Genomic DNA, 144,179 nt, shown 5'->3' with positions numbered 1-144,179 from the left:
CAGGTCCCCACAAGGTTGGGGGTTCAGGCCCCACCATTGGCATGGTAGGATGTTTTTTTTTTTATATAATAGTTTGTCTACTTTGTGATATTAAACTGTAAATCGATTTGTGAATTAGAGAGACCTGTTTAAAAGATTGCTTCATTTATTTGTCTTTTTTTTTTTCCTTGTTTGGCCTAATTTTAATGAGTTACATAGTGTTGAAGTATGGAAAAGAAGCCATGCTGGTTCATCAGGCTTATTGACTGCTTGCACAAGACAGATCTGATAGCTCAGTGGGTAAAGCATAGGATGTTTTTTTTTTTATTATAATATTTTGTCTACTTTGTGATATTAAACTGTAAATCGATTTGTTAATTACAGAGATATGTTTAAAAGATTGCTTCATTTATTTGTCTATTTTTTTAAACTTGTTTGGCCTACTTTTAATATGAGTTACATAGTGTTGAAGTATAGAAAAAAAGCCATGCTGGTTCATTAGGCTTATTGACTGCTTGCACAAGACAGATCTGATAGCTCAGTGGGTAAAGCATAGGTTACTGGTCAGCAGGTCCCCACAAGGTTGTGGGTTCAAGCCCCAGCATTGGCATGGTAGGATTTGTTTTTTAAAAATATAATAGTTTGTCTACTTTGTGATATTAAACTGTAAATCAATTTGTTAATTAGAGAGACCTGTTTAAAAGATTGCTTTATTTATTTGTCTTTTTTTTTTAACTTGTTTGGTCTACTTTTAATATGAGTTACATAGTGTTGAAGTATAGAAAGGAAGCAATGCTGGTTCATTAGGCTTATTGACTGCTTGCACAAGACAGATCTGATAGCTCAGTTGGTAAAGCATAGGTTACTGGTCAGCAGGTCCCCACAAGGTTGTGGGTTCAGGCCCCACCATTGGCATGGTAGGATGTTTTTTTTTTTATATAATAGTTTGTCTACTTTGTGATATTAAACTGTAAATCGATTTGTGAATTAGAGAGACCTGTTTGAAAGATTGCTTTATTTATTTGTCTATTTTTTTTAACTTGTTTGGCCTACTTTTAATATGAGTTACATAGTGTTGAAGTACAGAAAAGATGCCATGCTGGTTCATTAGGCTTATTGACTGCTTGCGCAAGACAGATCTAATAGCTCAGTGGGTAAAGCATAGGATTCTTTTTATTTTTTTTATTTAATAGTTTGTGTACTTTGTGATATTAAACTGTAAATCGATTTGTTAATTAGAGAGACCTGTTTAAAAGATTGCTTCATTTATTTGTCTATTTTTTAAACTTGTTTGGCCTACTTTTAATGAGTTACATAGTGTTGAAGTATGGAAAAGAAGCCATGCTGGTTCATTAGGCTTATTGACTGCTTGCACAAGACAGATCTGATAGCTCAGTGGGTAAAGCATAGGTTACTGGTCAGCAGGTCTCCCAAATAGTTGTTGGTTTAAGCCCCAGCATTGGCGTGATAGGATTTTTTTTTTTCATCTAAATATGATAATTTGTCTACTTTGTGATATTAAACTGTAAATCGATTTGTTAATTAGAGAGACCTGTTTAAAAGATTGCTTCATTTATTTGTCTATTTTTTTAAAGTTGTTTGGCCTACTTTTAATGAGTTACATAGTGTTGAAGTATGGAAAAGAATCCATGCTGCTTCATTAGGCTTATTGACCGCTTGCACAAGACAGATCTGATAGCTCAGTGGGTAAAGCATAGGTTACTGGTCAGCAGGTCCCCTCAAGGTTGTGGGTTCAAGCCCCAGCATTGGCATGGTAGGATTTATTTATTTTTTTAATATAATAGTTTGTCTACTTTGTGATATTAAACTGTAAATCGATTTGTTAATTAGAGAGACATGTTTAAAAGATTGCTTCATTTATTTGTCTATTTCTTTTTTTTTTTACTTGTTTGGCCTACTTTTAATATGAGTTACATAGTGTTGAAGTATAGAAAAGAAGCCATGCTGGTTTATTAGGCTTATTGACTGCTTGCACAAGCCAGATCTGATAGCTCAGTGGGAAAAGCATAGGATTTTTTTTTTTTTTTAATATAATAGTTTGTCTACTTTGTGATATTAAACTGTAAATCGATTTGTTAATTAGAGAGACCTGTTTAAAAGATTGCTTCATTTGTTTTTCTATTTTTTAATCTTGTTTGGCCTACTTTTAATGAGTTACATAGTGTGGAAGTATGGAAAAGAAGCCATGCTGGTTTATTAGGCTTATTGACTGCTTGCGCAAGACAGATCTGATAGCTCAGTGGGTAAAGCATAGGTTACTGGTCAGCAGGTCCCCACAAGGTTGTGGGTTTAAGCCCCAGCATTGGCATGGCAGGATTTTTTTTTTTCATCTAAATATGATAGTTTGTCTACTTTGTGATATTAAACTGTAAATCGATTTGTTAATTAGAGAGACCTGTTTAAAAGATCAGTGGGTAAAGCATAGTTTACTGGTCAGCAGGTCCCCACAAGGTTGTGGGTTCAGGCCCCACCATTGGCATGGTAGGATGTTTTTTTTTTTTATATAATAGTTTGTCTACTTTGTGATATTAAACTGTAAATCTATTTGTGAATTAGAGAGACCTGTTTAAAAGATTGCTTTATTTATTTGTCTATTTTTTTTTACTTGTTTGGCCTACTTTTAATATGAGTTACATAGTGTTGAAGTATAGAAAAGAAGCCATGCTGGTTCATTAGGCTTATTGACTACTTGCACAAGACAGATCTAATAGCTCAGTGGGTAAAGCATAGGATTCTGTTTTTTTTTTTTTATTTAATAGTTTGTCTACTTTGTGATATTAAACTGTAAATCGATTTGTTAATTAGAGAGATATGTTTTAAAGATTGCTTCATTTATTTGTCTATTTTTTTAAACTTGTTTGGCCTACTTTTAATGAGTTACATAGTGTTGAAGTATGGAAAAGAAGCCATGCTGGTTCATTAGGCTTATTGACTGCTTGCACAAGACAGATCTGATAGCTCAGTGGGTAAAGCATAGTTTACTGTTCAGCAGGTCCCCACATGGTTGTGGGTTCAAGCCCCACCATTGGCATGATAGGATTTTTTTTTTTTTTTTTATATAATAGTTTGTCTACTTTGTGATAATAAACTGTAAATCGATTTGTTAATTAGATAGACCTGTTTAAAAGATTGCTTCATTTATTTGTCTATTTTTTTTTAATTGTTTGTCCTACTTTTAATGAGTTACATAGTGTTGAAGTATGGAAAAGAAGCCATGCTGGTTCATTAGGCTTATTGACTGCTTGCACAAGACAGATCTGATAGCTCAGTGGGTAAAGCATAGGTTACTAGTCAGCAGGTCCCCACAAGGTTGTGGGTTCGAACCCCAGCATTGGCATGGTAGGATTGTGTTTTTTTTTTTTTTAAATATGATAGTTTGTCTACTTTGTGATATTAAACTGTAAATCGATTTGTGAAATAGAGAGACCTGTTTAAAAGATTGCTTTATTTATTTGTCTATTTTCTTTAACTTGTTTGGCCTAATTTTAATATGAGTTACATAGTGTTGAAATATGGAAAAGAAGCCATGCTGGTTCATTAGGCTTATTGACTGCTTGCACAAGACAGATCTGATAGCTCAGTGGGTAAAGCATAGGTTACTGGTCAGCAGGTCCCCACAAGGTCGTGGGTTCAAACCCCAGCATTGGCATGGTAGGATTTTTTTTTTTTCATCTAAATATGATAGTTTGTCTACTTTGTGATATTAAACTGTAAATCGATTTGTTAATTAGATAGACCTGTTTAAAAGATTGCTTTATTTATTTGTCTATTTTTTAAAACTTGTTTGGCCTACTTTTAATGAGTTACATAGTGTTGAAGTATGGAAAAGAAGCCATGCTGATTCATTAGGCTTATTGACTGCTTGCACAAGACAGATCTGATAGCTCAGTGGGTAAAGAATAGCTTACTGGTCAGCAGGTCCTCACAAGGTTGTGGGTTCAAGCCCTACCATTAGCATGGTAGGTTTTTTTTTTTTTTTGAAATATAATAGTTTGTTTACTTTGTGATATTAAACTGTAAATCGATTTGTTAATTAAAGAGACCTGTTTAAAAGATTGCTTCATTTATTTGTCTATTTTTTAATCTTGTTTGGCCTACTTTTAATGAGTTACATAGTGTTGAAGTATGAAAAAGAAGCCATGCTGGTTTATTAGGCTTATTGACTGCTTGAACAAGACAGATCTGATAGCTCAGTGGGTAAAGCATAGGATTTTTTTTTTTTTTTTATATATAATAGTTTGTCTACTTTGTGATATGAAACTGTAAATCGATTTGGTAATTAGAGAGACCTGTTAAAAAGATTGCTTCATTTATTTCTATATTTTTTAAACTTGTTTGGCCTACTTTTAATGAGTTACATAGTGTTGAAGTATGGAAAAGCAGCCATGCTGGTTCATTACGCTTATTGACTGCTTGCCCAAGACAGATCTGATAGCTCAGTGGGTAAAGCATAGGTTACTGGTCAGCAGGTCCCCACAAGGTTGTGGGTTCAAGCCCCACCTTTAGCATGGTAGTATTTTTTTTATTTTTAATATAATAGTTTGTCTACTTTGTGATAATAAACTGTAAATCGATTTGTTAATTAGAGAGACCTGTTTAAATGATTGCTTCATTTATTTGTCTATTTTTTTTAACTTGTTTGGCCTACTTTAATATGAGTTACATAGTGTTGAAGTATAGAAAAGAAGCCATGCTGGTTCATTAGGCTTATTGACTGCTTGCACAAGACAGATCTAATAGCTCAGTGGGTAAAGTATAGGATTTTTTTTTTTTTTATTTAATAGTTTGTCTACTTTGTGATATTAAACTGTAAATCGATTTGTTAATTAGAGAGACCTGTTTAAAAGATTGTTTCATTTATTTGTCTTTTTTTTTAACTTGTTTGGCCTTCTTTTAATATGAGTTACATAGTGTTGAAGTATGGAAAAGCAGCCATGCTGGTTCATTAGGTTCATTGACTGCTTGTACAAGACAGATCTGATAGCTCAGTGGGTAAAGCATAAGTTACTGGTCAGCAGGTCCCCACCAGGTTGTGGGTTCAATCCCCTGCATTAGCATGGTAGCATTTATTTTTTTAAAAATATAATAGTTTGTCTACTTTGTGATATTAAACTGTAAATCGATTTGTTAATTAGAGAGACCTGTTTAAAAGATTGCTTTATTTATTTGTCTATTTTTTTTAACTTGTTTGGCCTACTTTAATATGAGTTACATAGTGTTGAAGTATAGAAAAGAAGCCATGCTGGTTCATTAGGCTTATTGACTGCTTGCACAAGACAGATCTAATAGCTCAGTGGGTAAAGTATAGGATTTTTTTTTTTTTTTTTTAATAGTTTGTCTACTTTGTGATATTAAACTGTAAATCGATTTGTTAATTAGAGAGACCTGTTTAAAAGATTGTTTCATTTATTTGTCTTTTTTTTTAACTTGTTTGGGCTACTTTTAATGAGTTACATAGTGTTGAAGTATGGAAAAGCAGCCATGCTGGTTCATTAGGTTCATTGACTGCTTGTACAAGACAGATCTGATAGCTCAGTGGGTAAAGCATAGTTTACTGGTCAACATGTCCCCACAAGGTTGTGGGTTCAAGCCCCACCATTGGCATGGTAGGATTTGTTTTTTAAAAATATAATAGTTTGTCTACTTTGTGATATTAAACTGTAAATCGAGAGATTTACAGTTAATTAGAGAGACCTGTTTAAAAGATTGCTTCATTTATTTGTCTTTTTTTTAAACTTGTTTGGGCTACTTTTAATGAGTTACATAGTGTTGAAGTATAGAAAAGAAGCCATGCTGGTTCATTAGGCTTATTGACTGCTTGCACAAGACAGATCTAATAGCTCAGTGGGTAAAGCATAGGTTACTGGTCAGCAGGTCCCCCCAAGGTTGTGGCTTCAAGCCCCCTACATTGGCATGGTAGGATTTTTTTTTTTTTTTTTATTTAATAGTTTGTCTACTTTGTAGGTCCCCTGGTGGTCTAGTGGTTAAGATGCACTTTGTGATATTAAACTGTAAATCGATTTGGTAATTAGAGAGACATGTTTAAAAGATTGCTTTATTTATTTGTCTATTTTTTTAACTTGTTTGGCCTACTTTTATTATGAGTTACATAGTGTTGAAGTATAGAAAAGAAGCCATGCTGGTTCATTAGGCTTATTGACTGCTTGCACAAGACAGATCTGATAGCTCAGTGGGTAAAGCATAGGTTACTGGTCAGCAGATCCCCACAAGTTTGAGGGTTCAAGCCCCATCATTGGCATGGTATGATTTGTTTTTTAAAAATATAATAGTTTGTCTACTTTGTGATATTAAACTGTAAATCGATTTGTTAGTTAGAGAGACCTGTTTAAAAGATTGCTTCATTTATTTGTCTTTTTTTTTTTAACTTGTTTGGCCTACTTTTAATATGAGTTACATAGTGTTGAAGTATAGAAAAGAAGCCATGCTGGTTCATTAGGCTTATTGACTGCTTGCACAAGACAGATCTGATAGCTCAGTTGGTAAAGCATAGGTTACTGGTCAGCAGGTCCCCACAAGGTTGTGGGTTCAGGCCCCACCATTGGCATGGTAGAATGTTTTTTTTTTTTATATAATAGTTTGTCTACTTTGTGATATTAAACTGTAAATCGATTTGTGAATTAGAGAGACCTGTTTGAAAGATTGCTTTATTTATTTGTCTATTTTTTTTAACTTGTTTGGCCTACTTTTAATATGAGTTACATAGTGTTGAAGTACAGAAAAGATGCCATGCTGGTTCATTAGGCTTATTGACTGCTTGCACAAGACAGATCTAATAGCTCAGTGGGTAAAGCATAGGATTCTTTTTATTTTTTTTATTTAATAGTTTGTGTACTTTGTGATATTAAACTGTAAATCGATTTGTTAATTAGAGAGACCTGTTTAAAAGATTGCTTCATTTATTTGTCTATTCTTTAAACTTGTTTGGCCTACTTTTAATGAGTTACATAGTGTTGAAGTATGGAAAAGAAGCCATGCTGGTTCATTAGGCTTATTGACTGCTTGCACAAGACAGATCTGATAGCTCAGTGGGTAAAGCATAGGTTACTGGTCAGCAGGTCTCCCAAATAGTTGTGGGTTTAAGCCCCAGCATTGGCGTGATAGGATTTTTTTTTTTTTTAATATAATAGTTTGTCTACTTTGTGATATAAAACTGTAAATCGATTTGTTAATTAGAGAGAAATGTTTAAAAGATTCCTTCATTTATTTGTCTATTTCTTTTTTTTTTTACTTGTTTGGCTTACTTTTAATATGAGTTACATAGTGTTAAAGTATAGAAAAGAAGCCATGCTGGTTTATTTGGCTTATTGACTGCTTGCACTAGCCAGATCTGATAGCTCAGTGGGGAAAGTATAGGATTTTTTTTTTTTTAAATATAATAGTTTGTCTACTTTGTGATATTAAACTGTAAATCGATTTGTTAATTAGAGAGACCTGTTTAAAAGATTGCTTCATTTATTTTTCTATTTTTTAATCTTGTTTGGCCTACTTTTAATGAGTTACATAGTGTTGAAGTATGGAAAAGAAGCCATGCTGGTTTATTAGGCTTATTGACTGCTTGCGCAAGACAGATCTGATAGCTCAGTGGGTAAAGCATAGGTTACTGGTCAGCAGGTCCCCACAAGGTTGTGGGTTTAAGCCCCAGCATTGGCATTGCAGGATTTTTTTTTTCATCTAAATATGATAGTTTGTCTACTTTGTGATATTAAACTGTAAATCGATTTGTGAATTAGAGAGACCTGTTTGAAAGATTGCTTCATTTATTTGTCTATTTTTTTTAACTTGTTTGGCCTACTTTTAATATGAGTTACATAGTGTTGAAGTACAGAAAAGATGCCATGCTGGTTCATTAGGCTTATTGACTGCTTGCACAAGACAGATCTAATAGCTCAGTGGGTAAAGCATAGGATTCTTTTTATTTTTTTTATTTAATAGTTTGTCTACTTTGTGATATTAAACTGTAAATCGATTTGTTAATTAGAGAGACCTGTTTAAAAGATTGCTTCATTTATTTGTCTATTTTTTAAACTTGTTTGGCCTACTTTTAATGAGTTACATAGTGTTGAAGTATGGAAAAGCAGCCATGCTGGTTCATTAGGCTTATTGACTGCTTGCACAAGACAGATCTGATAGCTTAGTGGGTAAAGCATAGGTTACTGGTCAGCAGGTCTCCCAAATAGTTGTGGGTTTAAGCCCCAGCATTGGCGTGATAGGATTTTTTTTTTTTTTAATATAATAGTTTGTCTACTTTGTGATATAAAACTGTAAATCGATTTGTTAATTAGAGAGACCTGTTTAAAAGATTGCTTCATTTATTTGTCTATTTCTTTTTTTTTTTACTTGTTTGGCTTACTTTTAATATGAGTTACATAGTGTTGAAGTATAGAAAAGAAGCCATGCTGGTTTATTAGGCTTATTGACTGCTTGCACTAGCCAGATCTGATAGCTCAGTGGGGAAAGTATAGGATGTTTTTTTTTTTTAATATAATAGTTTGTCTACTTTGTGATATTAAACTGTAAATCGATTTGATAATTAGAGAGACCTGTTTAAAAGATTGCTTCATTTATTTGTCTATTTCTTTTTTTTTTTACTTGTTTGGCTTACTTTTAATATGAGTTACATAGTGTTGAAGTATAGAAAAGAAGCCATGCTGGTTTATTAGGCTTATTGACTGCTTGCACTAGCCAGATCTGATAGCTCAGTGGGGAAAGTATAGGATTATTTTTTTTTTTAAATATAATAGTTTGTCTACTTTGTGATATTAAACTGTAAATCTATTTGTGAATTAGAGAGACCTGTTTAAAAGATTGCTTTATTTATTTGTCTATTTTTTTTAACTTGTTTGGCCTACTTTTAATATGAGTTACATAGTGTTGAAGTATAAAAAAGAAGCCATGCTGGTTCAATAGGCTTATTGACTGCTTGCACAAGACAGATCTAATAGCTCAGTGGGTAAAGCATAGGATTCTTTTTATTTTTTTTATTTAATAGTTTGTCTACTTTGTGATATTAAACTGTAAATCGATTTGTTAATTAGAGAGACCTGTTTAAAAGATTGCTTCATTTATTTGTCTATTTTTTAAACTTGTTTGGCCTACTTTTAATGAGTTACATAGTGTTGAAGTATGGAAAAGAAGCCATGCTGGTTCATTAGGCTTATTGACTGCTTGCACAAGACAGATCTGATAGCTCAGTGGGTAAAGCATAGGTTACTGGTCAGCAGGTCTCCCAAATAGTTGTGGGTTTAAGCCCCAGCATTGGCATGATAGGATTTTTTTTTTTTTTTATATATATATATAATAGTTTGTCTACTTTGTGATATAAAACTGTAATCGATTTGTTAATTAGAGAGACATGTTTAAAAGATTGCTTCATTTATTTGTCTATTTCTTTTTTTTTTTACTTGTTTGGCTTACTTTTAATATGAGTTACATAGTGTTGAAGTATAGAAAAGAAGCCATGCTGGTTTATTAGGCTTATTGACTGCTTGCACTAGCCAGATCTGATAGCTCAGTGGGGAAAGTATAGGATTTTTTTTTTTTTAAATATAATAGTTTGTCTACTTTGTGATATTAAACTGTAAATCGATTTGTTAATTAGAGAGACCTGTTTAAAAGATTGCTTCATTTATTTTTCTATTTTTTAATCTTTTTTGGCCTACTTTTAATGAGTTACATAGTGTTGAAGTATGGAAAAGAAGCCATGCTGGTTCATTAGGCTTATTGACTGCTTGCACAAGACAGATCTGATAGCTCAGTGGGTAAAGCATAGGTTACTGGTCAGCAGGTCCCCACAAGGTTGTGGGTTTAAGCCCCAGCATTGGCATGATAGGATTTTTTTTTTCATCTAAATATGATAGTTTGTCTACTTTGTGATAATAAACTGTAAATCGATTTGTTAATTAAAGAGAACTGTTTAAAAGATTGCTTTATTTATTTGTCTATTTTTTTTTTTATTGTTTGGCCTACTTTTAATGAGTTACATAGTGTTGAAGTATGGAAAAGAAGCCATGCTGATTCATTAGGCTTATTGACTGCTTGCGCAAGACAGATCTGATAGCTCAGTGGGTAAAGCATAGGTTACTGGTCAGCAGGTCCCCACAAGGTTGTGGGTTCAAGCCCCAGCATTTGCATGGTAGGATTTGTTTTTTAAAAATATAATAGTTTGTCTACTTTGTGATATTAAACTGTAAATCGATTTGTTAGTTAGAGAGACCTGTTTAAAAGATTGCTTCATTTATTTGTCTTTTTTTTTTTTTACTTGTTTGGCCTACTTTTAATATGAGTTACATAGTGTTAAAGTATAGAAAAGAAGCCATGCTGGTTCATTAGGCTTATTGACTACTTGCACAAGACAGATCTAATAGCTCAGTGGGTAAAGCATAGGATTCTTTTTATTTTTTTTATTTAATAGTTTGTGTACTTTGTGATATTAAACTGTAAATCGATTTGTTAATTAGAGAGACCTGTTTAAAAGATTGCTTCATTTATTTGTCTATTCTTTAAACTTGTTTGGCCTACTTTTAATGAGTTACATAGTGTTGAAGTATGGAAAAGAAGCCATGCTGGTTCATTAGGCTTATTGACTGCTTGCACAAGACAGATCTGATAGCTCAGTGGGTAAAGCATAGGTTACTGGTCAGCAGGTCTCCCAAATAGTTGTGGGTTTAAGCCCCAGCATTGGCGTGATAGGATTTTTTTTTTTTTTAATATAATAGTTTGTCTACTTTGTGATATAAAACTGTAAATCGATTTGTTAATTAGAGAGAAATGTTTAAAAGATTCCTTCATTTATTTGTCTATTTCTTTTTTTTTTTACTTGTTTGGCTTACTTTTAATATGAGTTACATAGTGTTAAAGTATAGAAAAGAAGCCATGCTGGTTTATTTGGCTTATTGACTGCTTGCACTAGCCAGATCTGATAGCTCAGTGGGGAAAGTATAGGATTTTTTTTTTTTTAAATATAATAGTTTGTCTACTTTGTGATATTAAACTGTAAATCGATTTGTTAATTAGAGAGACCTGTTTAAAAGATTGCTTCATTTATTTTTCTATTTTTTAATCTTGTTTGGCCTACTTTTAATGAGTTACATAGTGTTGAAGTATGGAAAAGAAGCCATGCTGGTTTATTAGGCTTATTGACTGCTTGCGCAAGACAGATCTGATAGCTCAGTGGGTAAAGCATAGGTTACTGGTCAGCAGGTCCCCACAAGGTTGTGGGTTTAAGCCCCAGCATTGGCATTGCAGGATTTTTTTTTTCATCTAAATATGATAGTTTGTCTACTTTGTGATATTAAACTGTAAATCGATTTGTGAATTAGAGAGACCTGTTTGAAAGATTGCTTCATTTATTTGTCTATTTTTTTTAACTTGTTTGGCCTACTTTTAATATGAGTTACATAGTGTTGAAGTACAGAAAAGATGCCATGCTGGTTCATTAGGCTTATTGACTGCTTGCACAAGACAGATCTAATAGCTCAGTGGGTAAAGCATAGGATTCTTTTTATTTTTTTTATTTAATAGTTTGTCTACTTTGTGATATTAAACTGTAAATCGATTTGTTAATTAGAGAGACCTGTTTAAAAGATTGCTTCATTTATTTGTCTATTTTTTAAACTTGTTTGGCCTACTTTTAATGAGTTACATAGTGTTGAAGTATGGAAAAGCAGCCATGCTGGTTCATTAGGCTTATTGACTGCTTGCACAAGACAGATCTGATAGCTTAGTGGGTAAAGCATAGGTTACTGGTCAGCAGGTCTCCCAAATAGTTGTGGGTTTAAGCCCCAGCATTGGCGTGATAGGATTTTTTTTTTTTTTAATATAATAGTTTGTCTACTTTGTGATATAAAACTGTAAATCGATTTGTTAATTAGAGAGACCTGTTTAAAAGATTGCTTCATTTATTTGTCTATTTCTTTTTTTTTTTACTTGTTTGGCTTACTTTTAATATGAGTTACATAGTGTTGAAGTATAGAAAAGAAGCCATGCTGGTTTATTAGGCTTATTGACTGCTTGCACTAGCCAGATCTGATAGCTCAGTGGGGAAAGTATAGGATGTTTTTTTTTTTTAATATAATAGTTTGTCTACTTTGTGATATTAAACTGTAAATCGATTTGATAATTAGAGAGACCTGTTTAAAAGATTGCTTCATTTATTTGTCTATTTCTTTTTTTTTTTACTTGTTTGGCTTACTTTTAATATGAGTTACATAGTGTTGAAGTATAGAAAAGAAGCCATGCTGGTTTATTAGGCTTATTGACTGCTTGCACTAGCCAGATCTGATAGCTCAGTGGGGAAAGTATAGGATTATTTTTTTTTTTAAATATAATAGTTTGTCTACTTTGTGATATTAAACTGTAAATCTATTTGTGAATTAGAGAGACCTGTTTAAAAGATTGCTTTATTTATTTGTCTATTTTTTTTAACTTGTTTGGCCTACTTTTAATATGAGTTACATAGTGTTGAAGTATAAAAAAGAAGCCATGCTGGTTCAATAGGCTTATTGACTGCTTGCACAAGACAGATCTAATAGCTCAGTGGGTAAAGCATAGGATTCTTTTTATTTTTTTTATTTAATAGTTTGTCTACTTTGTGATATTAAACTGTAAATCGATTTGTTAATTAGAGAGACCTGTTTAAAAGATTGCTTCATTTATTTGTCTATTTTTTAAACTTGTTTGGCCTACTTTTAATGAGTTACATAGTGTTGAAGTATGGAAAAGAAGCCATGCTGGTTCATTAGGCTTATTGACTGCTTGCACAAGACAGATCTGATAGCTCAGTGGGTAAAGCATAGGTTACTGGTCAGCAGGTCTCCCAAATAGTTGTGGGTTTAAGCCCCAGCATTGGCATGATAGGATTTTTTTTTTTTTTTATATATATATATAATAGTTTGTCTACTTTGTGATATAAAACTGTAATCGATTTGTTAATTAGAGAGACATGTTTAAAAGATTGCTTCATTTATTTGTCTATTTCTTTTTTTTTTTACTTGTTTGGCTTACTTTTAATATGAGTTACATAGTGTTGAAGTATAGAAAAGAAGCCATGCTGGTTTATTAGGCTTATTGACTGCTTGCACTAGCCAGATCTGATAGCTCAGTGGGGAAAGTATAGGATTTTTTTTTTTTTAAATATAATAGTTTGTCTACTTTGTGATATTAAACTGTAAATCGATTTGTTAATTAGAGAGACCTGTTTAAAAGATTGCTTCATTTATTTTTCTATTTTTTAATCTTTTTTGGCCTACTTTTAATGAGTTACATAGTGTTGAAGTATGGAAAAGAAGCCATGCTGGTTCATTAGGCTTATTGACTGCTTGCACAAGACAGATCTGATAGCTCAGTGGGTAAAGCATAGGTTACTGGTCAGCAGGTCCCCACAAGGTTGTGGGTTTAAGCCCCAGCATTGGCATGATAGGATTTTTTTTTTCATCTAAATATGATAGTTTGTCTACTTTGTGATAATAAACTGTAAATCGATTTGTTAATTAAAGAGAACTGTTTAAAAGATTGCTTTATTTATTTGTCTATTTTTTTTTTTATTGTTTGGCCTACTTTTAATGAGTTACATAGTGTTGAAGTATGGAAAAGAAGCCATGCTGATTCATTAGGCTTATTGACTGCTTGCGCAAGACAGATCTGATAGCTCAGTGGGTAAAGCATAGGTTACTGGTCAGCAGGTCCCCACAAGGTTGTGGGTTCAAGCCCCAGCATTTGCATGGTAGGATTTGTTTTTTAAAAATATAATAGTTTGTCTACTTTGTGATATTAAACTGTAAATCGATTTGTTAGTTAGAGAGACCTGTTTAAAAGATTGCTTCATTTATTTGTCTTTTTTTTTTTTTACTTGTTTGGCCTACTTTTAATATGAGTTACATAGTGTTAAAGTATAGAAAAGAAGCCATGCTGGTTCATTAGGCTTATTGACTGCTTGCATAAGACAGATTTGATAGCTCAGTGGGTAAAGCATAGGCTACTGGTCAGCAGGTCCTCACAAGGTTGTGGGTTCAAGCCCCAGCATTGGCATGGTAGAATGTATTTATTTTTTTAATATAATAGTTTGTCTACTTTGTGATATTAAACTGTAAATCGATTTGTTAATTAGAGAGACATGTTTAAAAGATTGCTTCATTTATTTGTCTATTTCTTTTTTTTTTTACTTGTTTGGCCTACTTTTAATATGAGTTACATAGTGTTGAAGTATAGAAAAGAAGCCATGCTGGTTTATTAGGCTTATTGACTGCTTGCACTAGCCAGATCTGATAGCTCAGTGGGTAAAGCATAGGTTTATTTTTTTTTTTAATATAATAGTTTGTCTACTTTGTGATATTAAACTGTAAATCGATTTGTTAATTAGAGAGACCTGTTTAAAAGATTGCTTCATTTATTTTTCTATTTTTTAATCTTGTTTGGCCTACTTTTAATGAGTTACATAGTGTTGAAGTATGGAAAAGAAGCCATGCTGGTTTATTAGGCTTATTGACTGCTTGCGCAAGACAGATTTGATAGCTCAGTGGGTAAAGCATAGGTTAATGGTCAGCAGGTCCCCACAAGGTTGTGGGTTTAAGCATTGGCATGGTAGGATTTTTTTTTTTCATCTAAATATGATAATTTGTCTACTTTGTGATATTAAACTGTAAATCGATTTGTTAATTAGAAAGACCTGTTTAAAAGATTGCTTCATTTATTTGTCTATTTTTTTAAAGTTGTTTGGCCTACTTTTAATGAGTTACATAGTGTTGAAGTATGGAAAAGAAGCCATGCTGCTTCATTAGGCTTATTGACCGCTTGCGCAAGACAGATCTGATAGCTCAGTGGGTAAAGCATAGGTTACTGGTCAGCAGGTCCCCTCAAGGTTGTGGGTTCAAGCCCCAGCATTGGCATGGTAGGATTTATTTATTTTTTTAATATAATAGTTTGTCTACTTTGTGATATTAAACTGTAAATCGATTTGTTAATTAGAGAGACATGTTTAAAAGATTGCTTCATTTATTTGTCTATTTCTTTTTTTTTTTACTTGTTTGGCCTACTTTTAATATGAGTTACATAGTGTTGAAGTATAGAAAAGAAGCCATGCTGGTTTATTAGGCTTATTGACTGCTTGCACAAGCCAGATCTGATAGCTCAGTGGGTAAAGCATAAGATTTTTTTTTTTTAAATATAATAGTTTGTCTACTTTGTGATATTAAACTGTAAATCGATTTGTTAATTAGAGAGACCTGTTTAAAAGATTGCTTCATTTGTTTTTCTATTTTTTAATCTTGTTTGGCCTACTTTTAATGAGTTACATAGTGTGGAAGTATGGAAAAGAAGCCATGCTGGTTTATTAGGCTTATTGACTGCTTGCGCAAGACAGATCTGATAGCTCAGTGGGTAAAGCATAGGTTACAGGTCAGCAGGTCCCCACAAGGTTGTGGGTTTAAGCCCCAGCATTGGCATGGCAGGATTTTTTTTTTTCATCTAAATATGATAGTTTGTCTACTTTGTGATATTAAACTGTAAATCGATTTGTTAATTAGAGAGACCTGTTTAAAAGATTGCTTTATTTATTTGTCTTTTTTTTTTTAACTTGTTTGGCCTACTTTTAATGAGTTACATAGTGTTGAAGTATAGAAAAGAAGCCCTGCTGGTTCATTAGGCTTATTGACTGCTTGCACGTGATAGATCTGATAGCTAAGTTGGTAAAGCATAGGTTACTGGTCAGCAGGTCCCCACAAGGTTGTGGGTTCAAGCCCCACCATTGGCATAGTAGGATTATTATTATTTTTTAATATAATAGTTTGTCTACTTTGTGATATTAAACTGTAAATCGATTTGTTAATTAAAGAGACCTGTTTAAAAGATTGCTTCATTTATTTGTCTATTTTTTTTACTTTTTTGGCCTACTTTTAATGAGTTACATAGTGTTGAAGTATAGAAAGGAAGCCAAGCTGGTTCATTATGCTTATTGACTGCTTGCACAAGACAGATCTGATAGCTCAGTGGGTAAAGCATCGGTTACTGGTCAGCATGTCCCCCCAAGGTTGTGTGTTCAAGCCCCAGCATTTGCATGGTAGGATTTTTTTTTTTTTTATATGATAGTTTGTCTACTTTGTGATATTAAACTGTAAATCGATTTGTTAAATAGAGAGATATGTTTAAAAGATTGCTTCATTTATTTGTCTATTTTTTTAAACTTGTTTGGCCTACTTTTAATATGAGTTACATAGTGTTGAAGTATAGAAAAGAAGCCCTGCTGGTTCATTAGGCTTATTGACTGCTTGCCCAAGACAGGTCTGATAGCTCAGTGGGTAAAGCATAGGTTACTGGTCAGCAGGTCTCCCAAATGGTTGTGGGTTTAAGCCACAGCATTGGCGTGATCGGAATTTTTTTTTTTTTAAATATAATAGTTTGTCTACTTTGTGATATTAAACTGTAAATCGATCTGTTAATTAGAGTGACCTGTTTAAAAGATTGCTTCATTTATTTGTCTATTTTTTTAACTTGTTTGGCCTACTTTTAATGAGTTACATAGTGTTGAAGTATGGAATAGAAGCCATGCTGGTTCATTAGGCTTATTGACTGCTTGCACACGATAGATCTGATAGCTAAGTTGGTAAAGCATAGGTTACTGGTCAGCAGGTCCCCACAAGGTTGTGGGTTCAAGCCCCAGCATTGGCATGGCAGGATTTTTTTTTTTTTTTTATATATATATATATATATATATATATATATATAATAGTTTGTCTACTTTGTGATATTAAACTGTAAATCGATTTGTTAATCAGAGAGACCTGTTTAAAAGATTGCTTCATTTATTTGTCTATTTTTTTTAACTTGTTTGGCCTACTTTTAATGAGTTACATAGTTTTGAAGTATAGAAAAGAAGCCATGCTGATTCATTAGGCTTATTGACTGCTTGCACAAGACAGATCTGATAGCTCAGTGGGTAAAGCATAGGATTTTTTTTTTTAAATATAATAGTTTGTCTACTTTGTGATATTAAACTGTATATCGATTTGTTAATTAGAGAGACCTGTTTAAAAGATTGCTTTATTTATTTGTCTTTTTTTTTTTACTTTTATGGCCTACTTTTAATATGAGTTACATAGTGTTGAAGTATAGAAAAGAAGCCATGCTGGTTCATTAGGCTTATTGACTGCTTGCACAAGACAGATCTGACTGCTCAGTGGGTAATGCATAGGTTACTGGTCAGCAGGTCCTCACAAGGTTGTGGGTTCAAGCCCCAGCATTGGCATGGTAGGGTTTTTTTTTTTTTTTATATATATATATAAAATAGTTTGTCTACTTTGTGATATTAAACTGTAAATCGATTTGTTAATTAGAGAGATATGTTTAAAAGATGCTTCATTTATTTGTCTATTTTTTTAAACTTGTTTGGCCTACTTTTAATATGAGTTACATAGTGTTGAAGTATAGAAAAGAAGCCCTGCTGGTTCATTAGGCTTATTGACTGCTTGCTACAAGCAGATCTGATAGCTACGTGGGTAAAGCATAGGTTACTGGTCAGCAGGTCCCCACAAATTTGTGGGTTCAAGCCTCATCATTGGCATAGTAGGATTATTTTTTTTTTAATATAATAGTTTGTCTACTTTGTGATATTAAACTGTAAATCGATTTGTTAATTCTCTCCTTGAGCTGCCACCTTAACGTGGTGGATGGGTTTGAGTACTCGAATGACCCTAGGAGCTATGTTGTCCGGGGCTATATGCCCCTGGTAGGGTCTCCCAAGGCAAACAGGTCCTGGGCGACGGGTCAGACTAAGAGCGGTTCAAAACCCCTTATGAGAGATACTACATCAGGGACCCTGACGTCGCCCGGTATGGCGCAGCCGGGCCCCACCCTGGAGCCAGGCCCGGGGTTGGGGCTCGTATGCGAGCGCCTGGTGGCCGGGCCTTCCCCCACAGGGTCCGGCCGGGCTCAGCCCGAAGGAGCGACGTGGGGCCGCCTTCCAGTGGGCTCACCACCTGCAGGAGGGACCGTAAGGGGCCGGTGCTAAGAGGATCGGGCAGCAGTCGAAGGTGGAGGCCTCGACAACCCGATCCCTGGACACGGAAGCTAGCTCTAGGGACGTGGAATGTCACCTCGCTGGCGGGGAAGGAGCCTGAGATTGTGCGTGAGGTTGAGAGGTTCCGACTAGAGATAGTCGGGATCACCTCTACGCACGGCCTGGGCTCTGGAACCACACTCCTCGAGAGAGGATGGACTCTTTACAACTCTGGAGCTGCCCATGGTGAAAGGCGTCGGGCTGGTGTGGGTTTGCTTATAGCCCCCCAGCTCAGCCGCCATGTGTTGGAGTTTACCCCGGTGAACGAGAGGGTCGTTTCCCTGCGCCTACGGGTCGGGGATAGGTCTCTCACTGTCGTGTGTGCCTACGGGCCAAACGGCAGTATAGAGTACCCGGCCTTCTTGGGGTCTCTGGGAGGGGTGCTGGACAGTGCTCCGACTGGGGACTCCGTCGTTCTACTAGGAGACTTCAATGCACATGTGGGCAGCGACAGTGACACCTGGAGGGGCGTGATTGGGAGGAACGGCCCCCCTGATCTGAACCCGAGCGGTGTTCAGTTATTGGACTTCTGTGCTAGTTACAGTTTGTCCATAACGAACACCATGTTCAAGCATAAGGGTGTCCATCAGTACACGTGGCACCAGGACACCCTAGGCCGCAGGTCGATGATCGACTTTGTGGTCGTTTCATCTGACCTGCGGCCGTATGTCTTGGACACTCGGGTAAAGAGAGGGGCGGAGCTGTCAACTGATCACCACCTGGTGGTGAGTTGGATCCGATGGCGGGGGAGGAAGCTGGACAGACTCGGCAGACCCAAGCATACTGTGAGGGGCTGCTGGGAAAGTTTGGCCGAGCCTCCTGTCAGAGAGATCTTCAACTCCCACCTCCGGCGGAGCTTTGACCAGATCCCGAGGGAGGCCGGAGATATTGAGTCCGAGTGGACCATGTTCTCCACCTCCATTGTCGAAGCGGCCGCTCGGAGCTGTGGCAGTAAGGTCTCCGGTGCCTGTCGAGGCGGCAATCCCCGAACCCGGTGGTGGAAACCGGAAGTAAGGGATGCCGTCAAGCTGAAGAAGGAGTCCTACCTGGCCTGGTTGGCTTGTGGGACTCCTGAGGCAGCTGACGGGTACCGGCAGGCCAAGCGAACTGCAGCCCGGGTGGTTATCGAGGCAAAAACTCGGGCCTGGGAGGAGTTCGGTGAGGCCATGGAGAAGGACTATCGGCTGGCCTCGAAGAGATTCTGGCAAACCGTCCGGCGCCTCAGGAGGGGAAAGCAGTGCCCCACCAATGCTGTTTACAGTAGAGGTGGGGAGCTGTTGACCTCCCCACCTGAAGGAATACTTCGAGGATCTCCTCAATCCCGCCGTCACGTCTTCCATTGAGGAAGCAGAGGCTGAGGGCTCAGAGGCGGACTCGTCCATCACCCAAGCTGAAGTCACCGAGGTAGTAAAGAAACTCCTCGGTGGCAGGGCACCGGGGGTGGATGAGATCCGCCCTGAGTACCTCAAGTCTCTGGATGTTGTGGGGCTGTCTTGGCTGACACGCCTCTGCAGCATCGCGTGGCGGTCGGGGACAGTGCCTCTGGAATGGCAGACCGGGGTGGTGGTCCCTCTTTTTAAGAAGGGGGACCGGAGGGTGTGTTCCAACTATAGGGGGATCACACTTCTCAGCCTACCTGGGAAAGTCTATGCCAGGGTACTGGAGAGGAGAATACGGCCGATAGTAGAACCTCGGATTCAGGAGGAACAATGTGGTTTTCGTCCAGGCTGTGGAACACTGGACCAGCTCTATACCCTCTACAGGGTGCTGGAGGGTTCATGGGAGTTTGCCCAACCAGTCCGCATGTGCTTTGTGGATTTGGAAAAGGCATTCGACTGTGTCCCTCGCGGCGGCCTGTGGAGGGTGCTCCGGGAGTATGGGGTCGGGGGCCCTTTACTAAGGGCTGTCCGGTCCCTGTATGACCGAAGCAGGAGCTTGGTTCGCATTGCCGGCAGTAAGTCAGACTTGTTCCTGGTGCATGTTGGACTCCGGCAGGGCTGCCCTTTGTCACCGGTTCTGTTCATAATTTTTATGGACAGAATTTCTAGGCGCAGCCAGGGGTCGGAGGGTGTCCGGTTTGGTGACGACACGATTTCGTCTTTGCTCTTTGCAGATGATGTTGTCGTGTTGGCTTCATCAGACCAGGACCTTCAGCATGCACTGGGACGGTTTGCAGCCGAGTGTAAAGCGGCTGGGATGAGAATCAGCACCTCCAAATCCGAGGCCATGGTCCTCAGTCGGAAAAGGGTGGCTTGCCCACTTCAGGTTGGTGGGGAGTTCCTGCCGCAAGTGGAGGAGTTTAAGTATCTTGGGGTTTTGTTCACGAGTGAGGGAAGGGTGGAACGGGAGATTGACAGACGGATCGGTGCAGCTTCTGCAGTAATGCGGTCGATGTACCGGTCTGTCGTGGTGAAGAAGGAGCTGAGCCGCAAGGCGAAACTTTTGATTTACCGGTCAATCTACGTTCCTACTCTCACCTATGGTCATGAGCTCTGGGTCATGACCGAAAGGACAAGATCCCGGATACAGGCGGCCGAAATGTGCTTCCTCCGCAGGGTGGCTGGGCCATCCCTTAGAGATAGGGTGAGAAGCTTGTGTTGAAGTATAGAAAATAAGCCCTGCTGGTTCATTAGGCTTATTGACTGCTTGGCCAAGACAGATCTGATAGCTCAGTGGGTAAAGCATAGGTTACTGGTCAGCAGGTCCCCACAAGGTTGTGGGTTCAAGCCCCAGCATTGGCATGGTAGGATTTTTTTTTTTAAATATAATAGTTTGTCTACTTTGTGATATTAAACTGTAAATCGATTTGTTAATTAGAGAGACATGTTTAAAAGATTGCTTCATTTATTTGTCTATTTTTTTAAATTGTTTGGCCTACTTTTAATGAGTTACATAGTGTTGATGTATGCAAAAGAAGCCATGCTGGTTCATTAGGCTTTTTGACTGCTTGCACAAGACAGATCTGATAGCTCAGTGGGTAATGCATAGGTTACTGGTCAGCAGGTCCTCACAAGGTTGTGGGTTCAAGCCCCAGCATTGGCATGGTAGGATTATTTATTTTTTTTATATATATATATATATATAATAGTTTGTCTACTTTGTGATATTAAACTGTAAATCGATTTGTTAATTAGAGAGATATGTTTAAAAGATGCTTCATTTATTTGTCTATTTTTTTAAACTTGTTTGGCCTACTTTTAATATGAGTTACATAGTGTTGAAGTATAGAAAAGAAGCCCTGCTGGTTCATTAGTTTTATTGACTGCTTGCACAAGACAGATCTGATAGCTCATTAGGTAATGCATAGGTTACTGGTCAGCAGGTCCTCACAAGGTTGTGGGTTCAAGCCCCAGCATTGGCATGGTAGGATTATTATTTTTTTTATATATATATATATATATATATATATAATAGTTTGTCTACTTTTTGATATTAAACTGTAAATCGATTTGTTAATTAGAGAGATATGTTTAAAAGATGCTTTATTTATTTGTCTATTTTTTTAAACTTGTTTGGCCTACTTTTAATATGAGTTACATAGTGTTGAAGTATAGAAAAGAAGCCCTGCTGGATCATTAGGCTTATTGACTGCTTGCCCAAGACAGATCTGATAGCTACGTGGGTAAAGCATAGGTTACTGGTCAGCAGATCCCCACAAATTTGTGGGTTCAAGCCCCATCATTGGCATAGTAGGATTATTTTTTTTTTTTAATATAATAGTTTGTCTACTTTGTGATATTAAACTGTAAATCGATTTGTTAATTAGAGAGACCTGTTTAAAAGATTGCTTCATTTATTTGTCTATTTTTTAAACTTGTTTTGCCTACTTTTAATATGAGTTACATAGTGTTGAAGTATAGAAAAGAAGCCATGCTGGTTCATTAGGCTTATTGACTGCTTGCACAAGACAGATCTGATAGCTAAGTGGGTAAAGCATTGGTTACTGGTCAGCAGGTCCCCACAAGGTTGTGGGTTCAAGCCCTAGCATTGGCATGGTAGGATTTATTATTTTTTATTAATATAATAGTTTGTCTACTTTGTGATATTAAACTGTAAATCGATTTGTTAATTAGAGAGACCTGTTTAAAAGATTGCTTCATTTATTTGTCTTTTTTTTTTACTTGTTTGGCCTACTTTTAATGAGTTACATAGTGTTGAAGTATAGAAAAGAACCCATGCTGGTTCATTAGGCTTATTGACTGCTTGCACAAGATAGATCTGATAGCTCAGTGGGTAAAGCATAGGATTTTATTTTTTTTTTAATATAATAGTTTGTCTACTTTGTGATATTAAACTGTAAATTGATTTGTTAATTAGAGAGACCTGTTTAAAAGATTGCTTAATTTATTTGTCTATTTTTTTAACTTGTTTGGCCTACTTTTAATGAGTTACATAGTGTTGAAGTATGGAAAAGAAGCCATGCTGGTTCATTAGGCTTATTGACTGCTTGCACAAGACAGATCAGATAGCTCAATGTGTAAAGCATAGGTTACTGGTCAGCAGGTCCCCACAAGGTTGTGGGTTCAAGCCCCATCATTGGCATAGTAGGATTTTTTTTTTTTTTTAAATATAATAGTTTGTCTACTTTGTGATATTAAACTGTAAATCGATTTGTTAATTAGAGAGACCTGTTTAAAAGATTGCTTTATTTATTTGTCTATTTTTTAAACTTGTTTGGCCTACTTTTAATATGAGTTACATATTGTTGAAGTATGGAAAAGAAGCCATGCTGGTTCATTAGGCTTATTGACTGCTTGATCAAGACAGATCTGATAGCTCAGTGGGTAAAGCATAGGCTACTGGTCAGCAGGTCCCCACAAGGTTGTGGGTTCAAGCCCCAGCATTGGCATGGTAGGATTTTTTTTTTTTAATATAATAGTTTGTCTACTTTGTGATATTAAACTGTAAATCGATTTGTTAATTAGAGAGACCTGTTTAAAAGATTGCTTCATTTATTTGTCAATTTTTTTTTAACTTGTTTGGCCTACTTTTAATATGAGTTACATAGTGTTGAAGTATAGAAAAGAAGCCATGCTGGTTCATTAGGCTTATTGACTGCTTGCACAAGACAGATCTGATAGCTAAGTGGGTAAAGCGTAGGTTACTGGTCAGCAGGGCCCCACAAGGTTGTGGGTTCAAGCCTTAGCATTGGCATGGTAGGATTTATTATTTTTTATTAATATAATAGTTTGTCTACTTTGTGATATTAAACTGTAAATCGATTTGTTAATTAGAGAGACCTGTTTAAAAGATTGCTTCATTTATTTGTCTTTTTTTTTTTACTTGTTTGGCCTACTTTTAATGAGTTACATAGTGTTGAAGTATAGAAAAGAACCCATGCTGGTTCATTAGGCTTATTGACTGCTTGCAAAAGACAGATCTGATAGCTCAGTGGGTAAAGCATAGGATTTTTTTTTTTTTTTAATATAATAGTTTGTCTACTTTGTGATATTAAACTGTAAATTGATTTGTTAATTAGAGAGACCTGTTTAAAAGATTGCTTAATTTATTTGTCTATTTTTTAAACTTGTTTGGCCTACTTTTAATATGTGTTACATAGTGTTGAAGTATGGAAAAGAAGCCATGCTGGTTCATTAGGCTTATTGACTGCTTGCACAAGACAGATCTGATAGCTCAGTGGGTAATGCATAGGTTACTGGTCAGCTGGTCCTCACAAGGTTGTGGGTTCAAGCCCCAGCATTGGCAAGGTAGGATTTTTTTTTTTTTTTATATAATAGTTTGTCTACTTTGTGATATTAAACTGTAAATCGATTTGTTAATTAGAGTGACCTGTTTAAAAGATTGCTTCATTTATTTGTCTATTTTTTTAACTTGTTTGGCCTACTTTTAATGAGTTACATAGTGTTGAAGTATGGAATAGAAGCCATGCTGGTTCATTAGGCTTATTGACTGCTTGCACACGATAGATCTGATAGCTAAGTTGGTAAAGCATAGGTTACTGGTCAGCAGGTCCCCACAAGATTGTGGGTTCAAGCCCCAGCATTGGCATGGTAGGATTTATTTTTTTTTTTTTATATAATAGTTTGTCTACTTTGTGATATTAAACTGTAAATTGATTTGTTAATCAGAGAGACCTGTTTAAAAGATTGCTTCATTTATTTGTCTATTTTTTTTAACTTGTTTGGCCTACTTTTAATATGAGTTACATAGTGTTGAAGTATAGAAAAGAAGCCATGCTGGATCATTAGGCTTATTGACTGCTTGCACAAGTCAGATCTGATAGCTCAGTGGGTAAAGCATAGGATTTTTTTTTTTAAATACAATAGTTTGTCTACTTTGTGATATTAAACTGTAAATCGATTTGTTAATTAGAGAGACCTGTTTAAAAGATTGCTTCATTTATTTGTCTATTTTTTAAACTTGTTTGGCCTACTTTTAATGAGTTACATAGTGTTGAAGTATGGAAAAGCAGCCATGCTGGTTCATTAGGCTTATTGACTGCTTGCACAAGACAGATCTGATAGCTCAGTGGGTAAAGCATAGTTTACTGGTCAGCAGGTCCCCACAAGGTTGTGGGTTCAAGCCCCAGCATTGACATGGTAGGATTTTTTTTTTTTAATATAATACTTTGTCTACTTTGTGATATTAAACTGTAAATCGATTTGTTAATTAGACAGACATGTTTAAAAGATTGCTTCATTTATTTGTCTATATTTTTAAATTGTTTGGCCTACTTTTAATGAGTTACATAGTGTTGAAGTATGGAAAAGAAGCCATGATGGTTCATTAGGCTTTTTGACTGCTTGCACAAGACAGATCTGATAGCTCAGTGGGTAATGCATAGGTTACTGGTCAGCAGGTCCTCACAAGGTTGTGGGTTCAAGCCCCAGCATTGGCATGGTAGGATTATTAATTTTTTTTTTATATAATAGTTTGTCTACTTTGTGAAATTAAACTGTAAATCGATTTGTTAATTAGAGAGATATGTTTAAAAGATGCTTCATTTATTTGTCTATTTTTTTAAACTTGTTTGGCCTACTTTTAATATGAGTTACATAGTGTTGAAGTATAGAAAAGAAGCCCTGCTGGTTCATTAGTTTTATTGACTGCTTGAACAAGACAGATCTAATAGCTCATTGGGTAATGCATAGGTTACTGGTCAGCAGGTCCTCGCAAGGTTGTGGGTTCAAGCCCCAGCATTGGCATGGTAGGATTATTTTTTTTTTATATATATATATATATATATATATATATATATATATATATATATATATATATATATATATATATATATATATATAATAGTTTGTCTACTTTGTGATATTAAACTGTAAATCGATTTGTTAATTAGAGAGATATGTTTAAAAGATGCTTCATTTATTTGTCTATTTTTTTAAACTTGTTTGGCCTACTTTTAATATGAGTTACATAGTGTTGAAGTATAGAAAAGAAGCCCTGCTGGTTCATTAGGCTTATTGACTGCTTGCCTAAGACAGATCTGATAGCTACGTGGGTAAAGCATAGGTTATTGGTCAGCAGATCCCCACAAATTTGTGGGTTCAAGCCCCATCATTGGCATAGTAGGATTATTATTTTTTTTTAATATAATAGTTTGTCTACTTTGTGATATTAAACTGTAAATCGATTTGTTAATTAGAGAGACCTGTTTAAAAGATTGCTTCATTTATTTGTCTATTTTTTAAACTTGTTTTGCCTACTTTTAATATGAGTTACATAGTGTTGAAGTATAGAAAAGAAGCCATGCTGGATTATTAGGCTTATTGACTGCTTGCACAAGACAGATCTGATAGCTAAGTGGGTAAAGCATCGGTTACTGTTCAGCAGGTCCCCACAAGGTTGTGGGTTCAAGCCCCAGCATTGGCATGTTAGGATTTTTTTTTTTTATATTAAATATAATAGTTTGTCTACTTTGTGATATTAAAACTGTAAATTGATTTGTTAATTAGAGAGACCTGTTTAAAAGATTGCTTAATTTATTTGTCTATTTTTTAAACTTGTTTGGCCTACTTTTAATGAGTTACATAGTGTTGAAGTATGGAAAAGAAGCCATGCTGGTTCATTAGGCTTATTGACTGCTTGCACAAGACAGATCAGATAGCTCAATGTGTAAAGCATAGGTTACTGGTCAGCAGGTCCCCACAAGGTTGTGGGTTCAAGCCCCATCATTGGCATAGTAGGATTATTATTTTTTTTTTATATAATAGTTTGTCTACTTTGTGATATTAAACTGTAAATCGATTTGTTAATTAGAGAGACCTGTTTAAAAGATTGCTTCATTTATTTGTCTATTTTTTAAACTTGTTTGGCCTACTTTTAATATGAGTTACATAGTGTTGAAGTATGGAAAAGAAGCCATGCTGGTTCATTAGGCTTATTGACTGCTTGAACAAGACAGATCTGATAGCTCAGTGGGTAAAGCATAGGTTACTGGTCAGCAGGTCCCCACAAGGTTGTGGGTTCAAGCCCCAGCATTGGCATGGTAGGATTTTATTTTTTTTCGAAATATAATAGTTTGTCTACTTTGTGATATTAAACTGTAAATCGATTTGTTAATTAGAGAGACCTGTTTAAAAGATTGCTTCATTTATTTGTCAATTATTTTTTTAACTTGTTTGGCCTACTTTTAATATGAGTTACATAGTGTTGAAGTATAGAAAAGAAGCCATGCTGGTTCATTAGGCTTATTGACTGCTTGCACAAGACAGATCTGATAGCTAAGTGGGTAAAGCATAGGTTACTGGTCAGCAGGTCCCCACAAGGTTGTGGGTTCAAGCCCTAGCATTGGCATGGTAGGATTTATTATTTTTTATTAATATAATAGTTTGTCTACTTTGTGATATTAAACTGTAAATCGATTTGTTAATTAGAGAGACCTGTTTAAAAGATTGCTTCATTTATTTGTCTTTTTTTTTTTTACTTGTTTGGCCTACTTTTAATGAGTTACATAGTGTTGAAGTATAGAAAAGAACCCATGCTGGTTCATTAGGCTTATTGACTGCTTGCACAAGACAGATCTGATAGCTCAGTGGGTAAAGCATAGGATTTTTTTTTTTTTTTAATATAATAGTTTGTCTACTTTGTGATATTAAACTGTAAATTGATTTGTTAATTAGAGAGACCTGTTTAAAAGATTGCTTAATTTATTTGTCTATTTTTTAAACTTGTTTGGCCTACTTTTAATATGTGTTACATAGTGTTGAAGTATGGAAAAGAAGCCATGCTGGTTCATTAGGCTTATTGACTGCTTGCACAAGACAGATCAGATAGCTCAATGGGTAAAGCATAGGTTACTGGTCAGCAGATCCCCACAAGGTTGTGGGTTCAAGCCCCAGCATTGGCATGGTAGGATTTTTTTTTTTTTATATTAAATATAATAGTTTGTCTACTTTGTGATATTAAAATGTAAATCAATACGTTAATAAGAGATACATGTTTAAAAGATTGTTTAATTTATTTGTCTATTTTTTCAAACTTGTTTGGCCTACTTTTAATATGAGTTACATAGTGTTGAAGTATAGAAAAGAAGCCATGCTGGTTCATTAGGCTTATTGACTGCTTGCACAAGACAGATCAGAAAGCTCAGTGGGTAAAGCATAGGTTACTGGTCAGCAGGTCCCCACAAGGTTGTGGGTTCAAGCCCCAGCATTGGCATGGTAGGATTTTTTTTTTTATATTAAATATAATAGTTTGTCTACTTTGTGATATTAAACTGTAAATTGATTTGTTAATTAGAGAGACCTGTTTAAAAGATTGCTTCATTTATTTGTCTATTTTTTAAACTTGCTAGGCCTCCTTTTAATGACTTACATAGTGTTGAAGTATGGAAAAGAAGCCATGCTGGTTCATTAGGCTTATTGACTGCTTGCACAAGACAGATCTGATAGCTCAGTGGGTAAAGCATAGGTTACTGGTCAGCAGGTCCCCACAAGGTTGTGTATTCAAGCCCCAGCATTGGCATGGTAGGATTTATTATTTTTTTTTTTTAATATAATAGTTTGTCTACTTTGTGATATTAAAACTGTAAATTGATTTGTTAATTAGAGAGACCTGTTTAAAAGATTGCTTCATTTATTTGTCTATTTTTTTAACTTATTTGGCCTACTTTTAATATGAGTTACATAGTGTTGAAGTATAGAAAAGAAGCCATGCTGGTTCATTAGGCTTATTGACTGCTTGCTCAAGACAGATCTGAAAGCTCAGTGGGTAAAGCATAGGTTACTGATCAGCAGGTCCCCACAAGGTTGTGGGTTCAAGCCCTCAGCATTGGCATCGTAGGATTTTTATTTTTTTTTTTTAAATATAATAGTTTGTCTACTTTGTGATATTAAACTGTAAATTGATTTGTTAATTAGAGAGACCTGTTTAAAAGATTGCTTCATTTATTTGTCTATTTTTTTTTACTTTTAATATGAGTTACATAGTGTTGAAGTATGGAAAAGAAGCCATGCTGGTTCATTAGGCTTATTGACTGCTTGCACAAGTCTGGAGTGATAGCTCTGTGGGTAATTCTTGGTTTACCAATCAACTGATCTCCATGGAGTTGGAGGTTCAAGCCCCACCATAGCAAAGGATCACTTTTTATATTTCTGTTGAAATCTAATAGTTTGTCTAGTTTGTGACATTAAACTCTAAATCTATTTGTTAATTAAAGAGACCTGTTGAAAAGATTGATTTCTTTCTTTGTCTTTTTTCAAAAGACTTGTTTGGCCTACTGTTAATATAAGTTACATAGTGTTGAAATATAGAAAAGAAGCAATGTTAGTTCATTAGGCTTATTGACTGCTTGCAAAAGTCAGGAGTGATAGCTCAGTTGGTAAGGTCTTGTTATACCAATCAGCTGGTCCCCATGGAGTTGGGGGTTCAAGCCCCCCCCATAGCAACGGACCATTTTTTTATTTCTGTTGAAATCTAATAGTTTGTCTAGTTTGTGACATTAAACTGTAAATCTATTTGTTAATTAATGAGACCTGTTGAAAAGATTGCTTTATTTCTTTGTCTTTTTTGAAAGACTTGTTTGGCCCACTTCTAATATAAGTTACACAGTGTTGAAGTATGAATAAGAAGCCACAATGGTTCATTAGGCTTATTGACTGTTCGCACAAGTGAGGAGTGATAGCTCTGTGGGTAAGGTCTTAGTTTACCAATCTGCTGCTCCCCATGGAATTGTGTGTTCAAGCCCCACCATAGCAAAGGATAGCTTTGGATTTTTCTTTTAAAATCTAATAGTTTGTCTAGTTTGTGACATTAAACTGTAAATCTATTTGTTAATTAAAGAGTCCTGTTGAAAAGATTGCTTTATTTCTTTGTCTTTTATGAAAGACTTGTTTGGCCACATTAAATATAGCTAACATAGTGTTGAAGAATGAAAAAGAAGCCACAATGGTTCATTAGCCTTATTGACAGCTTGCAGAAGTCAGGAGCAATAGCTCAGTGGGTAAGGTCTTGGTTTACCAATCAGCTGGTCCCCATGGAGTTGGGGGTTAAAACCCCACCAAAGCAAGAGGTAACTTTTTATTTTTCTTTTGAAATCTAAAAGTTTGTCTAGTTTGTGACATTAAACTGTAAATCTATTTGTTAATTAAAGAGACCTGTTGAAAAGATTGCTTTATTTCTTTGTCTTTTCTGAAAGACTTGTTTGGCCCATTTTTAATATAGGTAACATAGTGTTGAAGTATAGAAAAGAAGCCATGTTAGTTCATTAGGCTTTTGACTGCTTGCATAAGTCAGGAGTAATAGCTCAGTGGGTAAGATCTTGGTTTACCAATCAGCTGGTCCCCTTGGAGTTGGGGGTTCAAGGCCCAGCATTGCCAAAGATACAATTTTATTCTTCTTTTGAAATCTAATAGTTTGTCTACTTTGTGACATTAAACTGTAAATCTATTTGTTAATTAAAGAGACCTGTTAAAAAGATTGCTTTTTTTAAAAAAAAAGACTTGTTTGGCCTACTTTTATTATAAGTTACATAGTGTTGAAGTATAGAAAAGAAGCCATGTTAGTTCATTAGACTTATTGACTGCTTGCACAAATCAGGAGTGATAGCTCAGTGGGTAAGGTCTTGGTTCATGGAACTGCTGGTCCCCATGGAGTTGGGGATTCAAGGCCCACCATTACCAACGATACAATTTTATTCTTCTTTTGAAATCTAATAGTTTGTCTACTTTGTGACAATAAACTCTAAATCTATTTGTTAATTAAAGAGACCTCTTGAAAAGATTGCTTTATGTCTTTTTTTGAAAGACTTGTTTGGCCTACTTTTAATATGAGAAACATGGTGTTCATGTATGGAAAAGAAGCCATGTTGGTTCATTAGGCTTATTGACTGTTTGGACAAGTCAGGAGTGATAGCTCAGTGGCTATGCTCTTGGTTTACCAGTCAGCAACTTCCCACAAGGCTTTTGGTTCAAGCCCCACCATAGCAAAGGTTAAATTTCTATTTTTTTTTTTATCTAACAGTTTGTCTACTTTGTGACATTGAACTGTAAATCAATTTGTTAATTAAAGAGACCTGTTAAAAAGATTGCTTTATTTCTTTGTCTTTTTTGAAAGACTTGTTTGGCCTACTTTTAAGAATAAGGGTGATGTGTAGACCTGCAGTAACTACAGGGGTTATGGGAAAGAGTAGTGGAAGCCAGGCTGAGAGAAGAGGTGACCATCTGTGAGCAGCAGTATGGTTTCATGCCGAGGAAGAGCACCACAGACTCCTTATTTGCTTTGAGAATGTTGATGGAGAAATTTTTGTGTCCAAACTTTTGGTCTGTATTGTATATATATTATATACATTATATACAGACCAAAAGTTTGGACACACCTGCTCATTCAAAGAATTTTCTTTATTTTCATGACTATGAAAATTGTAGAGTCACACTGAAGGCATCAAAACTATAAATTAACACGTGGAATTATATACATAACAAAAAAGTGAACTGAAAATGTCATATTGTAGGTTCTTCAAAGTAGGCATCAAGAGAATGCCAAGAGTGTGCAAAGCAGTAATCTAAGCAAAAGGTGGCTACTTTAAAGAACCTACAATATGACATATTTTCAGTTGTTTCACACTTTTTTGTTATGTACATAATTCCACATGTGTTAATTCATAGTTTTGATGCCTTCAGTGTGAATCTACAATTTTCATAGTCCTGAAAATAAAGAAAACTCTTTGAATGAGAAGGTGTGTCCAAACTTTTGGTCTGTACTGTGTGTATATATATATATATACATAAGATATATAAACATACTTTATCTTTATTTTGAAAAATGAATTCCCAGAAAATACATTACACCTAAACATGCAAACTTTGCACTTCGTATATAAACTCGATTCATATACTCTATGCACTCTATGTGCTCTTTACAGTACAAACACTTTGGCCAATTGTGTGTAAGAAAGAAAGATACTCAGACAAAATAATTGAAAAAACTATTTGCTCTTTATTAATTTATAATGCTTTTGTGTATACTTATGTACTTTCAGTAAATCGGATCATGTGTCGTGCATAAAGACGAACTGGACTGTTGTTTTTGTTTGTTTGTTTTTTAAGGAAAAAAGCAACAACCTACACACACACACACACACACACACACACACACACACACACACACACACACACACACACACTTAAACATAGATTTATATCAACAAAAAAGTCTACAAAAAATTGTTTTTAATAAACATTCTGGCAATATTGAAATATAAAGAAGGAAGAATATCAAAAATATAGTAAGAAAAATGAAATAATAAATTTTTTTTTAAATGAAATCATGAAATAATATAGACTGAGTAGTTACATTTGCTACCAATCATTGATTAATAGTTATATGTTTATAGTAATTAATTGTTTACAGGCTAAACTTCATCTTCTTCTCCCTCCACATTTAAGGAGCCTCCTGACCTGTGGGAAGCAACAACACTCAGATTATAATCACAAATTAACCTTTTGACATTTAATTTTTCAAGCTGTGAGTGACTGGTAATAAGAACATGTTAGTCTCAGCGAGGGAAGTAGCACATACAGTACAAGAATATAAGAAAATTAGAAAAATAGGGGAACTGAAAGGTGTGGTCACTGTAGAACGAAATTATGATGGTTAGATTTTTTTCTGTGTTTGCTTTATTGAAATGTATTTATTCTATCTTTCTCTTATTCTAACACATGCACTATGAGTGTAATAGGAGTATATTTTATCTAAAGATACATGTAGGAGGCAAACATTCCATCTATTTGCTTATTTTTGTTTAGAGTGCTAAACAGGTTAATATCTGGACTAGAGAAGGGAATCCACACTGGTCAGGTTTCAGGTTATATGGATATACAAACAAGTTTACTGTATAAATGTGTTCTGAAAGTCTTACCATAAATAATTAAATCTGATGCAAGAGTAGTGGGTTCTGAAAATTTCAAATGAAAAGTAAAAAATATGTTTCACATGTTATTTCCAGGCATTGCATAACATTGAACACAGAACCATTTCACCCTGAACAATGGCATAAAATATTTTTATAATATGGATAAATCCTTAATTTTACAGATTAACGATTTAAATAATAACAGTATTAAAAGCTGACATTCAGAATTTTTGCATGAAGCTCAAGAATATAAAGTATTTATATTTTTGGTGAATTTGATAGTAAAAACTAAAAACGTATAACAATTTTTTTTTTTCTGGAAAAAAAAAACAGTTTACAGTTTGTAAAGTTACAATAGTTTTAACAGTCATTTTTTATCATTTAAATTCCAAGGTCATCAACTAAGTGAATCTACAAAAGGCTTGTTTGTTTTATTTTTTAATTATGTATAGATTGGTGTGATTAGATTTTGTGTGGTCCTACCTTTAATGTTCAGCTGAAGAGTATATCTGCCTGTTGCAGTTCCTTCTGCATCAAAGGTGTCTAAAATGTATGTCCCAGAGTCGCTTCTCTCTGCACTGGTTAGTATCATCAAATCATTAACAATCTGCCATCTTGGGAAATTTGGGGGGTTACTGTGATTTTTTCTGTATCTTAGAATTGTACGTTTGGCCGATGTTTTGTCTACCATGTTTAGGTTAAATCCATCCACCGAGGGCATTTGCAGATGAAGCTCTTCTTCCAGATCAACATAACACTGATCATTCCCAGTAAATGTACAGACAACAGGATCCTTAAGCAGCAAACCTACACAGGAAAAAGAAGTCGGATTTGTTACTCAGTTTCCAATATAGAACAGAACATAAATACAAACATGTTTGTATTTGGTAATAATCACAAAAATGCAACCTATTTTGTTGTACATCTTTTTAATTAGATTATTTATCTTTTTGGTGGATTTAATACTAAAAACTAAAAATGTATAACAGCACATGGCAGGTTTCTATTTTTTTTTCTTTACTGAAAAAAAAAAAAAAAAGATGATCTTTTAACAGATTGCTACAGTTCAGACAGTAAATCTACAAAAGGCTTTTTTAATATAATTATTTTAATAAAAAAATTTTTTTTTTTAATGTATAGTTTGGTGTGATTAGAGGTTCCCCTTCGGGAACTTGAGCTGCGTCGTAACAGTTTGGGAACGCCCCTGCGTTGTCCACTCTCTGAACCACGTGTGAAATCTAGCCAATAGGCAAGACGTGACATCATAGACAGGCGACGTCGCGTAAACTAGGAAGCTACAAGATGGCTGTGCGGAGGTAGTGACATTAGCTTCTGCTCGTTCAGGTAAGCGCTTTGTGTGTGTTATCTGTGCAGTCATGAGCTTAAATGGCGGCAGAATTCCGTCTGCATGTTCCTGCTTGCAGCCGATGTGTTGTTTGCTTAGCTTATGACCGTGCTTAGTCGGCTCTCTAAGTGGAATCGGTTGTTAGCATTTTAGCCGTGTGGCTATGCGCTCCCGGCTGCTAGCCGAGCTCCCGTTTGGCAGTTCCTTCTCCGGTGCGTGTAACACGGTGCTCCGTATTTCTTCCTCCGAGGTGGGAGAAATTTTGCGGCTCGTTCCCGCTTGCCGAGTCGGCTCTCGAAGGTATCGGCTGTTAGCATTTTAGCCGTGTGGCTATACGTTTGCCGGTTTCTTTTCCTGTTGCGTGTAATCCGGTGCTCCGTATTTCTTCCTCCGAGGTGGGAGAAATTTCGGGGAAGCATGTTTGGCGGCTGCTTCTTCTCCCAGTGTGGGCAGCGCGGTGTTACATGTCTCTCTCTCCGAGGAGGATGAGATGATGGATGCTAGTCCACAGGCTCGCTAGCATCCATCATCTCTCCGAGGAGGATGAGATGATGGATGCTAGCGAGCCTGTGGACTCCTCAGAGTCTGTGCTGTACGAAGAGCTCCTCGAGGTCGTGACACGGGCCATAGCAGTAGCAGCGCGCACCCAGTGAGCTGGATGAGCATTTCCTGCGCCCTGTGTCACAGCCTCAGCACCTTCCCTGACCTGCGCACCGAGGTGTCTGGGTACTGGGAGGCCTGTGTGTGGTGCGTGCTTTTCCAATGTTTTTTGCTGTGCGTGGAAAGGTCTTAGGGGCCCCTGGCGACACTCTAAGCCCGAGGAGGGGCTGGACGACCTGAGGTTTGTCCTCGCCTCTAATGAACAGGCTGTGGTGCGTAAGCCTGACGGCTTGCATCTTGGAGGGCGGTGTGCACCTCATGCTACGGTGCTCGTCCCTACCCGGTACCACCGGGAGGCAGGTCTCCCTCCAACGGTTAACTCCCTTATTCCACCCGAAAGTTTGTTGCGGATGGGGGTCATCCGCCGCCTCCCAGGAGGCTTCAACGACCGAAGTACGCTGCTCCTGCCGTTCGGGTTCAGGAAGACTGTTTGCCAGGACTGATTTGTCACGTAAGATCTGGAGGTTGCATGCTCCCATGTGGCCGTCCTTCCCACACATGGGAGGTTCCTGAGGTTGCTTTCGGGGGAAAGCTTACCAATATCGGTCCTTCCGTTTGGCCTAGCACTCTCACCCTGTACCTTCACAAAGTGCGTGAACGCAGCACTGTCCCCGCTGGATGGATGCTAGTCCACTGGCATCCGCATTTTGAATTATATCGACGATTGGTTGATATTGGCTTGTTCAGAGCACCAGGCAGTTCGGCATTGAGATGTCGTTCTCGCCTGCATGAAGGAACTTTCTCCAGCGCAGAGACCCATTTTTCTCGGTGTGATGTGGGACTCAGCCAGGTTGCGGGCACGGTTGCAGGCCAGCCACTCACTTTGAGGTAGTTCCTGAGGCTGCTGGGTCTCATGGCTGCAGCGTCCAGTGTAATTCCACTCGGCCTCCTCCACATGAGGCCCCTCCAGTGGTGGCTCTGGGGCAGAAGGGTTCTCCCCCAAAGGGAGTCAGTATCGTACCATCAAGGTTTTGCGGCTTGCCCTTCGAGCCTTGGATGCATGCAAGGACCCAACGTTTCTGTCCTGAGGCCCCATTTTAGGGAGTCCTTGTTGTCGTGTAACGCTAACGACGGACGCTTCCCTCACGGAGTGGGGAGCAGTCATGAGTGGCCACTCCGCCCAGGGTCTATGGAGCGGCACACGTCTCTCTTGGCTCTAAAATTGCCTGGAGATGTTGGCAGTGTTTTGGGGTTGAAACACTTCCTCCCAGGCCTAAGGGACCACCATGTGTTGGATACGGACAATACTGCGGTGGTCTTGTACATCAACCACCAGGGGGGATTCCGGTCTCGCCCTTTGCAAACAACTGGCACGAGAGGTCCTCTTGTGGTCCCGGGACAAACTCCTCTCATTGAGAGCCGTTTACATCCCAAAACGGTTGTATGTCAGAGCAGACGCCCTGTCGAGACAGTGGCTGCCATGGTATGGTCATGGCCGAGGCTACGCCTGTACGTCTTTCCCCCAATCGTGATGCTTTTGGGACTTCTGGAAAGAGTTCGCCGGGAAGGAGTCTGTCTCCTCCTGGTAGCACCTCGATGTCCGGGCAAGCCATGGTTTGCGGACCTGTTATCTCTACTTGAGGGCCCTCCATGGGAAATTCCTCCCAGGAGGGATCTCCTCTCGCAGGCGGGCGGAACCCTGGTTCACCCCCACCCGGAGTTGTGGAAGTTGTGGCTGTGGAAGTTGAGGGGGAACAGTTAATAGCAGCTGGTCTCTCTACTGAGGTAGTAGAGACTCTTCTCCACATGGCAACTGTCCACTTCGCGGTGTGAGCACCATGACTTGGACCCAGTTAACTGCCCGGTCGGTTCAGTTATGGAGTTTTTGTGGGAACAGTTTGCCACAGGGTTAACCCCTTCGACCCTGAAGGTTTACGTGTCCGCCATCACGGCATATGTAACCCCGCCTGCGGGGCAGTCGCTGGGTAGGCACCCTCTGGTGACACGTTTCCTCCGCGGTGCCCGGAGGCTGAGGCCCGGGACGCGACCCAGAGTGCCTGTCTGGGACTTGGTAGTTGTGTTGGCGGCTCTATCTGATCCCCCCCTTCGTGCCCTTGGCCAAGGTGGCCCTTAGGTTCCTGTATGGTTTAAGACCACCTTCCTCTTGGCGATTTCCTCCCTGAAGAGGATCGGGGATCTGCAGGCTCTGTCCGTAGCCCCATCCCACCTGGAGTTTGCCCCTGGAATGGCCAGAGTGTTTCTATACACGAAACCTGGGTACGTACCTAAGGTGCCTACGGCTCCCGCACGACGTGTCGTGTTACAGGCATTCTGCCCTCCCTAGTTTATAGCCCCTGACCAGGAGTTACAGACCCAACTGTGTCCAGCACGAGCACTGGACGCTTGGAGGTGCCGAGGCCCTCACACTCTAGGCAGAGTCTGGTCAGTGTGGCATGATTGGACACTTGTTCCCAAAGCGTTATGACACAGCTCGAGTTCCCGAAGGGGAACGTCTCTAGGTTATGACCGTAACCCTAGTTCCCCGAGGGAACGAGACGCTGCGTCTCCGTGCCACACTTCCTGCATCCCTGCGGCACTTACCTTCTCTCTTTGCAGAAGCTAATGTCGCTACCTCCGCACAGCCATCTTGTAGCTTCCTGGTTTACGCGACTGTTACATCGCCTGTCTACGACGTCACGTCTTGCCTATTGGCCAGATTTCACACGTGGTTCAGAGCGCGGACAACGCAGGGACGTTCCCAAAGCGTTATGACGCAGCATCTCGTTCCCTTGGGGAACTAGGGTTACGGTCGTAACCTAGAGACGTTGTGTGGTCCTACCTTTAATGTTCAGCTGGAGAGTATATCTGCCTGTTAAAGTTCCTCCTGCATCAAAGGTGTCTAAAATGTATGTCCCAGAGTCGCTTCTCTCTGCATTGGTTAGTATCATCAGTTCATTAACAAACTTCCATCTTGGGAGATTTGGTTTTGGTGGGTTACTGTAATTTTTTCTATATCTTAGAATTGTATGTTTGGCAGATGTTTTGTCTACCATGTTTAGGTTAAATCCATCCACCGAAGGCATTTGCATATAAAGCTCCTCTTCCAGAGCAACATAACACTGATCATTCTCAGTAAATATACAGACAGGATCCGGAAACAGCGAACCTACAGGGGAAAAAGACGTCGGATTTGTAAAGTTTTCAGTAAAGAACAGAACATCGTAATAAGTGTACATATTTGGTACATATAACAAACAGTGTACATATAAAATTTTGCAATATTCCAACAGGTTTGAAAGTCTGTCTATGAAAGTTGTGTTCTATACAAACATTTATTTATCCTTTAAGTGAATCTACAATAGGCTCCAAAACTATTGACAACTTCTCTAAGTTGGTTACAGCTTTATAAAATCATTGAGAAAAGTGATTGTGTTCCCCTTTATTTTAAGATGGTACAATCCCTATTTTTGAATTTATTACCATGAGTAGAATATATTTACAGGTGTGATTTTCTTGGGTCAGTAAGTAATAATTAATGTCCAGGAGAGCATTAGTACTAACAGACATATAAAGATGTAAAAAATAAATAAATAAATAAAAAATATTGAAAGACGTTGCTGATTACTGTATATGTATATAATAAACATTTCAGAAGTAGATTTGTCTAGTATGGAAAAAATAAAAATAAATAAAACAGAAAAACATCAATGACAAAAATTATATATATACTGTATATAAGCTAGAACCAATGGCACGAGACAACAACTGTGGACGATAAACAAAAGACAAGTGTGCTATGAACTTACTATAACTTTAAACTATAATTTGTGAAAATAAAAAAAAAATTAAATGAAGAAAGTTCTCACATTTCTAATTTATAAATTGTTGCATGTATTTTGGTGGGGCTTCACAATACTTTGGATTTGTATTGATTAAAATAATATAAAATCTATTTATATGCAAGCACTTAGAATCTACTATAATATCACAGCTGTATTTCATTATTTCATGATGGCACATAAAGAAATAAAACATCAGGAACTCAAAGTCTTACCAGTAGTATCTGTGACATTCGATGATAGATTAGTGCGTTTTAAAACATAAAAAAAAAAAAAGATTGAAAATAATTGCATCGTATGCTATTTTCAGGCACTGCTGTTTTAATTTTGAACAAAGTTTAAAACATTTTCATGCTAAAACAAGATATACATTTATATATAAAAAAATATTAGAAAATAACCTGGAAAGACAAATTACAGTGTGAATAAATGTTTATGTTTGATTTATTTTTGAAATAATGTGTAGTCTGGTGTGATTAGAGTGTGTGTGGTCCTACCGTTAATGTTCAGCTGGAGAGTATAACTGCCTGTTAAAGTTCCTCCTGCATCAATGGTGTCTAAAATGTATGTTCCAGAGTCGCTTCTCTCTGCACTGGTTAGTATCACAGTATTATTCTCTTTAACAAACTGCCATCTTGGGAGATCTGGTTTTTTTTTAGTTAGGGTTGTTATTTCTAAATCGTATAATTGTACGTATTGCAGATGTATTGTCTTTCATAATTAGGTTAAATGCATCCGCTGGAGGTATTTGCAGGTGAAGTCGTTCTCCCAGAGCTACATAACACTGCTCATTCTTATTAAATTTACAGACAACAGGATCCTGAAACAGCAAACCTACAGAGGAAGGAAAAACAAGATCTCATTAGTCTAACACACAGAAAACTTGACATGATTTTATCAGTACTCTGGTACAATTTTTAGTAAAAAAAACAGAACATGGAAATAATTCGACATATTTGGTAACAATCACAAACAATCAACCTAATTAATTTGTGTGTACAGCATTTTTTCAAATAGATTATTAGAGATAATTAGAGATATAGAATGGATTATTATTACTGTAGGAGCCATTAGATAAAATTGCATTTGATTTATATTTGATTCTCATTTTGTATTTTAGTTTTTTTTGTTTTGTGAGTGTGTGCGTATTCTATAGGTCAGGGGAACAGTTATACTGGTGGGGTAAAGCGTGGCTGGGAAGGCCGGTGCTTGCGCGTACCATTCATTGATCGTAAAACACATGACTCCTGAAGTCAAGCTTATTGTTTCTTTTTATCCACTTTCTTTTCTCTCTCTCTCTCATTACTCTTTTATGCAACAATACCACAAGTACCTTCAGTAGTTATAAGCAAGCAAAAGGAGAAATGTAGGAGTAAAAATGTTTTTATTAATTTAATATAAATGTTTTATTTGCTATTACCACTGTAAAACATTGACTATAAAACATAGATCCATTTCACCCTAAACAATTGGATATAATTGTAAAAATGTAAAATTAAGACAATGCATTTCTCCAGAGGCTCCAATGTGCAAATGAACGTACTGTATAACAGTCACCAGGCAAGACAGGTAACAAATACACAACAATTTCGCTGAAACGTCTCCACAATCAAATGCAGATTTAAATTCTAACATTTTCAGAAACTAACATTTAGAAGTTTCTGTATATTTACAATAAAGATTTGCATACTACAGTGTAAGTAAATGTTTGAGTTGTATATATTTATGAAAGAACAGAACATGGATTGTTTTCTTTCATGCTGGAGCTACAAATTCTCACTTCCAACTCACCACATATGGACACGTTCATCAGGATCCTTTGGAGTCATTTTTTGATGGCCTGTGTACTCCTTTTGGCATTATTTGTGAGATTGGGTCAGGGATACTGAGAATGGGTTAGGGTTAAGGTGAGTGGAAATGGGTAAGGGTTAGTGGAAACAGGTTAGGGTTAGTGGGAATGGGTTTGAGTTAGGGTTAGTGAGAACGGGTTAGGGTTAGGGTTATGGTTAGGGTTAGTGAGAACAGGTAAGGATTAGTTGGGAGTGAGAACATGTTCCTGAACATGAGTTCTATAGAAGTCTATGGGAATCCCTGCACGTTAAATGACGCCAAAGGGGTCGAAGTCTGTGGGAATCCCTTCACATTGAAAAATGACACCAAAGGGGTCGAAGTCTATGAACACGTCCAAATGTGACAAGTTGGTAGTGAGAACGTGCTCGAAGGAAACTAAAAGGCTTACAAATACAGTTTTGAAAAAAAATTCAACCTTTATCTTATCTTTAATGAAACACAAAAATATGCCTAATTTTCCTTTTTTTACCATGAACAATTAAAATGGTAAAATATTTGGCATTTTATTGATTAAGTAATATATGAATAATTTTCTGAAGTGCTTCTTCACAATCAAATCACAATTTACATTAACATTTACATTTACATTTGTGGCATTTAGTCTTTGTGGCCTCGTCCAGAGCAACGTACAAATGTGCTTGGAGTCCCTAGCAATGAATAAATCTACACTGGTACACCAGATTACAAACTTAATGTTTTAAAAACAACGCAAACTTGGAAAGTGCTAGTTTAATTTTTCAGAATTTAGAAGCCTAGGTGTAAACTTTTTATATTTGTAAGTTGGCTTACAATGCTGCACAGCTTCCTAACTTTCAATGCTCTTGATATTGTGAGTAAAACGGATTTCAATGGGAGAGCATTGTGTCCGAGAATTTGAATTGTGCTGTATTGTGTCATACCATGCATAAAACATATGAGGAAGTAAATGAATATGAATATTTTTGATGTGTGTATAATTTCCTTTTTCTCTTATAAAAATAAAACATCTGTTATTGCCTATAGTATCCACAAACAATAGAACAGAAGAAAATAGAATAGAATAGAGATTTATCAGCATGTTTACAATTAGTATAGTGATCCATTCTTGTAGTGGACCGTGTAGTGGACCATGAAACGTTGAATGCATATTTAATTATATTAAATTAAAGTGCCATAAAAGTAACTTCAAGTTTTAGTTTTAACATGGCACACTAAATTCTTGGCACTTTAAATAATAGATTATAACTAATCAGAACTAACCAGCTATTTATTTTATATTAAAATATTGCAAGAATATTTATGTAGGTCAAATGAATACACATTATACATAAATCGATTGTGAATTTTACGAGAATAAAACATACCTGCGGCAGTTTGACTGAAAATCCACAGGATCCCAAAGATAACCTGTATTCTCATTGTGTTTGCCTCTCCTTGTACTTGCTAGAGATCCTGTTAATGAATGATGAGAAATGCTAAAAGCAAGCTGAAGCTCCTTTTAGCTTATGCCTTTCACTTCCTGTATTTTATATCATAGGGAAAAAATAGAAATGGACAGAATGCAAAAACTGCCTTTTTTTTTTTTTTTTCAGTGGAAATGTAGGTGTCTGTACCTGATGTATTGAAGAAAATTATTGTTAGTTTATCCATATATTTGGATACAAAACAGCTATCTGTTGATGAAAGTAATGTGTTTTTATACTGATGTAAAAACAAAGTTGATTTATTGATGTCAAAAGTGCATCACGTAGTTCCATTTGTTTGTAAATGAGAAATCAGCACTTTCTGTCAGAAAGTTCCTTAGGATGTTTTTTTCAACCACTTATCTAGTTATAACTGGAAAAAATAGTTGAAAATCCTAGTTTAAAAAAATCACAAAGCTGTGCTTCATACACCCCACTTTCAAATCACTGGGCATTCAGAAAATGTCTTAAAATAAAGTCATAATAGCTTGGCTGGTGATCCTTTTACATTAAATTCCATATAAATACATATAATGGCTGTGAATGTGCTCAGCAGTTGCTGTTCTTCTTCCTTCCAGCTGCTGTACTTCTTGCCAGACAGCAGCAATTGCATTCTAAAATGACTTCATTCTTGGAATTTAAAATATAAATATGGTTTCCAATGAAAAAAATTAGATTTGCTTTAAGGTGTGTTGGGATGTAGGGGGACTAATCATCTAGACCAACTTTAAGTGCGGGATCACCTAGCTGCCGAAGTTTCTAAGTAAAAATGCAGCACTTTTAATGGGGAAGTCTGCACCATAGTGGTTTAACTGTTATCTCTGAGGAGATATGTTTTGTTTCCCTCATGCTTCTTGTTCTATAAACATCTCACAGCTGTCTGGCCATTTTGGTTAAATCACTGTCACAAAAGCTGTGCCGTAATAAAAATCCATGATGTCTGATATAATTATATTACTATTTATCATAATATCAAATAGATACCTAAAATGACTATTTCTTGGTTTTCATCTCGTAGACTCATCACCCAATTCTTTAACAAACACTTAATTTGAGTTTAATTTAACTGAATGATTTTTTTTTTTCATGTCGCAAAAAAACGTTACATGGGTCACACAGTAACACATCAATCTCATCTTTTGTCTCTTCTTTTCAACTGGAGACCACGTGAAGGTGGTGAAACTGAACCTTCTTAAGTCTAAATCCATGAGGTTCTAGGTTAGGGTTAAACTCAAGAACGATGAAGATGGATTTGTACTGTAATTAATAGAAACAAACTGCTACAATGGCTTAAGACTACAATTTCCACGAACACATTAGTCTTTACATTTAAGCATTCATCAGAGAACAGTTCATTACCACAACAATGATGGAACTGTAGTGAATGGAAAGTCAGTGTCACCCAAAAGAGGATGTGTTCCCTTTTGAGGATCACAAGGTTCCTTCTAAGGTTTCTTCCTCATACCATCTCAGATAATTTTTCCTTGCCACTATCACCACTGGCTCACTCATAGGGGTAAATGTAAAGGGGATAATTTATGAATGTAATATTTATGTTTGTAATCTATTTAATTTTGTAAAGCTGCTTTGGGACATTGTCTATTGTTGAAAAAAAGTAAAAAAAAATTTATTGAATTCAATTTGCATTACAGCTCAAAGGGGTAAATAAGAACATCCACATTTTCAACAGCAACTATTCATCCAGCTTTAGGTTGCATTTAACTTAAGTATAATAGGGATATTATCTAGGTGGCCACCACAAATCATATCTCATGCATTGTGATACAGTATGAAGGAGGTGAGGGACTTGAAGAGGAAATTTTGATGAACCTGTGGTCATTCTCAGTTGTTAGTTGGACCCTAATTATAAGTTATAAGTATAGCAAATGCTAATAGATGCTTCTGGTTTTTTAAAGTATAATATTTGCAGTTGGTGTTCCTTTAGACAATGAAAATTGTTTTTGTATGATCTGTTAGAAAAGGATGAATCATTTGGAAAAGTTTCCTAAGGAGCTAACTTTAGCCGGAAAGACACACGGGGGGGTCTCCTTCAGATGTTATCTTCTCATTTGGACCTCCGGTCTTATCATAAGCTAAAGTTCGGGACAGGGAGCTGAACAAAGACAAGGTTGTAATTAAGATGGGTTCTCTAAGGCAGGAGTGGACCTTTTCTTGACTCTTCAGGCTCAAACTTATTAGATTATTGGCCAAAGATTAGATTCCCTGTTTTCATGTTTATAAGTACACTCTTGTTTATTGTTCTTTCTCTTTGCACATTGTACTGTATATTATACAGTAGGTTTACTGGTTGGCACTATGTTGTGTTTTGTGTATCTGTCCTACACTGTTGTTTGTTTGTATTTTCTTGCATTGTTTGCACACGATGCACTTTCTGTGGCGAGGATACTTAATTTAATCCTTAGCGTTGTGTTCGGATTATTTAGCTCTATGCTGGTTGATGTCGCTCTATGTTGTTTTATGTAGCACCAGGGTTCTGGAAGAACGTTGCCTCATTTCTCATATATGGTTCATTAAAGAAAAGAAAATTCTGGCTAGTTCATCGATAGGCAATAACAGATCTCTGTTGCTGAGCATAATGTGCTTTTGGACTGATGTCAAGTATGTTAATATGCATGGCCTCATAAGTATATTATAAGAGAGTACTCAACACTTTCAGTGAGGAAGTCTGTGCCATTTACGGACCAACGCTTACATGCTCTATAAACATTTCACAACTCCCTAACTAATTTTTATGCCCATCACAGTTAAGAAAGCTAGACTGCGGGACACACACTATGATGCCTGATGTCATATCACTATTTATTACTTTACCACATATGTAATTGATAGGTGACTGCTTTCTTTTCTGGGAGGCAAACCTAAATGGTGGCCACCAGTTGTCTTTAACTTTTTAGTTCCATCATGCATACTTCTAGTTTAAGGCAATAGTTTTTTCCCTAAGCCACTTAGCTAATTTCAGATAAAAAACTCAGTTACTTGAAAAAAAAAAAAGTAGGATCCCTAGCAATGAATGTTTCTGCAAAAACTGTGTTTGTATAACATCCATCAAAATGCAAGTAATTTCTCTATGCAACCACATTATTATTATAATTTTTTTTTTTTTCCAACCCAAAGGTATATCTATCACCTTTTAATATACTTTCAATAAGAAAGGCTAGCCATACACTGAATAGAACCGTTTTAAACCTGTGAAGTTGTGATTCTATTATTGGTGATGTCATTCAGACTTTAAGATATCTGTCTATCACCCGCAATCAGGGGGATGCTTTACGTTCTCTTTTCCTCTTTCTCTGACTGGCAAAAAGCCATTTGTCCCATTATCTATTGTACCCAATAACAACCCAGTCAGACAGTGATACTTGTAACAGACATTTGAAGACATGAAGAAGAGACTTTTCAATGGAAGAATGTCTGAAAACAAAAATATGTGCTGTATTTTAATTTATTTACTAAATTGAGAACTTTCGGCTTGCATATGCAATGTATTTCCTCAAGTTAAAACCCTAATCTGTCAACAGGGATAAGATCACCTCCATCCTGAACACTGGTGCCTCACAGGGCTGTGTCCTAAGCCCACTCCTGAATTCCCTGTTTACCCAATAGTGTTCAGGAATGACATAAAATGATAGATAAATAAATAAGCATCAGTGGTGGAACAGCCTACAAAGAGAAGGTGGAACTGCAAGTGATCTGAGAATAGCCTGTGCCTCAATGTCAGCAAGACTTAACTGTTCTAAGAAGTGTACCAGAAAGATAAAAGCTTTATGTTTGTAAAAAATAAAAATAAAAACACTTTTGGATTCTCTCAGGCTTTTCAGAAAAGCCCAAAGCATCATTGAAGCAGTTTTGACTCTCATAAAGCATAAATGACATGTAAAGATGCATCATAACATCATAAGAAGCCTTTAGTTCCTTTATATGTTGTTTTAGTGTCATCTAGTTTCTAGTGTGACCATTTCTGCATTTGTATCAACAACTTCAATGCAATTTTTTTTTTTTATGAAGAGTAGTTATGTCTCCATTTCCCATGCTTCTGAGTAACTAACGGGTCCCATTTGTTGTCATTGCGCTACAAATCATAGAAACGTACACTCTGCGAAATTTACCAAGACATCTATGAATATCAGTTGACATGATGGTTTATATGGCAGGTAACTTTTCCATGCTGGATTTTTGTCCAAGTGGAGTGTGGTACTGCTTCCATACGGCAGTTGAGGTGCAGAGTCTCGATATGGAGGTCATTAGAAAAGCAATACAGTACACTTTTCTGGCTTCAGGAATAAGCAGTTGTTTCAAGAAATGACCCTTATTAAATATTACAGGCTCATTGCTGATTGGACGCAGAACACGTCTATTACAAGAACATTGATGAAAACGTCTTTATCAATATCTGAATTCCCCTGATAAAATACAAATGAATAAAAGTGTCAGACTCTTTCTCGGAAACGATTAACGCACATACAAATATAAAGTTATTTCATGTAATAAGAGGATGGGAACCCGAAACAGTACCATGAAATCATCATTTAGTCCAACACAAAAAGGTCATTAAAAAAACGCGGTCATAAAAAAAAGTTTACTTGACATGTATACACAAATGAATGAGGTGGTAGATAAATGGTTCAGACTTTGGGTTGCTGTTTGGAAGGTCAGGTATTCAAACCTCAGCAAAGATGGGGGTTAGGGTTAAGGTTAGCCCACTGTTGGGCAAACATTCTTTGTAAAGATAGTTTTCCCATGCCACTGTCACCACTGGCTCATTCATTAGGAATAAACATACAATTATACAAAACAAACTTATATATTCTTTTATTACAACTTTATCTCTGTAAAGCTGCATTGAGATAATGTCCATTGTTAAGTGCTTTATAAATAAACGTATTGAATATGCAACAAATTAACAAATTACATTTACTTCAGAAATATATATTTTAATGCAAGTAGTAATAAATACAATTAAAGAAAATTTTAATCCTAAAAAACGGCGGGTGGGGAATGATTGTAATGATGATAATCATCTAATGAACCTTTTTCTCTTGCACAACCAAGCACTGCAATTGCTCTTTAACTTCACAAGTTGCAATATGTATTATGACAAAGAAAAATGTTTAATATCTTATCATTTCCCAGACCATCCTCCAATGAGACTCCTTCACTGACTTTGCTAATACTGTAAAATAGCACTGCCTTATTTAGGGAAGATGCAATAAATGCTTTTCGGAGTTACATATAGGTTTTTTAAGTGTTTAATTCATTAAGACAATAAAATTCTTTTTGAAAATACAAGCCACTTAATGTAAAAAATTATTCATTCATATGTACATGTTAGTTGCTTAAAAAAAAAAAATCAAGGAAATTTAGGTTCAAAATATAGTGCTATACATAAGCTATATGTATGTCAATAGATATAAAATAATAAAGTTATAAATTCCAAAATTTGTACAAATGTAATTTTTTTTTTACAAAGCTGTGATTTCTTAAAGCCTTTAAGCCATTATTAAAAACACAAAGAATCCAGCAACATCCAAATCAATGCCAGAAGCTAAAAAAAAAATCCACTTAAGGCTAAACAATATTAGATAATTATATAATTATAGAATGTTTTTGTTAATTTTCTGTCAAAAATTATAATAATAATCAGAACAGTACCTTGTGAACTGCCCAGGAAGCAGCAGCTGTGTCACAAGTTCACTTTTGCAAGCTTCCTTTCTTTCTGATTCAGCTTAACAATACTCATTTAAGTCCAAAAGATGAAATGGATCCATTTCGATCCAATCACAAATAAATAAAAAAATAATTAATTCACACAAGTATTATATTCGAAAATAAAGATTATCCTGTTGGTATGTAGGTATTCACAGGCAAGATGGAAAAAACAGACTTATAAACAGTGATGAGGTTAAAGGTTAATACATTTTCATTAAAAAAATTATATACAGTTTCATGGTGAACAAAACGAGTTACTTCATTCCAGTTAATACAATGGACTCAGTGGCAACAAAATGACATTTCAGAAGGAAAAATTTATAAATGCGTTCATTCGTGTTAAGTAATCACTTTATGTGTATACAGCACTCTGTATCAAATTTGAGGTGGATATGGAGTATATATCAGTCTCTCTGCTTATCACACACTTACACAAATATACAACTCCACACAAACTGGGCTCAGGACAACAAGACTAACCTCTGGGCCACTTTGTAGCCTTAAAATAATTCAGTAATTGCATAATCGGGTACTGTAATCATTTACCAGTCAGTAAAATGCTGTGTTGCAAGAGATCTGAGTGTATGGGTGGAACGTCCCTAACTGCTTCTTCCTCTATCAGAATGATCTTGCAAAAAAAACAAAAAGTAATGGATAGAAAAAAAGCATAAGTACATCAACAATACTGATAAATGAAACAGAGATTGTATCCCTCATGGACCATATTGGATCTGTGAGTACACACACTTGTCTTGCTCATTGGAAATCTCGTTTTTTTCTTCTGAAGGAGTGTTAAACATCAGTTCGGTGTAGGGCACTTCCTCCTCTCTCTTCTCCTGGTTCCTCTGGCTGGGATAAGTGTTCTTCACGTCCTTGTTCGGAGCTTGGGCTGGACCACAAAACAACACAAGAAATCAACGATGATCTCTTTTTTGCTTGTGCACAGCATTAAGCAGGGTTTCAGTTGAAAATATAAAAAAGGGTCTAAGTGCCTCATATACACTATATCCCAACTTTTCCAGCCATACGTGGATCAAACTGTTATCATAAAGTTGGAGGCACACAATTGTGTAGAAGGTCTTTGGAGGCAGGAGCATGAAATTTTATTTGGATTAATCCAATGCATATGTCAATAAAGTGTGTAAGTAACAAAGTCTTACCTTCACTTGGGTTTGTCTCTGTCCTTTTCGGGGGTAAATGTATGACCTGTGTGTAAATGTCCTTGCCTTTCTGAGTAGGCTCTATTACCAAAACACACACACACACACACACACACACACACACACACACACACACACACACACACACACACACACACACACACACACATACACATCTTATCTTATATTAAACTCCAAAGAGTTACAAAAAATCTATAAACCAACTACTTATGAACACCACTCACTGACCACTTTAATAGAATCACCTGTACACCTGCTGTAGCCAATCATTTGGCAAAGAACAATGCTTTAATAAATGCACTTTATGTTGACTGCTGGGTTTAAAAACCCCAGATCAGCAGTTTTTTAAATCTTCAGCCTAGCACCAGCAATTATGCGATGGTTACTAGGATCACAATTTTTCCACCCATTGTGATGTCTGAACATTATCTAAAACTCCTTTATTGTCCTGTTTTTGGATGATTATATCTGCTACATGACTAGCAGATTGATTAGCTACATGATAGTGCAGGTGTTTCTAGTAAAAAACAGGCCAATTAGAGTACATGAATTCATTAATCTTCCCTTATTCAAAAAGTTAAAACAATAAAAACGTAACCTTCTGACCTTGTTTGTTTCTCAGGCGATGTCTCTTCTTGTACACAAAGAACACTAAGACTGCTAGTACAATGAGACTCGCACAAACCGAGCTCAGGATAACCAGAGTTAAATCTACAGGAAAACAGGGTTGTAAAACAGAAAACATTCATTTTTTGTCATGCAAGAAAAGTTAGCTTTAATGGAGTAATGAGAAATTCAAATTTTTATATTAAAAAAAATAATTAACGCCAGTGATTACAAAAAATTATCGGAGCATACCAAAATAAGATTATTATGTTGACAAAGGATTACTACACAGTAGTTCCTCTCTGATTCACTAACACATTATTCTCTCTTATGTCTGACCTTTATATCAACCACAAGGTTGCCTTTGTATATATAATATACTGTTTCAGTACAGGGCTTTTGGTACACGTGTACCAAATGAAATCATTTTTTTGTGTAAAACATATTTACAATGTAAGTTCTCTCACGAAAATTTTAAGTGGCAGATCGCAAGTTAGTTTAGTTTCCACCTCGCACTTTCTTTGCATTGTCACTGTGGTTAATTGCACTTTAATGTCACAAAAAAAAAAAAGAATGTTTTGCATTTCCTTCCATTAACTGTACCAAAATTGAACTGAACCTTGACTTAAAATTCGAAGTATGGAGCGAAACATCTCTAGGTTACGAACGTAACCCTAGTTCCCAGAGGGAACGAGACGCTGCGTCGTAACGCATTTTGTGTACTGTCAAACCACAAATTTTATATATATATATATATATATATATATATATATATATATATATATATATATATATATATATATATATATAGTTTATATTGTGTATATTATATACTAATAAAATTATTAATTTTTAAGAGAAGTGGTGAGTTCAAATAAGATTTCCTGCTGAAGCTAAGCAGACATTGTGCTTGCATCACATGCATAATGACTCACCAGGACATGGACAAAGATCAATGAAATTGTTGTTACAGCAGATTACATTTTTGGTGTTTTTCTTTTTTTTATTCAATATGTGTTCTGTTTATGTTACACATTGTTGATACTTTAGAGAGGATCAGGTCACTAGTTTCCCTGGTTGTATGTCATATTGGGTTTTTAGGCTGAATGTTTGATGACTGGAAGCTTGAATATTTATATTTTCACTGTATAATGGTTTCTACCAGATAATCTGATCAGGCTGTATAGCATGTACTAGGATCACTGAACATCTAAATATAAATTCAGCATATTTGTGGCACCATGCAAGTGGAGTTTTAATAGAACGTGTCACCAGAAAAAATTATTGTAAAAGATAAAACACCTGTGAGTAATTTCCATTACGAGTGTTCTCAGCTTTTTGTAAGATGCTGAAAGGATAAAAAGACAACGAGAGTCTTGAGCCTCTATTTACAAACCAGTGCTCAGCAATGCCCCATATGCCACAATATTGCTTGTTTCAATTAATAATAAATCAATAGAAAAAGAGAAATAAAAACCTAATGAGTATACAAGCATATAAGCCACATGTATTTAGACATAACTACTGTAGCATGCAGTTATAGGAAAATAATCAACAATTGGAAAGTGATTGTTACCACCTTAAGGGATTTGATTCACATTTTTTTATTTATCTATAATCACATTTAATGATCTGCAAAACAATTCACAAAAGCAGCTACATACATCCTCACCATGCTTTGTTTTATATGTCTCTAATAATTACTAATTTTTTAATTAAAATAAAGCTGACAGTTTTTAACTTTTTTTAGATTGTATTGAGCATCTACCATACATGTCCCTGTGACTATGACAGCTGGAACTAGCGTATGATCCAATACAAATTCAAACAAACAGATAAAGTTAAATTGCATTTTAAAAATGTAAAAGATTTATGTGATTAGAGTTTGTGTGGTCCTACCTTTCATGTATATCTGGAGAGTATATTTGCCTGTTGAAGTTCCTCCTGTATCAAAGGTTTCTAAAGTGTATGTTCCAGAGTCGCTCCACTCTGCACTGCTTAGTATCATAGTATTAATCTCTTTATCAAACAGCCATCTCGAGGGATTTGGTGTTGGTGTGTTTGTGTTTGTGTTTTTTCTAAATCTTAAAATGGCACGATTTCCAATGAGTAGGTTAAACCTATACACCGGAGGGATTTCCAGGTGAACTTGTTGTCCCCAAGCTACATAGCATGTATCATTTTCAGTAAATCTACAGAAAACACGATCCTCAGACTGCAAACCTACAGAGGAAAATGAAGCATTTTGTTAATAGTAATAATATTGCAAATTAGCCAAAATGTGAAGTTAATAACAAAATAAATAAATAAAAGAAAAACAGAAAAAAAAAAAAAAAAAAAAAATAATCCAGTCCTAGGAGGGAACTAGAGGTAACTGCATATCAAAAAGATCATGGAAGACCATCGTGGAAAAAATTGTGTACTAACCTACTAAAACTGCAATTGCTTTGTTTTCTTTTATTGAATTATAGCACTTTAGAGAGTATTATATAAATTTAATAAATCATATTTCTGGAGGAAACCTACCTGAAGCAGCACCATAGAACATCAGCAAGAACCCGAATACGGTCAGCATTTTGTCCTCGGTAATTCCAAATAAAAAAATTTTTAAAAACCTTCAACAAACCAAGAAAAAAAGTACATGGCGGTGAAGCTTTCAGGAGATAGAGATCTTCACACTAAGACCCACACACGTACACACACACACACACAAACAGATTTAGCTTTGAGGAACAGCGCACACAGAGTCAAGCCCTGAGAAACAATTTAACGTTACAAAAAAACATTCTTCTGTTAGACATAAAAAAACGGAAGTAAGGCAATTTGTTACAATGGCTTACTTCCTGTTATGTTTACTTAACAAAATAGACAGAATAGTGCAACTGGTTTCAGTTTCCTTCCAAACAAATTGTAATTTGAGGTCAAATTTATTTCTAAAATCTATAATAAGTGAGTCAACAACATAAGATTTTGTATATTATATCATATACATATATATCAACATATGTGTAAAAAAATACAATGTTTCTGAGTACTTAAAAAATAATATAACTGGATGATTGCATTTTTAAACATTAATTGTTGTGTAACAGTGAGACAAGTTAGTTTCTGATATCAGTACCTATCATATCTAGCTGACATAAATAGAAAAAAGCAAACTCAGTGAGTATGCTTATAGAAAGTTTCACTGAATCAATGATTATAGTTATTTCTTTCTTAAAGATTTCACAATGGTATGTTTGCTTTTCTAATAAAACCGAAGAAAACCACTCCAAACTCAGCCCCAGACACTCATTCCCTATGTGTATGGATGAATATTCAATGAAGTATAAAAGAAAAAACTTTCTCTGTTCCCTGGTGTCTAAGTGAGTTAATTGTGCAAAGTAGTTAATAATGATAAATCACTCTTTTACAGTCGACAGTAGAAAAGATCGTTTTCAAGCTCGAACTAAAAAAAAATTTTAGTTATAGGAAAAGAAATCGATTTTACATTGGAAAACATGCATTTAACACAAAGCAAAAATCAATAGCATGAGCATAATTCATTCACATTCAAAAAAGTCGGTCCCACTCCAAGGATTTTGAAGAAAAGCAGCCAAACTGCTGCGTGTTTTGGCTTTGCTTCACAAAGCACCTCGGAGAGGAAAAAAAACACAACCCACAAACACTACAATTTCAGCAAAAACCTCTCAAATAAATTGAATGAATCTGACAAGAAACATAACCATAAAAAAAAGTGTACATAATCAATTTTAGGACTTATAAAATTTAATTACAGCACTTACCTTATACAAAATACAAACATCTATGATTACCAGCCAAGCACAGGTACTGCATATGAGAAGGACAAGCTTTCACTTGCCCTACCTCCTCTTCCTGGGTGCATGTGGTCATGGCCACACAAAGAACTGTTGTTTGTTGGCACAATTCTACATGTAGGGAAGGACCTACTCTTGAGGCCTGTGTACAGGTGGCAATTAAAAAAAAAAAAACCCTTCAACTTATCCCCTACAGATAGACACTCCTGTCCAATCAACTCCAATCAAAGCCACAACCACCATATATAATTATTTGCTCTGTCCGCAAATCCTTACAAGGTAATGGGACACTGCTCACTGTCCTGCTTCTACGCCATGGCTCGATAGCTTGTATCTATCTCTAAAACCAAAGGCTTGTTTTCATGTCTGCATAATCAAAAACATTACCAGCCTCATCTGTAATGTCTGAAAACTCCTCACACCGTGTCCCAGAAACAGGCAAACAGCAAACGTATGGTTTTACCTTTTCTTATATTATCACCAATGCTTAGAAGCAAAGCATGAAGCGAAATAGCTAGCTTGGCAAAACCAGGAAAACACCAACATGACTACTATTCCATACTTCAGCACCATGCAATTCCGTCTGGACTACGGCTCATTGAATCAACGTCACCATACGACAAGAAAATGACCGAAATATACCTCCAAGCTCTGTAACAGTCGACTGTTATCTATGATGGAACTGCCTACCCAGTCATTGCACCTAAATCCTATTGAACTGCTCTGGGATGAACTGGATCACTAGGTTAGAACGAAATCTCTGACTAGTAAAAAACAAGTTAAAATTAAACATGTTTAATAAGAGGCATGGCAAAGCATTTCAGCTGAATTTTTGGAGAAACAAACTGTCCGGATGCCAGGAGTGTGTAAAGCTGTAAAAGGAAGTATTTTTTTTTATGCAAATAAAGTGGAACATCTGTACATTTATAGATTTGTTTGGTCAAAGTAAATTTTCATACCACTTTAACACAGTCACTTTAACTTGGGATTGGCAAAGCACAGGGTCACTTTATGGAACCAAATACTAGCACATGGATACTCTAAGGACAAATTACACACATTTTTTTTTTATTTGTTATTCTGTCAATATCTGTCATCCAGCCCCTTCTGTGCAATTTGTGTGTATATATAGATATAAATATCATTTTTCATGAGCTAAACTCAAAGATCTAAGACTTTTTCTATATACACAAAAGGCCTATTTCTCTCAAATATTGTTCACAAGTCTGTCTGTGTTAGTGAGCACTTCTCCTTTGCCAAGATAATCCACCCACGTCACAGGTGTGTCATATCAAAATGCTGATTAGACAGTATGATTATTGTACAGATGTGCTTTAGGTTGGCCACAATAAAAGACCACTCTAAAATGTGGTTTTATCACACAGCACGATGCCACAGATGTCACATTTTGAGTCAGCGTACAATTGGCATGCTCACTGTAGGAATGTCCAGCAGAGCGGTTGAATTGAATGTTAATTTCTCTAACATAAGCCGTCTCCAACGGCGTTTCAGAGAATTTGGCAGTATGTCCAACCAGCCTCACAACTGCAGACCACGTGTAACCACACCAGCCCGCACCAGCTTTTATAATTTTGTTCAGTGTATTTTCTAGTGTGTGTGTATATATTATATATACATATATATTGCTCCTAACATTATTTTCATACTTTTTAGCTATACTTATAATTTTAATATACTTATATTTTATACTTTATTTTATTTCAATTTGAATTTAAATACCAGACCATGACCTAGTTTGTTGCATAGAAACAAAAGGAACATGCACGTGTCTCTCAAAAGCCACAAAGGACTAGGTGTTTCCTAATTTGTTGACAGGCACAGTATGTGCAATAAATAATGTATATAATTATAAATATTAATAATGGCATCTTGAGAAGACCAAACCTACCCATGGTGGCTCCAAGGAAAATCTCAAGTATCCCAAAGCTGACGTGTATTCTCATTTTTCTTTTTCAGAGAACCGTCTTTACTATCTACTAGCTTGAGATGTCGCTCATGAGCGACCAGCAACTATAATAGCAAGCTCATTTTACATCTGAGTGTAAAGGAAGTACCAAAGAAACATTGATAACCACAAATTTCCCGAACTTATAACTGAACGAGGAGGGGGTGGACATAACGCTGGGGATACGCTGTTATAAATAGCCATTTCTGTTATGAGTTTCGCAACCGCAATTAGCTGTTGTGTAAACTTCTCTCAACAACCCCAATTTCCAAACTTTTATCCAAGGTATCCAATGTAGAAAACACTGAGACTAAGAAAAAGTAAATAGTAGTTAGAGGCTAAGAAGTAGGTACACTATCAAACAAACAAATTGCACGGTCATTGCACAGATTAAATTGTTGTTATTGCACAGTTTTAAATCAGTATTAACAATGTGTATTACGGTGTTTGTTTCTACAGTAAAGTCTAATAGCTACAGGGAGAAAAGACCGTATCGGTGTTGCTCCCTCAGACACTTAGGATCTAGCAGTGATTTAGTTATTCCCAATAGTCTAATCTCTTCATTCCATAGCTTTTCTCCTGGTTGTGCTGCTTCCAGGAGTGTATATATATATATGTTAGAGTTTCTATCCAATCATATTTCAATCATCATGTTTTGCCTGGGTCAAAGAAATCTGCCATCCAGCAGGCATACGATAATGTCAGCATTTTCACGTCTTTGATTTGATAATAAGAGCACGCTAGCCAGAGCTCTGAAACCGCATCTGTAGCTAACTGCATTTATAGTGTTTTTTTTAATCAACAATGACTAGAAGAGGAGAAGAAATCGATTTGGTCACAGATACACTTAAAGGACATTTACAAGACATTTGAAAACAGTTTTTTCAAGAACTATTAATACTTAAGCATTTTCTTGTCCGTAATTTGCCTTGATTTCAAATCCCAAGGAAACAAAAATCCCAGGGTGGACAGTATTATTGTCATGTTATGAGGTTAATATTTATGCTTAATGCTTCATTTTTATTCATGAAGTTGTTGTATGTCCTGACTAATGCATCACTTTTATTATAGAAGTGCTCAAAAGCCCCAGAAAAGAACATGATGTGAACGGGATTTCAGGTGTCGCACACCAAGTGGTACACAGGCTTGTTAAACTGAATGAATCTAAGTCCTTTTAAACTGTGGCTGTTAGTGAGTGTGTAATTGGAAAAAGGTGATTAATTAGTAAGAGGATGATTGTGAGGGTGTGCTTTTTTGCTTTTGCTTTTTCCTCTGCAAAGTCACACACTTTGCACAATTGACAGGCCAATCATTTATGTGTACAAAAGAAAAATACTAAAACATTCAAAAACATTTCAATGAAAGAAAAAAGTAGCACTTGAGTAATTACGAATATTTTCTCTCTTAACCATCTTTTATTTAAGCTTCTGTATTTCTGTTGGTTCAGGGTGGATGAATTGCTGGCATGAAGGAGATCAACTTCTTATGAAATCTTCTTCCTAAAGAGCTTCCTGATCTGTAGGAGAAAATGACACTTGGGTGATCACTGCACTTAAATCACAAGACATTTAGACATTACATGTGTTTTACTTTAAGGCATATTTAGTTGAATAAGGACTCATGTTCATGTACACAAGTATTAAAGTCTTACTCATAATTATTCTCTGTTTCCTGGAGATTCTGGTGTATAAATTTGCTCCCACTAACAGCGACAACAGGATGATCATTTCAAAGAGCCATAAAGACACAAACACCCTGAAATCTGAAAGAGAGAGAGTTTGAGTTTTTCATATCAACTTTATTTATTCATAAAAGCAACTTCACTTAATACGTTTAAGTGAAACATAAACCCACCACATTTTAAAAAACATTAGTAAAGGACAACATTCCATCTATTACAATGCAAATTACTTCTAGATAAAGTTAAATTGCATTTTAAAAATGTAAAAGATTTATGTGATTAGAGTGTGTGTGGTCCTACCTTTCATGTATATCTGGAGAGTATATTTGCCTGTTGAAGTTCCTCCTGCATCAACGGTTTCTTAAGTGTATGTTCCAGAGTCGCTCCACTCTGCACTGCTTAGTATCATAGTATTAGTCTCTTTATCAAACAGCCATCTCGAGGGATTTGGTGTTGGTGTGTTTGTGTTTTTTCTAAATCTTAAAATGGCACGATTTCCAATAAGTAGGTTAAACCTATACACCGGAGGGATTTCCAGGTGAACTTGTTGTCCCCGAGCTACATAGCATGTATCATTTTCAGTAAATCTACAGAAAACACGATCCTCAGACTGCAAACCTACAGAGGAAAATGAAGCATTTTGTTAATAGTAATAATATTTTTTTTACTTGCAAATTAGCCAAAATGTGAAGTTATTAACAAAATAAATAAATAAAAGAAAAACAGAATAAAAAAGAATAAGAATTAATCCAGCCCTAGGAGGGAACTAGAGGTAACTGCATATCAAAAAGATAATGGAAGACCATCGTGGAAAAAATTGTGTACTAACCTACTAAAACTGCAATTGCTTTGTTTTCTTTTATTGAATTATAGCACTTTAGAGAGTATTATATAGAATTAATAAATCATATTTCTGGAGGAAACCTACCTGAAGCAGCACCATAGAACATCAGCAAGAACCCGAATACGGTCAGCATTTTGTCCTCGGTAATTCCAAAGAAGAAACCTAAAAACCGTCAAAGTTCAACAAACCAAGAAATTCACACTCAGACTCCCCCCAACACACACACACACACACACACACACACACACAAACAAACAAACAAACAGATTTAGCTTTGAGGAACAGCGCACACAGAGTCAAGCCCTGAGAAACAATTTAACGTTACAAAAAAACATTCTTCTGTTAGACGTAAAAAAAAAAAAAAATAAAAAAAAAAGGAAGTAAGGCAATTTGTTGCAATGGCTTACTTCCTGTTATGTTTACTTAACAAAATAGACAGAATGGTGCACTTGGTTTCAGTTTCCTACCAATTATTTATGTCTAATTTATTTCTAAAATCTATAATCAGTGAGTCAATAACTAGAATTTTGATATTATATGCATATATATATCACAATAGGTGTCCAAAAATACAATGTTTCTGAGTACTTAAAAAATAATACAACTGGATAAGACTCAATAAGTTGCCTTAAAGTGGATATTTTTGTACTGTAAAGCAGTATTTTACCATCAAATGTTTGCCAAGTCATGCTTGTATTTTTAAACATTAAGTGATGTGTAACAGTGAGTTAGTTCCTGATATCAGTACCTTTCATATCTAGCCATGGGCCTAAATCCCCTGGGGGGGGGTGTCCCCCCCAAAAAAAATATTATTTAAAAAAATCGCACTCTCTATTATATGTATTCTCTATTATATGAAAAAACCTAAAAACATACAAAGATCAACAAACCACGAAAATTGGTACACGGCGAAGCTTTTCAGTAGATGGAGATCTTTACACTCAGACCCCCACACACAAACAAACAGATTTAGCTCCAAGGAACAGCAAACACAGGGTCAAGCCCTGAAAAACAACTTTACAAAAAACATTCTTCTATTAGACATAAAACAACGAAGTAAGTAATTTTGTTGCAATGGCTTCCTGTTATACTTAACAAAATAGACAGAATAGTGCAATTGGTTTTAGTCACCTTACAAACAAATTGTAAGTCCCTGATATCAGTACCTATCATATCTAGCTGACATAAATAGACAAAAGCAAACTCAGTGAGTATGCTTACAGAAAGTTTCACTGTATTAATGATTATAGGTCTTTCTTTCTTAACGATTTCATAATAGTATGTTCTAATAAAACCGAAGAAAACCATCCCAAACTCCCTAGACACTCATTCCCTATGTTTATGGATGAATATTCAATTAAATGGAAGAGATCGAAAGAACTTTTTCTGTTCCCTGGTGTCTGAGTGAATTCTTCCCCTACATTGAAGCTTTCATTCTGCATTGGTCTTTTCCTGAAGCCTAAAAACAGTAAAATGATCTACTGTTTTTAAGAGTTTCAAAAATTTGCAAAGTAGTTAATGATGCTAAATCAATCTTTCACGATTGACGGTAGAAACGATTGTCTTCAAGCTCGAACTGAAAGAAAATGCTAACTGTAGGAAAACAGAAAATGTATTAATACAAATATAGCAACAAAGAAATCGATTTTACAGTGAAAAAAAATGCATTTACTCACCAAATTACCCTCAGATTTACGTGCCTCATTCAAACGACATCTGCCTCTTCAGAATTCCTACATTCTGCAGGAGTGGCTCAAGCTTGAATCCCGGTGTCAAGACTATGAGAACTAAAATCAGGGGAAAGCGAACAGACATAAGATCTCCAAGACAACTAAGACCTAGCCCGGTAGCAAATCCCAGACTCGCTTCTGTCCTGCATGTAGCTGACCAAACCCCATGAGCAGCTACTCCGGTGCCGACGCCCTAACATCAGCCCAAGCCAGCACAGGGATATCAACAGAACAGAGTTCTGTGTTCCGAACATTACTTAAGCCAGTGTACCACTTTCCAGGCGTTTGGTACAGAGCAGATGAGCAAATGGATCAAAAACATCAAGCGTTGTTGGAAATGTGGACGATGTGGAAGTTTGTACCCTAAAGAAGCCCTGTCGTCTGTGCAGTGGGAAACATCTTCAAATCCTTCATGAGGTTAATGGCCGACCTGTCTAGTGAGTTCTATCAACAAAATCTAGACAGGCCAGAAGGTTCCAAGCGTGTTCTGCTGAAAGTGATCCTTGTTGTATTACAACAGCAATCAAGCCATGAACACTTATGCAGTACTCGATGACGGATCCAAAAGGACTATGCTACTCCCAGCTGCAGTTAAGAAACTAGAGCAACAGGGACAGTAGGAAGATTTAACATTAAGAACTATTCGACAAGATATCAAGAAACTCAGTGGGGCAGCAGTTTCCATTAGAGTCCGCTCTAAATCGCAGCCCCAACAGAGTTACTGGATCCAGAATGCCTTTACCTCTGAGCACTCTTATCCCATTGCCACACTCCAGCAGAGATACAAACACCTAAAGGACATTCCTTTACAACCCATTGATAAAGTACAACCCCTCTTTTTAATAGAAGCACAGCTTATAACACCTATTGAGCCTGTACACCTTGGGCCCCCTGGAGGTCCAGCAGCGAACAGAACTAGATTAGGTTGGACATTACAAGGCCCAGCATGCTTTCTGCAGCAACAGCCCATCCTCAGCAATGTTTACATATCTCTATCACTCCTCAAATGAAAGAACTATACCAGAATGTAGAGAGACTCTGGCAAGGTGATACTATTCCACACAGGAATGAGAGAGTAGTCACGCGATCAAAGCAGGATCGAGTGGCAATGGATTTACTACAAACCAGAACGACCAGGGTGATGGTAAATGGAGTGAATCGCTACGCAACTCCCCTTTTGAGAAAAGCTAATATTCCACAACTCTGCACCCCTAAGGACTCCGTCATGCATTACTTCAAACTGAATCAGAGTGGCCAATTCTGCTATCCCTTAAAACCCCTGAAGATAAAGTGGAAAGGAACGTTAGTGCATTCCGTGGTGTCACACAAACATCAGATTCCTTAGATCCCAGTGAGTACAGTTCCTGGACAGACCTTGTTGAAGCCACAGTTCAGCCAAAGTGGATTAAATCAATCTAGTTTACCTACAGCTAAGGACTATGTGACAGCAGAATATCTCCTTTTCCGTAACATTCAACGAGACAACTTTCCAAAGGAATACGGAGGACGCCTACCTCGTGCCGAAGGCCAGGAACTCCAGACAGTTCAACCTCATTATCCTAGACCAGGGGTGGGCAATTAATTTTTACAAGGGGCCACATGAGAAACCTGAATTGTGTCAGAGGGCCACACCAACAATAATATTTTAGGGATACACCGAAATGAAAATTAAGTGCGTTCTTCTCATATTTAGAAGGCAATCGGGGTGTTTGGATTTCAGGTGATAAATTAAACCCGACTTGGATAAACTCTTTACAGATACACCCCCTCTTGAAATTTCAGCATTGCATGTTTTGCAAATCACTATCCGCACACCGCAGACATGTTGGCTCTTATCCAGATAACCGTGTGCTGCTGCGCTTTTTTATTGCGTCATTACAATTGTGTTTCTGCCGTGTTGTTTTGGTAATTTAGGTATTTCGGCCGAAAATTTTCGGTGCATCCCTGTAATTTATGATTGGCCTCACGCGGGCCGGACAGGGACGTACAAAGGGCCGGATGTGGCCCGCGGGCCGTAGTTTACCCAGGTCTGTCCTAGACCCTCATCATCGAGCCACCAAATTACTCATTCAAGACTATGATAGTAAGCTGTGTCACCAAGGACCAAAACGAGTATTTAATGAAATGAGGAGGAGTGTCTGGATATTAAGAGGTTGTGAAGCAATTCAAAAATCCCAACATAACTGCATGGAATGTCGTAAGTGGAAGGCAAAACCTGAGACCCCTAAAATGGCTGATCTTCCTCCAGCACGATTGAGACTACACAAACCACCCTTTCATAGTACCGGTATGGATTGTTTTGGACCTTTCCAAATCAAAAAAGGGAGATGCCTGGATAAAAGATGGGGAATAATCTTTAAGAGTCTCAAACTCGATGTGTTTACATTGAACGTCTCACAGCTATAGACACTGATTCCTTCCTTATGTCTCTGAGGAGATTTATAGCACGCAGAGGCACCCCCCAGAACTGATATCTGACCAGGGCACTACCTTCCAGGATGGAGAGAGAGAGAGAGCTAAGAGATGCCTTAAAGAATTGCAGCCAGGAACTTTAACAGCATCTCGCCAAACAAAAGATTGAATTCCGGTTCAACCCGCCTAATGCCCCTCACTTTGGTGGTAGCTGGGAAAGGGAGAACCGAACTCTTAAAATGCCCTCCGTACAGTAGTAGGTGCACAAACAGTAACCGAAGCAGTCCTCTAAACAGTACTTATCGAGATAGAGGGAGTCCTCAACAGCAAACCCCTAGATTATGTCTCCTCTAATGTTGCAGACCCAATTACCCCAAATCTTCTGCTCATGGGGCGGCCAGACAGCTCTTTACCTCAAGTAATATACTCTGCCGATGAATCCATAGATGGAGACAAAGTCAAGTTCTTACTGATCATTTTTGGTCGAGCTTCTTGAGACACTATTTACCCAATCTCCAACTATGACACAAATGGCATGCTGAGACTAAAACTCTTGCAGTTGGGTCTGTTGTTATGATTGTTGATCCCCAGCTTCCACGAGCCCTTTGGTTGATCGGGAGAGTGATAAGGACATTTCTTGGAGCAGATGGACGTAATTTGGTGAAGTAAGGTCTGCAGAGGTCAACATTAAGGGTCGACTATACACAAGGCCAGTTACCTGTCTCATTAATCTACCAGAGATAGCAGATGAGGACGACACCAAGATCAAACCTAAAGACTTTTAAATAAGATTTATTTTTGTGTTAGAAAGGATTCCCATTCAGTTGTATTTCCACGCTTCACCTATAAAAGGCCAGAACACTGAGCGTGTTCTCAATCCTGTAGCTTCCCAACAATAATTTATACTCCTTTTCATTTATTTTTATTCATCAACTTTTACGTCCTGACTAATGCATCACTTTTATTATAGAAGTTCAAAAGCCCCGGAAAAGAACATGATGTGAACGGGATTTCCGGTAGCTCGCGCTTTCGTTTTTGAGTGGCACCCATTTCAACCAATCGCATCCTCTTTTAGTTACCCGTGTGTCCCATTTTCAGCCAATCACAGCCCAGGAAACGCAACGCAACCCAATCAGGAATCCGAGAAGGTGGGGTTTGGAGTAATACGGGTGGGGAAAGGGGTAAGGAGAAACGCACAGGAATTGGAATCACGTCGGGGAAGATGGCGAGCGGTGCGGGGTCTGTAGCGTCGCTGTGGACCGAAGTGAACCGCTGCGGACAAAATGGCGACTTCACGAGAGCGCTCAAGGCAGTCAACAAGAGTAACTATTACACAGTCTTCTGTTTTCGCATTAAGAGTGTGTGTTTTAAAGGCCATGTAGGTGCGCGTGGTAAAGCGACGTGTCTTTCTCGCTCTCTCTGTGTGTGTGTGTGTGTGTGTGTGTGTGTGTGTGTGTGTGTGTGTGTGTGTGTGTGTGTGAGTGTGTGAGAGAGAGAGAGAGAGAGAGAGAGAGAGAGAGAGAGAGAGAGAGAGAGAGAGAGAGAGAGAGTGAGACGATAGAGACGATAATGAATGATTACGTGTCCTTATCACGTACAGAGGCTTTAGCAGGTCAGAATCCGGTGTAAGAAATTCCAGGTGTATTAATGCAGAATTTCCCTAAAAGTGTGTGGGGTTCGGTTTCTGTATCCCGGATGCTCCGGTATTTTTGTAATTCACGGGAGAAGTTAGCGGTTTGTCCCGCGGTGACGTCACTTGGGGGGGGTCGGAGGTGTTCTAATTGTCATAATCAAAGACAGAGAAATCCTTGTATATTCACATAGACTGAGGGTGATGGTGGAGATTCACATGAACGTTGATGATCTATGGACATTAGAGACAGACAGACAGATTGGTGGTTGGAAGGATATACAGACAGCCAGATAAATAGATAGATGGTTAAATAAATAAATAGACGGGCAGATAGACAGATACGAGACGGAGGGATGAATAGATATAAAGTTAGACAGGTGGATGAATGGATAGGTAGACAGACAGTTATAGTTAGATGGATGGATGGATGGATGGATGGATGGATGAATGAATAGATAGACAGATAAATAAGATAGTTGGACCCTCAGACAGAGAGATAAATTAATAGACTGAGAGTCAGTCAGTAAGACGGATAGATAGAGGGATAGACAGATAGGCAGATAGATGGGTGGCTAGATAGTCAGACAAATGGACATATAAAAGGATGGATGGATAGATAGATGGGCATGTAGTTATACAGGTAGAGAGATAGATGGATGGATGGATGGATCATGGAGTAACGCAAGATTAAGGCAATATGTTAGAGCTTCTTTCTATTCCTATAAGAATCTCCCACACTACTTATAATTATTTCTCTTTTAACAAATTTGTATTGCGCTCTTTGTCTCGCTCCAGTTCTTTACGAGAACAAGGACGACGTGACGGCGCTGCGCTGTAAAATCGTGTGCCTCATTCAGACCGGAGGCTTCAAAGAGGCGCTCAACGTCATCAACACCCACACCAAGTCGCTCACGAGGTAACCAGTGCGTCACCACAGGTGACGTTCTCACGCTGACGGATTACCTGATAAACCTCCGTAACGTAGTAATCGCAATATAGAGTCATTAGAACTAATCCACACATTTTAAACCCCTCACTATGGAGACGATCGGACGACAGGAAGTAAACCGAATGTCGTTCGTGTGATTTATTTATTTATTTTTGCATTCAGCAGCAGTGTAAGATTTGTCCTGTCTGTCCATAGTGAGACGATCGGGTTCGAGAAAGCGTACTGCGAGTACCGGCTGAACCGAGTGGAGAGCGCGCTCAAGACCATCGAGGCAATCCCCGAGCAGACGGACAAAGTCAAAGAGCTTTACGGTCAAGTGGTGAGCATGCTCATACACACATACACACACGATAAATTGGCAGGAAATAGAAAAAAATAATCAATCACAAATTAATTTTTTCATGTAGTAGTTATTAGGATTTGTTCAGCCATTAGTTCTGATCACATGTTCCACAGGCAAATTATTCGGAGCTCAGTGTGCATTCATGTGTGTGTGTGTGTGTGTGTGTGTGTGTGTGTAGCTGTACAGGCTGGAGCGGTATGCAGAGTGTGAATCAGTGTATAAAGACTTGATCAGAAACTCCCAGGATGAGTACGAGGAGGAAAGAAAGACGAACCTCACCGCAGTGCAGGCCGCACGGAGCACCTGGGAGAAGGCGACACCCGTGAGTCAAAACAGCACACACAGCAAGAATACACTGATTTCTGATGCACATATAAACATGTATATATTTGTAATCTTTTTTTTTTTATTATTCTTTAAAGCTGCATTGACACAATCTTTAATAAAAATCATTGATTGGTTGTTGCTGCAGTTCAAATTGTATCCTGTAGATGGCATCATTTCCAATGAAACAATTGCAGGTAGTCCCCGAGTTCTCATGGTTCAACTCGCGGTTTTTCATTGTTATGACAGCGATACGACAAAATTGTAAAAATAATAGAATTTTCCCACTGCACGATTTGCACGGTTTCCCCTTCCACTCGCGAACCGGCGCTGGTCCACACTGCCACGTGCATAGTACGGTACTGTAAACTGCTGTTTTGCTGAATTATGTATTGTAGTTTGTTAAATAAAAAAGAGAATTTTTTTTTAATTACAGAATACTACCCCATACTAATCATTCTTTAAGATTCGTGGGTAGGCTCGGCCACTTCTCTACTCACGAGATTTTACGCGACACCTTTATCTGAACGCATCTCAATTGTTAGTCAGGGACTACCTGTGATTATGCCATTTGTTTATTTTTTTGCACAAGTAAAAAAATTTATAAATAAATTTAAAAGCAGAGGTGCTGAGGAGGGAGAAAAAAAAACCCTGTAGTAAAGAAAGAGAGTAAACATAAATGGGTAATAATCGTGCAGTAAACGAATTAACAAATTTTATATGCATTCGGGTAACAACAAGAAAATTGTCAACATTTCCACCACTTAATTTTCTTCTGTGGTCACTGTGTATTCATGTGCAGGAGAACCTGGGGCTACCCGAGAGCACGTACGAGCTTTGCTACAACGCCGCGTGCAGCCTGATCGGCAGAGGCAAACTCGCTCAGGCCATGAAAAAACTCCAAGAAGCCGAAGGTCAGGGGTCATGGGAGTTTTAAATTGGACAGGGTGTTAGACTCCAGTGCTGGAGGGCCGCAGACTGCAGACTTTGAGATTTAATGTACACACCCCAGCTCATTGCTAAGGTGTTTAAATGCTTAATCTGATTTGGTCTGATTGTGTGATTTTTGTCTGTCTGTTGTTTGTTTTTGTCTCAGAGCTGTGTAGAATATCTCTGGCAGAAGACTCGGTGAGTATCTCTTCGACATATTATCCTCTCGAAGACAATACTTTTGTTCAGCATTACAATTGGCCGAGGACAAAATACTGTTTAATGCACGTTAACGCACAGACGGAATCCATTCCAAGCCCCTCTGAAGTTTAAAACGTGCCTCACCGCAGTACAAAATATAAGCAGGGTTATAAAGCAATACACATGTGGTTTGGATAGAATGGTAGTCATGTGCACTGCGTGTTTGTGTAGGACATGACCGAGGAGGATATAGACTCTGAGCTGGCAGTGATCCACTCTCAGATGGCCTTCGTCATGCAGCTCCAAGGCAGGACCGAGGACGCGCTGCAGCTTTATAACCAAGTCATCAAACTTAAGTAAGCGCACGAATGGTACTTAGTCAAGCTTCTTTTTTTTTTTTTTATCTGTGAGCATTGCAGTGGAATCCAGAAATCAGCACCTGAAGGTCAGTTTTTATAACTGAGATATTGTCTCTCTTCCTCAGGCCGTCTGATGTGGGTCTACTAGCGGTCACTGCCAATAACATCATCACCATCAACAAGGTATTAAACATGTAAGGTTTTGAAGTGGTAGTGCAGTATGGGAAAAACATTTACGTTATGCTACGTTATTGGTTGATTGCGAAACGCCGCTTGTTTCTGCAAGAAGTCGTACTGTACTGGTACGAAGGACAGATCGTTTGGTGTAAAAATAATAAATATGAAGTGTTCTTGGCTTGTGATCATCATGTCATAAATCAACGCCTCAAACATTTTAAATGGCGTTAATGTAAAGTCTCTGTGAACCCGCAGGACCAAAACGTGTTCGACTCCAAGAAGAAGGTGAAGCTGATGAGCGCCGAGGGAGTGGAATACAAACTGGCCAAGAAGCAGCTCCAAGCTATCGACTTTAACAAAGCGCTGCTCGCCATGTACACAAACCAGGTACGCCCCCTGCGCTGGAACATTCTCAACCCACATATACACCAAAGAAGATTCCTTCACGACCGCATACACAAGATGCCGTATCTAAGGACTCTAAGCACTGCATTTATCTGGACCGTGTCACAAACTGAACCAAATGGAACGGCATTTCGAAACACTACATTTAAACATCTGTAAAAGCTCTAGTGTGGTGCAAGATGACCTCAGCGATGAATTGCATACAGAGTCACGACGTTTTTTCTCAGAAACTACGGGACGGATCGAGATTTTTAGTGTGCGATCAGGGTCTGTTCATACGCCCCCGAAGAAATTCAAATAATGCGTCCTTTTGTCATGCAGTAATTCACAGCTGTTGTGGGCGTTTTTGTAAATCCGCAGGCTGATCAGTGCAGAAAGTTGTCGGCGAACCTGCAGTCACAGAACCCTGGACACCCACAGCCAGTTCTCATCCAGGTCGCTCAGCTCTGTCGGGAGAAACAGCACAGCAAGGCCATGGAGCTGCTGCAGGTACACATTCATGTTTAACGCCATCCTGTCTCCCCCTTTTTCTAAGGAAATAAGACGCACTTTTAGATTGCCTTTGCTTGGATTATAATGTCAGCTCGAACATTTTGCTCATCTCCATAACTCGCTCTCTTTCTCTTTAGTGTTTTTCAGAAAAGCATCCAGAAAGCGCCTCTGGAATCAAACTGACCATGGCACAACTCTATCTGACCCAAGGTGGGTTTCTGACTTGCGGTTCACTTTCTCGTAACGCGTTCACGCAATCACGTTTTTTCCCGCGTTCTCTTGTCCTTTTCCAGGCCACGTGACTAAAGCCTGCGACATTCTGAGGTCGATAGAGGAGTTTAGGCACAAACCAGGAATGGTACGTTTGGCTACTAGTCCCGTTCTCTTCTTTTCCAGAGGTGATTTTTGGTGAAGTAACATTGTGTTTTTACGCGACGCAGGTTTCCGCTCTGGTGACTATGTATACCCATGAAGAGGACATTGACAGTGCGATTGATGTCTTCACCCAAACCATCCAGTATTATAGAACAAAACAGGTGGGAACGAGTCTAATAGGAGTTTTAACCGAGTCAGTAATTGAAAAAGAAAATTCATATATTTTACTAATATAGGTTCCAATCATGCTAATTTAAAGGGATTAATTGAGTTACATTGGATCGCTGTGGCATTTTATTTTATTTAGACTGAAATAGAAAGAACTCTATGGCATTATATACGGTATACACGTATTCATTTTAGATTTACACTGAATAATAGATGCTTGAAAGTGATGGTAAAGAGCAAGTGCATTAATAACAGTTTCTGGTGCTTGATTCAGATTCGGTCTGTCAAGATATTATGCAAAATATCAATGTTTTTCTTTTTGTTGTTTCCCCTCTGTAGCCCAGCTCCCCGGTACACCTCTCTCTCATTCGTGAAGCGGCGAATTTTAAGCTCCGTTACGGCAGAAAGAAGGAGTGCATCACCGACCTGGAGCAGCTCTGGAAACAAAACCCGAAAGACGTGCACACGTTGGCGCAGCTCATCTCCGCCTACTCGCTTGTGGATCAAGACAAGGCCAAAGCGTATCCTTGGGAACACGCACCCTGTGCTTCCTTCCGATCTTTTTGCAACATGTGGGGAAAAGGATATTCAATCCTAGATGTAATACACTGTTCAGGGACTACCTGTTCATCCAAAATGAAGTACAAAAGTAAATAAATAGACATTTAAAAAAAACCAGCATGCAGTGTCAGTAATGTGCCTGTAGAGGCCACTCTTGTACTGTATAAAGCAACCCGGAAAAACCATCTGTATGGACCTCTAATTAGGTTTTAGGGTTCATTTTTTTTGCCAATAAATATTTTTGCTAGATATTTTTGTCATATCGCCCATTTGACTTTCAAAGTTTCTTTTTCCTGAGCTGCCGTCTTTCTCAGGCTCAGTAAGCATCTGCCCTCTGCTGACACCATGTCTTTTAACATCGACGTGGACGCGCTGGAGAACTCTCACGGAGCCACGAACGTCAGGAAAAAAGCAGCCAAAGTTGTCGGCGAAAACCCGCCCAAGGAACAGGGGTATTTATTTCTGCACACAAAAAAAATGTATTGCTGCTGAAAATATTCTATGAAATGTCATTTTTAACATTTTGTTTTAGCCAAGTGGACATTAAAAAGAAGAAGAAAAAGAAGAAAGGTACGTGTGTCTGAATTATGGTGTAGGGGTATTTATTATAAAGGGGTTTAGTGATTTTTAAGTTTGTTTTTGTTGTTTTTATCGTAGGCAAACTACCCAAGAACTGCGACCCAAAATCAACTCCTGACCCCGAGCGCTGGCTGCCTATGCGCGAGCGCTCGTACTACCGCGGGAGGAAAAAGGGCAAGAAGAAGGAGCAGGTGGGAAGAGGAACTCAGGGAGCGACGTCGGGCGGCGCAGCAGAACTGTGAGTTGAACAGAAAAATATTTCGAAAATATGCTGAGGATATTTTGCGCCGTATGTTTTCTCACTGGACATTTTGCACGCTTCAGGGATGCCAGCAAAACAGCAAGCAGCCCCCCGACGTCTCCTCGACCCGGGTCTGGCACCGGCTCCGCCCCCAACGTCGTGCCGCCACGGCAACAGAAGCCCGCCGCCCCTGGAGCGACACGTAAAAAAGTCCCGCAGAAGAAAAAGAAGGGCGGAAAAGGAGGATGGTAGACAGAAGACTGAGTCCATTACCCAGCTCCCTCCTTATGTGCCCTCCTGTGGAGAATTGAAACGCTGCCTGAGGGGAAACTGAGTTAGTGACAGGAATATCAAAGGAGGGATCATGCGATTAGACGTGGAGAAACAAAAATCTGACCCAGGGAATATTTTTTTTTGTTTTTTTCGAGTTTTTAACCATCACATCCTTCGGTTATGCGTTAATATTTTAAAAGTCCTTTTAAAATCTAAATTACGTGAAGAAAGTGCTGATAGTCAGCATTTTTTTGCTTTCTGTAACAAACAAATGTTTCATACCTGTTATCTATGGACTTGGGACTTTTGTTTTGTGGTAAATTAAAGAAACAAACTGCCTGCTCATGACCTCATTAGTCCATATTTCATCTCCGAATCCTTTTATTTGATACACTTACCTGCTCAATCTGTATGCAGACATTAACTTTGCGTCAAACAACAATAGAAAAAAATGCTGTTTATGCAAATTCAAATCTATTTATTTTTCAAAACTCCTGGATAAATCAAGCCTGCGAGTGTAATTCCGTGAAAAGCGTGTCGGCCGGTTGTTTTTCCGTAGGATCGGGCGGGAGACTGAAAGTGTAAATCGAACAGGAAGGACAGCTCCCATGTAAAGTCTTAATAAAAATTTCCTTGAGAACAGAATGTCCCGTTTGTAGATATTTGTGTTGTTATTGCTAGTTCTCCATATTCATTAGTTAAACAGTACCGTTTGGACTGTACATACTTTCCCCATTGATCACACTTGTACACATAATTTCACTTGATGCACACAGTAAACCGAGTTTGGGATCGATCCTGGATTTGAATCAGTGACATGAAATGATTTCACCAAGCAGGGAAATGGATTTTTGTCTGAACAATGTCTTCAAAAACATAAAGGCAACATGTAAGTGTAGTACTGTAAAATGTCTGGTAGGCAAAAACTCACTTTTTTTTTTTAGCAATTTATTCCCCTTAACTTTTTTATTATTAATATTATTCAAACCTATTCAACTGATTTATAAATTGGTAAATATGGACATATGTAATCATATCAACGTGGCCACTCTGAATGTGTGAACGCGTTCCAAATTGCCATGCCGAGTGTGTGGAATTAGCTCCAATCTGGCAATTGTGAAAACCCGTTCAAATCTGCCAACATTTTTTTCATGTGCTCCAACCTGGCAACCCAGAATGTTTGTATGAGTTCCACCTGATGGAGCGGGTATCTGGCAACCCTGAACGCTTGAAAGCGCTGCAACCGTTCAACCTTCAATGTGTTAATGCGCTCCTATCTGGCATCCCAGAATATGTTAATACTAATGCGCTCCAACTGTCGTAATGTGTAAATAACCTCTAATCTGGCAACCCTGGAATGAGTGTGTGTGTGTGTGTGTGTGTGTGTGTGTGTGTGTGTGTGTGTGTGTGTGTGTGTGTGTGCGCGCGCGCGCGCTATAATTTGGCAACCCAGAATAGGTGCATGGACTACAATCTGGCAATTTTGAAGGTGTGAATACGATGTAATCTGGCAACCCGTCAATGTTTTTGAACGCGCTGCAATCTGGCAACCCTCGGATCCTAATCCCTTAGTGCTCGTCATGGCCGCGAGTTCATGAGGAACTCGGGGATATTTTTGCGAGGTTTTGAGTGACCATGCCCGGGCTGAGAGAAGCGTGGTTAGCCGGAGCTGCTCTGGCGGTGACCGGAGGTGTCGTGTTTGTCATCTGGAATTTACGAGACACCAAGAAAAGACGAGGGACGCAGGAAGACGATTCAAAACACAAACTAAACGCAGAGAAACAAAAGCAGATCACCGAGAAAGAAATCAAACCCGAAACCGCGCGGGACGCTGCTTCCGTCCTGCCCGAGACCTGTCATCATAACTCGGTTAGATTTTACAACTTCACCCGGTCCTAGTGTTACTTTACCAGTCCCCATGGAGCCCTTCATACCTTTCAAAACCGTTGCCATGCAAACGAATTGTGACGTCACGAATCGTTTCTTATTCTAATTAACTACTTCAACTTTAAAAGTGCTTGAGTTTGAAATATCGATGACAAATTAATGTAACCAAAAATTCAGGTGTTTCAGCCACACCCCAAAAACTCATGCAGTTCACCAAAACAATGCATGTGATAGTATGGATCTCCAGCAAGCTCATTTGCTTTATGTACATTTGTCCAAAAACTTTTGGGGCTAAAGGGTATCTCTGAATCTTGGCCAAAATCCACACATCATCTTCTCAGAAGGTGTATATCACGGTAAATCTTGTAACTGTACTCATTTGCATTTACGAAAGGGGATTTGAAGATCTTTTCCTGGAAACCATGGAGATGTCATAACTATCAACACGTTTTTCTTTCCTGCCCGGTGTAATTGTGTATATGTTACGATTAGATATACGTGGTGGTGATGTGGGTTATGTTGTCAGGTCTATAATAAGTTGTTGCTGCTTATGTGAAGTTCCTACCTGAATCATTTTACCTCTTGATACCATCATCATCATCATGTCACGGATATAGAAAGCATCAATATTAGGTAGAAACATCACAAATGTGAATCTCATATAGTAAAAATAAACTTCATTATTAAAGAAACCCAATGAATTACAAGAAACCCAATGAACACGATTTAACAAGTCTCCTTTCACTGGAGCCACAGCTGCTGCACCAGCATACATCATCTCAAGCAGAAGAATCGATATCAGCCTCATAAAATGATTTTTTTTCCCTAGGTTTTTCTAGGGGTCCATCTGTTCTTGAAAATTTCGTGTGGTCGATATCTTCTTCTCGGTCAGCCATCCAATCTGATTGGATAGAAATGCCAATGTAAACAGACACTCCTAGATGTAGCGCACCTGAGAGAAAAGTTATAAAAAGGAAGCGAATAGACTATTAGGAATAATTCAATACATATTCATGGACAAAAATTTACTAAATCGTAAGTCAGTGATTCTGAGAAACCCTTAATGTATCGCAAAAACCTAAGAAAAGGCTTCCAGTACATCCAGCAGGGGGCAGTGTATAGTGCCAATGTATTCATGATGGTTTTGCTTTCTTATGTGCTTGTGTATATGTTCAGCAAGCAAGAGGTTCTCAGGTGTTGGTGTTGGGTTTGGACGGCGCAGGCAAGACCAGTCTTCTTCAGTGCTTTGCGACGGGCAGCGTGGAGCAGCAGGTGTCGCCCACTCAGGGGTCCCACGCCGTCTCGATCAACAGAGAGGAGCTGCACATCGAGTTTCTAGAGAGTACGTAGACAACCTGAACAGACAATATCAACGATTTCATGGCTTCGTAGCGCAAGTAAAACGACCTGGGACACATGAAAAATAATTCACCACAGGGTGGCGCTGTTCGATTTTTCTGTTAATCGTCTGTGAACTTCGTATTCAATCGTTTCTTCTTTTTGGTTCTTTCAGCCCTTATGAAGGGAATATCAGATGTAAAGATTTGCTGAAACGAACCTTGTATTTAAATATTTATACCAAATAGATCTTTATAGAGGACAGTGCTTGTTCTTCAGTGGGCTCCAGAAAATGTTTTGGAGGTCTGCCATTCTAGGTTTCCATTTGATTTTCCTTTTACACTTTATATAGCATTCATCAAGTCTCGCGAACAAGGACTTGTTTCCTCCATAGAAACACAAATGGACGTTGAGGCGACGTCTAAACCGGACAAGATGGATACAAAAAGAGTTTTCTTTGAATCATGGGGCTTAGTGTGTCTTAAATTCACCCAAATTCTTCTAGATTACACTTATCCAGAAAAAAGAACACTGGTACTGGTGACTTCTACTAATACGTTTCTTATTTGCCTCATTAAATTATCATTAACATCCCCAATCCAATCTCCTGGATAGAATTTGTTTTACTGTTGAAGTGATCAATTATTAGTATAAACCCAGTTATAAAATCTGCTCTAGTAGATCATTAATCAACAATCTGTATTTTTCAATAATCAGATCCTAAACCATAATAAACCCCAGTACTAAACAGAATTCATTTCTACATTGACATGATTGTAACTGATGGTTGTGGTCCGTTCCCTCTGTACTGTGTGCAGTTGGAGGTGAGGAGAAGTTCAGAGAATACTGGCCCATGTACCTGAAGAAAGCTCGGGTGTTGGTGTTCGTGTTGGACGCGGCCAACTCCGAGCGCTTGGCTCTCGCTAAAACCAGCCTGCACCTGCTTCTGGGATCCGAGCCGTACCTGCCACTCGTCCTGCTCGCTAACAAACAGGTAAACACGCGCAAGAGCCACTTTCAATATGTATTTCACACCGTACAGAGGAATCATTAATGTCACATGACCAAATCGTTCTCTCTTTTTAGCAGGTGTATGAAACGAATGTACATTAAAATGTGTTTTTAAAACCCGTAAAGAAAACAGAACCCTGGGATTCCCAGAGGGTTTAATATTTACATAAACATGTATTTATTTTAATTTTTTTATCTGTTTGTAGGGTTCAGCCGTTTTCTTTCTTTCATCCATTCATCATTCCTTTCTTCCTTCTTTCGATCATCCATCCATCCTTCCAACTCTTTCTATCCTATCTTTCTATCCTATCTATCTATCTATCTATCTATCTATCTATCTATCTATCTATCTATCTATCTATCTATCTATCTATCTATCTATCTATCTATCTATCTATCTATCTATCTATCTATCTATCTATCTATCCTTTCTTCCATCCTCTTGTCCATTCTCTTGTTGTTTGTCTTCTTACCATCAACCCTTCCTTTCTTTCTTCCCTCCATCTATTTTGAAGTTTACTGTATGTAAATCCTACCCACAGCAAATAAAAAAGAAAAGCAGATTTGATTTTTTTTAAGTTTGACATTTAAAATGAAAACAAATACAGGTTTAATTTACATTATTTCTTTTAATTTACAATTAAAATGTAGTTTGAAATGTGAAAAAAAGTCCTAATAATTAATAGGACAATTCATATTTAGTTTTTGTCCAAGCTCCATAGTTTATTATTACAGATAAATCAAAAGAAATATGTAATAATTATCATTTATTTGTTTATTTATTTTATTCAAAGTGTCTTTTTTCCTGAAAAACCTCCCGGACTGTATTTCTCTCGATCACTCTCGTTTTCTCAGGACCTCGAGGGCGCGTGTGGGGTGACTGAGCTGTACGAGTCGATGGCGTTGGGTTCGGTGGGCGACGGGCGGAAGCTGTGTGTTTTGGGCACGCAGGTCCGGAAAGGCTCGTCCGGTGTTCACCCCAGCGTACGCGATGCCTACGAGCTGATCCTCGAGACGATGAACAGTAACTGCTCTCAGTAGCAGAGCGCCACCTGATCGCCTGAAATCACCCTCAACAACGATGCTGATTGTTTGTTTGTTCGTTTTTAAGCTAACGAATGTCTAAACGAGTCAGTGCTATTCCATCACTAAAGGCATTCCTCGAGCAGAAAGCACTACACTCAGGGTTACTCAGGGTCACTCTAAATTTAATGTTGCATCCCTATTTAAGTAACAGTGTTTGTACTGCGGGTTGATTTTCTGGTATATTTTTCCGGGCTCTGGTAAAATCACTGCTATTTGCTAAAAACTTTATTGATACTGTAAAGACTTATGTACAACATGGATACGATTTACAGACGGCAGTGTAAAAAGTAGTATATAGGTTTAAAAACTGTTTAATCAACCCGAAAAATAAACCGATGCATTTATTAGATTTAATTGAGAGTCTTCAGTGTCACAACTTTGTAAACATTAAAACATATAAAGCAAAGTTTCCTCTGTCGGTTATTAGAACAAATGTTGTGCTTCCTTTATTTCATAGTAACAAGCTGCATTGTTTTTTTCATTCATTCGTGGGAACGTATTTCACTCTGTACATATGAATCATAAAAGTCACATGACCGAATCGTTCTTTTGAAAACAGAACCCTGGGAATCCCAGATAGTTGATATTTACATAATTTTCTTTTTATTATTAATATTAAATGTGTTTGTAGGGTTCGGCTTCTTTCTTTCTTCATCATTCCTTCCTTCTATCATCTATCCATCCTTTGTTTATCCATGCCTCTTTCTATCTATCTGACCTTTCTTTCATCTATCTATCTAGCTAGCTAGCCTTTCTTCCATCCCCTCTTTGTTTGGAAAAATGAAACAATCTCTTAAATGCAACCGTAATTGGATAAAAAAAAATGATCGCCAGATTCTGACTGAGGTATTTACCTCCCTACGTTGTTTATTACTCTTTTACTCTTCTTTCCGATCAAGTGGTTTTACGATTTCACTGCAATATTTCCTGGTTCCCTCAAGCTCAGCTTTCCCCAAACACAAACACCAACACCTGCTATTTTATCTCCACGCTACTGGATCTGTGCTTCTCGAAACCATGCGACACCTGTAGCTCGGGTAACGATTGCCGTGGAAACGGTTGTTAGTTTCTGCTACCTGGGGATCATGGCGTCTCCGGGCAGGAGTAAGACTTCTTTCTGACAGCTTATATATTCTTAGGGTGCAGAAATATTTATTACATTGACTCGTTATATCTTTTTTGTTTTTGTTATTCTCCAGGACATTTCAACTCTGATCCATCACCAAGGTAAAAAAAAAAAAAAAAAAAGGTCAGAATTCTTCTGAATCTTATGCTGTTGTTGGACACTGATTTTTATTTTTCAGAATCCTGCAGCTCGCACAACCCCGACAATCAAACATGATGTGGCTTAAAAAAACAGAGTAAGACCTCTAAAAAATAAAACCTGTAATCAACAGCTCATTTCCTTTTAATCTCCAAGGCTTTCTTTTGATTCTCCATCATAAAAGTTAAAAAACTTAAATTGCAAAAATGGCAACAAAAAGAACATATTTGCTTTAGCATGGAGTATTGTGCAATCATGGTTTAATTTCGATCTATAATATGATCAAATGTGCAAAGGTACATTATGCAAAAAAAAAAGTTACCATTTACACTGAAGGAAGGTGACTTGGGGAAACCAGGAGTCGACATGGTCCCCCTCCTGTGCCGCGTTAAAAGCCGTCCCGACGTCTAGGATCCTGGTTTTGTCGCAACCCAAAAAAGATTTCTCTACTCGCCATCAAGACCTGCTTAGGTAAGGGGTCATCAGTGTGAAGGGTTAGTAATAAAATGTATCCTCAGGTATGATTTTTGACCTGATTTGATTTTTGCTCATCTTGTTCTGTTAATGAAACAACTTTTATAAAATGACAAGAAATGGGCATTTATTAATGGAATTAAGTTACATAAAATTTTTAATTGCACATCATTTACAGTGTATGTGAGTATTAAAAGGATCAGGGTGGCCGTTACAGGAGGATGCACATTACACCAGATATTTGGATCCACTAGGGGGCTCCAAATCTCCACTTTGGATTTAAAAAAAAAATCATACATACGTGAAAACATTTTAAGCGTTAATATGGTAGTAAAATTAAAATCTTTATAGAAAGTGAGAAATGAGCCAGCTCTCGTCAATTCGCAATGACGTTAACCATGCGAAAAGGAGGAAAAAAAGGATAGATGATATGAGGCACCTGTCAGCAGCCCAAAAGTTTATTGCAGACTTCATCCACCTTGGTGAGTTTAATATTTCTTTATTGTTACTGTCTTACTGAGAGCAGGACACAAATCTATTGTTTTTTCCCAAATTAAAAGACAATGAATGAAAAAGGTATAAATTAATGTTTAGATCAGAGATACCCAAACTAGGTCCTTTGGTGACCTTTAGTTTGGCCCACTATGCCCTTTATTAATCCCAAAGGGAAATTTCACATTTCCCAGCTTGTCAAAAACATATTTATGTTGTATTTTTGGGTTATGGTTTCACGCCATCACACACTCATGCTAAGTTTAGCGTTCGTTGCACCCACCAGCGCACACCCCTTTATGCGCTCTGGATATTGTTTTTCCCTTAGGAAAAAACACATGGAAGATAAAGAAGCAAGGAAGAGAAGAACAAGTATTTCTTCCTTTACAGCACAGGATGAACATGTGGCGCGTCTGGTAACCCAAAATATCCGTCACAGGGGCTCCCAGGTAGTGAGGTAGGACTTCACAGGTGGGGGAGATCAGTGCTTGATAAAGAGAGGGCTAGTACGACTTCTAATTCTTATAAATATACATTGCATTGCTTTAGCATTGTTTAGAAATGAATTCCAAACAGCTGTCCTTAAAAAGATGCCTGTTTATTGGTTGTAGGCTGTTTAATTTCTGCCGATTGTGAAATTTTGATCGCTCGAGCTAGTCATCAGTACTTGGGCTTTCCCAGATCTTCATCATTGCAACAGGGGTGATAGCTGCCTCTCAGGATACCTAATAATCCAGTTTTCTACATAGTAAGAAGCCCAAATATTTTTTTAATTGTATGATTCCGACAATAAAAATAATTAAAATCATAGAGAAAAAGCATTATATCTTAGATCAGAGAGAAAAAAGTAAAGTGTATAGACTAATTATAATTTACAGTTTTCATGGTTTTAAAACAGGTGCCTTATCACTGCATCACTTGACTGCACGCCTCTGGTACACACTAAGGATGTATAGACAGAATTACGGTGGCCGAGAAGTGCAAAACACTAACAAATCGGAAAACAAATTACACAATTAGAAAACACTAACAAATCCAAACACAAAATAACAAAACCCGAAAGCAAAATTACAAATGCAAAAACAAAATAACAAATCCAAAAACAAAATAACAAATCCGAAAACACAACGAAGATTCAGACAAAGCGGGAAAAGGTAGGTATAGTTTGTGAATGGAAAACTTACCGATTATTGGACGAGACACCTGTCATTCAAGATATACAGGAAGTATGAAATCTTATAACTTTATTTCTTGTACATGTGTAAAGTTCTCCATTTACTTTAAGCTATTTTTTTATTTCGATTAGTGCACCTTTGCTATTTTGCTTTCAGGTTTGTTATTGTTTTCGAATTTGTTAATGTGTTTTGGACTTCTCCGCCACCGTACAGAACGGTGTAAATGCAACATTTAATCCAAAGCCCTGTGTAAGTTGGTTGATCTTTGTGTGTGTGTGTGTGTGTGTGTGTGTGTGTGTGTGTGTGTGTGTGTGTGTGTGTGTGTGTGTGTGTGTGTGTGTGTGTGTGTGTGTGTGTGTGTGTGTGTGTGTGTAGCCCCCCTCACACAAAGCAATGTGAGCACAGCTGTCCTGTATGGCACATCAGCCCAGCAGTAAGAAATGCTGTTGCTTCTCCTCGCATTCTTCAGCTTGCTAAACCCAGACCCACACACCCTGAGTACAAGACTAACCACCAGGTCTTACACACAAACCCACACACTCAAAAGAGATCTGTTGAAGTCTCCATTCTGATTGCACACACAGACACACACACACATTCGCTCAGCAAAAGCAACCACAATGAATGCTTTACAAATGCAGTGTAATATACTCCGATCGTATGAAGGTATGTGTGTTGCAGACCGTAGAAACACGCATCTCATGTGCAGCGAAAACGGCTCATGCGAGTCCGAGACTCGAGCAGTTGTGTGTGCCCAGAGTGCGCCAGAGCAAACTCTTCTACCAGCTTGGCCATCTTGAGAGCCCCATCAGGCCTGTGAGTGTGTGTTTATGTCTGTGTGTGTGTGTGTTACTACAGCCACGAACTTCTACACATCTTTATTTCACACTCACTCAAGTCTTAGGGCAGCTGTTGAATTACATCAGTTTCATGAATTCTTGAGGCAAATATATTTTTATTTTGAAAGAGAGAGAGAATAATCTGTGGTTGCGATACCAGCAAACCATAGCATGGGTCTGATTGCTATGGATCCCACAAAACCTTTGAGAAACCAAAAGTAATCATTATACTTTATTATTTTTACTGTATTACTATATAAACTGAAAAATTAGCTTCCTGTGGATGTTACCATACTGAACAGCTGATGGTATAATGTCAACAAATACACTACTGCACTGTCAATTTCTGTCTGTATTTTGCACCATCCATAACTGTTTCATACGAATATTTGTCTATGTACATATGAACGCGGTGGTATCAAAACATTTCAGGATTAGTTTTGTAATCCGCCAATAGATGGCAGCAAAATCACTGGGAGCGCCGGCCTTCATCATTCAGTGTGCCTAAAGACATCGCCCTGTGAACATCAGGAGATGTGCAACTGGTTCTGTTCACAAAGGCGAAAACAACACGATCTCACTTTTACACGCCCTCTTGTCAAAAATGAAGATCCAGCTCAAATGTGCTTGAAGAGAAGAGAAAGAGAAAGAGAAAGAGAAAGAGAAGAGAAGAGAAGAGAAGAGAAGAGAAGAGAAGAGAAGAGAAGAGAAGAGAAGAGAAGAGAAGAGAAGAGAGAAGAGAGAAGAGAGAAGAGAGGAGAAGGGCACTATTTTAAATGTGTGTATATGTAAATAAATAAAAGTACTTTCTTGTAAATAGAGTTAGTCCCAAAACCTTTGGATATCACCTCGTCTATCATGTTATTTGAGCATGTCATCTTCTCGAGATGTCTTATCCTCTGTCTTTTCAGACTTATTCTGTATTTTACTAGATATACCATATCTTATTACCTACTGCACCTTCTGTACATTAATCACTCTCACCCCTGTACATATGGAGCCATTTCCTCATTTCACATATTGCTATTTATTACCTTGTCACTTATGTCCTTTTGGTTAGATGCTAACTGCAGTTCATTGGCTCTGTATATGTACTTTATGTAAGTTTTTTTGTTTTGTTTTCATAACCAGGTGTCTAAAGGAGCAAAAAATGCCACAGCAAGCAGTCGTGTGAAAGAGCTCTCCATCCCCAGGAGCTACGTTCCTCCCTGAAAACAAGAAATGAAGAGACTGAGACCTTACAAACTCCTTGATGTTACTTTTACATGGTATATGTACAAAGAAAAAAGCAAGAAAACAAGAGTATCAGATTGACTAATTAAATGACCACAATAAAAAAACCACACACATGAGTTTCCATGTATTTTTTTATTTTTTTTTTTCGTTTCTTTTCTTTTTTACTTTTGCTGAAAAGTCTGCAGGCCTCAGACTTTATCTTGGAACGTTTTAATCTGAAATTGGGAGGTGGTTGTTAGAAGCCAAAAAAATGCCAGAATGGTAAACTCCAGCCAGTGTAACTCGGAGAACAGGAGAGCTTTTCTCGATGTTGTGTTTTTCACATCAGTTTTATTTTTCCGGTGAAGGCTGTGAGAGAACTAAAACACAGACATATATTCTGTAATAGCTTTAGAGATTAGACTGCTGCTCTGAATGTATGAAACAGTGAAATGATCATGTGGTATATGTAAGGAAGGAAAGAGGATAGCCCATGCTGGTTTAGTAAAGTAATCAATGACCGGCTTTTTAATTTCTCATGAATTTTCTCGTGAAACACAATTTTCCATCCATTATAGCTACATTTCATTGGAAGCACTAACGTCAAATAAATGTCTCCTCACAGAAAATGTCAAATCAGCAAATACACCACTTTTAAAAACATGTTTATATAAAACATCTACAATGTAAATACTATAAAAGTTGCTATTATTGGAAATGATTCATCACCTTCAGACCAATCAGAATAATTTTGCCTTCCGGGTCTCCTCCTGATAGAAGTGCAGTTACTTTATCAAACACTAGGTGCCAGCATTATGTACCACATTATGTTTAGGCACATTCAAACCATCCACTGCTCTTGTATTACTTCAGTTTGACAAAACTTATCTTCTACACCTTTATGAATGGCCGAACTGCGCAAATGTGTGCATCCAAAACTAATTCTAAGTGTGGTGAAGCATTAATTACCAGCAGCGGTGGTGTTAAATTTGCGTTGTTTGACACCAGTTTTTGAACTGCCTTTTTAGGTGAATGCCTGGTGTCGACTTGCATGCATCCTTCAATAGGACAGAAGTTTGGCGACAATTACAAATTGTTGATCCTGTGCCTACTGTGGCATCAGATTCCAGTTCCTGGCTGACAGGAGTAGTAACAGATGTGGTCTTCCTATTGTTGAACCCTAGTCGTCTAAAGATCTGGTGTTGTGTGCATCCTGAGGTGCTGCTTGTGCTCAGCACAATTCTAGAGAGTGGAGTTTAATACTATAAAAAGGGGATGAATGCAATGCAACAAACAATATCATTCTAGCTCAATTAACTGAATCCACCAGATCCATTAAATTTGAACGTTTTTTCGTAAAACTGACAATGATTAATTTGAAGGTCAAAACAATGCACCATTAGTGGTGATTATTTTAACTAAAAAGAGCAATAATACACATAGCTTCATAGCTTGCTGGTGATATCATACTCTCAGCAGATAATTACAATCTAGAAAGAGAAATGGCAATGTGACAGGTCATAAAACACAACAGAGAATATTATATATAGTGCACAAATCTGGAAGTGATTGTTAGCGGTGATCTGCATAAGTTAGAGAAATAGCCAGAGGAAGCCATAAGGCAAAATTCAGCAGATGTAGATGTAGAGGCCTTATTTAGAGAAGCAACCAAGAGGCCAATATGTTTAATATTCAAGGTTTACACCACCATGCTTCACAGCATGTTCTCAGCATGATGAGTAATATTAGGTTTTGTCTTTAAAAAAAGGTTTCACACCATACCAGGTTTAAAACAAAAAAAGTAATCTGGACCAAATGGAACCAAGTGGAATTTAGTAGAACCCAGTTTGTCTTCTCTTGTGTTTGAGCTGTGGTTCTCTCTCCTTAAGAGTCACCGTTAGTCGATTGTTTAGGGGTGAATACTTATGCAAGGGTACACTGTATGTATAAATTACACACTGGATCCGAAATCAAAGAGGCCAAATCTCTTGCTACTTCTGCGATTTCTTTTTGTTTATTACAGTGAACATAGAGACAGAATTGTGCAGCTTCTACAGAGGGATAAATTAAAGGATTATTAGTCCTCATTTTGGCATCGATTCAAGGCTAGACAGTAGTTACGGACCACAAATACAGACCAAATGCAAAGCTGGATGGAGTTACACTTGCTAATCAGCTTTCAGATCACTAGGACGAGACTCTTTCTGGAATTGAGACAGAGCAAGAAAAAGAGAGAGAGAGAGAAAGGGAAGGATATGCATCCAGCTGGCCCACTGACATCTGAATCTCTCCGTCTCTCATTCATCCGTCTCTCTCTCTCGCTGATAGGTTCCACATGTATTTGTCTAGTCGTTGTGGCAACACTCAGTCCCGCAGTGTGTATTGCCCAGTCGACTTCTGGATGGAGATCCGGTCTGTTCTTGCTCACTCAAAACACTCAATCAATCCACTAGAGACTCTTATTCAAGGCCTAATATCAAAAGCTTGTGTGAAGGATACCATTGTTGATATGCAGAACCGCTTATATATAATAGTTGCTATACAGTTGTATTGTGTGAAAGAGTGCAGCTTTTGTGCTCAGTTCAACAGTCTATTTTTCCTTTTGGGTGTGTAGCCATTTTGACACCCAGTATGCCTAATCAAAACAAACACACCGTTAATTCTCTGTTGGAACCATTAGGGGATCACTTGAGCTTAATGTTAGTGTGAATTTGTTCAACTTGATAAAGTCTTATGTGCTGTTTTTATTTATTAAAAGAACATTTTCTTTGCATTTTTTTGGCCATGTTTCGATAAAGCATCTAAACATGCATTATAATTATCATGTGCACAAAAAAAGATAGTATCTATTACATTTTCTGAGGCAAAGGATAGTGCATATCCTTCTCCCAGTACAACTTCTCCAGCTTTCTGTTTATGGCGGTGGAATAGAGTGGGATTACTTATTTAGTTTGAGAAAGTGTTTGTCCCCGACACACTTCCTTAAAATATACGTTTGTGAATGAAGGGCGGAGTCAGGGAAGGTGAGTGGCAAGGATCCCACACCTGCATAAAATTTGGGCTAATGAGTGTGTTTGAGCAGCAGCACAAATAAATTGAGGAGAGAAGAATGCTGAAAGAGAGATAGAAAGCTGGGCAGCATGTGTGTACTGTATGTTTGTGAGATAAAGAAGGAAAAACCTGCGTGTAGAAAAGGAAAGAAAACGTTTCTCATCGTCTCATGTTTTCTCGTGGACTTTTTGAACCAAGTAGTATGTTATATAACCCAATTAACGACCACCAGTTTTCCACAAACCAATCACTAAATCCTGTTTTCCAGCCTTCACTGATTAGCACTTTTATTAACAACCAATCACTGATCCCCATTTCCCCCATTGTTCCTATCAGACAATCTATTTTCCCAATATCCAATTACCAATCCCTGTTGGCCACAGTTTGTCGTGCCTATGCTTTTTAATCCTAATTTTAAACTCTCAGCATCCTAGTTTTTACTTGTTGCTCAAACCGTTTTTATACTCAATGCTACACATCTGACATGTGACAGTAACCCCCATTGCTTTTAACAGAAAATACTTTTTTAGATGAGTAGAAATACACTATATCGACAACCTGATTTTTCCATCCATATGTGGTTTTCCCCCAAGCAATTGTATATTTCTGTATGTCTTCAGATGTCCTAGCATAAAATCTTCAGACCTAAACCTGTTCCAGCATGACAATGTCTGTGCACAAAGCCAGCTCCATGAAGATATGTTTTACATGGGTCAGAGTCGAAGATGTAGAGGAGTGGCCTGCTATAGATGTATATAACTGAAACACCTACCACATCACAGGCCTTAACACTAACGCAACAGTAAATGAGCACAAATCCCAACAAAATCTATTGGAACATCTTCCCAAAAGACAGGAGTTTATTATAACAGCAAATGGGGACTAAATGTGGAATACCAGTATACCTACCAGTCATCTTATAGCAAGGTATCCACAAACTTTTTATGTTTGGATTTGCACTTAAAAAGATTTTTGCTTTATCCCTCTTTTCATTATTTTTTTTTTAGCCATTGTTTGTTGATCCCTACGAAGAACCGGCTGCAGCTAATTCACGCTGGGCCTGACCGTGCCTCTTCGCATTCTATTCCTTTATAACAGGCCCTCGTTCATCACAGCGGAAACGGATCAGCTTAAACGCCTATTCAAACGAGACGACAGATTTGATTTGTATATTCCTGCCATTCTTTTTCAAAATGGATATGGCCCTTACTGGGGAGTAATTATTTCCCTGAGACAGCATGCCTCAAAGCGTTTTATTGCTCGCTCGTTAGCTTGATCACCTTTAAATTGAGAAACGTTGGCAGACAGCATCGAAGAGGACAACGCCAATAACTCGTAACCATATATACAGTTTATTTTTACACGTAAACATGACATTCGTGTGTGCAATATACATTTACTTCACATACAGCCAACAGATATAGATAACTATGAGAAATAAGGAACACAAGGTTGAGAAAGCAGGATGGGTGCCTCATAATGGGCCGATGACCAGGATAAGAATGATGGATGGATAATGGATACATGGATGGATGATGGCATACACATACAGCTGGAGAGTTTCTCCTTTGTCTTCAGTCTTTGACTGATCCTGGTTCAGCAGGAAGTCCCTCTGCTTTTCTCCACTGAGCGTTACGCATCCTGAACCATTTCTACAGGACAAAGGGAAAACGAGAGAATGTGAGTATACAAATTTACAGATCAAATTTTACCCATATCTCTTTACAACAGTCAAATTCATCTCTGGTCACCCTGATTTGAAATGTAATACATGTATTGCACAAAATACTTAAATTAGCTCATTACACTTCACCACCAGCGTCCTGTCTCCAGTTATTGCATGCAAAAATAATCAAAAATCTATATTTTTTAAGGTTTTTTTTTTTACTTACTGCTTTGCTAACAAACTGCTTTGTCAGCAAAAAAAAAAAAAAGAGAGAGAGAAAAAAAAAAAACTTTATCTGTGTTGGATGATCCTACCAACATTTAAAGGAATTTTGGTTGTCCAGTAGGGATGGAGTAGACAAATGTGTACACATCTGCATAACAAATGGGTAAAACCTTCTAAATTGGTATAAATAATGAATGTAATCCCTGTATTAATCAAAATATGTGTAAACTAGATGAACTGAATATTGGTGGGATATATTGGGTAGAAAGTAAACACCTGAAACTTGTGTTGAAGCATGTAAATTGGGCGAATGTAAAAGTCGGAGCGACTTTGAGCAAAGGTGAGCATACTGTGCGACCGTTGCTTGGCAGACTTTATGAACATGATCCCCATGTCACACTGTAGGATCTCAGTATTCATAATGTCAGACTGTATGACAAGAAAAAGAAAAAGACTCGTCCGAATTTTTACGTCATCGATCCTTGTTCAGACCTGCTTTCTCCTGGTAGCCAGCAGCAAACAAAAACAAACTGTAGCATTCATTTTGTTCATGACAAGCTTTTATAATAAAAGTGTCATGTCATACAATCATTAGGCATAAATCATAAGTTTCTCTTTTTGCTGTACTGTTCACCTGACATATTTGCTAAGTTCTTGTTCTTGGTTTGACGGTCATCGTAAGAGAATTCACACTGCGGGGAAGAGTCTGGAATCTTCTGACACTGCCAGAATAATTATGGCAACGGCCAATAATCAGCTGTCGGTGAACATCAAACTAGAGATCAAATGCTACAGACTTTAGCCTAGGATTAAATTAATCTTTTAGGATTTTCCAAATTTGGACGAACAAATCATGGCTAGAATCGCACAGAGCTGTGGGGGTGTTCCCATAATGCAGTGGTCCAAGGGAGGACAAATAGTGAACCAGCGACAAAGTCACGGATACCCAAGACTCGGCTCAAATTCTATTTCATCACCGATGATTTAAGCAGGGTGTATCTAGTGATTGCGTCATAATTTCAATGTCATTGTGGTGCGCTTGAGAATGTCCTTTACCCGTCCCTGCATCAACCCCAACCCCAAAAGACAGAGGTTTGGGGGTAAAGATCTGCTGTTAACCAGTTAAAGCGTGAGCGCCTACAGAAGAACAGGTGCTTGCAGTGGTTTCTGGTTGTTCTTCAAAAAGCATCTTACGTCCAGATCAAACTTGGGGTGAGAGGAACGAAGCTGGCACAAGAGCGTATATTTTATACTGGTTGGTTTGGGACAAACAACCGTACAACAGTGAATGTAAGTTTGGGGGTAATGTGAATGTAAGTTTGGGGGTAATGGGCGGGGGGGGCACTTTGTCATCATGACAACTAGTCAAGCAACTTTGGTCATGTGCATGACTGCTTGCTGTGTATAGCTGCTGAGGTTTTAAATGGTAAAAAGAAAAAACACCAGAAGTACAACTTGTAAAATTCCCCAAAAGTATTATTTATACACTGCTCAATAGGAAACGCCTACGTTGTAATGCTGTAATGGTTTGGCTCCTCAACCAGTGGAAATGTGGGTGTAAAACTGCTCAGTGTACTGATCATGATGTCATGAACAGTACTGGGAATGATACATATACCAGTGGTATCATGATGTCACAACTACTCTGAGCCAAAGTCTCAAGCTCCACCCACCCTAATCTTAGCTACACACAAACACACACATAAACACACAATACCCTGCTTTTCCTATTCAGGACAGCGTTCAGGCTGAACCAGTCTGGCAGAGAGAGTGTGTGAGAAAGAAAGAGAGAGAGCAAAAGAGAGAGAAAGGACGAGGGGGGAAACAGACAGGTCACATGCATCATGTGGTGCTTTGAGTGCATTTGGATTTACGCTTTCGGTTCCCAATATTCAAACCGAGCGTCCAGTGACTGGGTTTCCCGGAGTCAAATTTGCATTGGAAATCATTAGCACAGTATACGCCCTTGTATAAACTGGAGAGTTTAGTGCTTCTTATACCAGAGTGCTGTGGAATTCTCGATTCTGATTGGTCCAAAGGTGTCCAGGAATTCGCTATAACAGAAGCTGATTTGTATAGTGGACGATCCGTTGATCAAAATCGAATAATAAACAAGCACAGAAATGTGTTGCTATTTAACTCTGAAAAATTGATGATGGCGATTATGGAAGGAGTTTCCACAAGGCCAAAAGTATGACATGTAGTTTGTTGAGGAATATAATATATGCTGTACTGTTATAGGAATAAAAACACAGTAGGGTGTGTTATTAGCAGAAAATGAACTTTGCTAGCTACATCGTCTCACCCTGTTGTTTATTATTGTGGGTTTTTTTTCGTCGGAATCGTTCGACACTAAAGGAATCCGACCAGTGCAGCTCTGGGGAACTTCACACTGTCAGCAGAGTTTATCTCAGGCCAGACTGGAGACATGCGGAAACAGGGCAGGGATGTCCATGTCTAGTCCAGTAGCACTACTGTACTGTATTAGAGCATGAAAAATTCAAACTTATGCAAAACATAAAACATTTAACCAGGAGTGAGAAACATTTCCCAATTACTTAGTACTCAATACATAGACGGTGATGTGAAAAAGAAACGATTGCACTTGCATTTCTCCAGTTACCTCATACGTAAACCAGTTAGCAAAACGTGTTTGGTGTTTTATTACCCATGCTAACAAATCAAAAAGTGAAAATATGCTAAGTATGTGATCTTCATGACAAAAATGTACTACCTAACAGAAGTGGGTGCAGATGTGAAACGAATGTTTTGGGGAAATTTGAACACGTCTTATGCTTCAATCAAAGGTCACCAATCAGCCACAGGTTTTCCATGCGTAATTTTGGCCCACCATTTTTAGGGGTTTAGGGTTGACATTATTATTTTTTTGCTATAAATGACTCTAACACACCTCAGTAAGCATGATATGGATTATGAACTAAGCACAACTTATTTGATAGTCAATCAGCACTTTGTTTTGTGTTAAGAACGTTAAGCTGAAGTGATAATACCTTACAACTGACAGTTAGCATGCTAATCGTACTAAGATACCTCACAAACTCTTTTAAGTGAGCTTTTCCGGGTGAGTTTGAGTGTGAAAGACAAAACCGTACTGCACATTATTCAATCCTTTGACTACCTGATCATTCATGAAATGTAAAAAAATTTTTTTAATTCCAACACATCACCACATAATTCAACACATTAGGTTAAAAACAGGTTTATTAGGTGTGTTTGTGTGAGAAAGAGAGAGTAGCGCTTGAGGATGTTCGCCAAAATGACTAACACACTTATAATGTAGTTCGCTGGAATCCTGTTCTCCTGTCACTCTTTTTACAACAGATTCACTATCAGCTCTGGACTTTACATCACCCTTTAAAATAATTCAGTCATGTCATGTGATTACTATTAGCAACAAACAAACAAATCTTTGGAATTTTCCAATTAAGGCAGAAAATCTTCTGGGTGGAACAGGCAAGGGTTAAAAATGGTCAGATATTCTCATCTTTAAGGGATCGACGATACAAAATCATGCTCACATTTTCTACTGGCCACTTTGTTAGGAACACCTGAACACTTGGTAATTCATGCAGTTATCTGTTGGGCTACAACGCAATGCATAAGCTTACTGTCAGGCTGTCTAGTTTAAGTAAACCAATGCCCAATGTAGCTACAGATTCCCCATTTCTGGCTAACAAGAGTGCTACCCAGTGTAGTCGTCTCCTGTTGTATTTTTTTTAACATTCTGTGCAAACTCGGATAAATGCTGTAAATATCTTATGAGATCAGAGGTTTCTGAAATACTCAAACTACCAACATCCATGTTACAACCGAAACATGCAAGACTGTATTGCTGCCACGCGATTGGCTGTCTGAATTAATACCCAAAGAGGCATGTGTAGTAAATGTTCAGAATGAATTTTTCCATCTACCCATCAATCGAAATGTGACTGGAAGTCCTGATACACATCCAACCTCACCCAGATAGTCGTTTGTGAATGAGTGAATGCTTTAAGGTGACGTCTTAAAAACCCTTACAGTATAATCAATTATTAAATTGCATTTATAGCAAAAATTAAACATGAATCATTGAATTGAACTAAATTTTCTCGTTGCCATATTTTGCAGAAGAATGTATGCATGTACTGTACATGAAATAAAGTCAAATTCACTTAATTCATTTTATACATTTAATTTAATATTACATTTTCCACAGCTTGAAAATAAAACAAAAATGGTTAAATTGGAGATGAAGATCTATGTCAGTGGCATTTTCCCCTCTTCTCATATATGCCATGGTTGGCCAACTCAAAGTTCAAAGCCAACTTTGGCAGGCGGACACTAGTTTGGGCATCTCTGATCCACAGAAACCTGTTTTGAACCTCAGAACAGTTAATGAGTGTAAATCATGGGGCATGAGTTTAAATCTCTCGTTTTCAGCTGTGTGAATATGGTAGAAAAATAATAAGGATGCACTGCAATGCTTGTTAAAGGTGTAATGAATATCAATCGTGTATTAACAGAGCTGAGCAGTAAACACAATAAATTACTAGAAATCGTTTTAACTAAATGGCAGATACATTTGGCAGTCATTTTCTCAAACGTAGTTATCTGAGAGCCGAATTTCAAAGTAAATCTATATATATAAAGCTCAAATACCACTGACTGACTCACTCACTCTCTCATCACGAAATCTCAAAAACCACTAAACGGATTGCAATGAAATTTGGAACATACCTTCCTCTTGGGTCTTGGGTGCTCACTAAGAAAGGGTTTTGAAAAATTCGCCCTGGATCGCGGCTAACTCGCGAAAAACCCGATTTCTCACGCATTGTAAACTCTTTGAAATAACAGTACGGATCCTCATGAAACTTACTACATTGTTTCTTATTACATGTTAGATGCACGATAGAAATTATTTTCAAAGTAGTTTGCCCTGTATCGGTACTACAAAGGGGTAGTACGTTATTTGTTGACGTTACGTTCTGGTCTCTGATCATCCAGTCCTGCTCAGTGCTTACTGCTTATTGCCATATTGCTTAGCGTTCTGCCTTCCGTAGCGAAGCACGGGTACTTTCCGCTAGTCTCAGAATCTTCGCTATGCAACTATATTGACTACTACTACTAATAATGATGATAATAATAATAATAATAATAATAATAATAATAATAATAATAATAATAATACCACACCACTGCTAAAATACTTCAAGTTCATACAATGACGTTTTTGTAAGAGGATGCTTTTTTTTTTTTTTTTACTTTTGAAAGGTGTCTCCAGTGTCAGCATTTACAGAAGTAAGGCGTCCCGACACAGGATGTGGCCTTGGCATGTTTTGTGGTTTCTTGATAACACAACAAGCCTGAGTTTGTGGTCTGAAAAACTTACAGCAAAATATTTTTTTTAACGGGGACGAAACGATTATTCGTGGCCGCATAAATGGTTTCATTGATGTTCCAAACCATCAAATGTAACTATAAGATAAACCGATAAAACTTTACTGTTCTTGGATGAATACAATAGTGTACTTGTTGAAAATTCGTATGATGCTTAACTAGTTCAGAGTTGGCATGTTTGCCACGAATTGGCGTACGAAATGGCCATCATCTAGACTCTTCACCAACTTTTGAAGTTTTGGATTCAGCACTTGTACTGAAGTGACGACTATCAGTATACGCTCAGTATACGTGTGTTTCTGGGTTTCAGTCCCAGCAGTGCTAGATCAATATGGCCGTTTGTGCACTCGTGTATGCAGAAGAGGGCAGATAGCGCTTTCCTCCGGGCGTGTAAAGAATATAGTAAGATGTGTTTAACTGATAGGCTTCTCATGACTAAAAGGTAACCTGGTTTGCTTCATACTTCATATCTCAGCAGAAGTTACAGTAATCTCCCGACTGGCAGCTGTCATTTGGCTGAGGGGTGAAAACTGGATAAGAGTATATTAGGGGATAAATGAATGAATGTACACGCAAACAAACAAATAAATTAGATGATCTGAAAATGAATATAAATCAAATGAAGAAAACTAATTTCTTATTTGTGGATTGGAAGTCATGTGTTCTGCTGGAGGAAGTTCAGGGTGGAAAAAAAGATATGGGGCTCAAATAAATAAATACTTAAGACATTAGTTTGTGTGTGTGTGTGTGTGTGTGTGTGTGTGTGTGTGTGTGTGTGTGTGTGTGATGAGACGCCCGTTCCCTCACCAGCGTCTCCTCCTCACTGAGTCCACACTCAGCGGCGATGAGCGCGAGCGTCGCTCCCTCAGGGTTCCGGCCGCCGCGCGTGAAATTCTCCTCCAGCACGCGCAGCTGATCCTCCGCCAGGCGCGTGCCTAGCGCCTCTGTCCCGCTCCCGTTAGAGGCCATGCTCAGAAAGGCGTCCAATACCAGGGGGAAAAAAATAATAATATTAATAATAAATGAAAATCAATAAATGATTAAAATAAATCCCCGAGTCCAGTCCCGAGTTTGAGCGCGAGCGCACGCTACCGGATAAACACAAGTAATATCTTGGGGGAAAAAAAGAAGAAGAAAATGTGCAGGAGGAGAAGTTTGCACGCGCTCCCGCCCCCTCGGACAACCAATTCGACTTTAACGTTCATTACGATACTAGAGCTTAAAGGCACAGTCTTACCGAGGATAAAAAAAAAGGGGGAGCCACATTCGCGTGCACCATGCAAACATGCCTGCGCATGCGCGTAACCCACAGACCTACTGTACAGTTATACCTACATTTCCACAAAAAAAAGTTTCAATTGCTTTTTCATCTGCTCTTCTGGTCACAACACGTGACTCAATATTTACACAGTGACATCAGAAGTACCTTAGACCTTTGTGCTGTTACATGTTGATGCACCTGTGATGTGCTTCAGCTTCGAGTTTCTGTTGCAGGTGTGAGCAAGTGTGCTGGGATCATTTAACGAAGCAATGAACGGATATAAAAACAATATTTTACAACACAATATAATTAGAATAGTGTGTCATACAGGTGTAGATGGTGCACAACGAGGCACGGCGATGTCATCATTTCGAAGTGGATGAATTGAATAAAATCGACGTCCTTAAGCGCTACAGTGTTTTGTTGACAATTAAATTGTTTTTAATTGTTTTAAAAGATATTGTATGATTTTTTTGCGAACCAGGTTGCTGAAAATGTGTTTTTGCCTTTAGGTTTTATGACTGGAACATGCTTCAAGACTTTGGAAAACTGGAAAAGAAACAGTGATATCGGAAACTGCTTTTAATAAATAAAATAAAATAAAATAAACTTCCACACGTTAACAATTTACAATAAACATGTCATTGGTGGTGTTTGAATTCGTTCACTGTAATCCCAGGCAAAGCGCACGTGAAATAAGTTTTAATCTTAGCCCGAGCGCATGAATATAACCCTGTTCGCCTCTTCGTCCCGATTATACAAGAACAAGGAATTGGTTTGAGGCAAGGAAATAAAATGGCAGCCTTGTACTCTTTAAAAACCATTCCCTCGACACACATTCGTTTCTTGTTCTAGTGCAAACAGCAAAGGTTTTTTTTCCTATATGAAAGCCAGTAGAGACGCCTCTTATCCTGATTGGTCGGTTGGACGTTGCTGGTTTGTTTTTACAAAGCCATGGATGTGAAAAAAGGGTGGTGTTTTTACCTCTGAACAGTTATTTCTTTGGAGTGAGGAAACTCCTGAACCCATAGAAAATGTGCCAATTTGATTTCACAATGACATCAGTCAGATGCGAAAGGGCAGGAATGACCTTATGATTAGGAAATAGTTTGTTGAGTGTATTTGGTTGCCTTTCCTTCATATTTTAAATCCAATCGGGTCATGATATTTCTACTGTGCTTTGTATGTGTTTCACTACTTTGGTCAAAGAGATCCAGAACAAAAGTGATATGGTTTATATGGGTTGGAATGGAAGATCTCCCATGCTAGACCTTTCAACTTGAAAACCACTGGGATGAATTGGAACCCTGACTGCACTCCAGGCTTCTTTACCCTACATCAGTACCTAATCTCTCTAATGGTCTTGTAGCTGTATGACATATATCTCTGCAACTTGCCACCAAAATCAAGTAGAAAGCAATTCCAGTAGAGGTAATTACTAAGATTTTGTCATATAATATAAAGTATGTGTACCAGTGCTTGAGTCCCAGGAGTCTTATACTCATCCTACTCATTGTTTCAACACTTCAGGATATTATAGTAGTTTATAATATGACTATTTGGTGTCGCCCAGAAGAGGATGTGCTTCCTTTTGGTTCCTTTTAAGTGTTCTTTCTCATTCTTTCTCTGCGTCTATAGTTAGCAGCGCTGTACAAACGCAATGTAAAACCTGATTATTTTCTGAAAATTGTAGGATACCTGGCAGGAATCCGAAATACAGAACAATTCCAGAAACCCCTGTCATTTTGGTGTTACAAAGTGTGCATGTCACTATGATGATTTGGTGTTTGGTTTTGCACTATGGTGAAATAGCAGTCAGTTAGATCATGTCTATATCAGGGACATTAGAGAAGTGGGTGAGTATGTGTGGGGAGGTGGTAGAGATGCTTCATTCCCACACCCATGTTGTTCTGCACTCTGAAAATATCCATCTTACACAATGCAAAAGCTGTAAAGGGCATAAGGCAACAAAAAAAAACACAGAGACATACTCCTGTTAAACTGCATTCCATTAGCTTTGCCAAGCAAAGCAGAACAACATGACCTATAGTTATATTTACCACATAGTTTATCACAGTTGCATTTGATTCTGATTGGTCAGAACGTGCCAATACAAGATATATTTGGTAAATAAGGTAAGTAATTCTGGCCACTTCCATAAATCTCCATATTTCAAGCTTCTCGAGCCAAATTTTGTGCGTGTTTGCAGTGTAGCAAGGCCGGAACAGATTCTTTAATTCCCTTGAACTATGCGGTAATAATGAACCCGAATCATTCATTCAGATTTCTAATTTCTTGGTGTACTGCCAGCTACTTTGCCACTCCAAAATCCCCAGCATAGGCCACAGTATATGATTTACATAATTTTTCATCCTTAGATAAAGGTGTAATTCTGCACTAAGTTATGCCTATTTGGACAAAAATCTTTCATTCAGAAGAACTTTGTATTGATCAGCAGTGACACTTTCATCTAAAGAGGAGAAGTAGACCCTAAAAATTCAGCAAAACAAAATAAATAAATACCACATTATAAACAATATACAACAGTTTTTCCCTCTCTGTATTTTGACGCCTGTGCTTAAAAAAGATTTCTTCATATATCCCATACAAGTTTGTTTTTCTGAAAGCTAGACTAAAAAAATCAGGGCCCTTCTATAACACACAATCACTTGTATGAGATACTAAACGTCTGACCTGTAGTTTTACTTTTTTTGGTTTAGGAAGATTATTATATGCTATATTTGTTTTTTGTAGCTCTCAGTGCTAGGTTTATTATATGCTAATTTTATTTGAGGGTCGTACTAGGTTTATAACATGATAGGTTATTTACTATATGGTAGTTTAAAATTATAATCATTCTAGGTTTATTGTTTTTTGGTTTTTTTTTTTATTTGGTTTATTTTGTTGTGGTTTATGGTAGGTTCATTGTATGCTAAGTTAAATATATGCTAGCGCTTTCTTGTGGTTCATTTCAGGTTTATTATGCCAGCTTTAGATTTGACCATGCCAGGTTTAATGTATGCTAATTATGAATGGGTAAAGTCTGGGTTTAGAAATCATGCTAGGTCTGTAAGCTATGCTAAGTTTATTATATTTATTATATATCAATTTAAATAATTTTTGCATTTAATGCTCAGAAATGTGCTCGTTACTTTCTAATCATACAAGGTTTAGCGTATTAATAGTTAAATTTTAAATAAAATTAGTCTTGTGTTTTTATTATATGGTTTATTTTGCTGTCGTTAATGTACAGCCTACTGTATGCTAGTTTTGGTTTAGGATCTTGCTAAGTTTACAATATGAGTTAAGGATAAGATCTATTACATGCTAGTTTTGGTTAAGGATCATGCTAGGTTGATTATATGACAAAACACAAACTATCACGCACACCTCAGAAAACTGTAAATATAAAAAGTTTGTTTGGAAAAGGCGGAGTGGTGTGTGTGCTCAGCGATGTGTAAGATCCGTGTGTAATAACAGGCTATGTATAGCTAAAGAGTAATGAACCTTGAACACAGGATAAAGGGCTCATCACCTACCCTTCGCTCTCTCAACAACATTGATGAGGTGGTGTACACACAATGCACTACTGATAGTCAGTTACGATGACATACTCAGACACACACAGAGTTGATTAGTATTATAAAATAAAAAACACCATATCAAAAATTTTAATTACTAATCAAGTAGTTCTAATCAGTACAGAGTTTAAGATGCTCTTTCAGAAAAAAATATATGTAGGAAGTTTAAGATATAGAAACTATTATCTTTTAGGGAGGTGTTTCTCATCCTCAGAGAATAAACTTCAACATAAAAAAAACCCCGATTATCACCAATGTAGTATAGAACAATTTGAAGCACTACAGTATGTCCTTCACCAGGCAGCTACTAAGGATGAATACATAAATGCTGTAAAAGTCATTGTCCAAATACTCCTGTCCAATCAATTGTAGTCGAAACTAAATGGTTTGTCAGTGTTATAGTCATATTTCTAAATTTTCTACATTAATTCTACAACAGTGGTCCCCAACCCTTTTTTGTACTACGAACCAGTTTTGGACGCAGAACAAAACTGATATTTTGCCTTGGACAGAATTGCTTTTGTCGTTTGTGTTTATGTATTTCCTCCAGAAAAATGTAGAGGTTGTCTTTTCGTGCAGGATGTTTGGTCTCCGGGTGGTGAAGCAGTTTTGAAGGCTTCATGGCCTCGTCGGATAGCCGGCCACCACATATATAGAGAGTGGACATGAATTATTAGAATCACCCGCTGCAACGAGGTCATAATTTTAAGGAATTTAAGTAGGACTCTTGTCGTTTGGTTTACAAAAAAAAAGCTTTATTTTTGTTGACAGTCTTCGACTCTTCTGTCTCATTGTTGGCTCTTTTCCTCTTTTCCAGTAATGTTTGTTTTGTTGTCCTTTTCGCCAGGGCTAGCTTGCAGTCTTAATCCATCGATCAGGAAAATGCGGGTGCGGGAAAATTGGCATAGGTGGAAGAGTTCATTTTCCAAAACATCTTGATCATAAAAGTCAATACAATGGAAATATAATAGAAATTAAAAAGTTTTTGTTCTTTTAGTGCAGCCAAATGTACCAAATGTACCTGTTATCAGCCAGGTCATTGAGGACCCGATAAATTCTAATGTAATTCATGCTCTTTCAGTCTTATCTACATAATGAGAAATCAAATAGCAAATAATCATAATCAATCAAAAGGTAATGACTAAGCTAATAACTTAGCAATAACTACTTTATAATACATGTTTATGATCATAAAATAAGATTTGCATGTTTACAGAAATGTAAGTGTTTAATGAGCTGTTTATTTAACAAGCTGTGTGTGTGTGTGTGTGTGTGTGTGTGTGTGTGTGTGTGTGTGTGTGTGTGTGTGTGTGTGTGTGTGTGTGTGTGAAACAGAATTATCTCAGCTAACTTCCTGTTGAACAATGCTCATTGTGTGCATACAGGAAATGTATGCACCTTGTGGCCCAACAGGGAGAGCAATCTGCTAAAGATAATCTACAAAGCCCTGATACTCTTTAGGTGCCTTTGTGAAATTTGCATTGATCTACACGGATATTAAAATAGCAAGTTCCACTGGCCACACCCATTTTTAAAGCAATTATGTGTAGGAATTGGTTTAATAGCCATGCTGAAAGATGAGCGTTAAAGGCCCGTCAACATGAAACCAATCACGGTGTGACGTGTGATCTGCCATTAAAGAAGCATTTGATCATGAAATATACAGCTTATTTCGAACTACTCTTGCTTTCTGCCTAATCAGAACTGTGTGGGCGTGTCAGGTTGTGTGATGATTGACACATATGTGTCTCTGAAACTTGAACAAGCATGTAGGAATGACAGAGATGCGCTTCCTTAGTGCTTCCTGTTTATGCACAAACCTCAAGAATGTTGTTGGGTGTGTTCTTATTTTCACTATTCACATCGAAAGATTTCAAATGGGATAAAGTTGTAGTTTGCTTCTTTTCTCTATAAATGAACCAGCATGCCGGGTTACGGTTTACGATGTAAGTTTTGGATCATGCTATGTTCGGCTTTCCGTTTTCTAAACGTGAATAGATAGGCTTTTGTAGCAAATCCTCTGATGCTCCATATCAAACCGCATGCATTATGTTCGTTATTCACATGAAGACAAGGCAGAGATGTGCACAAGAAGAGGATCATGCGATCACAATATTTGTTAGAAAAGATATCTAATCATCATGAAGATGAAGTTGCTATTAAAACACGTCTGAGACTAATGGTCTGGAAAGGTATCGACCAGGGTTTGCTTCTAAAAAATATTCCTCGGTCTCCAAAACAGCCAGAATGCCTGAGCTACATCTAGAGAGTTCGAGAGCTTAAATGGGAGGATGACTATACCCTCTAGAGATTAGAGTTTAATGGAACAATTGTAAAAAAAAAAGATAGCTGATATTTTAAATCCTATTTGAAGACTGGAAACATGTTACCCTTTTTGATTGGAGCAAATTATATGCTTGACCCTGTGAAACACGGTGGTGGTAGCAAAATGCTGTGTGGATGCTGTTTGCCAGCATTTTCACAATAGTTGAATACTTAGGCAAGGCAGTGGTACAGAATGATTAGAAGATAACCATGGGATCATTTGTCTATGAGTTAAACCCACAAGGCAATGTGGCCAAGTGCAATTTGTGGTGTACCAACTGAAAAGCAAACTTCAATAGAAATGCACACTATAATGTTGGTTCTCAGGGAATGGAAAACATAGTCGTGATTAGACATGATTAGCTCTCTTCATTGTGCGCTCTTCATCCTGTCCAGCTTCGTCTTGTCGATGAACTCGGAAGAACATGCAGACACGTGATGAAAAGGGGAACGCAGAATGGAAGGAAGTGCTAGGCGTCATTTTGAAAACAGCCAAAACAATCGCAACACACACAGTGGGAGGCATAACATCATGTAAAAGAGAGTGCTGGCATTTAGGAAAGAGAAAAAGTCATCATAACTGGGCAAGAGGATGTGTGTGACGTCATTGATGTAGGATATAAAAGAGAAGCCATCAGTGTGTGTGTGTGTGTGAGAATGAGGGAGATAGATCGAGGGAAAAAGAGAGAGGATGAAGGCATCCAGCTGTTATTACAAAGCCAACATTTGACACAGTCAACCATTAGCTAAAAATGCTTAAGAGCCCCCATGAGGATACAAGGGTGTTTCCCAACAAACTAAATACTTGCTGTGTGTGTGTGTGTGTGTGTGTGTGTGTGTGTGTGTGTGTGTGTGTGTGTGTGTGTGTGTGTGTGTGTGTGTGTGCGTGCACTAGCAGAGAGGAAAACGTGATTGCAATCAGTGTTCACATCATTTTTGCTAAATAACGATCATTACCCAGAGCCTAGCATTATGCATTAAGTTCAAACAAGCTCTACGCTAAGTCTAGAGCGTTGCCTAAGCACTTTTCCTGCCTAGCTAACTCTATAAGCGCCAAAATTCAGCTCAGACTGATTGATGAGTTTGGGCATTAGAGTCATTGCTGTCCTTTTATCAGAGCTTTTAGTCCAGAGCTTTATACAGGTAGTCTTTACACTCCTGTCCATTAATAGGGCTAATTCTGCATCTGGTTTCATCCCCTTCACCACCAATAAGAGTTTAAATTATGATTTTTGTGTGTTTGTGTTTTTTGTTATTATCCTTACAAGAGAATTATCTGCCTGTCCTGGGTGCTTGATGATTTCAGCCATATTGTTTGTTTCTGAACAGACCGAGCCCTCGACCACACTAATCCGGATACATTTAAAAATGGCGTTTGGGTAAAGAAACGCGCTATATCCACACTTTGTTTCCCAGAAGTTGCTCATACACTTCGCTTCGACTCGCGTCGTTTCGGCCCGGCGTTTATTTTCTTTCCGGCTCTTTTAGACATTTGCGGCAGTGACTAAAAATTGCATAGTTTTCAAATTTGGAAAACGTCTTCAGAAATCTACGTTTTAAAAAAATGCGGTGTTTTTTTACGAAAACGTATTAGTGTGGACATGGACAGATTTTTCAAAATCATGTACTACAAAATATTCAGGTTCTAGTAGCTAAAAAGAACCTCTCTGAGACTCTTTGGATAAACAATGCTTGTATCACTAATAATTTTATACTTCTTTAATTAGTAGCTGACAAGCCATCATGTAAGAAAGATATCTTGATGCTTGTAGTTCAAACAAATTGATTGAATAATCCAGTTTTCGCATCATAGCAAATGGTAGGCAAAATAATTTTCCCAAAACAAACAAATGGATGTGTTTGCTTGATGTTTCAATTCTTTATAGCACAATTACCAATCTATACCCATCAACACCTGAGTAATCCACTGTGATGTATACGAATAATTACATATGTTGTTTGTTTTATTAAAAGTTTGTTTCTACTTAAATCAACTAGGCAAACTACATTTATATACATATAGATCTATTTCAGGCATTGTAACACTACACTATCGATGCTGAGAGGTGGATTATTACGAAACAGAGTTCAACACTGGGGGAAAAAAGTCGTTCATAATGAAAAATTTGGTCTAGCCGAATGCATTTATGACTTGTCACACTAGAGGGCAGTGTTGCAAAATGTACGCCATTCACTTTTATTGCAGGGGGAAAAAACCAAAATGAATGTTTTTAATATATACATTATAAACATTATATATATATATATTTATTAATTATATATATATATATATATATATATATATATATATATATATATATATATATATATATATATATATATATATAAAATCACATTTAATGATATATAAATTTTTAATTTAAGAAATTACGTCCAACATTAGATAGATTTTGTGACCTAGTTTCTGTGACCACTGTGTTGTGCAATAAACCCACCTCTGTAAATACAAGTAAGCACAATTTATTTCTTTGGACATTTTCAGGAAGACCTGATAACAGCTCGAATATTTTTAGCCGTTTGTTTGGGTGATTATTGTGTAATTAGCCGATACACTGAGAGAGCAATGGCCAGCTACTCAGCTTCCTCTCCTTTATGAGTGCATGAAGCCTGCACTGCACTGGGTTTCCTGTAGCCATTCTATGTCTGGTCTTAGGATGTTATATAATGTGGGATTGTGTTGTTTGGTCCAGATTTGCATATGTCTGAGAGAATAAGAAATGTTATAGAATTTTGTTTACCAGTGTTATTAGGTGTGGGGCCTACAGTCCAGGAAAGGTATCTCAGGGTCTCAGTAAACATGTCATGAAAACATGAAGTCCTTATAAACATCTCATTTAGGCTCAATTTGCTCTTAAAATAATCTCCACTCCAACAAAGGTTCCAGTCACCTTTTCAGGTTGCATGTGCTTTTGGAGATTTATGTCCATTCAGCTACAAAAGCATCAGTTGCTGATGTAGGTGAGGTGAGGAGGCCTGGGTAGGGTTCCAATTCATGCTAAATGTGTTTAAATTAAGGTGAGATCTCTACAGCAGATCTTTCCTTAAAATCCATGTAAAGTATATCTTCATGAAGCTGGAACAGATCTGGATCTCCTAGATCAGGTGAAAAGAAAATTTCATGCTACCGCATCCATTGTAGGCCTCCAACTTTGTGAAGAATCACATATGGTTGCAAAAAAGTCACTAAAGCTAATAAATACTTTTTTTTTTTCCTTCGCCATTTATGTTTAACGTTTAAAATAAAATAAAGAAAAGGAAAAACCATGATGCAGTTGACAGATTGTCAGAGAATTTTGAAATCCTTTGAAAATAAAAAACACGTCACAGCAAAAGTGCGCATTTATATTGAAATCTTTCATTCATTTTATTCGATTCACTCATCAGAATGAAAAGCAGCAGATTTTATAGAACATTTCTAGAATTCTCATCTCTGAAATCCCATCTCCCATGCTCTCAAAAAAAAAAAAGAGAGTGAATATAGGAAAATAAAAAAGAAAATATCAGTCTAATATGGCCTAATATAAAATATATCGAATGTTAAAAGTTTATTTCTGAGTCGTATGAGAACCTCACCACTAGGGGGCAGCATCTCAACCGGCCACGTGTATTCACGTTTTGTTTAATATACGTATTGCTATATACATTCAACGGAAATAGATTAGAAATTGGATATGTTGATATTTTATGGCAAAAAAGATTGATTTACTTAACATGTACTTCTTTGAGAACACAACAGGCAAGAGCACAAATAAATATATATTTTTTTTAACCCAAAAAATCTGTATGGTTTATTTTTTATAGATGTCCTCATATTGTTAAGATATACTACATAAAAAAGTATAAGTACATCATTACACAAGTTTTGACGTTTTCCTGACAAACTGCAAGTGACAGGAAATTCGTGAATGAAAGTCAGAAGAGTGTAAGTAAGTTAAGGAGTTTATAAAAAATCAAGACATGAGGAATTCGCTTTCTGTGGATTTCCTTCGGTAAGAAAAAAAGCTAAGAGCCGTGATATGTTTCACTAAATCAGTTGACTCGAATTTAATTAAGTGCCACCTAATGAGCATTTATAAATATTAATTATAAAATAATTGTATTTTAAAACTAGTAATTTAAATAAAACTGCGAATTAAATGTGTTTGGACTGAAAGGGAAAGGACGCCGGATGTTAATGAAACGCTCACTTCCGGTAGCTTTTACTTTCACTTTTCACTAACCGGCCAAATTCGCGGGCTTCGGTCTGACGAGCCAATAGAAAAGCGCGCGGGAGGTAATTGGTCTTGTGGTAGCATGAAGCTAACTCATTTGGTGCCATATGGTGAGGTTTCTGTGGTAAAATCATCTTTTTTTTCCTCTTTCTATGTTGGAATTTTACTTGTTCTAGTCTTTGCAGGTAAATAAAAATAAAAAATCATGACCATATTAATCTTCTTGTATTCGCTTTCTAACTACATGTAAAAAGCATAATGGCTTGTTAAAACGGCTTAATTGGAAGCCGTTTTAAAAGCACTCAAGTCCTAAAACCTTGACATGAAACGTTCCTGAATTTCACGTGTTTCTGTTCGTACATAAACTCGATGAAAGGTGACACCGGAGACGAGGAGGAATAGGCTTTCATTTTATTCAATAAGCTCATCATAAATTATCGCACATAAAATATTCTTTTTCTCCAGAGTTATAAAGTGGAGAGCGAGGCGTTACCGTATGGTTCCCCAAGAAAACAAGAGAGAAGGATGATCTCGGCTTTGGAAACAGCACAGATCCGGGCCTCTCACAGGTGTGTGTGTGTATTTGTGTGTTTGTGTTTGTGTGTTTGGGGGGGGGACGGGGGGGACATGCCATCGCTTCACCTCTAGCTCCCAGAGATGGGATAAAGATCGACTAGTGCTCGGTGTTGAAAACCACACCCGCACACTCGTGATTAAAAACGTAATGAGGGGACGCGAACGAAAGGAATACTACGGTGAGAGGAAAGAGGGAGAAACTAAATATATATTTGTCAGTGAAGGGAACGATAACATCGGATTATCGGGTGTTATCAAGGGGGGGTTTGTGAGGAAAGGCAGTGTTAAAGCGATGAGAAAAGGAAACGGCGATGTTAACAGCTACAGAACGTAAATCACAGGGTTCCCCGAGCGCACAGGAAGGGAAGTTGTCAAAAAAAAAAAAAAAAAGATTAGAAGAGAGAAAAAGAAAGAGACGCACACAGCGCATGTGATATAAAGGCGGCGAAACATTTCTTCAGGGGAGGAGATTCGGTTAAGAGTGTGTGTGTGTGTGTGTGTGTATAAAGGGTAGAGCGTCTTTTTTTCGTTTACAGTTTGGCGCTATGTTCGCGTTGCTGCTCGGTTTGATTTCCTGCAATGATCTTTAGCCCCACCCCCTATGAGGCACCACAGGCTGTGACTGGCCAGTGGGTGGTGGGTGGGGTGTTGTGTCGTGGCCGGACGATGGGGGCGGCGTCCTGCCCGACAGGATCCATGATATTGTCAAGACCGGGCTAAGGTTCTATTTAGACAGCTGCTGCTGGATGTGGAGCAAGAACTCGTAGTAGGAGAAGGCAGATTCAGAACGGTCTTCGATCAGGTGCTGGAAGAAACTGCTCTTTGCTGAAGGGTCGTCCCTAGAGAGAGAGAGAGAGAGAGAGAGAAAGGAAGACAGGTAGGCATATTAAAAATCATGAACAGAAAGGATGGATTAAGTTTGACTCCCAACAATGATATAGGAATCCGTGGAAGGAATTCCACCTGAACAAAAGTGGTAAAAAACCTTTCACCTTGCCATAGAGAGCAAATAAAATGCACTTTAATGCTACTGACCAAAAAAATTAATAAAAACACGAGTAGCAGGCGTACTTAAGGACATAGAAGGCGGCAGAAAATCCTCTGGACTCCTGAAGCCAGGACACAAAAGCTCTGGTTCTCTCCGAAGCCGGTGTCTCTAACTCTGGAAGTTCGATCTGTTCCCGAACACACACACGCATCCCGTCAGTTCCTTTTCAAAATTTTAAAATGGTCTATATAGAAATGGGTTCATATTTCTGTTCTAGCACCGAATAAAAACACGATTAAAACCCTCACCATGCTGACGGGCACGGATGTGTAGTCTGTGCAGCCCAGGACGTCTCGTATAAATGCCTCATTGCAGCTCCTCCCCAACCACAGGTACATCGACTACAGGACAAACGGGTCAAAGATTCAGCAATAAAGAGCAAATATATTGTTTCATTCATTCTCAAAGTGAATTTAAAGGTGACGCATTTTATCAGTGTGAGCCTGTTGAGAAAAGGGTACGGGTTGTGCTGAAGGTGTGTGTCGTGTGGAATAATTTGGGTTATGCAGAATTTGGTATTTATAGAAAAGGGTGTAGATGTGTATGGATTTGAGTTTTGTGGATTAATACAATGGTGTAGTTCTACAGAATCATGTTGGAGCAGAAAGTTGTGTGTATAGATATGCACTAACGCTGCCACAGTCCAAGAGGAAAGCCCCCTCTCTGGTGAGCTTCTCAGCTGACAGCTGCAGCAGTGGAGGCTGAGGAATCACCCGCTCATTCAGTTGCAGCGCCCCCTACGTCACAAACACAAAGTCACAGAATTAACTACAGGGATTAAAAAACAACAAAAAAACCAAAAAAAAACTAAAAGCAGGCGCTAGATCCTTGACTACAGTCGACGACTATTCTATACATTTTTATATCATACCTTAAATATTTATGGTAAGGTTTATAAATTTGATTTGCTCGTTGCAAACGAATGACATAACCTGACCCAGGTAACACATAATCCAAGATACTTGCTACTTCTTGCAAGACAGTGAATACTGGTTAGAATAATGCAGTGATTCTCAAACTTATTTCTTTGGAGGGGTGGATTTTCAAGCCCCACCTGTCCTCTATCACCCCAAAAAGGTAATGAAAAACTCCAAGTAAAAAAAAAAAAAAATTTTGAAATATCAAGTTCTAAATCAATAACATCAAAAGTAAACTAAAAAGTTACCCTATCTGATGTTTTAATTCACTTGTATAATTGTGTTTGCTTCGAGGGTATTTATTCTTAATAAATAATCTATATAATAAGTAATAATTAAGAATAATAAAAATCCTGCCATTCACCTGTCGTGCCTTTATTTACCACTAGAGGGAGTGTGCCCCACACATTAAGAACGAGTTTAGTGTGTGCAAATGGTGCGTGCGTTACCTGTTCATTGAGGTTGTCAATGCGGTAGAGGTCGGAGTGGATCGTGCGCATGATCTGTTTCAGCGGCTGACTCTTGAACTCGCACATCGCGAACACGCGCTCGTCCAGCCGTGTGCTTGTCCCCGTCCGCAACGCTTTCTGCTCGGAACAAAGTTGTACACTTTATCTCACCTGTCATAAATGATGGTTTATCTGAACGATGAGAAATCGGAATTAAGATGGTATGAACTAGTGGTCGATCGATACATTGCTGTAGCCGAAATATCGGACGATATTTTGGAATATTTTAATTATCAATAAGTGTTCATTTACTTTCACGAATGGCTCTCATTTACTCACGTATTATACCGGCCAAATTGCTTTCTTAATATCGACATCGGCCATTAAAAATCCCATACAGCAGCTTTAACAGTGTACCTCAAAACTAAACTCTAAATCTATGTGAAGAGTGCCAGTGTACCCCAGAGCCTCTCTGTGATTATTACAAATAAATAAGTTCCGGCTGCAATGCGATGCTTGTGATCGCACCTGTTTGAGCAGAGCGAGTGTGTAGAGAGGAAAGAGGCGCAGGCACAAGGGGGCAGTCACACCAGTCTGCTGCACGTTGGAGATATTGGAGCGATACGACTCAAACGAGTCCACAACCGCGTTCACCAGGGCGTCCCGGGCATCCGAAACGCTGCAGGAGAGAGAGCGGTCTATAGCTGCATAGACGAGAGAGACAGAAGTTTTCAGTGAAAAATTTATTTTTGAAAAATAAATACACGGCAGGGATACACAATGCAGCGTGCGTGTGTGTACCCATGTTGGCGAGCAGGCAGGTGATGGCTTGGACATCAGCTCCTGCAAACACATCGCTGAGCTGGTTCACCACAGGCAGACACAGGGTGTGAACTCTGATTCGCCGCTTGCCTGTAAATCGCACACACACCGACCAATCAGAACACGACGTACTTCAGCTACTCCATTCGTATTTGTATTCAATGCAAATCTATTTAAACACTAACAGAGAAGGAGTTGTTATAGCTAACTACCAAATGACTATTCATTACTAACAAATCGGTGTCAATAACTATTTCTATCATTCTACAGTCTGGCACTGTCGCTGTTCCTACGCATTTTGGAAAAGTTAAATAAAAAAAATGGAATTATTTGCATGCTACATCCCTCCAACAATTATTTGGTAACATAATAGATCACATAAGAGATTCTAACTCTTAACACGAGTCTGCATGTTTGAGTCAGGAAAAGTAAATTTTGAAATGGAAAATGTGTAGGATTCCTGCACACGCATACAAACTATACCTTTACTGGACGTGTAGAGAAGGGCAGCCTGGAAACACGCTAGCGAAGTGTCGGCTAAGTTCTCGTCTACAGACACTTGGACAGCGAAGCCCGAGTCCGGGTTCACGTTAGCCAAAGACAGCAGATCGGTGGAGCGCACAAAGAAGTTGCCGTGGAAGGTGTGGATTGACATTCCTGTTGGGGGAAATCAGAGCGGTAAGATGAGACAAAATCGATTCGGTTTGAAAGAGTTTTTACTCTATTATTCACTACAGATGGACGTTTCAAGTCTAATAGACGCTCTACATGATGCTCGAATTTCAGGGACTAAATTGACACGTGAACATTCCACAATATGCAGTTGCCGGGCACGTTGCACTAGTTTGGCAGAATGGATGAACACGGATTTCCTGATTCATGCTAAATATAGTAATGTTGCGATTTATCCTACTGTCTAATGATATAATGTGCTGGAATTATAATTTTTTGTTTAAGATTTTGGATGAAGAATGTAGTTCCGTATATCCAGGGTTGGGCGAAGGAGTTTTCACATCGCAACAGACGCTTTGTCCCAGTGACACAAATATCTAAAACAGGTTGTGCGGCTTCTTAAATAAGTGATCGATGAGAGCAGGTCTGACTGGTTACTTCAATCTCCGCTACGAATTACACGGTGCCATGGTGAAACCCGTACCTTTGGTGCACCTGATCCTCATCACAGCCTCGAAACCAATCTTTCGGGTGAGGTAGCGCTGCAGGTCTTTCTGCAGCTTCGCCCTCAGAGCCGGGGTATGGACGTGGTGGAAGGCCGGGTAGTAGAAAATGCTGCCGGCCGAAAACTTTGACATGCAGGCTTAAAAAAAAAAAAAAAAAAAAAAAAAAAAAAAAAAAAAAAAAAAAAGGGAGTATTAGTAATGCAAAATTTCTGTATTTCATATAATTATTATGCACATCATAAGGATGAGTATTACTGCACGTGTACCTAATGAAGCCAGATCCGCATACTGAGAGCTCAAAAGGAACAGGTCGACCCCGATCTGCTGACCCGAACAGTCCAGAGCCAGCTTCTTGTAGAAATCTGTTGCAGGACCCAAGTGCTGTACGCCCTGTACGTAAGGCACACGTGTTAGTACAGTGTCTGACAGGCAGACGAGGCAGTTTTTTTTTTACTGTAAATCTAATGACACCAGCAGACCTTGGTGCTGGATCTCTGGTTGGGGTCCTCTCGTGACTGCAGCAGTCCCACTCCGATGGTTGGCAACTGCGTCTGGAACACAGACACTCGCCCCCCAGTGGGCGTCATCAGTTTATATGCCGCTTGCAACGCCGGCCCCAGGGCACTGTGGGTCTCCCGCGTGTGTGTGAACATCTTGGGCAGCGAGTTCAACAAGTCTTTCACCAGCTACACACACACACACACAAGATAGTGTTAGAGCGAGATGATAAACACAGCGATGCATAAAAATAACAATAGCTAATTCGTATGCAGATCATAAACACGCAGAAACCGTTACTAGCCACATGAAACAAACAGGTGCATGATGCACACACACACACACACACACACACACACACACACACACACACACACACACACACACACAGAGCTAGACAACGAAAAAAGAAACTTGTACCTCCTGGCTTTCTTTCAGATTCACCAGCAGATTGTCAGGAGTCGGAGTGAACACATCTATGAAAAGTGTTTTTTAAAAAATTATTCATTTAGTAAAAAAAAAAAAAAAAATCTATAAAAAAAATTACATAAAATGCACCCCGTTTGACCTCTAATAGCTCTTAAGTATTGATAAAGATCAGATCAGTCGTCTAGTTTTATACACCCATCAGGCATAACATTATGACCACCTGTCTAATATTGTGTTGGAGTTTTGGAGACGCTCTGATCCAGTCGTCTAGACGTTACAATTTGGCCCTTGTTCCAACTCGTTCAAATCCTTACGCTCACCCCTTTTTACTGCTTTGAGGACAAAATGTTGACTTGCTGACTAATAAATCCCACCCACTAACAGGTACCACAATGAAGTGATCATCAGTGTTCTTTACTTCACCGCTCATAACGTTATGCCTGCTCGGGGTACATGTGTATAAAAAGGGAGACATTTTTGTTTTACCATCAATATCGGACACCACGAGCATCTGCGGCTGCGAGAGCCCCTCCTGCAAGTTGTAAAAGTGAATTGTGCTGTCGAACGTCAGGAATCCGATGCGAGTGCGAGAATCGCCTGGCAGCCTGAGAAAGAGTTTTTATAGCGTTTAATTCCAAGCTGTTTCGCCATTTCTTAAATACCAAACACAATCCACGATGCTGATAATAATAATAACGCGGCTCACTTCTCCAAATTGTCCAGTAGCGACTGACACAGCACGCTCAGATAGCCCGTCTCCACGGCATTATGGGACACGTCCAATACAAACAGATACACGGCAGGTTGAGGAGGTCGCAGCTGGGGACGGAGAGTGACGGAGTGAGAAGCAATGCAAAGTATACAGATACAAATAGGATGAGCAAAGTTGTGGATTAGGATTGAGATGAAAAAAGTCACATGAGATTTTAAAACAGCCCTATACATGGTGAATGTTTTACGGGCAAAAACTGGTGTTAATTTACATTTGAAGACAGAAAGTCAGGGATATTTGTAGCACTAAACAGATAGTGGAATTGTGTCAAGACCACTAGTATGCAACAACATCTGTAACCTTAGGAAACTGAAAAGAGATGCAAATATACATCCTGCTTCTCTCATCCAAAAAGCATAATCACACACACCATGTAGTCTGAAGAGGCGATGAACTCGACAGTGGCGTTCTGCACCTCTGGTCTCTTGTGTGGTTCGCCATAGGAGCGTGTGACTGGGTTATACATGAACTCATCAGGAACTGAAAGACAAAGAGGAAAAACAAATAAGCACCAAATCATCAGATCTGCATGCACGGACTCACTCGGTTATGCTCCTGATGTCGGACCATCGGGCCGCTCGTCCTTCCGTTTGTACTCGCCGCAGTCGATTATCTTACCATCATTCACACGGTAGCAGAGGTTGCATTTCCACCGACGCTGATCCAGAAACGACACGAACGGGTTGATGTATGTCCGACACGTCCTACAGCGGACGATAGTGTTGGACGTGATGACTGGTAACTGCTGCAGTGAGGGAAAAAAAGAGGGGCGAGTTGAGAGACAAGAAAAGCTAATTTCTTGTTTGTACTTTGATGTATTATAAACCCATGCTGGCCTGTTTCCATCAAAGACACACCCACCTGCCCCACTAAAACCAATGCCCTCTGCCCCATCCAAACCCATACCCACCTGCCCCATCCAAACTCATGTGAGCATGGCACTACTCAAAGCTACCAAGGGCCATCCCACTCAGTCACACCTACCTGATCTAATCAAGGCCCTTCCTCCCTGTTCACTCGATTCTATGCCCCCACCCCATTCAAATATATGAAAGTAAAAATTTTCTCTTCCAAAAAAAAAGAAAAGAAACGAAAGCCAGTTTTTCGTACCGTCAAATCTCTGAAAGGGTGCAGCAGGAGTCCAAGTGGCAGACGAGCTTTATTAAGCATGGCCTGAGTCTGAGGAATGCTGGTCAGAGTGCAGCGAAATGTACTGATAGAGAAAAATGACAGGGGGATAAAAAGAAAAAAAAGAAAGAGAGAGCGAGAGTTTAATGATAAGTTCAACTTTATGGTCGGAAACCTTTTTCTCCATCTAGTGAAAGTAAATAACGTACGCTTGTCTAAAGGAACTAAGTTCTAATTGATTTCATTCTTTTACTGTATCCACTGGATTTATCTTCTTCACGCCACGCCGGCTTCTATGGCCATGTTCAAAGTCAGGTTTCATGTATGTTGTTAGAAATTCCTGATTCATGTGTATTTGCTTACTCTGGGCTGCAGTTGACCTTGCGCAGGTCGCTGCTGAGCTTGGGTTCGGGTGGGACTAAGTGTGTCGGGGGAAGCATGTTTCTCTCCTGCAGCAGGTTAATTGGGCGCAGTGCCTCGACCTCCAGCTCAGGAACGCCACTCAGTCCACCCAGTGCTGTAGAGAGCTGGTTCAGACTGGGGAATGGCTGCACACACACATGACTGTCAAAGCTCACATTCTACATAGACACCAATGTAGCAACTGTAGTCACAATGACCTGTGAATATGGCTGATATCCCGGTTGATTATATGCTCCCTGCGAAGGGATGGGCTCCGGTCGGGGGGCAGGGCCTTGTTGGTAACCTGGCTGCATGGTTGGATAGTTGTAGCCAAAGGGTGGGGCTTGTTTGGGGGGATCAGTAGGAGGAACAGCAGCAGGAGGAGCAGCAGCAGGACCAGGAGGACCTTTAAAAATTTAAATAAATAAATAAATTTCTTCAATCTTTACCATTTTCCCCCAAGACACCCACAGCCTGCTCGCAAACTTCCTGCATAAATGTCGTCGAATTCAAGGTGTACCTGAGTAGCCTCCTCCTTCCAGGGACTCATAGCAGTTGGGAACTGGAGATGCGCTCCCTGTGGTGGTGGAGGAGCTGTCTGCACCTGTGGGAGAACACAACAACCAAATAGGCAAAGTGTCCAGCAATCAACACATGGCATGCGTCTCATTTGGACTCAACCCACCCCCTTAACCTATTATAGTACAGGATGAACACCACACCACACTTCCTCTTGCCCATAAAAAAAAACGCAAAGCTCCGCTACATTATTCACAGCGTATTTATTTACTGTAGAACACAATAGAATAGAATAGCATTTATTTGTGACATATATATTAGAGCACAATGAAAATCTTTCTTCACATATACCAGCTCGTGGGCTCGGAGCGCAGGGTCAGACAAGAGTGACAGCTTGAACCCCAGACCTTCCGATCAGTAACCCAGCACCTTAAGCACTGAGCTAGCATTTTCAGATGCTTCAGATTATAGGAGCTTTATTGTATGTAGATGATCTCTTGGTATTTTCGCAGAGCACCGCTTCAAGTCTATTCTCCTTCGATTAACCGTGAAACGTGCCACAGACTAGTAGGGTTGCAACGGGGTGGAAAAATGTTCCTTTCTATGGAAACTTCATCTGGGGAATTTTGGAAAATATTACAAGTTAGAAACTTTAAGGCAATTTTATGAACTGCATCATTTAAGGTTGTTATATATGATTTGATAATTTGATAACATTTATGTGAATACTTACCATGATAGACATTTTTGGACAATATTGTGTGTGCAGATTTCAAGAAATGATGTGTGTCATGTTACGGTGTGTGTAGGGGGCGTGGCCTCAGTAACCCTGCAGTAAGGGTGCTGTGTGCATGTGATTGAATGGTCAGGGTAGAAACACAATCTCAATTTTAATCTGGTTGTTTGAACCGAAATTATCCTGCAAGATTTATTTTTTTTTAACTACATCGAAGTTGCCGTTGTAGGCAAACCTGCAATATTGCAAATCCCCAGTTATTCTCATGGAAGGTTTCCAGTCGTGAAAATTCCTGGAATTTTGCTCTTTCTGTATTGGATCAATACCCTATATGCAATCTTCTGCCTGCTATACATTCAAACAATCGCATCCGCGAACGTTCGACTCAAACCGCACCACATCGTTGTTAAGTTTAGGCTCGGTATAAATGAGTTTTAAAGCTTCCTTGGGTCGAATTCCTCATTAATATTATGTTAAAACGAATTCATTTATCAATGGCATTGTAGCACGAGATTCATTAAACACGCATTCAAATTCACTTCGATCAACATTGTTAAATTCAGCAAATATTAGAAATCTTACTAAATTATTGAAAGCGCGCTATGGGATTGTTTCAATGGAACTGAACTGACAGGCAAGTCAGCATTGTATTAGACCGACCATTAATTGCAACAAAAACTCACCAAACCCCGTTAACGTGTGGACCGGTCCCAGTTTCTTTCTATCTCCCGGCCTCACACACACACAGAGCATTAGCTTACAAAGCCAGCAGCGTGACAATGAGACACAGGTTTAGACACGCATCCCCTCCTCTCGCATCCCAAGAGCAATACACGAACACACAACTCAGGGATGCTCATTAACAAGAGCTAACCTCTTGACACACACACACAAGTACGGAGCCCCCAAAAGACACACACGCACCTAACCAGAAGTAATATTCGCACAGCCTATTTTTAAATACATAGTGTGTGTGTGTGTGTGTGTGTGTGTGTGTGTGTGTGTGTGTGTGTGTAAAGAGCAAAACTGGGAGTAGAAAGCCTTGAGGACCAAAGGTATCTTTTCACATAACGACGCAAACATATTTAGAACTCGCTTATTGGTACACGGCTACTATGTTTTGCGATGAACTAAGCGAGTGCACCTGACCTTTTCATAACCTCACCCTCAGTAAACAAAAGAAGATATTTTGGCTCGGGGATATTTTCAAACAAAAGCGCTGTGAGGACGTTTGGTTCTTTTTTGCTCCTTACAAAGTCTAAACACTTGCACAAAAAGATCCCAAGACTACGATTACGATTAATAAATCTCCAAAACATACCGTCCTCAAGGACTTGGACTGTGTGTGCGCCTTTGGTTTAAGGTTTAAATAAGTGAGCTAGCAAGTAATGGCAGGGTCTCGTCTCCAAAACCTTTTCCTCAAACTATGAACAAATTATAAAATGTTATGTAACTGTTACTTTAAGCAATGAAGGACTGATAGCTCTAGAAATCATACTAGTATATTACAAGATCTGAACGTTCTACTGCAGAGTTTACAGGACAGTGTATTGGATTAAGGGTTGCAAAATTCCAAGAATTTTCAAGACTGGAAACTTCGTGGGAATTAGCAGGAATAAACTGGGAATTTACAAAATTGCAGGTTTGCCTAGAACAGGGAACTTAAATGTAGTTTAAAACAACCAGGTTTAATGCAAATTCAGTTGCATTTCTACAATCAATCACATACATACTGCACACCTTCTGCGGGTTTCCTGAGGCCACGCCCCCTACACGCACTGCGCATTCCTCCAGAACACAACACACACACCGTTTCTTGAATCCTGCGCACAAACTAATATTAAAAAATGTCCATCTTGGCGAGCGTCGTTCGAGTAAATTACACAAATATTACCAACATTCATGTTTAAAACGTCCTTGTGTTGTGTAGACGCTATTGTGCAACAAAACTACAACCAATAAATCAAAGTCCAAAATGTCATTTCTACTTATGTATATGATTTTTTGATATATGACATTTCCCAAATTTTCTGATTAATTTCCGATACATTTCGATAAATTCCCCGACTTGGAATATTTCCCAAAAGAAGTTCCCGTGGAAAGTTTCTGTCCTTTTGCTTTTATTATTATAATTTTTTTTACATTTTATTCAATGTTATGAGCTAAACAATATAAAACACTAATTCAGGAAATGTATTTAAGTGTACTTTAATAAAAAATAATAATAAAATGCAAAAGCCACATATTGATTTTGACATGAGAAAGTTTTTAGTGGCTGCTTGTTGAGGAGCGTATGGGGGGATTTCTCCTTTGAACAAAATCACTCATGATGGGTTGTTTCTTTCTGTAAAACAAAAAAAACCAAAACAGAATGAGTATGCAAGGTGTAAAAATCAATATTTTTGTATTGTATTTGATTATGGCAGATGGCAAGTTGACAAACGTGCTTAAAAAATTACCAATATAAAATACTTTTTTTTTTTTTTTTTTTAAACAGAAATTGTCAAAACAGACATTTTGTTCAGTTGCGATGATATCAGCATCTACAATAATGAATTAATTTAATTTTGTATAATAATTACATGATTTATGCATCAATTAAATAAACACGTAGTAAAGCCGCAGTAAATCGCGTTTGAAAAACGGAGAAACGCAGCGAGCAAACAGGCTTTAAAAGAAAGGAAAAAAAATATTCATTTGTGTACAAATGCATAATCATTTGCTGAAAGAAAAAAAATTCATAAAAATAAACAGCGACTAAAAAATTTTATTGTTCACTGCTGCTGTTATTTGCTGACTTTCCCGAAGTTACAAACAGTTTACACGACAGCACTTCATTAAACTGTACCATTTTTACATGATGAGGATTCTACAGTTTTTACTCACCGTGCTGGTGATCCGTCTTCATCCGTGACACCGGTGTGTTTTCTTTTCGTGTGCTCGTGCATCACTGTGGTACTTCCGTCCCACACAAGCGCCGCTTTGCAATAACTTGCAGGTTACAGTCTTCTTTGTTGCGTTTAATATAAAAATGCTCTCATGCCTTGGATGACTTATTATGCACAGTTTGTAACAAGTCGTGTGTATGTATATATATTTAGTTCACTATCTACTTTATTAGTAGCAGCTGCACACACTCATGCAGTGATCGAATTATTCTTCAACTGTGCAAGATATACAGGTACAAGTAAAAAGCTTTAGTTGATGTTCTTGTCAGAACAATTGTGAAATCAGTGACTGTTGATGCCAGAAATGGCCGGTTTGCGGATTCCAGAAATTGTTTAGACTCCGGGTCATGGTACAAAAAACATCTGAAAAATGGCTAATAAATACACTTTATAAAGATAGTGAGAAGAAAACCATTTTAAAACTAAGGCAGAGGGCTACATCAGCAGAAAGCCACATCAGGCCCTGTTTCTGTCTGCCACAAACATTCTGAGGCTACAGCAGGTATCGGCGCACCAAAACCGCACAACCAATAGTAAAATCCTGAATCTTTTCCACAAAGGGCCGGTGTGGGTGCAGGTTTTCATTCCACACCAAATTCTACCTATTTATAATCTAATGATCTTCATTTTCAATGACAGTGATGTGGCCTTTGATTGATTGGCCCTTAGTGGAAAAGATTAGACACCCCTGCGGTCAGAGAACGTATACAGCGGACGTATCTGCGGCGGGATACTAATCGGAAGGCTGTAAATTCAACATCCAAGCAGAGTCTGTTAGGCTTTGGTCGTCGTTGCAAACGGCTTTAGATAAACGCATCAGCCGATGTGATGCAACCGTGCCGACATGGAGCAGAATCTCAAAGGAACGATTCAAATGCCGTGTGGAATCCATGCTGTTTAGCAACTCCGGGTCGTACCTTCTATTCGTTTCTCATTCCGAATAAATTGGCAGTAAATGTACTATATATATGGTGGTATAGTGTTTAGCATAGTGTGTATATTAGGTTACAGATCCTAACCCACATCTGCTAATTTACACAAAAGATTTTGGCGGAGACTTTCATTATATTTGAGGTTAAAACACAGTGTTGGCGTATGGTACATTCCTTCTGTTGAAATGTGCACTATTGTATACGCGAAGTGCCTGCGCGTGATTGGACGAAGGGAATCGGGTGAACTTGGGGGCTGGTTGGGTTTTTTTTTGGATTACACTGGAAAGATGGGAGGACGATACGGTCGGGAGGAAAAAGAAAAGCGAAAGCCGACCTGCTTCCTCATCCTCCTCATCCTCGTCCTCGTGGTCCGAACTGGATGAGGAGTGGTCACCTGGCAACCCTGAGGAGGAACTAGCAGCTCTATTGCCCCCATATCCACCAATCAGCAGCCCTGAAATACAGCACAGCCAATCATCAGAGAGACAGGGCAGGAGAAGATTGGGGTCGGGGGGGGGGGGGGGGGGGGGTTGGGTCTTGTCAGAGACAAGGGGGTGTGAAAGAGTGAGGAGGCAGGAAGAGGACAAGAAAGGGAAAGTGTGGGGAGGCAGAAAAACTTGACAAAAGAGGAGAGAAGAATCAAAGAAAAGAGAAAGTGAGGGGGAAAAGAGACAGAGGTAGAGGACAAAGGAAAGAGGGAACAAGAGGAAGAAAGTAAAATAAAATGAAAGACAAAAGAGAATTAAAAAGAGAGAGAGAAAGGGGATTGAATAAAAAAAAGGGAAACAAGACGCAAAAAATGTGTAAGAAACATTAAGAGGCACAACGGTGGGGGAAGAAACAGAAGAACGAAAGAGGAAAAAACAGAGGAGGAACAGATAAGAGAAGAGTAAATGAGAGAGAGAGAGAGAGAGAGAGAGAGAGAGAGAGAGAGAGAGAGAGAGAGAGAGAGAGAGAGAGAGAGAATGCCAAAACAAAAGACTAACAGTGTGACAAATTAAATAAAACATAAAAAGAAAAAGAGAAGTATAAAAGAGAATAGATATGGGAGTGGGGGTGGAACACTGATCGAATGAAGACTGAGATGCGCTGTCAATGTGCACACACACACACACACACACACACACACACACACACACACACACAGAGGTTCTCAATCCTTCTCCTGGAGGTTCATAATGAAATCACAATCATAGGGAACGGGGTTTTTAGTTATGTTTGTTTTAACCACACAGATCTCCTTGTTTCCTTTAGTAGTATGTCTTCATCAATCATATTGTGTTCTGTGGAAGAATTCCGGTATTCCGGTGTTGTAGTTTGCAGTTCGGTTTGCCCGAAAAAAAAAACGTTAAAACACGCTTTGTAAAAAGCTGCGCAAATGATCGGCGTCCACATATTTCTGGCCTTACCGTGGACGATCGGAATGAAACCGAGATCTGATCCAGGAATGAGACATGAGAACCACTGCTCTGAATGAGGCATGAAAAATCTAATGGGAGAAGGACACAAACAGGACCTTCGGCAATAGAACTACGGCTCGGCCGAAGCCGGAGGAGAATGAGGAAGGCAGGGGGACGAGGAAAAGCGAGACATGAGGATGCGTCTTGAGCGGGCGTCTGAAGAACGGGGCTGGCAAAGTGCACGACTCTGAACCCGCCGGGTTTCCCCACAACAACAAACATGACTCGGAGACAGAAAGAGATGATGAGAAATGGCTGCGCTGAGCGACACACACGAGAAATGGAGACGAGGAAAATGGACAAAACAGAAGCGGCTACGAGTGGAGCGAAACTTCAGTGCTGCACCGTTTACGGGTGAGAACGAGAGCGGAGAGAGAGAGAATGCTCGGTCAAAGGTCATCGACTAATCGGATTTACTTTAATGGAGTGTCAAAGAGACAAAAACGTATCTGTAGTATTATTAATGTATCATCACTCGGCGTTCAAAGATGTTTAGACCGTTGGAACTGACATTTTAGCACGATTCATGTTTTCTGATGTTTCATAATAGTGGGTCATAGTTTTGCTAATTGGATTTTAAGGAGAATATACACAAGTCCACTAGACATGTTGCTTAAAAATGGGATCGGCATGTTATATAGTGATACAAGAGAAAACAATAGAACTTGAGAATAAAAAGAATAAAATCAAATGCTGATTAACGTTAAATAGGCATTGTTTAATACCTGATAGACCACCAGTACAAACCCAGAGTCAAATACAACATAAAAAATTGTAAACCATCCCAACTGATTAGAAGTCAATTATTCGCAGCCTGAACTGTGAAGCACTGAAGCCTTTTGAAGAAACTAAAAAGGTAGACGAGTAGACAGTGGGATGAAGGTCTGTTCTTACCCGACTGGCGTCCTGGGGACGACTGGGCGGACGTGGACGAGGTCCCCGACGGCAGGCGATGTCCGTCGCCACCCTCTGTTGCATAACGGGGGCCCGTAGGAGGTGGAGCAGATTGATTGTAGTGCTGCTGGCCTGGGATGCAATGCAAAATATGGTAACATTTAAATGCAAATTCAATTCAAAACTATTTTTCAGTGAGCCACTGTTTCAAACCGAAAACTGACGAGTGCCGATTGCTTTAGTATTCACCCCGGACAATTAGCATTCACCGCTGAAATATTACAACGTCTCCTGTTTTATAAAGAACAGTCAGTCAGTCTGAAGGAAACGAGCGAAAACGAAGGTCAAGGATCGTTCCAATGAAGTTAAAGATAAGATAATGGAGTTTCACACTTAGGAATTTGAAATCAATTTAGAAGTCTAAAGCCTAAGAGTGGCCTAGTTAAGATGAATTTACTGTTATGATTATATGATTGAGACAAGTTCCAAGCTTGGTGTGTGGCACAAACTCAAGCCAGGCAGTACCTCAATTACCAACATCCCTAATGAAAAAAAAATACAAAATTTTCATTTGTTTCATTTGACTCTCAGAACTTGGGTTTCTGGTCTAAAGTTAAGGTAGAACAGGTGGCGCAAAATACATCGGGAGGGGAACATTATAACTGATTGGTCAGTCACGAACCAAACAAACAAGGCGGGAAAAAAAAAAAAATCTAATACTTAGCTTTTACTCTTTCTAAAGCACAGGCCAAAGGCAGTGCAGGAGTGCAGTAAAAGCCAGTAGGTGAATGTTCTACAGTTAGCAAGTCAAAGTCCAGATCTGATTTCAACTTAGAATTTACCACAGAAAACCAAGCAATGCATCATTTGTAATCTGAGCATTAATGGGGTTGAATACATCTGCTGTATGAATCGGATGTATATATATATATATATATATATATATATATATATATATATATATATATATATATATATATATATATATATATATATATATATATATATATATATATATAGTTAATGGGTATGTTGGCAAACTGATGTGGTTCAACAGCAGTAAATCCGAAGGATGTGCACTTGGAAATGCTAACAATGAAACCATCTTTAATGTGTGCTGGTCTTGAATCTTACCTGCATTTGATTGGCCATTAATGGCAGCTGTTTGTTGAAGGGGCGGGGCACCGTAGCCCTGCTGAGCTGGTGGTGTGGGCGTGGCTCCGTTGCCCTGAGAATACTGCTGTTGAGGTTGCAAAGGGCTCCGAGTAGGCGGTGCTCCCGCAGCAGCCTGGGTCGAGCGCAGCGTTCCATACTGGCTGATTCCAGGGGCCGACGGGTAAGACACGATGGGGTAAAGCGGGGGGCCGAGGTTAGCGCCGCTTGATGCTGGCGGGGGATTCTGCTGCCCCTGGGTAGTGGTGGTGTAATTCTGTCCGTAGTAACTCGCAGACACAGCGTAATGCTGTTGGTAGGAATGCGGCGGGTACTGAGGCGCTACGGAAGCAGCGGGGTTGGTACTGGCAGGGATCTGGGCTGGCGCAGCAGAGTAAAAAGCCGATCCCGTGACGGCCGGTGCCCCAGGCTGTGGGTGGCTGTTGGGGTAGTAGTTGGTGCTGTAGTTGGTGCTTGTCGGTGGAGCTTTTCCAGGAGGGGTATTTTGAGGCGGCACGGTGGGGTAACCATGCTGAGGAACCCCAGTATAGTAATTCGAGGCAGGATACATGGCTGAGTGTGTCTGACCTGGTCCTGTGGAGAGTCAAATAATAAAAGTCAAACAGGATATAAAAACTCAAGCACCCTAATAAACAAACTAGCTGAGACGATTCCTCGAGTAACTCGAATACAAAAAAAATCGAAGGAAATTACTTGTGTATCGTTTAGTCCATCTGACTACACACGGAACACTGTGTTTCCCCACGGACTTATATTACTGACGCACCTCCCTCTAAACTCTGGTCCGCTCAGGGGTCTCGTTTATAAACATAAACACAGAAGGCATTAAGTCATATGAAATTAAATCTTATATTTTTACTTTTTGTATTTGCATCTGGATTTTGATGTAATATGTCGATTAAATGCACTAAATGGGTTTATTTTTTTTACAGACTGCAATATTGTCTGATTTTCTCTTGTATATTTAGAATTGCTGTTTAATGAAAAAAAAAATAATCTTCTTATCCCATTACTCGATAGACTAATCGTTAGAATACTCGATTACCAAAAATTATTAATATCTGCATCCCTTAAAACAAACAACAAATACTTTTGAACGATTTCCTGAAAAGCAGAATAGATTCAACACTTAGCTAACCACAGTAACACTGAGTGACACACTGATTTTCATAATCAAATCCACTGAGTTGGCAGTTTATTATCCAGTCACCGGTCTTATGCTGTAGATATTAGTGGCTCATTAACCTAAATCACAATCTGGAAGAGAACAACTTTAAGCCCAACACTTGCCTAATCCAATATTAGTTGATAGAATAAACTCATTCAGACCAAGAGCATCTAAAAGTGCTATCATTCTGGTTCTGTTTGAATTGGAGATGTAGTGGCTCGACAGTTACAGCTCTGGGTTACTGATCAGAAGGTCAGGGTTTCATACCCCAGCACTGCTAAGATGACCCTTAACCTTCCATGTTACAAGGGGCACTCTTATTCTAGCTGTAAAACAAGCTGGGATATGGATGGGGGGGGTATTTCACTGTGCTGTACATGTGACAAATAAAATCGGCAACTAAACCGTACTGCACCCTTGGTACAGCAATTTTTTTTATAAACTATTTGTGAGCCTCAATTTACAAACTGAGCCAATGGACTGAGCTGCAGTGCTACAGAAACGCAGCAAAATAGTGAATACGTTTTCAACATTGACCGAATATATGGTCCGTAGTGGTTCTATTGTGGTTGTTCAACACCAGAGCACCAGTTAGTGGATTAGATTGAGGAGGATCTAGATTGTTAAACTGTACTGGCTGGAAGTGTGTTGTAGGAACCAACTGATTAAACCAGAATACTGACTATTTTGGAGTTCTTGGGCACCTTAATTGTTTTTTTTTCCATTACATTGAGGAACATGGACATGACAGAAATCGGAAATATGAGGACACAAACTGTCAAACTGAGCAAGAAGGGCTTTGTAGGTTCCCTGGCTGTCTGACACCATCTCCTTAATCGCTACACATGTACAACAAAGCTGTAAACTTTGACTCGCAGCTAACAGATCACCTCAAATCTGTGCTCCCTGCAATAGACAAGCGTACAGTCCATTGCAGTGGTTTGCTAAATATATCAAGTGTGTATACTGACACAAGATCCTTACACCCACATGTCCTTATGTATAGAACTTAGTTCCATTTTACTTTTATAGTAACCCTGACTATTTTTTTTGGGGGGGACACCCCTTTGTTACATTTTGGAGCATAGATGTAGGAATGCGCTCGTTCAACCAAGTATGATGGGTTCATCCTGAATATGTTTAGTGGAGGTCTTCCGCTCAGGTCGAATTGATGGGATTTCATTCTTACATGGTACAGCATAAAAAAAAACACATTTACAATTGTGTGTTTTAAACTTCTTTTGTCAAGGAGTATATATAAATATTTATGGGTGTAATGCCAAAGGGGGGGGGGGGGGGGCACAAACTTCTGGCCATATAGTAGCAAAGCAAATTACTTTACACAGCTATATACACACCACACTGAACTGCCACTTCTGGGCCCCTAAGCAAGGCCCTTAATCAAATATCTGCTGCTGTATGAATGAAATAACTAAGTGGCTCTGGATAAGGGGACGAGGGGGCGGGACAAACGTCTTATCAAAAGGATCTGATTGGCTGCAGAGTGCATAAGTACAGGATGATTCATATCAGATTTGGTTTTTTTGTTTTTTGCTAAATGAATAAGTGAAAGTAACGAATTTACAGGCTTTTTTTGTCGTAAAAAAAAAAGAAAAAAAAAAGGTCCCATTTAATTTCCTGTCATGTGAAGGTGTCATTAGCCTTAATAACAAGCAAGCACCTGTTCCTCTGGACCTTTTCATCAACTCAACAGGTCCAAAGGTCTTTAAAGGGCGTATATAAGGATTGTAAGGAAATTGTGAAAAGACTATTTGTTGTTTGGGGACATTAATAACAACAGTAATACGAGAAAGAAGAAATGAGATCGCTCTTACTCTCTCTCACACACACACACACACAAGTAATCCAGGTGAGCGCAAATCCTCCTCCGGGACCTCAATTGCTAATATTCAGTGTTTCAAAATTACCGAAAATTTCTTAAACATGTAATTTAAAAAGTATAATTTTCGATATTTTTATGGTATAAAAAAGCCACAACTCTGAACCGGAAGTCCGCTAGTTAAACAGGTTGATTTCGGCAGGCTGGTAGAATTGGGGATTAGCTTAGCAAGCTCGGGGGTTAGCAAAGAATGTGGAATGATGTGACTAGCATTCGGGTGACACGAGTATACAAAACGTTCGGGAAGGAAAAACTATTCTCCACGTATTACACAATGAAGTACAAGTGTGAAACGTGAAAAAAGTGTCAGGAATTCACGTTTGGGTGAAGTGGAGCAAACGCGTCAACAGCTTAGCCTGGGGAATAGCACAGCTAGCGGAGCTAACGGGGCTAACAGGGACCGGGGAGCGGTGATTTCGTGATCCTGTTTTCGCTGGTAGGATTTTATAGTATGTTGTGTCAAATGTTCGATTATAAAACACACAAATGAATAGAAACCGAGCTGAACAGTGTTAGTGTTGGGTAGTGTGTGTTAGTGTTGGGTAGTGTTAGCCCGATCCCCTCCCTCCACTCCCCCCACTCCCCGTACCGTTGTGATAGGCGGCTGCAGCGGCCGGAGCGCCGCCGTTCTGCGTCGCGCTGTAATTCGGCATATTGGCGTTCACGTTGCTGTAACCCGGAGCCGACATCGTACTTCGAGCCTCTCCGTCCACACTTTCCTAAACACGATCCGATTCCCTTTCTGTGACGTCCCTAAAGAGCGAAATCAAAGCCCGCCGTCAGCAGTTTCGCGGTGCCATCGACCCGCTCGGAACTGACGATGTGTCACTGATCGCAGGCTCCCGATCTGCCTCCAGGACCAAACACTGAAATCCGAGTCTCTGCTACGTGTCCGTTTCAAAATAAAAGCCACGACGCGAGACTCGGCGGCCCTCCACTTCCGGGATTTTCACGCACGTCCCGCCCTCTTTTTTCGCTCGTCACGAGCCGTGACGCAAGAGAGAGGAAATGAACTTAGCACGTGCCAGTCAGCGAGATGACGCATTTCATGGGCGTTACGTTCAGAGCAATACCAAGGGACCACCCCCCCCCACACACACACTAATCTGGTGTGAAAACTGTAGGGCCCCTGAGCAAGGCCCTTAACTCTCTCTGCTCCAGGGCTGATCCTGCTCTCTGACCCCAGTGTCACTCTCAATCACTTTCTCTATCAATCGATCTACATACATTATCTGTTCTTTGTCTTCTTCATTATCTATCTATCTATCTATCTATCTATCTATCTATCTATCTATCTATCTATCTATCTATCTATCAATAATGAGATGTATAGACTATTTTAAGTATGTAAACAATAATAAATCATTTTTCGAGATGACACTGCGCATGTCTGCTCCTAAAGCATTTCTGGTGGCGGCGTTTTTAAAGCACAGAACTGTCAAAACAAAATAACAAACACATAATTTCCGAGTCTTAAGATGTTTATAAACGCTAAACATAGACGATAAGGTGAAATTAGCAGAGCCTTTAAATCAGACACAGGGGCGACAACTTTTGATTTCCTGAATCGTGTATCATGATGTCATTGAGGCCATTGTTGTAGATGATGTTTGGCCTGCGTCTGAGGGTCGTTGCTAAGGTAACCGGCGAGGTCAGGTTTGCAAATCACGTTGCTATCTGAATTCTATAAAATTGTAGGGAGGGAAATTTCAGGTTATGAAAAATGTAAGAGAAAAGAGAGAGATGAGATGCACTGATGAATCCACCGGGGTGATGTACGAGTTTCAACCTCTCGATTAGGGTTGTGCGATACTGACAAAACAAATGATATCTCGATAGATCATAAAACATAGAGCTTATGTTTAATCAGTCAGTTAGAATAATAAGACATTTGGCTGAGTCTGTATCATGTATCATGGCTGACCCTGTGCTTTGACCCCAGCTTCCTAACATCACTGATATATGTAAAAGCAGAATAAGTTGGTCATTTTTCATAACCCTCATGGGCTGAAGTCAATATGGACACCTTTTACCTCATCAAAGATCACCAAGAGCATTAATATCTTGCTGAAGCATCTACAGAATCGTTCAGATTCTGATTTTAATTGTTTTAGCAGCTATAAACCGTCAGACAGAACTGCTGTTATAGGCAAAAAATTTGGTTCTTAGCAACTAAGAGCTCAACATTGGCATGGTGTAGTGTGTGTGTATTAGGAATAAAACACATCCCACCTTATCAGTATCGTCCTAGAACGCGTTTATATTTACGCTCGGTGTAGCAAGTTCATTTTCTTGTTATATATATATTCTTTTTCATCTACAGCTCTCCTTTCATGAAGGAAAAAAAACTGCAGATTGTGTTACCAAGAGGCCACAAAATGCAAAGCCGTCTGCCCTCTGCACTGTACTGGAACATGTTAAGGACACTCGAGACTTCTTCGAGTTCATGAACACCAGTAAGAATGCGAAAAAAAGCTCATACCATTTGTACGTTTGTGTAAAGCTGAACACGCGTGTGTGTGTTCGATTCTGTTAGATTTATATTACACACGATCCATTATACTAGGGTTATGAAGGTGACCTTGGATTCATAGTGGTGCCAAATACAAACTGTGTGTGTGTGTGTGTGTGTGTGTGTGTGTGTGTGTGTGTGTGTGTGTGTGTGTCTTTTATTATGAAGTGTTGCCCATCCATTCCGATTTCATTCCTATGTCATGAATTTGCTGATCTGTCACTTCCACATGACTTTTAGCTGATGTCTTACTGCCTTGAACAAATGATGAGAATTAAAATCTCAGTAATCTTTAATAAAAAATTTTTTTTAGGCGGTTACTTTTTGTCTCTTCAGTCAGTCTGTCCACTGGCTAGTCTCTGTGTCTATTACATGAGCCAGTCTGTCTGTCTGTCTGTCTGTCCGTCTTTCTCTTTCTCTCTCTCTCTTTCTCTCTCTCTCTCTCTCTCTCTCTCTCTCTCTCTCTCTCTCTCTCTCTCTCTCTCTCTCTTTCTCTCTCTCTCTTTCACACTCTGTCATTCTATCCCTTACTCATTCATCATATCTATCTATCTATCTATCTATCTATCTATCTATCTATCTATCTATCTATCTATCTATCTATCTATCTATCTATCTATCTATCTGTCTGTCTGTCTGTCTGTCTGTCTGTCTGTGCCTGTCTGTCTGTCTGTCTGTCTGTCTGTCTGTCTGTCTGTCTGTCTGTCTGTCTGTCTGTCTGTTTGCCTGCCTCTCTTCTCTCTCTCTCTCTCTCTCTCTCTCTCTCTCTCTCTCTCTCTCTCTCTCTCTCTTTCACAATCTGTCATTCTATCTCTTACTCATTCATCAGTCAGTCTGTCTCTCTTTTTGTTGATTTGTTTGTCTGGCTGTTTATCTGTTTGTCTGTCTGACACCTGTCTGTCTGTCTGTCTGTCTGTCTGTGTCTTTCTTTCTGTCTTTCGGTCTTTCTTTCTGTCTTTCTAACACTATCTGTCTGTCTGTCCATCAGCTGGAGACTAAATAAGAGCATTTTGTACTCCTGTATTACTGCATGCCGTATCTCACCCCGGCCCTGTAGAAATGGCAACGTGTTCCCCTGTGTCTCCATCATGTCTGGATACACTCTGCCTGATACACACTCAGTCTGCAGCAATTCATTATTATACATCATCATATTTTGTTCTATACGACTGTGCCGTGAGCAGCGCTAGGCGCGGCTCGATCGGGTTAAAGTCTGAAGTACTCGACACAAACCTGTCCAACATCCAGGTTTCACACTTTGTGTCACTCAGTAGATAAAAGTTACTCGTTTTTAAACTACTGAGAGAACATCTGGATGTGCTGCCCATGTGTTTAAACACTTTTCCTCCATGGACCCAGGCGGCTTCACGTTTCCTGAATGCCTGCGTTTATAAGTGTTCGTGTACGACTGCACATAAATTTACACCCAGAGGCCCGGACGGACTGAGCGAAGCCTCCCATTGGCTGGGAAGCATGAGGGGTGTTTGGTAATGTTACAGGGTAAAGTCTGAAACACTGGACACACACAACATTCAAGTTCAAAGTCTCGGTCGATTCAATGTGGAGTCAAGAATAGATCATTATTTAAGATCTGGTCTACACGAGTAGCATGAGATTTCTGCAAAAACGTAAAAAAAACATTTAATAAATTGATTCTCATTGAAATAATTAGACATAATGTATAGACAATAAGGCAAAGTTTACACACAAAAATCAAAGACACATTCTTATCATTTATTTGTATTTATCATTTAATAGCAGCACTTCTTTAGCGACAAATGGTTCAATAAACAGATTGCGTCTAGAATTGCCCAAGCGTCAATCGTGTAATCCTGGGTCTTTTGGTTTATTAATGATGTAGAGAATAAAGACATTGTAAAGACAGGACTGTTTATAGCTGCTATAACGTCACTAAGAAAGTTCCACATCATCATGTCGTGAATCAGTACATTCAAAAAAGAATTGCTGTCATATAAAATGAATTAAAGACTTGGTGACTTTCTGCTACAAGAAAATAATCAACAATCTGCAGTAACACCACCCTGGTGTGTTGAAGGGGTTGCGGGAAGGGGGTAGCTCAGTGGTTAAGATGTAATCGAAGAGTCATGAGTTCAAATCTTAGAATCACCAAGTTGCCACAATTGGGCCCTTGAGCAAGGCTCAGTTTATTTACATTGACACTCTGCAGTGGTGTCAAAACGGCGGCCTTCGTGTCAGGTCTTCATCTTCGGGAAGACAACATGAAATTGTTTCCCCCGAGAAACCGACGTGGTCAGAATAGTGCCAGTTGTACACAGGACGACGTGAAGGTCGGCGCTCCCTGTGACTGTGCGTGTTGCCGTGTTACAAATCTAGTCTCGAAACGTTCTGATACCAGGCGTGCAGGCGTCCAATCATTGATAAATAAATATATTTGATTGCTGAATATTGCAGTAGCTGTTTAGTAGGATCATGATTTTTGCACACCATTGCATAAGTCTTCTAATGAATGACTTGTTGGTCATCGAGTCGGTGCTGCTGATGCGAAGTAGCTCTTCGTTACCAAACACAGAGCAACTAAATTGGGATACAACTTTTCATCCGGGAGATCACAGGGTATGCAAATATTTGATCTGTTAACTGGTTGCATATGTCAGATTTATTGCGTGACTCGGACCAGAGAAAAGCTGCTGCTATCAAACGTTGTTTACTTCATCAACTGAGTCGGTGTATTGGTGAAGGAACTGTTTAAATAGACCAAGTGATGAAGGGTTTGCCAAGAAATTTCATGCCCTCTTGTGAAAGTATTTTGTAGTATTTTTAAAATACAAAAATACAGATGAAATCCAGCACTACAGCATTCAATACGAGGCATTACAAGATCACATGTAACGTTTCTAACCTTGGAATTGGCCAAACACAAGATACTGCTTTATATTATTCTAACACTATTGTGGCAAATTTTTTTTTTTTTACATTTCCTCCTCAATTTTATAAAAAAAAAAAAGTACTTATTTTGATCCCACAGGGAACTTATTTCTTCACATATCCATTAATGTTAGGAAGCTGGAGTCAGAGTGCAGGGTCAGTTATTATACAGCACCCCTGGAGGAGAGAAGGTGGAAGGTTAAGGGCCTTGCTCCAGGGCACTATGAGTGTCAGCGTGGCGATCCCGGGGTTACGATCCGACCTTCAGGTCAGTTACCCAGAGCCTTAACCGCTGAGATCCCACCTCCAATCTAGAACAGAATTGAAATGAGATGTTCGAATTTAGACAGTAGGTTTTGCAAATACTTCTGAAGTGGCATCTTTTTTATTGTACTTTTTTCAGCATGAAACAAGTGGTTAGAATAAAATAATACTACTCATATCAGCGAGAAGTTGTAAAAAAAATTGCAACTAGTTTAATGGCTGAAAAGTTATATGTTGGATTCTTGATTTAAATCGATAAAAAAAAAAACAATGGCCTGCAATATAGATCCTTATTAGTATTGTAAAACAATAATGACTGATCTGACTAAAATGACTTTCCTTTTCTATCAGTCACTGCGGTTTGTCTTGGCAAGCTGTCGTGTTTTTATCTTTTGCTCTTTCTGTCTCAAAATGTGGGTCCAAGGTCAAAACCAGGGCTTTAAAATGCATCCGATTGTTGGTAAACTGTGCGTGAACCAAAGCACATGATACTCGTTTCGAAGGGGATGGTTTTGTGTGTGTGTGTGTGTGTGTGTGTGTGCATGTGTGTATGCAGTTTACAGTTTTAATGTGTGGATGTGTGTTTTAAGCAGTTGTTGGACATGAATGTAGAGTTGTATAGTATGGAGTGAAAACACTGCAGTGTCTGTAATCAGCCAGTAGGGGCTGCAGGTTCACCAGAGGAAAAACTCCTGTATTACACTGCAGGAATGCGGGAGAATGAAGCTCTTATACAATCACCAAAATCCTTCTCTGTTGGCCCCTTAGAAGCACTAACCTACATTTTACAACCTAAATTCTAATATTTGTTCCATGAAAGTGTATTAATTTATTCTCTTCATTTCGTAGCGTTAGATTTTTGGTCCAGTCAGATTTCAGCCTCTATGTGCTGCCATGTTAATCTAATCTGCCCAGAACCTTCAAAGTCAGGACTGCTGGCTCTTTTACCATTAGTAATATTATATATGGGTCTGTTTCTTTAACCAATCAGATTTTATATTCGCCTCACAGGGCAGCTAGCTGACCCAGAATAGCGTCAGCATTTTTCCGTCCTCTGATTGGTTGGTCAGAGGGAAACTGTTACAGCCAAGTTCGACTGGCAAAACACGTGTGTAGCTCTGCACATATTGATACATCTAAGTTAGACTTTTTATACCTACGAAGAAGAGAAATTGATTTGGTTTTAAATTAGTGAGGAACCACACAGTGGTGTAAAAAGTCAAATATGTTGTAAAAGTTAAGAATGAGAATGCGTATACTGAAGAAAAATGTACTTAAGTACCGCAACTTAATTTTTTAAGTTTTTTACTGTCCAACACTGATTTTGACACCATGTCAAATATGTTCTCCAGGAAAAAAGAAATTGTTGGTTTTCTCCATTTCCTTCCCAAAATGATCACCACACACAACCTATAGTTTTCCACCATAATTAAATTGTTTGTGTAATTTTATATTTATACCACTAGGCCTTCAGCTGCAGCTTTGGATATTGACTGCACCTCCAGTCATGTCTGTCATCCAACAGTCTGTATTTCCATAAATCCATCATCCGCCAAACTTCCACTTCCTTTTTTTTTTTTTTTTTTTACGAGACCATCGAAATGCCCAAAAGCAAACAAGAAAGTTCCTAAACATCACTTTTTCTGTCCTCATGAGTAAATTTTTTGACTCAAAACTTCATGTGCATTAGTTTACAGTTCTTTATTTATTTGCTTCTAATACAAATGCGCCATTTTAAATACGTTCGACGAAACGATAAATAAATCAGTGCACAGGCTTTTTCTATAGAAATGGTTTAATTATTACAAAAATAAGAATTAGCAGGAGGAAAAGCGAGCATTTACAAAATTTGTAATACATCTTTCTCTACAAATGCTCACAGAAGCTCCAGGCTTCCTTGATGTTCCAGCACCATTAGTGGAATTAATGTCATAAAATAAAAAAAAAAAGACTATAATTTAAAATGCCTTTCAACTTCTGTAACATGTTGACTAGCTCTCAGCAGGGTCGCTAAGTGTTCTGTTGCTTACTCGGAGATGGTACATCAGGTTATTTCGGGTCTAGGCTCTTTTCCGCCACTCTTATATTCTGTTTATTAGTCCATGTTGATTTCTCCTTCATGTCCTTAACTCGACTCCGCAAGGCATATTGCCCTCTCTTCAAGGTTAGATCGCAGTGCATCATTTCCTAATGGACTCAATGGAGTCTGAATTGTAATTTTAAAAAAAAGGGCACTTTTATAGACTTAGTCATTTGTACATAACCTCCACAGACTTCCGACTGCTGCTGTTTACATTAACTTAGAATTATAGTGGTAAATAATGCATAATAGGTTGATGCAGGGGTGGACAAATCAAAAATCTATTTTGTTAGCTCGCTGTTCAAGAGAACAGCTGTTCAGAGAGTATTGTGACCACCCGCCTAATATTGTGTTGGTCCCCCTTTTGCTGCTAAAACAGTCCTGACCCATCGAGCATTAACAGCATTGAGCTACAGGAGCAAAATGTCTCTGCAGATTTTCATTGCAACCCAATAAAAGGCACACTCATTAGTTCATTGAAAACCAGTTGAAAGTGGAATCAAGATAAGATTAACACCTGAACTCCCTATATTTTCAATGTTATCCCTACTATAGACTTGAAAATCAAGGACATAGTTTGTTGAAACAATGCTGCAGGCCACTTGTCTGGACCAGTAATTACAAGACAGTAGTGCTCCTACAAGGATATTGTTGTTTTACCAAACTATAGTCAGTAATGGCTTAAAAGTCAATGACATAGTTGGTTTAACAACAATATCCTTATTTGAGGATTTGCATCTTTAATATCCAATGCTTGCATTCCAACTTTCCTTTGACCAATCTGTCCAATTCCAATAATTTGTCCATAGTGTATGACGTCCGTCTTGTTTTTTGGTTCTTGTAGTGTTTTTTTTATTTTTCTGCATTGTCCCCGTGATGCGTGGTTTGCGAGATATGTTTAGGTTAATGCGTCTAAGAGCCTTCGTCAGAGTTACTCGGATCATCTGGCCGCTTACACCTATAAACGAGTACTTTAAATGTCCAATCACAGGGTTTCATTTGTGGTGTAGGATGGATTTCTTAGTCCTTCACCATCCACGCTTCCATTCTTCCTACCCCTCCTCCATCTCCACAGCAACACCGCAGCCAGCACCAAGGCCAGCAAAAGGCAGATGACCCCGGCGATGACCCATGACATCTCAAGTTCCCGATTGGACTTATGAGGCTGGAAGAAAGTGCATGATGTTTCTGAACTAGTGCTCAATCCGACATTATTCCCCGCCACCACACATACTCGTGATCCAACCTTTACTCCCTGCAGCAGCCCAGTGCGGGAAGAGTTGCTGAATATTTGCGGCTCGTTGCCGTCATTTGTGATTACTTTGTAGAAGGTGACTGTGGATTGTGGCGCGCACCAATGGACCTCCACCATTCCAGATTCACCCTGTTTCAGCTCTTTGATATCTGGCGCTGAAGGCCATTCGTCTGGACCAGTAATTCCAGGACAGTAGCACTTAGTTTGGGCAGCAATCACCGAACAGGGAACTTTGGGGACCACACAGGGGTCATATTCACACTCTTGAGGGGTAAACTGTGTGGTTGTGGCCCCAGGCTTTTCAGGGGCTTTCGATGTGAGCTTGGAGGTTTCTTCATCCCCGTAGTCTTCATCATCGACACCGATGTAGCGAATACGGGTTTTCGTGACAGGAGGTCGAGATGTTAAAAGATTTACAGAGGCGGCTAATAGGAAGTCCATCGACAAGGCCAGCAGGAGGAGTGTTAAGTTCTGCATCTTGATTCTGTAAAAGACGAATCTAAAAGTTAATGCCTTTTACTACATTTTCTGTTTTCTGAGTTATCTGTAATTTCTAGTACTTTTTAATGGAATAGATGTAGGTAGGTTTCTACCGTTTATCCCAAACCTAATGGATTTTCCAAGCAAAAGGAGTGTTCGTAGATTATCCACCCTCCCCTATAGTAGGGATTGAGATAAAAGGATCCAATAAACTAGTCTCAAAAATTCATTCATTGAATTGTTTCAGATCCACAGCGGATCCTAGGAACACTTGGGAACATTTATTTTTGTACCTTTAACATCTTTTATCTGGAAACATGAATATAGTGTACATTTAAAAATGAATTATGGGGTAAATCCTAATAAAACAGGCATACAAAAGGTACAAAAGCTATACCCCTTGATGGTTCTACCCCTGATATCAATGTTCTAGGCTTCATGCTATGTCATGTTGCATTGAAACCACAAAGGCTTTGTCATGAAAGCTTTTTCCCGGACTGGGACAAAGCACTAACCCTGGAGACTCAATCCAAGAATGTTAAATAAACATCTCCTGACAGAAAATGAATGGAAAATTCTGGAGCACTCACACTTGCTGACCAATCAACGGAAGAATTCATCCATGTTTTCACTCGTCCCAGTAATCACTAAACGTTATACCTTTTTTTTTCTGGTGCTTTTGTATACTGATAGCGAACCTTAACAAAAGTGTCATGATGGACCTACCCATCTCTACCCCATGATACTAAATTTATAGTCTGCAGTTGGCTGTACATCTTGGAAAACTTGTTTCTGCTCCCATACATGGGTTTACACAACGCTCTCACAAACACACAGAGAAAACGCTCTGGTCTATTCTTACACCAGACACTTCATCCCCGAGGTCTGTTTCCGTGGGAACCTGGCTACATGGGGTACAAGCTTGCCAGTTTTCTTGGGGGACAAGTTTGAATATTCATTAGGATTGGGTCTATTCAGCTTCAGCCTCCTTTCTGATTCTCGAAAATTTATTGGCTAACATTCGTGCGCTAACCACCAAGAAAATAATCACACTACACATCATTATATTGTTTGCTTGCCAGGTTTTTCTTTGTTTGGCTCAAAGAAGGAAGTTGGTTCAGACCAGGACTCGTAAATTTTTTCAAGTATATTGTGAAATTAGTTTGGAAGATCAATAGCGCTATCAGGTTTTACTATTATCTTGCTAAATCTTGAAGCTTAAAGGGTCTACAATTGGGACATATCAAAGTGTCTTTGCAGATCAGTTAAAAAATGCTGGATTATGGTACCAGTCTCATTAGTAATTATACCATTATGCGTTTTTTGGGGAGAACACTTTGTTGCTTCTAGAATAACTTGCAGAAGTGTAAAGAGAACCTGAAAATCCTACTTAAGTAAAAAATATAGATACCTTACTGCAAAACTCCATTAGTAAAAAAGTCACCAATTCCAATATGACTTGAGTAAAAGTCTTCGAGTATCTGATTGTAACAGTACTTGAATATTTGACTCATATCGTACATAGGCTCAAAGATGCACTAGTCCTCAACTACCAAGACACGTGTTAGTAAAAATCCTAGTTTTAAACTTTTATTTATACTTCAACACTGCATTAACCAAAAGTTCAACACAAGAATCTTTCAAAAAGGTATCTTCAATTAACAAATCAAATTACAGCATCATGTCAAAGTAGAATTATTAGGATTTAATGGACTAATAAAATAAAAGTAAATCATTTTAGATCAAGTAAAACTAAATATTCAGAGCCGACTGTGGTTTCGACTTGAACAAAAGCTGATTCGGGAAAGTTTTTGGAATTCATCCGAGCGCTTTTTCGGATGAAGAAAATTAGAAAGTAGCCAAAAATGTGCTTAAATACAGAAACAAAGTACATTTACTCAAATACTTTACACCACTGAGGGTTTGATAGTTTGGAACTTTCTTCCAAAGGAGCAAGAATGTCAAACAAATAAGGATTTGAAATAATAAAATGCGATCGAATTCAGGAAGCAAAAGTTGCACCAAATAAAAAACATGAATGTTTTCACCTCTAGAAGTTCTTTCACGTGTTCCGCTCCCTCTTTCGTCCCCCTCAAACGTCTTGCATGCACTTGCTGGCGGATCCTCTCTGAAGAGAACTCGTTCCACTGCATCCACTTTTGTTCCCACAAAGAACTGTCCCCTCCCTCTTGACACCACTTTTTTCCTCCTCCACATCCATGACTCTTTCGCCCTGCCCGCTCCCTTTTTTGGCGCTGCGAACCGGGCCAAGTGCTTTGAACATTGCTTCCTTTAGTAAAGCAAGACATGTTCGAACACATCAGCAATCATGTGTGTTTGAGACAGAGTTGTTTCAGAGAGAAGTCACACAAATTACTAATTCCCTTGAGAACATTTTTTTTCACACAGTGTGTGTGTGTGTGTGTGTGTGTGTGTGTGTGTGTGGTTGTTTCAACTAACCACTATTACTGCTATTCTTTTGGATCACATCCATGTGTAGAACCTGTACACACATCTCTATGGCAACCCGGTCTCACCCGTGAGTCTGACGCGTCAATGACGCAATGTTTTGTCTGCTTTAGCGTAACGATAAAAAGTTACTGAAGTCGAGTTTTTTCCTTTTTGTCCGCACAGTTCGCTCGGACACATCAAATAAACAAAGAAGGTATCCGGAGTGCACTTGCTGCTGAGAGGCAAGTTTTCTTTTGCTGTTTTTTTTTTTATTAACCTGTGCAGCTGCCTTAGGAATCTGTTACATAACCAATAACACGCAGCAGCGTGCTGTTCTGGGAAAATAAAAACACAGCTTATACGTGATGGTTCGAATCACGAAGCCTTTTGGGCCGAAGACGAACATGTAAAAAGGTGGTTACAAAGCGCTAACACTGGAGACTCCTTCCATAAATATTCCATAAATGCCTTTATAATGATTTCTTTTTTTTTTGCGAATTAACAAGTCCCTGTTAAAGTTCTGAAATATTATGAACGAGCACATTAATAACAACCTGTGATTTGAATTAGAGCTCAAAAAATATGCGATCCCGCTGTTCTTAATGTAACAAAAATGTATTTATTAGTTAACTTTTTCAGATCTTGCCAGCTTGTGGTTACCTTCCGTTCCTCATGGTTCAGAATGAAACTGAAGGTTCTTGCGTACAGATGTGCATCATGCATCATCCAGACAATGAAACACGTCTGATAGCGGAAAGACAAAATATTCGTTCTTATCAAAAATATCAACATCGGCACATTCGGAATTATGTCTCACATGTGGTTATTGTGACTTTTTGGACAGGTTTGAACATTTCAGCAATCCTTGTACTGGATCTTAAGCTGTGGTCAAGTTGAACTAATAAATCTGTGGGAGCTGAGGTACTTTTTAAAGGTGCTAAAAAAGCTGTGTTGGTTTAATTGAATATCACTTTTTAAACACTTTCCTTTATATGTTTGTTTAGGTGACATGTGGATTCGAGTTTTCAATCCAAATATTAGAGACTTCTTCCGGATGCTCCCGTTAGGGGTCGCCACAGCGGATCATCCGTCTCCATACTACCATGTCCTCTACATCTGCCTCTTTTAAACCAACTACCTGATGGGTTCCCTCATCACATTCATAAACCTCCTCCTTGGCCTTCCTCTTTTCCTTCTTTCTGCCGGCTCCATTCTCAGCATTCTCCTACCGATATACCCCATGTCCCTCATCTGCACATGTCCTTACCATCTCAATCACACCTCCCTCACCCTGTCTCCAAAACGTGAAATCCTATTCGTAGTCATCACTCATATTGAAAATCAACATCTTTATCTTCAACTCTGCCACCTCCAGCTCCGCCTCCTGTCTTTTCTTCAATGCCACTCTCTCTAAACCATACAACAGGATTATTTCAAATCCAAATCTATATAGACAATTACAAAAAAAAAAACCCACTATATATATTTGTTTATATAATGCAGTTTGAGTCTGTTGTACAGGCTTACAGGTATTTTAATAGCTGCTGGACCAGAAGGGGGCCCATAATCAAACCCTGGGGTACTTCTGTCATATTTTCGTATAATTTTCAAACAGCACAGAAGGAATTCCATATTGTTCCAGACCTCATTTCTAGATTTAGGATGAACACAGGACCTACATTAGCTTTGGTGTAATTTAATCGATTGGAGCGTAGCTGTGCCTTGTAATAGTTCCTTGCATCGCACTATCATAGTTTTTTCTATCAAAGCTCATTTCATTGCATTTTTAATCCCATCTTTTCGGACGAGTTCACTGCAAAAAATTACCGTCTAAAAATTAGAAATTAATGATTTAAGATACAGGCTAGAAACAAGTCAAATGATCTGCCATACTTACACCTGGTAAAGCTTCTTGAAATAAGTAAACATATCTAGGCTTTAGAAAAAAACTAAAATGTCAAAAAATATTACTTCTTAAAACGATCATAAAACATTACACAATCTGCTGTTGCATAGCATTTTATTCTTAAAATAAGATCAATAAGAGTTTTATGGCTGGAAATAAGTCTTAGTTAGATCAGGAGTTTTGGTAGTGTAATTCCACAAGTGACTGAAGAAATTGTGAATCACCGCTTTGCTATTGGGTAACTAGGTTTATTATATAGAGCAGTTATCGACACGCTTGCTCACGTGTATACAAGTTCCAAATGTTTAAACCCTGCACTGTGGGATTTTCTCAAACTACTGACAGCACATGGTGTACCCAGAAAAGTGTATGATGTCATTTCTAATAATGATAACGGTCTAGCACTTTTCTTTTCATTTTTTTTATCTGGTCCAACATGACACATTGATGTCTCATTAAGATCAGGTATACCTTTCAGGATCTTCCAGTTGATTGGAACTAAACATAAAGACTAGCATTGTAGGTACAGTCCTAAAATTGAATAAAGACTTGCTAGCTGGTTGTTACAGAGTAAACGGCTACCAAATACAGTTGAACCAGGAAACTTGCGGGGGTTAAGTTCTAAGTCCCCCACGAGTTCCTAAAATTACGCTGGGTGCAGCCCCTAAATACATGCTAAATACATGCCATTCTAGCTAGGTTTTTTGTTGTTGTTGTTGTTGTTGTTTTTTAATATTGCACACATATTTCCTGCATTTTCTGATTGTATTCTAATAAAGACTAACACTAAGAAGTATAAGATTGAGGTATAAAATCCAATGTTGCCAAGGAGCTAGGTACCTGAATTTTTGCATACATTTTATATTATCCTAGTACTACATGGCCCCTGAATTTTATTTGTGTCACTATAAAAACATTTCAACATTTCATTTATCACCACTTTATTTATTACATTGTACAATATTTATGACCTTAGTAAAAAAAAAAAAAAAAAGATTTTCTTTGTACTTTTTATCTAGCATGGCATTAACTTATTAGAAATAAAGAAATCGTTAGCTGGATGAAATATTTGATTGAGTCTGCATCCATAATGGCAACCTGAGTTAGACTAGGCTTTGCCTTCTTTCACACGCTCTCACACACACTTTTCCAGTAAGCTCATTTCTAGCACTTTGTTTATTTTGAGACACCCCACTGACATGACAGAGCTTGATCTATTTAATTTTCACAGCACATTTTTATCTCCGAACATAAGCACAAGCTTACATACACGTGAGTTCATCCAACGCTGCTGTGATTGTTTTTTTGCACTGTAGCAGCCAATATTTAACATAGACAACGTTAAACAATTATATTCTTGAATGTATGTCTTAAGAAATTGAGATTCCGTTCCTCTTTATTTAAGAGGAAGATTGAATTTGTGTGCCTGCATTAGTCTTTCACATTTTTTCTCTCTATTTCCTCTTTCGGTCCCTGGTATTTCTACAGCTTTTGTGGGCATGAGGTGACCGTGGTTTGGCGATGACTGACGGAAAGAGTTCTGAGAAAAAAATACATGTATAACTTGGTGTATGTACTTGGAGAACAATATAGAGGATATGTATTGGGACAAGGTGTGTAATGTCTTACTATGCCTCCACCACCATGCTTTACATACGTGCAAAGATTTAATCTCCAGTTGAGTTTTTGCCAAAGTGTTGTCTTTTTCATCCCGGCTGATCAGAGCGTATTGTTTCAAGAGAATTGATTTGTCTTTGTATTTCTGTTGTTTCTGCTGCTTTCGGGTCATCCTGCAAATCTTTTCCAGTGACTGCTCCAGTCTCTGATCTTTCTCAACCTTACACTGGAATATTATTGTCCTAACTAATAATATTGTACTGACAAGGAGGTTTAGGGCCTTTAGTGCTGTAGCTCTGTAGGATTTTACATTTGGGTGTTGTTTATTAATGTCCCTGAGAACCTTAGGAAGCTCCCAAAACGATACCATAATTCCGGCTTAATTGCCGACTTTTACAATGACACCAAGTGCAATTATTATGTAGGCTTTTACATATACATACATTTCTCAATAAAGTTTTTTAATTTTTTAAATTTCTTTTTTTTTATGCATAAGTGCTTGTTCATATTTATTCAAATTCAAATGCCACTTTACACGATATTGAAATACTGATTCATGTATACTGTGAGAAATAATTTTCATTTTTACTGATTAAAGAATGTGATTAAAAATAATAACCTATACCAGTTAACCTTTCATACCTCACTTACTTCTAGAATCATTGTCCTCTAGTTAAGTACTGTGTGTTACGAGACTTCCAGCTTGAGCAGGAATGCTGTAATTATTATGTGTTGTGGTTGACTGGCAGAATAAAAACATTTCGTATCTATGGGTCGAGGCAGCATGTGGGTTGACCTTCGTGTCCTAACAAGCATGGGCATACCCGTATTTTCCTTTTTGTTCTGTCTGAGACACATAAAAGATGTCTGGTGTGCCTCTTCCTGTCACTATCGTTGCATAATGTCTGACTGATTTTCACTATCTCTCCCTCTGTCTCTCTCTCTCCCCCTCTCTCTCTCCCCCTCTATACTTCTCTCTTGTTTTTGGCTAGGATAAGAAGGACATGTGGACAGAAATAGCCGACCTCCTGACTTTTTCACCCTCGCCTTACTCGCGTTCCAAGATCTCTTTTGAGAACTGGTGAGAAATCCCGATCGAATGATTTTGACCTTGTTAATCGTTATTTTTCTGAAAAAGCACTGACTCTGGCTAACATTCCATATAAGACTAAGACAGAGTATATAAGACAGCCATACCTATTAACCTTTCAATGTCCTCGTATTTTATCATGATCAAATTGGATATTACGTTCCCATTATCAGTAGCTTGTCAAAGCACCAGAAACTGTTGAGGTCAGACTTCCCAGGACTCTTTTGTTAACAACTTAAAAATTCATCCACTCATCAACCAAGTATGTGCAAATCCCCACACCCCCTGATGCTATTTGGTGGACTCTTTTAGAAGAGTATTACCCGACCCATGATTATCTGGGAAAGAATTTGAAACACGCCACTGGATTTACCTCAGGGGAATGCTAGATTAGCATTAAGTGAACAATTGTGTCCCAATGCTCTTAAAATCTAATTTCTGAAGGGCAGAAGGTGTTGATTATTACAGCAGCAGAAGAAACTTCCTGTTTATCTATGGGGGGGTGCAAAACATTAACATTAATCAACTGATTGCATTTTTACAACTATTTTAAAATAAAATGTATGTTGGTTAAAAAATATATAAAAGAATATTTTATAACAGTTTATACAAATAAAATAGAATAAATCAAATGAATTCAATTAACATTTTTATTATATTGATTAAATTGATCAATCGATTTAATTGGCACAAATCAAATTGAATACATGAAATTAAATACATGGAAAAATTTCATTACTTAGTTTAGGTAATACAGATGTGTGTGTGTTGGGGTTAGTCAGGATTTTCTCCTTTTAAGAAAAATGATCGATGCTGGACATAAAAGTCTAAAGAAGCTAACGCTAGCGTTTTTTTTTTTTTTTTTTTTTTTTTTTTAGCATTTTCATGCATGTGCAAAACAAATCTTATTTCCAGTCCATGCAGATGCAGCTCTACCTCTGCCATGTTAATCTGTAGTCTACCTGACTCTCTGGACACGCCTCGGTCTTCGTAGTTTTGTGATACGTCATATTCACGTAGCAGCAGTGGTGCAGACAGAACGCGCTCGAGAAACACCTAACCTTGACCTGTTGGAAGCGTGGAAACTGTTTTCTAAAGCATCAGATATATACATTTGTATCATGACTCTTAAAAGGCAAAACTCACAATAAATAATAGTGTCATATCTATAGAAATTTTCCCCAGAACATTTTTGCGACCTGGTAGCAAATCTACCGCGGCTCAGTATTAAGTCCAGACCTGCTGGTTGGGGACCTCTGAGGTGAGATGTATTAAGTTATGGTGCAATGTTGTTGCTTTTTATCGTTTCACTGTGAACCACAATAATTACATGAGTCTCCAGTGTCAGTGAATTGTTCCAGACAGGGTTTAAAGCTGTAACTTTGGATTTGCATACAACATCTTACAAATAATAAATAAATAAATAAATTAAAGGTTTTGACAAACTGCTGTTTGTGGGAGGAATAAATCACTTCAGGGATGTTATATATGTTTGTGAATTTCCCTCTGGGATGAGTAACGTGATCTATCTGTCTGTCTATAGCCTGAAAACCTGTGCCATTATATCAGAATAACGCACTGATGTTGCGAATGCAAGTGGGGCGTGTCTCCTTTTTCTCTTTATACATTTCATTTTTATTTTTTTTTACAGAGAAACCAGAAATCCTGAAATTGTTCCTGTGCTCAAAGCACAATGGCTTTTACAAAACCCTGTATTATCTGGAGCAGTACAAGTCTCTGGGCATGAGCTGTTACTACCGAAACCAGAACGATACGTTATTGTAGCACAGTGTTACAGTTCTTCCATTCCACCACATGTACAGCATATGTTTATGTAGCTAGCTTTGTGCACATGTTTTGGTCTCCTGGTTCAATTTTGTGGTAATAGTTTGGAGAAGAATCATATATAAATGAAAAAGTCATGCGTCCCAATACTTCTATCAAATAGCATTATTGAATTAGCGATTTCATAGGTCAGGAAATTAAACAGAAAAGCCTCAGAACGATGAACCCGATTCCCTCTGACGCCTACTGATGTACAAAAAGCCTATTTATAACATGTACTGTAATTTACTGCCGAGGTCATGAGGAACAAATATTACATGGCAGCCATGCAACCATCATGTGACAAACGATTTGCACTTTGAACCACTCCATCATATATCCACCCACGATCCTCCCATGATGCAACCCGTCTCAAAACCGTACACTAAGACTTACAAGACGGTGAGTCATACATTACCATTACATCAACTCCATATTCCAAATATAGAAGAGAAGACCAGGTTTAAAGAGGAAACCCATCCTGATCTGGATGACACCGAATGTCCATTCATTATAGTTCCATCATTGCCGAGGTCATCAGCTGTTCACTGATGGACCTTTTGAGTATGAAACTGTTTGTGGCAATTGTACTGTAGTCCTACTCCATTGTTGTATTACAATGCAAATCCATTTCCATGGTTCTTGAGCAGAAATACTGTAATTACATTCCAACTCTGAAAAGTCTAATTCTTCTCCAACAGGGTGAATCTGACTGGATTTGAAGAACGCAGCAATTCATAATTGATTAGAACTGATAAAAAATTTCCAATTATGCTATTTGGTAGATGCCTTTATTCAGAGCGACTTTTAGTCTTCATCAATAGATATATTCTAATTGGCTCATTAGGACAGTAATGAAAAATACGATCAGTCTAAAACGTTTATGAGAGAGAAGATTGTTTCTTTTCATAGTTCTTTCACGAGTCCAAATAGAAATCGCTGTACCACGACTAAAAATGGGACCAACGTGCAACAGCCAATCAGCTTTCCTATATTGGAGTGAATTTCTCTCGGATTGTACCACATGTGTTGATAACAGGCCAGTTGGTAACATGTTTGTGTGTATTTGACGTGATCGAAGTCTTAGATTTCATTCTTAATAGTCTTAAAAAGGTTTTAAAACTAAATTTGACTTGGTGAAAACTGCAGAAACCCTGGTGCGTGTGTGACGGTGGTGAGGATAAATCTTCATAAGGAAGAAACCTTTAGAGGAGCCAGACTTAAAAGGGAACCCCATCCTCATCTGGGTGACACCAAAACGCATTGGTTATAGTTCCACGATTGTTGAGTTTATCAGCTGTTATCAATGTTTGAAATCTGATAATCAGTAACCACTGGTGGAGTTAAAGTAGAGATACACACTATAAAATATGACTCCAGTAAAAGTAAATGTGCTTCCTTTAAACTTTCACATTCGAGTAAAAGTACAAAAGTATTTGCCTCAAATGTTCTTAAGTATCTTCTAATTAAGTACTACGATTTATTATGGCTTTCAGCACAACGATCTATAAATAGAATAATACTAATGAGTCAAACACTGATTGATTTCTATTACAATTATTACGCAAATAAGCCCACGGGTGTTGTGGCGAGTTCAAGTCAGGAGTTTCTTCCATCATTTATTCCTTTCATAATGTTCTGCTTGCTGTTGAACTGTAGGTTGGTGATGAGTAGATACACCAAGCGAAAATCAAAACCATTTCAAAACAGAGCACGCGCTCGACCCTGATTGGTGGATCGTACATAAAAATGAACGACTGATTTTTGCAATTTCCCAAATAGAAATACTTCAGTAAAGTACAGATACACGAAAAAAAGACTGAAGAAAGAAAAGAAAGAAACCTGACTGGACATTTGGGTGGTTGTTCCCTGACTAGCCATTATTGGTTTCGTATAAATAAGGAATAACCGAGGTGATATTCTGCTTATGGCACTGCGATTTACCAACAATTATAAACTATTAATGTATAACACATCAAGCATACCTACAACTTAGTTGATGTCACTCTCGTTATAGCCTTTTTATTTCCGGAAATTTGTTTCTTTCACAAAAAACAAAACAAAAAAAACATTCACTTGTGATTTTCATCAGATACCAGAAAGTATAAACTCATCTGCCCTGAAGACTTTTTCCATTCTGGGAAACTTTACGAAGCATGACGACTGAGAACGGGTCTGTGCTGTTCTGTTGATATCCAGAAAAAAGACGATTCTAAACACATCCAGGCCCCCAGGTCTCTTTTTTTTCTCAAATGGATATCAGTGCAAAAACATCTCACAAAGTCATATTCCAATAGTCTTATTAGTCTGCATTGTAAATCTTGGCTAAGAAGGAAAACTGATGAGAAGTCAAGGCTGTTATGTGGAATTAATGATGTACAGAATAGTGACGCTTCCTCTGTATTGCACAAGCCAACTTCATCCACGCTCGCAGACCCATGCACTTGTTCAGCTAATAAAATATCATGAACAAGGAATATCGGAATACATAGATATGCTTTCAAAATTCAAACTGAACTCATGACCTCGTTAATCAGTCCGTTTTGTTCCCTTCTCTGAGAACTACGTGGTTTTAAGGCATCCTCAGATGGGCGTGTGAAAACAACTGTTCGAAAGCATCTGGAAGTGATCCTCTGTTTCCTTTTAGTAAAATGAGGGGACTTCTGCTTCGCCTTAACGTTTATTAAAAGTAATTGATGATTCTGTGGTAAATACGTATTTAGAACTGGATGTAGGAACGTTACGCTGCCGTCACGTTCTCAAACCTGATTTGTCCGATGGTCTCGGTTCATTTTTCTTGAACAGCTTACAGTTAAAAATTTTCCAAGGTGGTTGAAGGAGCGCCTTAAATATGAATTGGTAATAATACTGAGATTCAAAATAGAAATTTGAAATATCAATCAATCAAATGATTTCTTTGTTGTGTGATGAATTATTATTGATTAACATTAGCCATAAAGCCCTCGCTTGTCATGTAAGTCGTTTATTTCTATAGCGCTTTTCACAACAGACATTGTCTCAAAGCAGCTTTACAGAATTTAAGAGTTAAGATAAACGGTGTGTATTTATCCCTGATGAGCAGCCGTGGTGACTGCGGCAAGGAAAAACTCCTTTAGATGTTATGAGGAAGAAACCTTGAGAAGAACCATACTCAAAAGGGAACCCGTCCTCATTTGGGTGACATCAAGAGTGTGATTATGAATCTTTAAACAATACAGAACACTGGAGAGTGAAAACTAACATGAGCACTGGAGTATAGGATTATAAGTAACGTTCTTTCTACAGTTTTATACAGTTATTTGTGGTTTTAGAACCGGGAGCTACTGAGCAACTCATAAAATAGCTCAACATTTGTGATCATCACAGATTCAACACCAACTTCTCCATGCCAGAGCCTTCAAACACTCAAAGAGGTCCAATGTACTAACTCTACATGAAGTGGGATCCAAATGGTGCTGGTACGTCTCTAGATGGTTCGGGATGTTTGCATCTACTTCCTTTAAGGTCCACAATCTCCATGAGGTGGGACGTGACTGGAACGTGAGGTTATTATATATGTGTTATATTTAGGCTTTGCTAAAAATATCAACAGCGGTCCCCAATCTTTTTTGCGCCACGGACCGGTTTAATGTCAGACAGTATTTTCACAGACCGGCCTTTAAGGTGTGGCGGATAAATACAACAGAATAAACAGGTAGCCAGTGTAGGAATGATAAGATTGGGGTTATATGATCATATTTTCTCGACCTTGTGAGAACTCTGGCTGCTGCATTTTGGACTAATTGTAGCTTGTTTATGAATGATGCAGGACTATTTTAATGCAGTACATGGTGGTTGTCCGGCATCATTCATAAACAAGCTACAGTTAGCTACAGCATTT

General features: G+C 38.4%; 7 protein-coding genes and 2 long non-coding RNA genes across 17 annotated transcripts; 4 read left to right on the top strand and 5 right to left on the bottom strand.

The window, feature by feature from the left end:
• Positions 1-31,465: 31,465 nt before the first annotated feature.
• LOC310740054 lies at positions 31,466-41,518 on the bottom strand. 2 transcript variants are annotated; one of them, XR_014537545.1, is made up of 6 exons: positions 41,372-41,518; positions 38,675-39,011; positions 37,178-37,504; positions 32,877-33,200; positions 32,400-32,435; positions 31,466-31,938 (listed from the first exon to the last, which is right to left on the bottom strand). It is a non-coding gene; the product is annotated as an uncharacterized lncRNA (long non-coding RNA). The 2 variants fall into 2 exon arrangements; XR_014537546.1 differs by lacking the exons at positions 38,675-39,011; positions 41,372-41,518 and adding an exon at positions 38,393-38,624.
• srp72 (signal recognition particle 72) lies at positions 33,693-70,090 on the top strand. The gene is made up of 19 exons (XM_083566438.1): positions 33,693-33,737; positions 62,534-62,757; positions 63,864-63,984; positions 64,213-64,336; positions 64,539-64,682; positions 65,487-65,598; positions 65,781-65,812; positions 66,047-66,171; positions 66,300-66,357; positions 66,607-66,738; positions 67,117-67,245; positions 67,386-67,458; positions 67,542-67,606; positions 67,689-67,784; positions 68,131-68,312; positions 68,667-68,804; positions 68,885-68,922; positions 69,010-69,169; positions 69,256-70,090. Exons 2-19 carry the CDS (start codon positions 62,658-62,660, stop codon positions 69,422-69,424), a joined length of 1,998 nt encoding a protein of 665 aa, XP_083422564.1. The 5' UTR covers positions 33,693-33,737; positions 62,534-62,657; the 3' UTR covers positions 69,425-70,090.
• On the bottom strand, positions 46,284-57,630 carry LOC310740050 (uncharacterized protein). Of its 3 annotated transcripts, XM_083566456.1 has the most exons (6): positions 57,524-57,630; positions 51,511-51,655; positions 50,884-51,207; positions 48,985-49,089; positions 48,358-48,438; positions 46,284-48,086 (listed from the first exon to the last, which is right to left on the bottom strand). In XM_083566456.1, exons 2-6 carry the CDS (start codon positions 51,557-51,559, stop codon positions 47,911-47,913), a joined length of 735 nt encoding a protein of 244 aa, XP_083422582.1. In that variant the 5' UTR covers positions 51,560-51,655; positions 57,524-57,630; the 3' UTR covers positions 46,284-47,910. The 3 variants fall into 3 exon arrangements, with proteins under 3 accessions (XP_083422582.1, XP_083422583.1, XP_083422581.1); XM_083566457.1 differs by lacking the exon at positions 57,524-57,630 and having other exon boundaries at positions 48,364-48,438; positions 51,511-51,896; XM_083566455.1 differs by lacking the exon at positions 57,524-57,630 and having other exon boundaries at positions 51,511-51,891.
• An 879-nt stretch (positions 70,091-70,969) lies between the features above and the next one.
• Positions 70,970-75,173, top strand: arl9 (ADP-ribosylation factor-like 9). The gene is made up of 4 exons (XM_083567166.1): positions 70,970-71,314; positions 72,509-72,674; positions 73,489-73,664; positions 74,537-75,173. The coding sequence occupies exons 1-4, from the start codon at positions 71,081-71,083 to the stop codon at positions 74,720-74,722; spliced, it is 762 nt and encodes a 253-aa protein (XP_083423292.1). The 5' UTR covers positions 70,970-71,080; the 3' UTR covers positions 74,723-75,173.
• Positions 75,174-75,550: 377 nt separating this feature from the next.
• spmap2l (sperm microtubule associated protein 2 like) lies at positions 75,551-80,360 on the top strand. 4 transcript variants are annotated; one of them, XM_083567164.1, is made up of 8 exons: positions 75,551-75,871; positions 75,967-75,994; positions 76,072-76,128; positions 76,368-76,502; positions 77,326-77,454; positions 78,548-78,689; positions 78,854-78,988; positions 79,469-79,668. In XM_083567164.1, exons 1-8 carry the CDS (start codon positions 75,853-75,855, stop codon positions 79,517-79,519), a joined length of 696 nt encoding a protein of 231 aa, XP_083423290.1. In that variant the 5' UTR covers positions 75,551-75,852; the 3' UTR covers positions 79,520-79,668. The 4 variants fall into 4 exon arrangements, with proteins under 4 accessions (XP_083423290.1, XP_083423291.1, XP_083423288.1 ...); XM_083567163.1 differs by lacking the exon at positions 79,469-79,668 and adding an exon at positions 80,143-80,360 and having other exon boundaries at positions 75,558-75,871; XM_083567162.1 differs by having other exon boundaries at positions 75,552-75,871; positions 78,854-79,670.
• Positions 80,361-84,608: 4,248 nt separating this feature from the next.
• Positions 84,609-91,774, bottom strand: hopx (HOP homeobox). The gene is made up of 2 exons (XM_083566091.1): positions 91,373-91,774; positions 84,609-84,929 (listed from the first exon to the last, which is right to left on the bottom strand). Exons 1-2 carry the CDS (start codon positions 91,532-91,534, stop codon positions 84,852-84,854), a joined length of 240 nt encoding a protein of 79 aa, XP_083422217.1. The 5' UTR covers positions 91,535-91,774; the 3' UTR covers positions 84,609-84,851.
• Positions 91,775-102,359: 10,585 nt separating this feature from the next.
• Positions 102,360-122,874, bottom strand: sec24b (SEC24 homolog B, COPII coat complex component). Of its 3 annotated transcripts, none has more exons than XM_083566083.1 (24): positions 121,077-122,835; positions 118,807-120,884; positions 117,673-117,804; positions 115,653-115,772; positions 110,704-110,787; positions 110,402-110,589; positions 110,145-110,329; positions 109,764-109,866; positions 109,272-109,398; positions 109,024-109,133; positions 108,588-108,700; positions 108,368-108,486; positions 107,873-107,928; positions 107,434-107,640; positions 107,221-107,344; positions 106,933-107,091; positions 106,260-106,433; positions 105,756-105,866; positions 105,483-105,658; positions 104,955-105,092; positions 104,221-104,325; positions 103,837-103,929; positions 103,612-103,715; positions 102,360-103,379 (listed from the first exon to the last, which is right to left on the bottom strand). In XM_083566083.1, exons 2-24 carry the CDS (start codon positions 119,393-119,395, stop codon positions 103,265-103,267), a joined length of 3,432 nt encoding a protein of 1,143 aa, XP_083422209.1. In that variant the 5' UTR covers positions 119,396-120,884; positions 121,077-122,835; the 3' UTR covers positions 102,360-103,264. The 3 variants fall into 3 exon arrangements, with proteins under 3 accessions (XP_083422209.1, XP_083422207.1, XP_083422208.1); XM_083566081.1 differs by having other exon boundaries at positions 118,807-119,418; positions 122,503-122,834; XM_083566082.1 differs by lacking the exon at positions 115,653-115,772 and having other exon boundaries at positions 118,807-119,418; positions 122,503-122,874.
• LOC310739855 lies at positions 121,807-138,968 on the top strand. The gene is made up of 3 exons (XR_014537512.1): positions 121,807-121,883; positions 124,237-124,369; positions 138,378-138,968. It is a non-coding gene; the product is annotated as an uncharacterized lncRNA (long non-coding RNA).
• Positions 129,374-133,660, bottom strand: LOC310739853 (leucine-rich repeat neuronal protein 4). Its single transcript, XM_083566090.1, has 2 exons — positions 133,460-133,660; positions 129,374-131,415 (listed from the first exon to the last, which is right to left on the bottom strand). The coding sequence occupies exon 2, from the start codon at positions 131,406-131,408 to the stop codon at positions 130,662-130,664; it is 747 nt and encodes a 248-aa protein (XP_083422216.1). The 5' UTR covers positions 131,409-131,415; positions 133,460-133,660; the 3' UTR covers positions 129,374-130,661.
• Positions 138,969-144,179: the final 5,211 nt, after the last annotated feature.

The sequence above is a fragment of the Silurus aristotelis genome (assembly GCF_946808225.1).
Source record: "Silurus aristotelis genome assembly, chromosome: 17".
Lineage (NCBI taxonomy): Eukaryota > Metazoa > Chordata > Actinopteri > Siluriformes > Siluridae > Silurus > Silurus aristotelis.
This window is presented reverse-complemented; position numbering and strand designations above follow the sequence as displayed.

Bases quoted from the DNA above. Each gene is read 5' to 3' on its own strand.
- hopx (XM_083566091.1), bottom strand. From the start codon at position 91,534: ATGGCCTCTAACGGGAGCGGGACAGAGGCGCTAGGCACGCGCCTGGCG. The intron at 84,930-91,372 runs GTGAGGGAACGG...TTTGTCCTGTAG, and splicing joins TCAGTGAGGAGGAGACGCTG to AAATGGTTCAGGATGCGTAA.
- spmap2l (XM_083567162.1), top strand. The intron at 76,503-77,325 runs GTAAGGGGTCAT...TTTTTCCCTTAG, and splicing joins CGCCATCAAGACCTGCTTAG to GAAAAAACACATGGAAGATA. The intron at 78,690-78,853 runs GTCTTACACACA...TGTGTGTTGCAG, and splicing joins AGTACAAGACTAACCACCAG to ACCGTAGAAACACGCATCTC.
- LOC310740050 (XM_083566456.1), bottom strand. From the start codon at position 51,559: ATGCTGACCGTATTCGGGTTCTTGCTGATGTTCTATGGTGCTGCTTCA. The intron at 51,208-51,510 runs GTAGGTTTCCTC...TTTCCTCTGTAG, and splicing joins GTTCTATGGTGCTGCTTCAG to GTTTGCAGTCTGAGGATCGT. The intron at 48,087-48,357 runs GTAAGACTTTGT...TTTGTGGTCCAG, and splicing joins AGAGACAAACCCAAGTGAAG to CCCAAGCTCCGAACAAGGAC.
- arl9 (XM_083567166.1), top strand. From the start codon at position 71,081: ATGCCCGGGCTGAGAGAAGCGTGGTTAGCCGGAGCTGCTCTGGCGGTG. The intron at 71,315-72,508 runs GTTAGATTTTAC...GTATATGTTCAG, and splicing joins AGACCTGTCATCATAACTCG to CAAGCAAGAGGTTCTCAGGT. The intron at 72,675-73,488 runs GTACGTAGACAA...TACTGTGTGCAG, and splicing joins GCACATCGAGTTTCTAGAGA to TTGGAGGTGAGGAGAAGTTC.
- srp72 (XM_083566438.1), top strand. From the start codon at position 62,658: ATGGCGAGCGGTGCGGGGTCTGTAGCGTCGCTGTGGACCGAAGTGAAC. The intron at 66,739-67,116 runs GTACGCCCCCTG...GTAAATCCGCAG, and splicing joins TCGCCATGTACACAAACCAG to GCTGATCAGTGCAGAAAGTT. The intron at 68,805-68,884 runs GTATTTATTTCT...ATTTTGTTTTAG, and splicing joins AACCCGCCCAAGGAACAGGG to CCAAGTGGACATTAAAAAGA.
- LOC310739853 (XM_083566090.1), bottom strand. From the start codon at position 131,408: ATGCAGAACTTAACACTCCTCCTGCTGGCCTTGTCGATGGACTTCCTA.
- sec24b (XM_083566081.1), bottom strand. From the start codon at position 122,602: ATGTCGGCTCCGGGTTACAGCAACGTGAACGCCAATATGCCGAATTAC. The intron at 107,929-108,367 runs GTAAAACAAAAA...CACTTTTCATAG, and splicing joins CGTGGTGTCCGATATTGATG to ATGTGTTCACTCCGACTCCT. The intron at 106,434-106,932 runs GTACGGGTTTCA...TTCCCCCAACAG, and splicing joins GAGGATCAGGTGCACCAAAG to GAATGTCAATCCACACCTTC.